The following is a 144,179-nucleotide window of genomic DNA, read 5'->3' on the forward strand; positions in this document are numbered from 1 at the left end:
GTATAAAAAAACTATTTAACACAAGACAGAAAACTAGGGAAACCAGCGCGACGTCAAAGACTTTACATTGCAATAACTAATCAGGACTTTTATTAACTCTTCCTCGTATTTGCACATCCTGCATAAGTCTGCCACTCCCTGCGTTCAGCGCGACGTCACGATCTAACGGTGCAGTGACTAATCGGGATATTTATCAGCTGTCCGAAGTCATGCTTCCTATGTCCCAGTATACGCTACGTCCTATATACTCGTCTACAGGACTTTTGCCAGTGGCTCTTGTGCTAGAGGGGTGGTACAATGATCCAATGCCGTCTCTCTACACACCCGTCCCGGTGCCTTAATCGCTCTGTGAATTAATCACGTCTTCTTAACAGCCACAGTTTGCAGGTGTTCCTTTGACACACGAAACACTGAGTCATTGTTTGCGCTCATTTCCCATTTGTCTACACATCCATCCCGATGTCTTAGTGCCTCAATCACGCCGTGAGTGAATCACGTCTTTATAACCTTACGGTCAGATACAGGAGCCGTACGTTTCATCTGTCCACATATACGTCCCGTTCACACATACGTCCCGTCCACACATACGTCCCGTCCACACATACGTCCCGTCCACACATACGTCCCGTCCACACATACGTCCCATCCACACATACGTCCTGTCCACACATAGTTCCCGTCCATACATACGGCCCGTCCACACATACGTCCCGTCACACACACGTCCCGTCCACACATACGTCCCGTCCACACATACGTCCCGTCCACACATACGTCCCGTCCACGCATACGTCCCGTCCACACATACGTCCCGTCCGCATGTGTGGACCTCAACCTCCTCGTGGATAATTCACATCCCTCAGATCGAGAAAACTTCCCTCGTCCCAGTGTCCTAATGTCTCAATTACGGCGCGAGCGAAAGAGTCCTTGTTACTAAAACAGCTGCCCGGTGTCCAGTGACCTTAAGACACAGAAGATACACCCACTCCTGATGTCCTAATCACGTCGTGATTGAATCACGTCTCTGTGACTATTATAGCCAGCTTAACACCCAGTGTCCCTAAAGCACTGCAACCACTGCCCCATTGATTGCGAGTACTTTTTTCTGAATACACACCCGTTTCGGTGTACTTTTGCCTCAATCATCCCAAGAGTTAATCACGTCGCTTACATAATATTCGAGCTTTATGCCCAGTCTCCTTCATACACAGAGGAGTGTTACAATGATCGCGTGTACTTACCGCCAATCTACATTCACGTCCCAGTCCCTTAACCGTGCCGTGAATTAATTACGTCTCTGTAACAGCCTCAGTTTTGCCAGGTGTTACTCAGACACAGGATCCACTAAGCCATTGTTTGCGCTTATTCCCCATTTGTCTACACATCCGTCCCGGTGTCCTAGTGCCTCAATCACGCCATGAGTGAATCACGTCTTGGTAAACTTATGGACAGAATTTGCCCAAGTGGCCCTCAGACATAGCAGCCGTACTCATACGTCCCGGTGATTTAGTGCCTCAATCTCTTCCTGGGTAATTCACGTTCCTCAAACATACAAAATTTCCCTCTACGCACACGTCCCGGTGTTCTAATGGCTCAATTACGACGTGACCGATTGAGTTGCTGTTACAAAAATAGCTAATGTTCAGTGACCCCCCAGACACAGAAGCCACACCCACTCTTGGTGTTCTAGTCACGCCGTGAGTGTATCACGTCTCTGTGACTATTATAGCCAGCTTAACACTCAGTGTCCCTAAGGCACTGGAGCCACTGCCCCATTGATTGGGAGTATTTTGCGTTTAAAAACACACCCGTTAAGGTGTCCTTTTGCCTCAATCACCCCAAGAGTGAATCAAGTCGCTTTAACCATAATCGAGCTTAACGCCCAGTCTCCCTCATACACAGGAGTAAAAGAGTGCACGTACTCACTTGAGTTGTCGTGTCACGCGTGAGTTACGTGATACGTGAGAAAGATCAAAATCCAAACACGTGATCGTGCGTGACCGTGAGTCGTGATTGTCTCGAGAGGTGAGTGTTTCGTGAGTGCCTCGTGAGTTGTGCGTTAGCGTGCGTGAGCAAAATTGTTGTTTCGTGAGCATGCGCAAACGTGATTCGACATAAAAAAGTTGTGCGTGAGCAACCTTTTTTTCTCGTGAGCGCGAGTGACCGTGAGTGAAAAATCACTTACATGCACATCTCCACATAGGAGCCATTGCTCGTGCCTACTTTCCGCCTGTCTATACAACTGTCTAGGTGTCCTAGTGCCTTATGTCCCTTAGACAAAAAGACCCCTACACATTGTTCACGCGTACGTTTCTTTCGTCCACATGCACACCCCCGGGCCCTTCGTGCTTCAATCAAACCATAAGTGAATCAAATCACTAGAATTATAATAGGGCGCAATTCGTCCTGTGATGCTCAGCCACAGTAGCATTGGAGCCATTGATAAAGAGTACTTTGTGATTGTTTACACACATATCACGGTGATCTGGTGCCTCAATCACGCCGTGAGTGAATCACGAACCATAAGTGAATCAAATCATAGTAGGACGCAATTGGCGCTGTGATGCTCAGCCACAGTAGCATCGGAGCCATTGATAAGGAGTACTTTCCGTTTGTTTACACACATGTCACGGTGTCCTGGCGCCTCAATCACGCCGTGAGTGAATCACGAATCATAAGTTAATCAAATCATAGTAGGACGCAATTCGCGCTGTGATGCTCAGCCACAGTAGCATCGGAGCCATTAATAAAGAGTACTTTCTGTTTGTTTACACACATGTCACGATGTCCTGGGGCCTCAATCACGCTGTGGGTGAATCACGAACCATAAGTGAATCAAATCACTATAATCATAGTAGGCCGCAATACGCCCTGTGATGCTCAGCCACAGTAGCGTTGGAGCCATTGATAAGGAGTACTTTCCGTTTGTTTATACACATGTCACGGTGTCCTGGTGCCTCAATAACGCCGTGAGTGAATCACGAACCATAAGTGAATCAAATCATAGTAGGACGCAATTCGAGCTGTGATGCTCAGCCACAGTGGCATCGGAGCCATTGATAAAGAGTATTTTCTGTTTGTTTACACACATGTCCCAGTGTCCTGGCGCCTCAATCACGCCGTGAGTGAATCACGTACCTTTACCAATAACAGCCGTTGTTTTACCCAGTGTACCGTTGACAAGGAGCCACCATATACGCGTTCTGTTCGTTCGCCTTCCAAAATGACCCGGTCACGTAGATCGGCTGTCACGACGTAAATGAGTCAAGGCACCCGACAGAATTCCAATGTCCCATGGACATGTTATAAAAACCAAATCCTAAGTTCCAATTTTAAATACCTAGTGTCCAGTTTGGTGTGGTGGATGAGAGCCCAGCTACAAAATAGACTTATATGTGCTCATGGTCTCACTAAGGACCCGAAAAAGCAGTCAGAGTTACACAAGCGCTTGGAGAGAGCATCAACATCTTGGCCTTGGCTTTGTTTATCCATTTCTACTTTTTTTTTCTTAGAAAATAAAAAATCCAAAGTTATGTGTATTTTGTTTACGTCTAGTTTTTAAGCTTAATCATCATTTCTTGTTTTGCCAATTTTTTTGCTCATTACATTTTTAAGGATTATTCATGCCGAATATCCTTCCCGGAAGGAGAATCATCTTTTCAAAGCACACGAGCGCGCACACACACCCACACACACATATATTTTTACATATAGCAAAGAAAATAGGAGAAATTCTGGTTAATGATATTGTCGTCTACTTACCGTAAAGAATATTTCGTTGAGATGATAATTGTAGGCATTACGAACATAAGTCCTAATAATTTTATCACGTCTCTCGCCCTCAAAGCCATTCTGTATGTCATGGGCACTGAAACGCCATATCGATTCACCAGTGACCACACCGAACAGGACATCATAATGACCGGCAACCATGCCGCCAAAGCCATTACCGCCGCCAGGACCGCCACCATTGAAATAGCCACCACCGCCGCCATTGCCATAATTTCCGCCACCGCCGCCTGAGGAACCGCCACCGCCATCCGATGAGGAACGTTTGGTACTGCGTGTCATTAAATCATCGATATCGAGATTGGAATGGCCGGGACGTATAACGACGCCATCAACCTAAATTGAAGAAAATGCCAAAGCACCAAAAGAAAACGAGAAGAGACAGACAGATGAAATATAGAATAAATAAATTAAGACCCCAACACAACACAACACAACACTAACCGAAACCGAAACAAAACACAAAAAGGCCCAGCTAATGTTATCAGATTTCAGAAAGGAGCTTAAAAGTAAAACAGCAGTAAATAGCCAACAGTTTTTTAGTGGGGGGGTGCGATACCTAAAGAAAGAAATGGCAGGCTGGGAAAAACGTGAGTCTGCACTTTGCGATTAAGAGATAAGCATAATGGTCTAGTTTTTAGGATATATTTTTATTAAATTTCAAGGACTGGCATTGAGAACGAGTAAAAATGCGTTAAGTTCGGCCGGGGCGAACTTTGGATACCCACCACCCCGGGGAACCACCTTTCATCAAAATTCGGTAAAAATGTCATACCTTACGTCCCATAGCAGTAATATCAAAATATATTCCGATTTGGACCAAATACCTATAAGCACTGTAGATATATCAAACAAGTAAGAGCGTGCTAAGTTCGGCCGGGCCGAATCTTATATACCCTCCACCATGGATCGCATTTTTCGAGTTTTTTTTTTCCCGCTATCTCTGCTTAGGCAAAAAAAGGATAAAAGGACAGATTTGCTCTGTTATTAGAGCGATATCAAGATATGGTCCGGTTCGGACCACAATTAAATTATATGTTGGAGACCTGTGTAAAATGTCGGCCAATTCGAATAAGAATTGCGCCCTTGTGGTGCTCAAGAAGTGAAATAGATAGATCGATTTATATGGGAGCTGTATGAGGCTATAGACCGATTCAGACCATAATAAATACGTACGTTGATGAGAGGATCCGTTGTACAAAATTTCAGGCAAAGCGGATAATAATTGCGACCTCTAGAAGCTCAAGAAGTCAAGATCAGTTTATATGGCAGCTATATCAGGTTATGAACGGATTTAAACCTTATTTGGCACAGTTGTTGAAAGTCATAATAAAATACGTCACGCAAAATTTCAGCCAAATCGAATAGGAATTGGGCCCTCCAAAAGCTCAAGAAGTCAAGTGCCCAGATTGGTTTATATGACAGCTATATCAGCTTATGGACCGATTTGAACCATACCTTGCACAGTTGATATCCAAGATAACAAAAAGCTTCGTGAAAAATTTCATTAAAATCGGATAATAATTGCGCCCTCTAGAGGCACAAGAAGTCAAGACCCAAGATCGGTTTATATGGCACCTATATCAGGTTATGGACCGATTTGAACCATATTTAGCACAGTTGTTGGAAACCATAGCGAAACACGTCGTACAAAATTTCATTCCAATCGGATAAGAATTGCGCCCTCTAGAGGCTCTAGAAGTCAAGACCCAAGATCGGTTTATATGACAGCTATATCAGGTTATGGGCCGATTTGAACCATAGTTAGTACAGTTGTTGGATATCATAATAAAACACGTCGAGCAAAATTTCATTGCAATGGGATAAGAATTGCGCCCTCTAGAGGCTCAAGAAGTCAAGACCCAAGATCGGTTTATATGACAGCTATATCAGGTTATGGGCCGATTTGAACCATAGTTAGTACAGTTGTTGGATATCATAATAAAACACGTCGAGCAAAATTTCATTCCAACCGCATAAAAATTGCGCCCTCTAGAGGCTCAAGAAGTCAAGACCCAAGATAGGTTTATATGGCAGCTATATCAAAACATGAAACGATTTGGCCCATTTACAATCCCAACCGACCTATACTACTAAGAAGTATTTGTGCAAAATTTCAAGTGGTTAGCTTTACTCCTTCGGAAGTTAGCGTGCTTTCGACAGACAGACGGACTGACATGGCTGGATCGACATAAAATATCACGACGATCAGGCGAATATATGGCAGCTATATCCAAATCTGAACCGATCTGAGCCAATTTGGCGAAGAATGTCGAAGGGCCTATCACAACTCACTGTTCCAAATTTCAGCAAAATCGAGTAATAAATGTGGCTTTTATGGGCCTAAGACCCTAAATCGGTGGATCGGTCTAATTGGGTGGCTATTTGAAGATATAGTCCCATATAGCCCATCTTCGAACTTAACCTGATTATGGACAAAAAAAAAAAAGAATCTGTGCAAAGTTTCAGCTCTATATCTCTATTTTTAAAGACTGTAGCGTGATTTCAACAGATAGACGGACATACTGACGGACATGGCTAGATCGTCTTCGATTTTTACGCTGATCAGGAACATGTGTACTTATTGGGGTCGGAAATGGATATTTCGATGTTTTGCAAACGGAATAACAAAATGAATATACCCCCATCCTTCGGTGGTGGGTATAAAAATCACAGTTTGGTGCGGTTTATGGGCTGGTGGCATCATTGGACCGTACTTCTTCAAAGATGATGCGAATTGTAACGTAACTGTGAGGTAACGTCAGTGAGTTGTGTTAGGTCAATCGACATCCTTCATCAATTTAGCCCATATCGGTCCAGATTTGGATATAGCTGCCATATAGACGGATCCACCGATTTAGGGTCTTAGGCTCATAGTTTGCTGATTTTGCTGAAATTAAGGTCAATGAGTTGTGTTAGGCCCTTCGACATTCTTCTTCAGTTTGGCCCAGATCGGTCCAAATTAGGATATAGCTGCCATATTGACGGATCCACCGATTTAGGGTCTTAGGCCCATAAAAGCCACATTTATTATCCGATTTTGCTGAAATTTGGGATAGAGAGTTGTGTTAGGCCCTTCGATATCTCTCTTCAATTTTGCCAAGATCGGTCCAGATTTGGATATAGCTGCCATATAGACCGATCTCTCGATGTAAGGGCGTACGCCCATAAAAGGCGCATTTATTGTCCGATTTTGGCAATTTGGCATTTGAGACAGTTAATTGCGTTAAGCCCTTCGACATTCATCTTCAGCTTGGCCCATATCGGTTCAGATTTGGATATAGCTGCCATATAGACCGATCTCTCGATTTAAGGCATGGACCCATAAAATGCGCATTCGTTGTCCTATGTCGCCGAAATTTGGGACAGTGAATTGTGTTAGGCCCCTCGACATACTTCTGCAATATGGCATAGATGGGTTCAGATTTGGAAATAGCTGCCGTATAGACCGATTTCTCGATTTAAAATTTTGGACCCATAAAAAGCGGATTTATTGTCCGATGTCGCCGAAATTTGGAACAGTGAGTTGTGTTATGCCCTTCGATACTCTTCTTCAATTTAGCTCAGATCGGTCCAGGTTTGAATATAACAGCCGTAAGACCGATCTCTTGATTTAAGGTTTTGGGCCCATAAAAGATGCATTTATTTTCCGATGACGCCGAAATTTGGGACAGTGACTTGTGTTAAGGCCTTCGACGTCCCTCTTTAATTTGGTCTAGATCGGTCCAGATTTGAATGTAGCTACCACGTAGACCGATATCTCATATAAACCGTTCTTCCGATTTGAGTCCTTACAAGCCGCAATTTTTTTCCAATTAGGCTGAAATTGAGCATGAATTGTTCTGTTGCGACTTCGAACAACTGTGCCAAATACGGTCCATATCGGTCTGATATAGCTGATACAGCCGATCTCCCGATTTGACTTCTTGAGTCCTTATAAGTCGCAATTCTGTACGAGTGGCCTTTTTTCTATGCCAAGTTTAGTGCTTCGGTTCGAATTCCATGCGTGACAGCCAATGTAAGATTTCATCGCGTCTACTGACGAAATCATCCTTTCTTGTGTACGTCCTCCCGGAAATACGTCTGCAAGATCGCCCAGATCGGAGAAGAAACACTTTTCCCAGATAGAAGCCATGTACCGCTGTAAACCGGAACATGCACTAAGCAAGTGTTGGATCGTCTCTCATCCTCATTCTCGTCAAGAGAGTTTTAATCATTATGCCGCATGTTTTTTCCTACCCTTCTTTCCAACCTGTGGAATATGACTATTTAATATTCAAAATATTTTCTTATTCTCTTTAAACTTCCTTAAAAATCATTGTCAAATTCTGATTCAGGTATTTCAGTTGTGAACCTTGGGAACAACATAGGGTTTTCTTTGCTGAAAATTCATTCCTTTTTCCAAAGCACACTTCAAGAGCTCTGTTTAGCAGTCTTCTGAAATCTTTTTTTGGTATTTTCTTCCACATCCATTTGTCCATTTGGATTTCTACAGCCAGGCAAAACAAAAAGTCCATTATTTTGATTTTTCTAAGCAAAAAAAAAAAAAAAAAAATACAATCCATTCGAGTTTTTCTCCATTTTCTTCTAGTGCCACTTGATGCCATAAAAACATTTTCTACAGCACCAAGCTAATAGGAGAGAATGAAAGCACGAAAATGACGAAATGTAAACCAAACTCAATTTAAAAAAAATATGCCATCATCAATTGAGGGAAGGAATTTTAAGGTTTTCACAGCATAAACTGCCGCCATTGTCGCCCGCCTTGGAAAAAGTCAAGTGTAATGGACGCAGAGTAATTTCAGCTTGCCTTGATGGAGTGCAGGCAACGACAATGGCATTTCCATTAGGCATACCAATTTGGGGGTGCTATGACAAGTTCTTTGTTCGTTAAGACAGTTCGTTTAGTGTGTTGTCTTGCATGTCAACGTAGCTGTAGCCAACTAAGCTATGCCTTTGTCTTCATTGTTACGTTTTACAGCCTATTATACAGGATTTTACTTTTTTTCCCCTTCATTCATCCCTGTGTGGCATTGTCATCATTTATGTGGTGGTGATGTGTATTTTTGTTTTTTTTTTTTTTTTTGCCTTATGACACTGGAACTTTTGTAATTTTTTGTGCGGTTTTCATTTTGGCTATTTTAGCAGAGTACAGTGCATGTGAGAAAAGTGTATTAATAGTCGATTCATTTTTTAGTCACATGAGAAATTTTAACCGTAATGGTAACTGATCCAAAGAGGTGCGCCAGGTTGTTCAACCATCAATTTATTGTGCATCCCGAGGGAGACAGGGCTAGGAGGAGCCATTCGTCGTATCCGTGGTCTGCGAGCCCAAGAGGAGTCATCACAATTTACCGGGGACCAGTTTACGAATGTCATCCGTGATGCCAAATCACCCAACGCTTTGGGCCCCGACAGAATCTCTACATTGATATTGAAGAATCTGGATTCACCTGGAGTCGAGTACCTTAGAACTGTCCTCAACTTGTGTTTCAACACTCTTATAGTACCCGATGTCCGGAAGATGGGCAGAGTAATCGCGTTTCTGAAGCCAGGAAAGGATCCGAGTAAGGGGAAGTCGTACAGACCGATCTTCCAACTCTCACCAGTAGCCAAGATGCTTGAGGTTCTATTCCTCCCGAGCCTCGTTGGAGAATTTCTATTCGCCGAGCATCAGCATGGATTTCGAAGACTGCACAGCACAACAACTGATCTGCATATCATGACCGCACACATTTGCAGTGGCTTCAATCAGCCCAGGCCATGTGATAGGACGGTCCTCGTGGCACTAGACCTATCGAAGGCATTCGACACCATGCCAAACTTTTTGACAACATCGCCAATGCGCCCCCACCCCCAGTCAGGCTAGGTCGCGAATTATCTGTGTGGACGGTCCTCGTGGCACTCGACCTATCAAAGGCATTCGACACGGTCCGCCATGCCAAACTCTTTAAGGTCATCGCTATTACGTCCCTACAGCCAGGCCTGAAGCGCTGGGTAGCGAATTATTTGTGTTGGGTCAATGTGGAATTTAGGGATAAGAAATCGAAACACCGTAGGGTGAAACAGGGAGTTCTCCAATATCGCCAATGCGCCCCTCCAGCCAGGCTGGGTCGCAAATTATCTGTGTGGACGGTCCTCGTGGCACTCGACCTATCGAAGGCATTCGACACGGTCCGCCATGCCAAACTCTTTAAGGATATCGCCAATACGTCCCTCCAGCCAGACTTGAAGCGCTGGGTAGCGAATTATCTGTGTTGTCGTCATTTGGGGATAAGAAATTGAAACACCGTAGAGTGGGGTAATTCGCTGGGTAGCGAATTATCTGTTTTGGGTCATTGTGGAATTGGGGGATAATAAATCGAAACACCGTAGAGTGAAACAGGGAGTTCCCCAAGGCCATCCGAAACTTTATGAGTACATCGCCAATATGTCCCTCCAGCCAGGCTGGGTCGCGAATTATCTGTGTGGACGGTCCTGGTGGCACTCGACCTATCGAAGGCATTCGTCACGGTCCGCCATGCCAAACTCTTTGAGGACATCGCCAATACGTCCCTCCAGCCAGGCCTGAAACGTTTGGGTCGCGAATTATTCGTGTGGTCACCAGTTATTTGTGGAATTTAGGGATAAAAAATTGAAACACCGAAGAGTGAAACAGGAAGTTCCCCAAGGCAAAGCCGAACTCTATGAGAACATCGCCAATATGTCCCTCCAGCCAGGCTGGGACGCGAATTATCTGTGTGGACGGTCCTGGTGGCACTCGACCTATCGAAGGCATTCGGCACGGTCCGCCATGCCAAACTCTTTGAGGACATCGCCAATACGTCCCTCCAGCCAGGCCTGAAACGTTGGGTCGCGAATTATCTGTGTGGTCGCCAGTCACTTGTGGAATTTAGGGACAAGAAGTCGAAGCATCGTAGTTCCCCAATACAGGGAGTTCCCCAATATATCCCCAATGCGGGGTGATATCTCCGGTACTGTTAAACCTCTACCTATCATCCATTCCACCCCCTCCAGACGACTTAGAAATCGTATCATATGCGGACGATTGTACGAACATGGCATCTGGCCTCCCATCCATTGATGACATCTGCTATAGGTTAAACATCTACCTTAATGAACTTGCCTCTTATTTCGCTGCAAGATATCTGAAGATATCTGCCACCAAATATTCAGCCACATTGTTCACTACATACACGCATGAGCTGCGTAGAGAGCTGACCTAGCTGAGAAAGTACAAAGCAATTGGCCGGTCTGTGGTAAATTATGCAGCGCCAGTATGGTCTTCTCAGCTTTGTGACACGTAGTGGAATAATATTCAGATCTTTTAGAATGGCGCCCATCGAATTGCGACGGGCTGTGTCCCCTCAGTTTTCGCGTGGACCACCTCTATCAGCAGACAAAGATCCTACCAGTGCAAAGACATAACTTCATGCTGTCTAAGCAAATCCTTCTGAGCTGTCATCGCAGAGACTATCGAAATCATCAAATCGTGAAAAGGTATTCACCGCCCACAAACCTAGAAGGTAGATCTACATGATCTAGAGCGTGAGGTTCAGCGCTACAAGAGAGAACCTCTAAATCAAGCTGCATATCAAGCGGGACTAGACAACACTAATGCAGACAAGGTAGCAGATGCGGTGAATAGCTACCTAGTAAATGTGGTTCGTGGAGAACGACCGCGCCGCATTGCACCTGAAGAAATTGACCTTCCCCGGCAAACCAGAGCACTGTTGGCTCAATTACAATGCTGCAGATGCAGCCGCCTCAGAGCAGATCATTTATTTTATATTATCTGTTCCTTTGACTGATTTTAAGTTTCTTTCTATACCCTCCACCATAGGATGGGGGTATACTTATTTCGTCATTCTGTTTGTAACTCCTCGAAATATTCGTCTAAGATCCCATAAAGTATAGTCGTAAAGTAGTCTGTCGAAAGCACGATAACTTCCGAAGGTACAAAGCTAGCCGCTTGAAATTTTGAACCAACATGGTTGGGATTGTAAATGGGCCATTTCGGTCCATGTTTTGATATAGCTGCTAAATAAACCGATCTGGGGTTTTGACTTCTTGAGCCTCTAGAGGGCGCAGTTTTTATCCGATTTGGCTGAAATTTTGTATGACTGGTTCTATTAAAACTTTCAATAAATGTGCTATATATGGTTCAAATCGGTCCGTGACCTGATATAGATTCCATATAAACCGATCTTGGATCTTGACTTCTTGACCCACTAGTCTAGAAGGCGCATTTTCTATCTGTTTTGGCTGAAATTTTGCATGACGTGTTTTGTTATGACTACCAACAATTGTGCTTGAGTATGGTTGAAATCGATTCATGACCGGATATAGCTGCTATATAAACCAATCTGGGTTCTTGACTTTGGAGGCCACCGTAGCGCGGAGGTTAGCATGTCCGCCTATGACGCTGAACGCCTGGGCTCGAATCATGGCGAGACCATCAGAAAAAATTTTCAGCGGTGGCTTTTCCCTCCTAATGCTGGCAACATTTGTGAGGTAATATGCCACGTTAAACTTCTCACCAAAGAGGTGTCGCACTGCGGCACGCCGTTCGGACTCGGTCCCTTATCATTGAGTTTAAAATTGAATAGGACTGCAGTCATTGATATGTGAGAAATTTGCTCCTGTTTCTTAGTGGAATGTTCATGGGCAAAATTTTCTTTTATTTGGGTTCTTGACTTCTTGAGCCTCCAGAGGGCGTAATTATTATCCTATTTGGCTGGTCATGGTATGACCTTCAATGGTGTGAAATATGGTCTGAATCGGTCTATAGCCTCATACAGCTCCCATATAAACCGGTCTCCCTATTTCACTTCTTGAGCCCCTAAAGGGCGCAATTCTTACTCATATTGTTTACAATTTTACGCAATGACTTCTACTATGGTCTCTAACATTCAATTCAGATATGGTCCAAATCGGAGAGAGACATCGGGAAAAGAACTCGACAAATGCGATCTATGGTAGAGAGTATATATGATTCGGCCCGGCCGAACTTTGCACGCTTTTTACTTGTTTACATTACCCGATTTCGCTGAAATTTGAAACAGTGAGTTGTTCAAAGCCTTCCCAACATTAGATGTAAATATGGTTCAGATCGGACTTTATTTGGTTACAGCTGTTATATAGACCGATCTCCCGATAAAGGGTCTGAAGGCCTTAACAAATTTATTTATTAGCCGATTTCGCTGTAACTTGAAACAGTGAGTTGTTCTAAGCCTCCCAATATCGGACATAAATATGGTTCAGATCGGACTATATTTGGATATAGCTGTCATATAGACCGATCTCCCGATAAAAGGGTCTGAAGGCCATAAAAGCTTTATTTTTTACCGATTTCGCTGAAATTTAAAACAGTGAGGAGTTTTAGGCTTCCTACCGTAAGACCCAAATATGGTTCAGATCGGACTATAATTAGATATAGCTGCCATATAGACCGATCTCCCTATAAAGGGTCGGAAGCCCATAAAAGCTTTATTTTTTAACCGATTTTGCTGAAATTTGAAACAGTGAGTATTTTTAGACCTACCAACATCTGAACCAAATATAGTTCAGATCGGCCTATATTTAGATATAGCTGTCATATAGACCGATCTGCCGATAAAGGATCTGAAGCCCATAAAAGCTTTATTTTCTATACGATTTCGCTGAAATTTAAAATAGTGAGCAGTTTTAGGCTTTCGAACGTTGGGCCCAAATATGGTTCAGATCGGATTATAATTACATTTAGCTGCCATATAGACCGATCTGCCGATAAAGAGTCTAAAGCCCATCAAAGCTTTATTTTTTAACCGATTTCGCTGAAATTTGAAACAGTGAGTAGTTTTAGGCCTCCTACTGTTAGACCCAAATATGGTTCAGATCGGACGATATTTAGATATAGCTGCTTTATAGACCGATTTGCCGATAAAGGGTCTGAAGCCCATAAAACATAAAGGTGGGAGGGTTCCTAGATACCAATGAATAAATTTTTATGTCAGATTTCTACTCCACTTTTAAATACCTTTCATTTGATACCCATATTACCCTAAGCGATGAAAGAGTCCTGTTGGGGAGTTTTTTGGGGGTGGGGGACCCCCCAACTTTCTAGGAGAAATTTGTATACCAAGTTCGTACTCTACTCTAAAATACCTTTCATTTGATACCCATATTGTCGCAATCGGTAAACATGTCCGTCCGGGTGGGTTTTGGGATGGGGCGTCCCCCCAGGTTATTTGACCAAAAATTGTATACCAATTTCGTGCTTTTGGGGACCATAAGGTGGCATACAAAATTTCGCTTAAATCGATGCACGCATTTCCGCTATCTTGCGTTTTTGAAAGTTGGTGTATGGGGGAGGGTCCGTCCCCCCTTCGGATAACAAAAAATGTATTGGGTTGCCCAAAAAGTAATTGCGGATTTTTTAAAAGAAAGTAAATGCATTTTTAATAAAACTTAGAATGAACTTTAATCCAATATACTTTTTTACACTTTTTTTCTAAAGCAAGCTAACAGCTGATAACTGACAGAAGAAAGAATGCAATTACAGAGTCACAAACTGTGAAAAAATTTGTCAACGCCGACTTTATGAAAAATCCGCAATTACTTTTTGGGCAACCCAATAGTACTCTATTTTCACTAGTTTCTCAAACTCTACCATCTGTGAAAATTTCATGAAATCGGTTCAGCCGTTTTTGAATCTATACGGAATAGACAAACTAAACAAACAAAGAAGAAGAGGAGAAGAAGATATGTTGATGTTGTCTGAAATTTCCCTAGACGTCTGTCATACAAAACACTTTCGTGAAACACACTATCCGTGATTAGATATTTCATTACTCGTGCATGTCACCACTTACTTGAGCGTGCCTTTCACAGATTGTTAGATCGAAAGAATTTCTCTATTTTTTTTCGTGTCATTGAGGTTCTTTGCAGACATGATAAACCTTTGTGAAATTTTGAATGAAAACACCAGAAAACGCAAAAAAAAAATCACAAATAAAAAATGTCTTTCTTTGAGGGAACTTTGCAAAAGGAAGAAATAGGCCAGGAAAAAATAGTAAAAGATAGAAGACGAAAATAATAACAAATTCCTGGTAACCAAAGAATATCTCATTAAATTTCATTTCTTTGAAAATATTTCCCATAGCAAAGAGGAAATATTCCCGGCTTGCCCAATGACCCTTATGGCAAAGGCATTAACTTGTTGGGTGCTGGCCCCCAAACATGACCCCACATCCTACTGCTGCACCTCCTTAAGGGAGGAGTAGGGGCACATTGCCGCGCCATTGTTCATATTCTTAAATGATTTAAACCAAATGAAATTGATACCAAAGAAGACATGATGACAATGGCAACAGCAACAACAATGATTATAATAAAAACAGACGGACCCGGGCCAGAAACGCAACCTCAGCCGCAGCATGAAAATCATTATTGTCTATTTATTTTATGTTTATTATGGAAATTCGTCCAGACATTTGAAACACACGCTGCCTCTTGGTATAGGGAGCCTCAATGTCTTGTCACTTATTATCTGCCTCTTGGTCTGTCTATTGTAGACAATTGTGGCCAACAATTCAATTGTTTTGGAATTGCACAAAAATTGTGGTATTCCATTTCCCCTGTTCTGTCTCTCTTTCTTTCTTTCACTCTTTGGGTGTTAAGGCCACACATTTGGACCTACAATTTGGATAAAGAAGGCTGGCTGGCTGACAGCAGGTTGTTTGCTGCCCAGCTTGCTTAAGTTTTGGCCAGGTCATTTACATTCATTTAATGCCATAATCAATAAAGTTATGCCAGGCATTACCATTTATTTGTTGTGGCTTCCAAGGAGTTTCAATTTGTGTGTGTGTGGGTGTTTGTGTATTAAGGGGGAGTGAGTTGTGGCGCTATATCCTCCTCTTACCCTCCCCCAGTTTAGATTGTGTCATTATTAATGTCGGAAAATGGTTTCAATTACAGGTCAATCGAATGTTGTTTATTAAAAATGACATGGTCACAGTGTATAATTTCCGACAAGAGGTTAGGCAACATTTATCAAAATTCTGGTGTACATTAATTGTGGGAATTTCAATTTCAAAGACTTGTAGATAACATGAATTATTGTGATACAATGAATAATTTAATGGTTTGGTAATACGAAATATGAGGAATTATCATTGTTTTAGGAAATGCAAGTCAATAATCAGACTGTATTGATAAATACGTGTCGAACCTTAAATAACTGTAAAAATATGGATAGACAAGCACTTTTTTGGGATAATAATAAGCCATGTAAGGCATAAGGATAACGGTTTCAAATATGGTTCGATGAAATTGTTAAATTTGCACTTAAACGAAGCCAATACAATACAAGAATTTTACTCATTGCAAAAAAAAAAAAAAAAAAAACAAGTAAAAACGTATTAAGTTCGGCCGGGCCGAACTTTGGATACCCAACACCTCGGGTATATATGTAAACCCCATTTCATCACAATGCGGTGAAAATTGAATAACTTAAGCAACCAAATTCGGCACGGACATTCAATGGTCTAATATATATGTCACTATTCAATTTTGTATATATACAATTATAAACCGATCTGAACCATAGTAAGGTCGGATATCGGGAGGCTCAGCAAAACACACTGTTTTAAATTTCTGCGAAATCGGGTAATAAGTAAAGTTTTTATGGGCTTAGTCCCCTCATCGGCAGAGCGGTCTATATGGCAGCTATATCTAAATATAGTCCGATCTGAACCATAATTAGGTCAGATATTGGGAGGTCTTAACCTACTCACTGTTTCAAATTTCAGTGAAATCGGATAAAAAAAAAGCTTTTATGGCCTACAGACCCTTTATCGGGAGATCGGTCTATATGACAGCTATATCCAAATATAGTCCGATATGTACCATATTTGGGTAGGATGTTGAAAGGCTTAAAACTGCGCACTATTCCAATTTTCAGCGAAATCGAATAAAAAATAAAGCTTTTATGGGCTCAAGACCCTTTATCGGCAGATCGGTCTATATGACAGCTGTATCTAAATATAGCAAGATCTGTACCATATTTGAATCCGATGTTGGGAGGCTTTAAATCGCGCACAATTCCAAATTTCAGCGAAATCGAATAACAAATGAAGCTTTTATGGCCTTCAGACCCTTTATCGGGAGATCGGTCTATATGGCAGCTACATGTAAATATAGTCCGATCTGAACCATATTTAGGTCAGATGTTGTAAATTTCAGCGAAATCGGGATGTAAATAAAGCTTTTATGGGCTTCCGACCCATTATCGGGAGATCGGTCTATAAGGCAGCTATATCTGAATATGGACCGATCTAATCCATACTTAGTTCAGATGTTTGGAGGCTTAAACCAATCCACTGCTGCAAATTTCAGCGAAATCGGGTAATAAATAAAGTTTTAATAGTCTTCAGACCCTTTATCGGGAGATCGATCTATGTGGCAGCTATAGCGAAATATAGTCTGATCTAAACCATATTTGTGCCCATTATCGGGAGACATTAAACTACTCACTGTTTAAAATTTCAGCAAAGTCGGATGAAAAATAAAGTTTTTATGGGCATTACACCCTTTATCAGAAAATCGGTCTATATGGCAGCTATATCCAAATATGGCTTGATTTGGCCTGTTTAAGAACTAAGCCAGCGTGCATCAAAAAGATGAATCTATGCGAAATTTCAGCTCAATATCTCAATTTTTGTAGGCTCTAGTGTGATTACAACAGACGGACGGACAGACGGACAGACACATGGACATCGTTAAATCGTCTTAGAATTTTACGACGATCCGAAATATATCTCCTTTGTAGGGTCGGAAATTGATATATCGATGTGTTGCAAACGGTGGTGGGTATAAAAATTGTGGATTTCTACAGCCTTAAAAGGCTATCTGTTATAAAAAAATGAAATTGTTCCGCTTGTTAGTTTGTTTATCTATTCCGTATAGACTCAAAAACCGCTGAACCGATTTGGATGAAATTTTCACAGATGGTAGAGTTTTGGCCCCTGGTCAAAATAGGGTACTACTTCTTTTGATATCCGAAGGGGGCGGACCCTCCCCCATGCTCCAACTTTCAAAAACGCCTGATGTCGGAGATGAGTGCACCAAAATTTGGTATGCCACCTTATGGTACCACAAAAAAATGTTGGGTCATATAACCTGGGGGGACGCCCCATCCCAAAACGCACCCGGACGGATGTGTTTATCGATTGGGACAATGGGACAAATGGGTACCAAATGAAAGATCTTTGAGAGGTCTACGAATCTGATATACATATTTGGTAAAGAACCGGGGACCGGCCCAACCCTCTAAATACCCTTCAATAAGACGTGTAGTTAGAGCGGGATAATATGTGTATTTCTAATATTGATAAGAATTCAAGGATCTGGGTCACGTCCAGCCATCCTGCAGTTCATCAGGGCAAGTATATCGCGACAATAAAGTATTCACATAAATTGTCTTATGGGCCTTAGCGTCGGGGGGAGCAACCCTCTCCTCCCAATAAAAACAACACCAAACTGTCATATAGGACCACCGAGAATAAATTGTACTCAAACGAAAGGATGTGTCAGAGGGCAATCCCCCTCCCTCTATCCTACCCAAAAAAAGGAATTAAAAACAAGTAAAAGCGTGCTAAGTTCGGCCGGGCCGAATCTTATATACCCTCCACCATGGATCGCATTTGTCGAGTTCTTTTCCCGGCATCTCTTCTTTGGCAAAAAAGGATATAAGAAAAGATTTGCTCTGCTATTAGAGCGATATCAAGATATGGTCCGGTTCGGACCACAATTAATTTATATGTTGGAGACCTGTGTAAAATGTCAGCCAATTCGAATAAGAATTGAGCCCTTTGGGGGCTCAAGAAGTAAAATAGAGAGAACGATTTATATGGGAACTGTATCGGGCAATAGACCGATTCAGACCATAATAAACACGTTTGTTGATGGTCATGAGAGGATCCGTCGTACAAAATTTCAGGCATATAGGGTAATAATTGCGACCTCTAGGGATCAAGAAGTCAAGATCCCAGATCGGTTTTTATGGCAGCTATATCAGATTATGAACCGATTTGAACGTTATTTGACACAGTTGTTGAAAGTAAGAATAAAATACGTCGTGCAAAATTTCAGCCAAATCGGATAGGAATTGGGCCCTCTAGAAGCTCAAGAAGTCCAATCCCCAGATCTGCTTATATGACAGCTATATCAAGTTATGGACCGATTTGAACCATACTTGGCACAGTTGTTGGATGTCATAACAAAATACTTCGTGCAAAAATTCATTCAAATCAGATAAGAATTGTGCCCTCTAGAGGCTCAAGAAGTCAAGACCCAAGATCGGTTTATATGGCGGCTATATCAGGTTATAAACCGATTTGAACCATACGTGGCACAGTTGTTGGGTATCATAACAAAACACGTCGTGCAAAATTCCATTCCAATCGGATAAGAATTGCGCCCTCTAGAGGCTCAAGAAGTCAAGACCCAAGATCGGTTTATATGGCAGCTATATCAGGTTATGCACCGATTTGAGCCATACTTGGCACAGTTGTTGGATATCATAACAAAACACATCGTGCGAAATTCCATTCCATTCGGATAAGAATTGCGCACTCTAGAGGCTCAAGAAGTCAAGACCCAAGATCGGTTTATATGGCAGCTATATCAGGTTATCGACCGATTTGAACCATACTTGGCACAGTTGTTGGACATCATAACAAAACACGTCGTGCTAAATTCCATTCCAATCGGATAAGAATTGCGCACGCTAGAGGATCAAGAAGTCAAGACCCAAGATCGGTTTATATGGCAGCTATATCAAAACATGGACCGATATGGCCCGTTTGCAATACCAACCGACCTACACTAATAAGAAGTATTTGTGCAAAATCTCAAGCGGCTACCTTTACACCTTCGGAAGTTAGCGTGCTTTCGACAGACGGACGGACGGACGGACGGACAGACGGACGGACGGACAGACGGACGGACATGGCTAGATCGACATAAAATGTCGCGACGATCAAAAATATATATACTTTATGGGGTCTCAGACGAATATTTCGAGTAGTTACAAACAGAATGACGAAATTAGTATACCCCCCATCTTATGGTGGAGGGTATAATAATATGTGAAGGTCGATTAGGATAGAATAGGACAGCAATAAAAGGTCTTTTTACCCTCAAATTTTGATAGACACAGGAGGACCTGCGGATCTTTAGCAATGGTGGTATACCCAGTGGTAGCTTTGAAATATGATTTTGAATGCAGATAACCAAAACTAAAAAAAAATTAATTAGTGTGGATCTGAACGAGACCCGTTATCTTGAATATCTTGATAGCCACCTTAAAAATGTGTGACATTATAGGTCAAATAAAATCGTGCTCTACATGATGCTAATGTTATTTCAGGGTCCGCCCTATAAACTCCCTTCAAACTGGTAATGTGTGACTACTATGGCAATAAGAAGCTCAAATAATAGGTATTTGATAGTAGGAAATTAATTTGATATCCAATTTTGAGGCCAAGTGTTTGGGGGCACTCACACCCCATAAAATCCCCCTAAACCAATGGCAATTGGGGCTCAAATGGAAGAAATTTGAGAGTAGAGCACGATCTGATATTTTTTTCAGGGTGGCCGCCTCACCCTATATACCCCTCAAACTGGAGATATTTGTGGATTATGACAAAAAGGGGTTCAAATCTAGTATCTATTTTGTGGCCAAGTGCTTCAGAGGCGTCTCCTCTGATCCACAACTAAAAACCAAGAGAATGAAGTAGATCTAACATCCAAACACCTGAAGGTAGGCCAATTAAACCCACCACGTTACCTCAATAAGACAATTTCGAAATCTGACAAGGTCAAATACTTAGGTGTGATCTTGGACAGGAAACTGAATTGGAAGTGTCACATTCAGGAGCGTACTGAGAAGGCTCACAGATGTTGGACTCTATGCAGACGGGACGTAGGCTCGAAATGGGGCCTGATTCTGACTGGCTCTACAGGAGCGTGATTAGACCAATACTTACTTATGCCTCAGCAGTTAGGTGGACTGGTATGGAGAAAAAGTACCACATAAGGACTATACAACAGAACATGTTGTCTTGGCAAAGGCGGAGCGATGAGGACCACTCCCACTGGGGCACTGAAGACCATTCTAGATATCCGACCCATTGACATACAGATTAAGTGTGAGGCAGCCATAGCGGCTATGAGGCTTAAGGCGATGGGAGAATGGATTGAAGATGGGAGCAGCTCATTCCATAGCGGTATAATCGAGGCGACGAAAGGAAACCTAGAAGGAAAGGAAGAGGTTTCCAATCGGTTATCCCTGAGATGAACCTTGAAGTCGAGTGCAAGGCACTGCTGCCATCGGCACAGTCTTGGATTGACGGAAGCCTAGTATTGCCATCTGGAAAATCATGTTACACGGATGGATCAAAGCTAGGGGACAAAGTGGGCCTGGGGGTTTATATAGAGAACCCAGGGACTGAGATCTATTTTAGACTGCCAGACCATAATACGATGCTGCAGGCGGAGATCCGTGAAGTGATGTGGTGCTATCGCGAGGGCGTCGAGTGTGAACATCTTTACCGACAGTAAAATTGCCATAAGGACAATAACAACCAGGACGGTAAGGTCATGAACAGTCTAGCAGTGTAAAAAGATTCTCTCGGAGGATGGGAAAATCCGCATTGTTTGGATGCCAGCCCATAACGGAGTAACAGAGAAACGGTCGGTAGGACGGCGAAAATCCTATGGGGGGATCCAGATCGTGAGAAGGCGAGGCTATTACTGAAAGGCAACAAGAAGGAGGTCAGCATAGCTTTTGGTATCATAACGGGACATATAGGACTACGAGCTCACTTATGTAAAATCGGTGCGGCATGTGTAGGGCATGCGGGGAAGATGATGAGACGTTGGAGCATTTCCTTTGTCAGTGCCCGGCTTTCGCGTCACAATATCAGACATGAACCAACTTAGGGCAGTGGTATTGAAAACAATTAAGGATTTTGTAAGTAGCACGGAATTCCTAACTCTTTTTAGAGGTTACTTTATAGTTTTTTAGAGCGCACTAAAAGCCGATTACTGGCTAAAGTGTATGTCCATAGTGGCATGGGGCGGTTTAATTTCGGCACCCTCTTTTCATCCAAACCTAACATTCAAACTGAAATGGGCGGACCCTCCCCTCGCCCTATTTTCAAAAACGCCAGATTTCGGTGGTGGGTTAGGTGAGTGGGTGAAGGTGGGTTACGGGCATAAGGCCCTAAACCGGCATATCGGTCTATATAGTAGCTATATTAAATATGGTCCGGTATGGGCCATTTTCGGTTTGAATACCGGGGCCTTTCGTACATCTTCATGTTTCAAATTTCAGCGAAATCGAGCAAAAACTTTGGCTTTTACGGGCTTAAGTCCCTAAATCGCCAGATTGGTCTATATGGGAGCCATATCCAAATAAAGTCCGATTTGGCCTATTCAAGAACTTAAGCTGCGTATGAAAGAAATACGAGTCTGTGCAAAATTTCAGCTCAATATCTCAATTTTTAAGAAAACTGACGGACAGACGGGCGGATGGACGGACGGATGGACGGACAGACACACAGACATCGTTAAATCGTCTTAGAATTCTACAACGATCCGAAATATGTATATACTTTGCAGGGTCGGAAATGGATATTTCGATGTGTTGCAAACAGAAAGACTAAATGTATATACCCCCAATCCTGTTGTGGTGGTTATAAAAATCAATCTTTTTCGCTTTACCCCACCCTTAAACCAAAATTTATTCTACTTCTACTTACCGAAGGACCAAACGATGTCAAAAACGTAGGCGTTTGTATGTCCGCTGCATATAAATCTTCCAGAGGCACTTCACGCAAACAATCCACTATCTGCTCATGATGTTTATCCAAATCTTCGGGTATCGAACAATTAACCTCCTTGGCCAATTTAACAGCAAACATAACGGGATCTTCCACCAAGGCCCACGATGAATAGGCTGAACCCGACATAAGTATGGCCCGATGAAATAGGCCTCTTACCATAGTGGGTGTGGACATCAAATAATTGATACAAGCAGCTCCAGTGCCATGACCAGCCAATGTTACAGCATTGGGATCACCGCCAAATTTTTGAATATTCTGTTGGATCCAATGCAGGGCGGCAATTTGATCCATGAGCCCATAATTGGCCACACGTGCATGTTGTTGGGGATTGGGGTTGGCATTTAGAAAACCTGTTGAGAATGAGACACGAAAGAAACACAAATGAGATTAACAGCATAAAAACATAAAAATCGCCTAGGAAGTGCTGTTAAAAGATAAAGAAGGCTCTATGCATAACACGCAATAAGGAAGGATAGGAAGGCAGACACCCTCGCTTAGTTGATTTTATTAGGGAAATAAATTGTAGTGAATTGGTGGATGTGGTGATGAAGAAAAAAATGATTCTTGGGTTTTGGAAAAGTGAGATTTAAGGAATTCAAACAGGCATGCCCAAAATGCTTGCATTACAGCACGCACGTTTCATGAGAAACTGTTTTAATTCCTTTTGTTTTGTTTCGTTGCGTTATTTGTGTTTTTGTTTTTCACTTCGTGATGCTGTCACTTAGGATAGAGGGTACTTAAATGTAATAATTTATTACAACCAACTTTGCTTTTGTGATTCTGGGCGCTGTCTGTTGGGAATTATCTTCCTTCCTTATGGACAGCCACTGGTCAATGTATGAAGAAGATGATAATAAGTAAATATGTGCTTAGGTTGGGCGGGCCGAATCTTGGGAACTCTCCACCATGGATTCTGCTAAAAATTTACAAAAATAAGCTGAAGGGCACCTGTGTGCTGTACATACAAATGTTCTGTCAAATCTGTCAAAAATTTAAGCATCTTGAAGAAGCAGAAGATTAATCGGAGATGGGTTTCTATAGGAACTATACCAGGTTATACACCGCTTTAGACCATACTAACAACACATATTGGAAGTTATATCCGAACTCTACGAACAAGATTTCAGCTCATGAAGTCCAATCGGAAGGTCGGTTTATATGGCAGCTATAACAGTTCATTATCCGATATGGCCCGTACTTGGCAGGGTTGTTGGAAGTCGTAACCAAACTCTATGTGCGAAATTTCGGCCAAATTCGATAACAAATCGGAAGATCGGTCGGAGCTATATCAGTTTATAGACTGACTTGGCCCGTTTTTGGCAGGGTTATTGGAATTCGCAAAAGAACATTATTTTCAAAATTCCTTCCAAATCGGATAACAATGGCTGCTTTAAAGGGGTCACGATCTCATAAAGGGAGATCGATTATATGGGAGCTATATCCAAATCTGAACCGATATGACCCATTTGCTATCCTCAACAACCTGCATCCATAGAAAGTGTCAGTGCAAAATTTGAAGCGGATATCTTTATTCGTTCGACCGCTATCGCGATTTCAACAGGCTGATAGGCGGACGGTTGGACATAGGAAGATGAACTCTGAATGTCAAGAGGATCAAGAATATAAGTGCTTTATTGGGTCGCAGATCCAAATTTTGATGTGCTACAAACGAGTTGACTAGATTAATATGCCCCTCATCTTATGGTGCTGATTAGAAAAGGTTTGGTTTATAAACTAATTTCAGTCCAACCGAGTTGTTGCAGAAGTGGGTCGTGTTCTATCTTTCGTCGGCTTAAATTTTGTTGAATATTCAGATCCAGGAACTCTCCAACTAAGGTCTGGTGTACCCAGAGGGATCTGGTTTTGAGTCGAGAGGGTCGTATGGTACCAGCAATGACCGTACAATCATCCGCATATGATAGATCTTTATGCCGTCTGGAGGGGGTGGAATGGAGGATAGGTGGAGGTTAATAAGTAAAAGCGAGCTCAATTCGGCAGGGCCGAAACTTATATACCCTTCACCATCTATCGCATTTGTTTAGTTCTTTGAATGACTTCTTCATTATATATATATGAGCTACATTTATTGATAGATATGGACAGTGCTTGTTATGACTGTTAGAAGTCATAGAAAAATACCACCTCCAAAATTTCAGGCAAACCGAGAAAAATTGCGCGCTCCAAAGGCTCCGAGTGTCAAATTGGGAGATCGGTTTATATGGCAGCCCTATCAAGTTATCTACCGATTTAGACCATATTTGACACAATTGTTGGAAGTCATATCATAACGACATATGAAAAATTTTAACCAAATTGGATAAGAATTGCGCCCTTTAAAAACTTAAGATGTCTAATCGGGAGATTTGTTTATATGGCGGCTATATCAGGTTATGTATTGATTTAGACCATACTTGGCACAGTTGTTGTAAGTTATTCCCTTACGATATGTGCAAAATTTCAGCCAAAACTGTGAGAATTGTGCCTTCTAGAGACTCAAGAAGTCAAGACCCAAGATCGTTTTATATGGCAGCTATATCAAAACATTGATCGATTTGGTCCCTTTACAATCCCAACTAACCTACACCAATGGAAAGTATTTGTGCAAAATTTCAAGCGTCTAGGCTAACTCCTTAATCTACTCATGAGATCAGGGGATGCAATGAAAATGTCTGACGAGCTGCTGCACTTCCTCGTAATCCTTGTGGGATTCACCCTGGAGTACGTGAAGTCTTTATTCTGCTCTGCCAAAGCTATACGCCGTCGTTTGTTACCTGTGGGAAAATCCAATGAAATGAGATGAACCAGAACCAAACGATTATAGCCAGGCAGCAGGCCACTTATTTCGGGCCTGTAAACTTGGCTGCTATCTAAGACTCAACTACCAAACCAAAATTCAATCAAATTTTACCAAAATTGAGGGCTAAAAGAACCAAAACGAGGGTTCGGTATATATGTTATTGATTTGGTCGTTGGGGTTGGAAATTGCTCCCATATACAGTGGAAGCCGCAATTGTATTACGATTGGGCTGATATTTTGCATGTACTTCGAACGATCGTAACAAGTATGACCCAAATAAGTGTAGAACGTCATATAGCTCCCATAAAAAAGCGATCTGCCTATGTGAGCAACGACTTTATGCAATCGTGCCATGTACGGTTCAAACTGGTCTTTAACCTAACATAGCTCTAACCTATCTCCAAATAAGCCCAAGGGACTCCAGAAGCTTCAATTTACCCTGCTTTGGAAGAAATTTGTAACGTAATGCACAACTATCCCCATCAACTAAGTTCGTTTTGTGAACCTTTTTAGCTGAACCCGTATTTTATTTTATTTTATTTTATTATACCCACCCCCATAGGATGGGGGTATACATATGCAGTCATCAGTAACACTTCGAAATATTGTTCTGCGATCCCATAGATATATATATTCCTGATCATCTTGACATTTTAAGTCAATCTAGACTTAAAAGAGATTAATTGAGACCCGGGAAATCTCAGTTGTTGTCCGATTTGGCTGAAATTTTGCCTGTTTCGTTATGACTTTCCAAATCTATGGTAAGAGTTGTCAAATCGGCCTAAAACCACATAAGCTGATCAACAGATTACACTTCTTTGGCCTCTGGAAACATTTTTGCCAGGTTTGGCAGAAATTTTGTATATAAAGTACAATTAAGTTCATACTGCGAAGCTTTAAGCGGTATGGTGGTTAGTTCTTAGGATTCGCCCCGGCCGAATTAAGCACGATTTACGATCGAATCTTGACGAGGCCATTAGAAAATTTTCAGCGGTGGTTATCCCCTCCTTATGCTGGCGACATTTGTGAGGTACTATGCCATGTAATAACTTCTCCTCAAAAGAGGTGTCGCACTGCCGCACGACGTTCGGACTTGGCTATAAAGAGGAGGCCCCCTATTATTGAGCCGAGCCTAGAAAGTATATATTCTTGATCGTCGCAAAAATCTAAGACGATCTAGCTATGTCCTTCCGTCTGTCTGTTGAAATCACGCAACAGTTTTTAAAAATTAGGATATTCAGCTGAAACTTTCCATAGGTTCTTCTTTTGCCCATAAGCAGGTTAAGCTCGAAGATGGGCTATATCGGACTATATCTTGATATATGCCACTTATAGACCGATCTGCCGATTTAGGTTCTTAGGCCCCTAAAAGCCACATATATTATCCAATTATGCTGAAATTTGGGACAGTGAGTTGCGTTAGGCCACTCGACATCTTTCTTTAATTTGGTCTAGATCGGTTCAGATTTGGATATTGGAAAAGGCGCATTTATTACACGATGTCGCCAAAATTTGGGACAGTGAGTTATGTTAGGCCTTTCGACATCCTTCTTGTATTTGGCCCAGATCGGTCCAGATTTCGATATAGCTGCCATATAGACCGATGTCTCGATTTAGGAGTTTGGGCCCATAAAAGTAGTATTTATTGCCCGATTGTGCCGAAATTTGGGACAGTGACTTAAGTTAGGCCCCTCGACATCTTTCTGCTATATGGCACAGATCGGTCCAGATTTGGATATAGCTGCCTTATAGACCGATCTCTCGATACACTGTCCGATTTCGCCGAAATTTGGGACAATGAGTTGTGTTAGGCCACTCGCCATCCTCGTTCAATTTGGCCCAGTTTTGGATATAGCTGCCATATAGACCGACCTCTCGATTTAAGGTCTTGGGCCAATAAAAGGCACATTTATTGGCCGATTTTGCTGAAATTTGGGACAGTGAGCTGTGTTAACGCCTTCGACATTCTTCTTCAATTTGTCTTAGAGCGGTCCAGATTTGGATATAGCTGCCATATAGACCGATCTCTCGATATACGGCTTTGGGCCCATTAAAGGCGCATTTATAAGCCGATTTTGCGTAAATTTAGGACACTGAGTTGTGTTAGACCATTCGACATCCCTCTTCAATTTGGCCCATATAGAGCGATCTCTCGTTTTAAAGTCTTGGCCTCATAAAAGGCGCATTTATAATCCGATTTCGGCGAATATTGACACAGTGAGTTATGTTAGGCTTTCCGACATCCATGTCGTATATGGTTCAGATTGGTCTATAATTGGATATAGCTAGAAAAAAGACCAATATTTTGCTCTACAAAAAAATTGAACAATGTCTTGCACTTTTTATACCTCTCAATATCCGTGCCCAATTTGGTCCAAATCAAACCATATTTCGATATAGCTGCTTTGGGTGCATAAACAATGCATTTTTCAACGGATTATGACGAAAGATGGGTTATATATATACCTGAGGTGATGGGTAATCAAAGTTCGGCCAGGTCGAACTTAAATACATTCTTACTTGTATTATTTTATTTTTTTTTTATTTTATTTTAATTTATTTTATTTTATTTTATTTTATTTTATTTTATTTTATTTTATTTTATTTTATTTTATTTTATTTTATTTTATTTTATTTTATTTTATTTTATTTTATTTTATTTTATTTTATTTTATTTTATTTTATTTTATTTTATTTTATTTTATTTTATTTTATTTTATTTTATTTTATTTTATTTTATTTTATTTTATTTTATTTTATTTTATTTTATTTTATTTTATTTTATTTTATTTTATTTTTATTTTATTTTATTTTATTTTATTTTATTTTATTTTTATTTTTATTTTATTTTTTTTTTATTTTATTCTATTTTATTTTGCTTTATTTTATTTTATTTTTTTTTATTTTATTTTATTTTATTTTATTTTATTTTTTTATTTTAATTTTTTTAATTTTTTTTATTTTATTTTTTTATTTTGTTTTATTTAATTTAATTTTATTTTATTTTATTTTATTTTATTTTATTTTATTTTATTTTATTTTATTTTATTTTATTTTATTTTATTTTATTTTATTTTATTTTATTTTATTTTATTTTATTTTATTTTATTTTATTTTATTTTATTTTATTTTTATTTATTCTATTTTTTTTTACATTATTTTTTATTTTGTTTTATTTTTTTTTTATTTTGTTATTTTATTTTATTTTATTTTTTTTTTATTTTTTTTTATTTTAATTTTTTTAATTTTTTTTTTATTTTTTTATTTTTGTTTTATTTAATTTTATTTTATTTATTTTTTTTTATTTTATTTTATTTTATTACTATATCTGAATAAATGCTAACAACTTCTCCAGTTTTTTTATCCTTCCCAATTCCCCCAACCAGTGACTGTTTTTGCATAGTTCACATAGAGATGTTTTGTTATATATTTCACATAGTTTTTTGTTGTTTTTGTTGTCTTCAGCACTTACCTAGAATTCCTAAACGGTAATTAAGCGTTACAACAACAACTTCTCCATAGCTGGCTAATACACTGCCATCGTAGGGATTACCGCTGCTCCATTCGAACGATTCGCCATGTATGAACACAATAACAGGCAATTTCTTCTCACTCGCTCCTGCTGAAATGCGTATAAAAATAGAATAAAAAAAATAAATGAAAGAAAGAAGTAGCAAAAAGAGGACATACATATATAGTAGCAATTACAAATACACTGACTCTTAGATTGTATATGGTGTATTGGTTAAACAATAGTATAGCCAGTCCCCAAGGAAGAAAAAACAAGCACCACGCTATGAAATAGGAGTGCAGATAGAGCAGCAAAAAAAATTGGAAAATAAAAATTCATGACTGGATGTCAGTAAACGCGCTTTTAAGCGCCATTAAATGTTTCCTTTTCCTGTGCATATATTTTCACTCCCATATACTTCAGCTCCCACCACCCATTGTGGTCATTTGCAGTGGTGAGGATGGGTGGACATGTGCATGTTTGTGTACGACTATGATTAAAAAGGGAGTGTGTTAGTGGGAAATTGGAGAAAGACCATTTATTTGAGTGTAAGGTAAGGCAACTTTGGGTCATACTAGTTAGGGTTATAACACTTAATGGTTAAATTTGATTTGCTCTATAAATGTCTTCGATTCCTCAAAATAGTCTGAGTGACCTACAGACCATGGTGAATAATTCACAATCCCAGAAGGTGGCCGAAGTAAAAAAATTGTATGAAAATTAATATTAAAATATTTGTAGAGTTGCAACTTTTTAATGGAAAGAAACATTTCACTGCCATGAGTTTTTTTTTTGTTTTCGACATAAATCAAATTTTTATTAAAACTTTCACGCTATAAGCCATTTGGACAGATTCGCCATGAAAATCTCATTTAGTTGGAAACAAGATAATTTCATTTTGGTTTGGCCAAAATATACAAAACAATCTATTTTAAATTACTTTTAAATGTAGGCCATTAAATCTTTCTTTATTTCTTCCTCTATCTCTTAATGGCACCTTAAATCATCAACTTGATGGGAATTTTCCATAGGAGCATCTGTGAGCATCACATTAAGTGACCATCATAAATTCAACAAAACAATAGCATAGCCATTATTGAGTATCCACTGTAATTGATTTCATAGCCAGCAAAACAATTCAACAAAAACTTGACTTGACTTCATGTTTTATTAATTTAAAGTGCCTCACTGAGTGGCCGCCAACTCATCTTAAATTGCCAATTGAAGTAGAAAGGCAAATGAAAACAGGACCAGAATAAAAATAACAAAAGAAAAAAAAAAAAAAAATAAAATAACCATCCAGACTGACTACAAAAACTTGAAAAATCTTCTGAATCATTTATTTCAATAACACTTGCTCGCACCCAATCATCGGACAAGTGCTAACGTTCAACGCATTCGATCCAAGGAAGAAAAGTTGTCCCAGCCAAAGGCAGGCTGTGCCAGCAACAAGAACAACAACAACTATTAACAAAAACATGACAAAATAAAGAAAGTCATAAGGAAGAAGTGTTGCCGCTTGCAGAAAATAAGGCCCAGTAAAAATTAATAGCCTATATCATACTAATATCCCAAGGGTCGGGTTCGCTGGCACCGTTTTTGATACCCCTTTTCAGTGTAGGAGTTTCAAAAACCTTGGCAATCATTCGATCAATAAAATTATGAAATTTTGTAATAATTGCGTATAAAATTTCAGAAATCTTTCCCCTTCTGTACAGAAAGTACCAAGAATAACAATACATCATTATTTCACCCAAAATAAATTGTCAAGGTATAAATGAATCCCAATTTTTAGCGCTTTTGCTCAATTCGTAAAGAAAGTACCATTTTGTATGTTTTAGTACCTAAATGTACGATTTTAGTCAAAGTGTAGTTGTATCCCAATTTTGAGAGCTCATGATCACCCTGAAAAGAAAGTACCATTTTGTATGTTTGAGTACCTAAAAGCTCGAATTAAAAAAAAATCTTAAAAAAAATTTTTACTGCCAAAGTGTAACCGCATTTTAATTTTAAGCGCTTTAGCTCAGTTCGTAAAGAATGTACCAGTTTGTACTTTTTGGTACCTAAATGTGCATGCAAATTTGCCCATGAACATTCCAATAGGGAACTGGTGCAAACTTCTCACATATCACTGAGTGCTGGCCGATTCAAATTTTAAGCTCAATGATAAGGGGCCTCCTTTTTATAGCCCAGTCCGTACGGCGTGCCGTAGAAGGAGAACTTTTAATATGGCATAGTACCTCACAAATGTCGTCAGCTTTTGGAGGGGATAACCACCGCTGAAATTTTTTTTCTGATGGTTTCGCCAAGATTTGAACCCCGGCTTTCAGCGTCATAGGCAGACATGTTAACCTCTGCGCTACGGAGGCCTCCTAAATGTGTAATTTTGAATAATCTTCTCATCACCTGCACTGCACTACACTGCAATTAGTACGTTTTCTTCCACATGTCGCATTTTTGTCAAGACTGGGGAAATATTTGTCAAATTGCTTAATTTTAGCAGTCCCAGTTCGCTGTAGGCGAAGATAAGCTATCTCATACTATTTTGCACTTTTTGGTACCAAAATGTACAAATTTTGAATGGATCAATTAGTTGTAGCCACATGTGAAATTTCACACCTCTAGCTCCATCTGTAAAGAAAGTACCAAATGGTACCAATTTTAGTACCAAACTATATAAACATTTAATAGATTATTTAGGCACCTATCATACATTTCTTAGTTGTATCTACATGTCAAATTTCAGACCTCAAACTCCCTCTGAACAGAAAGTACCAAATGGTACCAATTTTAGTACCAAAATATATGAGTTTTTAATAGATCATTTAGTCGTCCATCACTTATTTCTTAGTTGTATCTACATGCCAAATTTCTGACTTTTAAATCCATCTGTAAAGAAAGTACCAATTTTGGTACCAACATGTGCGAATGGGGAATAGATCATTTAGTCATTCATCGTTTATTTCTTAGTTGTACCTACATGCCAAATTTCGGACTTTTGAGTCCATCTATAAAGAAAGTACCAATTAGTACCAATTTTGGTACCAAAATGTGCGACCAGGGAATAGATCATTTGGTCATCCATCATATAATTTTTAGTTGTATCTACATGTCAAATTTCAGACTGAACAGAAAGTACGAAATTGTACCAGTTTTGGTATCAAAATGTACGAATTTTGCATAGATCATTAAGTCATCCATCATTTATTTCTTAGTTGCACCTACATGCCCAATTTCGGACCTTTAGCTCCATCTATAAAGAAAGTACCAAATAGTACCAATTTTGGTACCAACATGTTCTAATTGTGAAAAAATAATTCAGTCGCCCATTATATATTTATTAGTTGTACCTACATGTCAAATTTCAGATCTCAAACTCCATCTGAATAGAAAGTACAAAATGGTACCAATTATGGTACCAAAATTTACGAATTTTGAATAGAGCATTAAGTCATCCTTCATTTATTTCTAAGTTGCACCTACATGCCCAATTTCAGACCTTTAGCTCCATCTATAAAGGAAGTACCAAAATAGTACCAATTTTGGTACTAACTTGTTCTAATTGTAAAAAATTCATTAAGTCACCCATCATATATTTCTTAGTTGTACCTACATGCCAAAATTCAGAACTCCAATTCCATCTCAACGGAAAGTACGAAATGGTACCAATTTTGGTACCAAAATTTACGAATTTTGAATAGATCACTTAGTCATCCATCATTTATGTCTTAGTCGCATCTACATGCCCAATTTCGGACCTCAAACTCCATCTGGACAGAAAGTACAAAATCGTACGAATTTTGGTACCAAATTATATGAATTTTTTATGAATCATTTAGTCATCCACCATTTATTTCTTAGATGTCTCTACAAGCCAAATTTTGGACCTCTAGTTCCAAAAAAGTACCAAAAAGTATCAATTTTGGTACCAAAATGTACGAATTGTAAAAAGCTCATGGTCACCCATCATATTCATCCTAGTTGTACATGCTTATCAAATTTCGGACCTTCGGAATAATACCACTTTTGGTACCAAAATTTACGAATTTTGAATAGATAATATAGTCACCCATTATATTTTTCCTAGTTGTACCTGCTTGCCAAATTTCAGATCTCTAGCTCCATCTATAAAGAAAGTACTAAGTTGTACCAATTGCGGTACTAAACGTACGGTTTCTACCGGTACCAGTACTATATTGTCATTTTTTCTTTTAACATCATCCTTTTGCACTAGATTTCTTTTAAGTCAAATTCAAAAATTCTACTTCTATTCACCCGCCCTGCACAAAGTTTACCGATTTCGTACCTTTTGGAACTTTTTTTAGTACCTAAATGTATAAATTTCCAAAAACTCATTTAGTCACCCAACTAAGGTTGCCATAGTGTACCTAAATTCCAAAATTCAGAGCTCTAGTTCAATTTACAAAGAAAGTACCAAATAGTACCAATTGCGGTACTAAATGGTACCACTTTTGATACCAAAATTTACGAAATTTGAATAGATCATTTAGTCATCCATCATATATTTCTTGGTTGTACCTACATGCCAGATTTGAGACCCCTAAGTCCATTCGTAGATTAAGCACCAAATGGTGTCAATTGTGACACTAAACGTACGTTTTTTCCCGGTGGCAGTACTAGTTTCTAATTTTTTCTTTTCACTCTCATCCTTTTGCACCAGATGTATTTTAAGGCAAATTTTAAAATTCGTCCTCTTCATCCGCCCTGTACAAAGTTCACCCATTTCGTACCTTTTTAGTACTTTTTTTGGTACCCAAATGTAAAAATTTCCAAAAACTCATTTAGTCACCCAACTATGGTTGCCATAGTGTACCTAAGTACCAAAATTCAGAGCTCTAGTTCAATTTACCAAGAAAGTACCAAATAGTCCCGATTGCGGTACTAAACGTAATTTTTCTCCCACTTGCGGTACGATTTTCGAAATTTTTTTGCCAAACCTTATTTATCGAGACGCTCTTTAATTTGAGTTCAAGAACATAATTCTAGCATTTTCCGTTCGCGCTGGACAAATATGTACCATTTCGTACTTTTTAGTACCTAAACGTACGAATATCACCAAATTCAGCCTTATCCGGTGCCCAAGATCCAAGACCAACATTCCTACTATATTTCATGATTCTAGCTTTAGCCGTTTGGGCTGTGACGATCAGTCAGTCATATATTTCTTAGTTTCAGCCAAGTTTTCCAAGGCTTAAATGCTTATACTGCAGAATGTAGAAGGTCATCAGTGACGGAAAGGGGTTCGGCATCATGGCTCCCAGCAATTAGCAGCTGCTGTCTTATAATTAGACTAATTACTGTTATATTCGGGGCCAAAGTGGCGCAGAGGTTGAAACATCCGCCTATGACGCCGTACACTTGGGTTTGAATCTTGGCAAGAACATCTATCTCCTCATAATGCTGGCAACATTTGAGAGGGATTGTGCCATCTGAAAATATGTTAAAACAGCCACGTAAAAATGCCACCCCCAAAGAGATGTCGCACAGCGGCGCTTCATTTGGACTCTGCTATAAAAAGTAGGTCCCTTATCATAGAGATCAAGACTTGAATAGGACAGCACTCATTGATAAGTGCGAAGTTTGCCCTCTGTTCCTTAATAGAATGCTTGTGGGCAACTTTCCATTGGCGTTTTTACTGTTATTTTGAACGTTTTCTGCCCGGGCGGATAATTGCTTATAACAGAAACACGGCAACCCTTATTCCAACCATACATATATAAAGACACAGGCAGCATGAATAAGGAAGTGAGCATCAGGCGATGTAGTATGAGAAGCATTTGATAAAACATTTGAATGTAATTAATTAAAATTAATCATACGTCACGTAGCAGCAATAATGAATCCATGAACCCAGGATACAGGATTCAGGCAATTTAATCCAAAGGAATTTGGCGTAAAAAAAGCAAACACAAAAAAAAAAACACCAACTGAGAGGCTTAAGCATAGCAAAAACAAAAGGAAAATAGAAAAGGAAAATAGAAAAGGAAATAAAGATAAACATTATCGTTATTGGCCGGACACGCAATCTAAAGCTCAGATGAGGTAAAAATAGTAAAAAGGCATTAATTTCGGCCGTGCCGAACTTCGGACACCTAACACCTCGGTTATATATTTTAACCACCTTTCGTCATAATCTGGTGAAAAATGCATAATTTATGAACCCATATGAGCTATATCTATGGGGCCACTTGGACCAAACTCGGAACGGACCTCGAGGAGTCTCAAAAAAATTTCAGCGAAATCGATTAATAAATGCACCTTTTATGGGCCTAGGAACATAAAACGGGAGCGGCCTGGGTGTCAATGCGGCAAAGACAGAATTGGCCCTGTTTACGCGTAGGGGCAAGATACCGGTCTTTAAGCTACCCCCACTGCAGGGGATGACTTTACAGTTATCGCAGTCGACAACATTTTTGCGGGTGTTTTTAGACAGCAAATTGGGTTGGAGATGGAACATGGGGTCGAGGATTGGAAAGGTCTTTGCGTCATTGTATTCGTGTCAAAAGCTAGCAGGGAGCAAGTGGGGTTTGAGGCCCAGGCTTATTCACTGGTTGTTCTCGTCGGTGGTATGGCCACTCCTGACATATGACTGCCACGTCTGGTAGCCGGTGATGGATTTTATGTCACATGTCCGTAACCTTAACAGGGTGAATAGGGTCGCACTAAGATTTGTGTCTGGGGCTATGGGAACCACTGCGACTGGGTCATTAGAGGCTATATTGGGAATTCGGTTTTTGGACTTTTTTATAGAGGAAACAGTGGAGAGAACTCTTTTCAGATTGTTACAGCTTCACTTGATTTGCGGGTCACCAGCGAGCCATATGGTGCCATGGAGTTTTATAGAGGAAACAGTGGAGAGAACTTTTTTCAGATTGTCACAGCTTCACTTGATTCGTGGTTCCCCAGCGAGGCATATGCTGCCATGAAGTTCTCTCAGACGGACTTCGAGATTGGAACGGATGTGGTGGATGGACTGAGGATAAAGTTATCTACCCTGGCAGAGTGACAGAAAGGGCGGGTTAGATTTTCAGGCAGATTTTCTGGAGAATGGAAGAGGGTGTGGTATCTATTGCAGCGAATTCGTATGGTGCCATGGAGTTCTCTCAGACGGACCTCCAGATTGGAACGGACTTGGTGGATGGACTGCGGATAAAGTTATCTACTCTGGCAGAGTGGCAGAAAGGGCGGTTTAGGTTTTCAGGCATTAACGTTTTTACAGATGGATCAAAGATGAAGAATGGAACAGGGTGTGGTATCTATTGCAGCGAACACGATATCTGATGACTCCTTACGGATGAGAGATGAATGCAGCAACTTTCGAGCAGAGTTGCATGTGTTTGCTGTTGGAGCGGAGCTTGTGTTGCCTATGAATATCGGCCGATTAGGAAATCATATTTAAGCGACAGTAAAGCAACGTTGAAGGCAGTAAACTGAAAGTGTGTGAGATTCATGGGCCTGGGCGGCTGTTTGGAGTTAACAGGGTGAATAGGGTCGCTTTAATATTTGTGTCTGCGGCTATGGGAACCACTGCGACTTGGTCATTAGAGGCTGTTTTGGGAATTCAATCTATGGACTTTTTTTATAAGGGACACAGCGGAGAGGAGTCTTCTCAGATTGAGAGCCATATGGTGCCATGGAGTTCTCTCAGACGGATTTTCAGATTGTAACGGACGTGGTAGAAGGACTGCGGATAAAGTTATCTACCCTGGCAGAGTGGCAGAAAGGGCGGTTTAGGTTTTCAGGCATTAACGTTTTTACAGATGGATCGAAGATGGAGAATGGCACAGGGTAGGGTATCTATTGCAATGAATTCAAATATAAATGTCTCCTTACGGAAGTGTATGCCATGGCTGCAGAAGTGTATGCCATGGCTGCTATAGCAATGCTTGTGTTATCTATGAATATCGGCCGATCAGAAATTCATATTTTTGCGACAGTCAAGCTACATTTAAGGAGGCCACCGTAGCGCAGAGGTTACCATGTCCGCCTATGACGCTGAATGCCTGGGTTCGAATCCTGGCGAGACCAATAGAAAAACAATTTTCAGCGGTGGTTTTCCCCTCCTAATGCTGGCAACATTTGTGAGGTACTATGCCATGTAAAACTTTAGTCCAAAGAGGTGTCGCACTGTGGCACGCCGATCGGACTCGGCTGTAAAAATGAGGCCCCCTGTCAATGAGCTTAAACTTGAATCGGACTGCACTCATTGATATGTGAGAAGTTTTCCCCTGTTCCTTAGTGGAATGGCTATGGGCAAAATTTGCATTTGCAAGCAACGTTGAAAGCGTTAAACGGTACGTGTGTGAGATCCAAGAGATTGGGCCGCTGTCGCGAGTTACTGTTGCGTCTACAGGTATACCATACATTGACCCTAGGCTGGGTGTCGGGGCACAAGGATATAAAGGGAAATGAAAAAGCCGATGTACTTGCTAAGTCCGAAGTTATTCTTCCCCTTGTGTCGGTTATGTATGTGTATCCTCCCCTCTCACAAATTTTTTATAGCCTCAGAGAGCGCTGCAAAGAAACATGGTCAAATTAAACATTTTGGAATAGGGAAGAAAGGCAACTCTTGTCCTATACACTTGCAAGAGAGCCATTGGCAAAAGTTGGGGGGCTTAAATCGCTTATTATGCAGTGGGTATATATATGGTGTTGTGGCCTGGTGGACGGCGCTTCAAAAGTCCACCTACCGTTCAACACCCAGAGGGATCCAAAGGATGGCGGGTTTGTGCATTACAGCCGCACTGAGGACGACACCATCTAATTTAAAGATAATGTGGTCTAACCTAGACTTGAAGAGGTCTATCGCTTTACTTATGCTGGCTAGAACAGACGTCTCAACCATTGTGTCCTTCCTGATAGGTTACTGTCTGATCGGAAAATATACTGATAGACTGAAGGTTACCAGTAATGACATTTGCCGAAGCTGTGAGTACTTTGTTGGACTTTTTATAGCAACAATAGGTTAACACATGCCAACATCCGACCTAAACGGTCCAAAAATCATGCCCTTCAACTAAATTTATTTTATATAATTTTTTTTCAGAATCCATGGTGGTGGTTTCCCAAGATTCGGCCCGGCCGAACTCACCACCCTTTCAGACTTAGCCATAAAAAGAAGATAGCTTATCATCGAGTTAAGACTTTAATCGGGTAGCACTCATCAATATGCGAGAAGTTCCGTCGCTATTCCTCTATCCACAGTTTGTTGGAAAACATACATCAAAGATGGTTATTTTTCTCCACTTTCTTTACATTGCAAACAAATGAAAAAATCTATAATGCTCATTATTGTCATAGTTCTACAAAGTATAAAAATACATACACACTCCTCCTCTCTTAGTGGTAGTAATATGAATGTGGTGTGCTTTAGTAAAGCAGCTTATCTCGGAAACATTCTTAAGATTACAGTAGCTGCATTAGTATCCTGTTCACGAATGACCATGACTACATGGCTGCTTTGAGCATTTTTACTTGCTCTCCTTCAATATTGGATTAAGCATTTCCAGGCATGAGGATATTTAACATTCCTTAGCTTAAATATGTGTAATTTCGTAGTATAATACATTGGAAATGATTACACAACTCCATATACAGCTTAAAACGACATTATTCATATATATTTTAAAGAAGAAGAGCTTTTAGTGAAGTACCATGCTAGGAAAATAGTATATCGCTTGACTAACAGTTTAACAATATAAGTGCCTTTACCTGAATCCCATACGATCTTTATTGGTCTATGAATTTAAATTTTGATATAAGGTGTACTCCATTCTTAAAATACTTTATTTCAGCCCGCTATTCTCATCATGTCTGATTAAGGGGTGTTTTCGGGGGTGAGGTGGTCCCCAAGACACAAATACAATATACAAATTTTGCCCTGAAAATTCCACTAAGGAACAGGGGTAAACTTTTCACATATCAATGAGTGCAGTCCGATTCATGTTTAGGCTCAATGAGAAGGGGCCTCCTCCGAGGACGAACGGCGTGCCGCAGAGCGACACCTCTTTGGAGAGAAGTTTTACATGGCATAGTACCCCGCAAATGTTGCCAGCATTACGAGAGGAAAACAACCGCTGAAAATTTTTTTCTGATGGTCTCGCCAGGATTCGAACGCAGGCGTTCAGCGTCATAGGCAGACATGCTAACCTCTGCACTACGGTGGCCCCCCCAAGACACTTGACCCTGAAAAAATATCAGCATCGTGCTCTTCTCTCAAATACCATTTATTTAAACCCCATATTTCCATTGATGCGTCCCCCACACACATGAGCCCCAAAATTGGTTATCGAATTCGTTTTCTAATCTCAAATACCTTTCATTTGAGCCACATATTGGCATGGTCGAAAAATTTCTACCCTTTGTGGGGTGTTTTGGGGAAGGGATGATGTCCTAAATACATGGTGCTACATTTGGATATCAAATTCGTATTCCACTTCCAAATTCCTTTGAGCCCCATATTGCGATGGTCAGTAAAAAATTGCTGTTTGTGGGTTATTTTGGCAAAGGGGTAGGCCTCCAGAAAATTGGTCCCGAAAGTGGGTATCAATTCTTGCTCTACCCCAAATGACCTTTCATTTAAGCCCCACATTGATATGGTCGGTAAATATGCCCGGGGGGATGTGTTTTGGGGGATGGGGCGGCCATTCAGTGACTTTACCTTGAAAATATATATCAGATTCGTGTTTCATCTAAAATATCTCTTATTTGAGCCCTATATTACAATGGTCAGCAAATACTTCCTATTTGGGTGGTATAATGGGGGGGTGGCCCCATAGACACTTTTCCGATTATTGATATCAAATTCGTGCTTAAGTTCCAAAGACCTTTCATTTGAGCTCCATATTGCTATGGTCACAAATTTGTCTTCTTTGGGGGATGTTTTTGGGGAGGGGCGGGCCCTCAAGCATTTGGTCCCACATATGGATATCATATTCGTATTCAACACAAAAATAACTTCTACTTAAGCCCCATATTGCCATTATCAGTAAATAAGTCCTGTTTGGGGGTGTTTCGGGGAAGGAGTGGACCCCCAGAAACTTGGTCCCACATTTGGATACCAGATTTGTATTTTACTTGCAAATACCTTTCATTTGAGTCCCATATTGCCATGGTCGGTAAATATGTCCCATTTAGGGGTGTTCTGGGGGTTGGGGTGGTTTCCTAAACACTTGGTCCGACAATTGGATATCAGATACGTTTTCTAATCTTGAACACCTTTCATTTGAGTCCCATATTGTCGTGATTGGAGAACATATATATTTGGTAGGTTTTGGGGAGGGGCACCCCCCACCTCCTAGGTACCCCATCCAAAATTTGGATACCAAATTTTTGTTTGTAGGTTACTATAAGAGGGCGCAAGGAAGGCCATGGAGAAGAGTACATGAACCAGGAAATGGTACGGAGACTGGCTTGCGTCGCTATCCCAGAGGCGTTTAGATTAGATTGCGTATTGACATATGCATTATACGATATTTTCGATTTTTTATACCCACCACCGAAGGTGCAACACATCGAAGTATCCATTTTCGACCCTATAGAGTATATATATTCTTGACGATCTAGCCATGCCCGTCCATCCGTCTGTCTGTTGAAATTACACTACAGTCTTTAAAAAGAGAGATATAGAGCTGAAACTTTGCACAGGTTTTTTTTCCCCCATAAGCAGGTTAAGTTCGAAGATTTGTTAAATCGGACTATATCTTAATATAGCCCACATATAGACCGATCTGCCGATTTAAGGTTTTATGCCCATAAAAGACACAATCGTTATACGATTTTGCTGAAATTTGGCAAAGTGAGTTGTGTTAGGCCATTCGACATCATTCGTCAATTTGGCTCAGATCGGTCCAGATTTGGATATAGCTGGCATATAGACCGATCCACCGATTTAGGGTATTAGGCCCATAAAAGCCACATTTATTATTCGATTTTGCTGAAATTTGGGACAGTGAGTTGTCTTAGGCCCTTCGACATCCTTCTTTAATTTGGCCCTGATCGGTCCACATTTGGATATAGCTGCCATATAGACCGAACTGTAGATTTAAGGTTTTGGGCCCATAAAATGCCCATTTATTGTCCGATTTTGCCGAAATTTAGAACAGTGGGTTGTGTTAAGCCCTTCGCCATCGTTTTTATACCCATCACCATAGGATGGGGGTATACTAACCTTGAAATATTGGTCTAGAACCCTATGTAAAATATATATACTGTAGATCGTATCGACACTCTGAGTCGATCTATTGCCCAAAAAGTAATTGCGGATTTTTTAAAAGAAAGTAAATGCATTTTTAATAAAACTTAGAATGAACTTTAATCAAATATACTTTTTTTACACTTTTTTTCTAAAGCAAGCTAAAAGTAACAGCTGATAACTGAAAGAATGCAATTACAGAGTCACAAGCTGTGAAAAAATTTGTCAACCCCGGCCATATGAAAAATCCGCAATTATTTTTTGGGCAACCTAATAGCTATGTCCGTCTGTCGAAATCACAAAGGCGGTCGAACGCGTAAAGCTGGCCGCTTGAAATTTTTGCACAGGTACTAAGTATTGATGTAGATCGTTGTTGGGGATTGCAAATGGGCCATATCGGTCGGACCGGTCTTCCGATTTTATTTTTTGAGCCCCTGGAAGCTGCAATTTTTGTCCGATTTGACTAAAATTGTGCAGGGAGTGTTCTGTTATAACTTTTAACATTTGTGCCATGCACGATCCAAATCGGTCTATAACCTGATATAGCTCCCATATAAACCGATCTCCCGATTTGACTTCTTGAGCCCCTGGAAGCCTCAATTCTCAACCGATTTGGCTGAAATTTGGCATGCGGTAATCTGTTATAACTTCCAATAACTGTGTTTAGTACGGTCCAAATCGGTTTATTACCTGTCATAGCTCCCATTAAAACCGATCTCCCGATTTAACTTCCTAAGCCCCTGGAAGCCGCAATTTTGCTCCGGTTTGATTAAAATTGGAAGACGCAAGTTTTTCCTACTGGTCTAAAATTTTGCAAGTAGTGTTCTGTTACGATTCCAACAACTGCGCCAAGTACGGTCAAAATAGATCTTAAACCTGATATAACTCACATATCTACCCGTTCTCTCGATTATCTTTGTTCGGTTTCTGGTAGCTTTAATTTTTGCCGATTTGACAGAAGTTTGGTATGTTAGATAAAATTATGTGTCAACAACATTTTGTTTGTATAAATTTTTAGCAGAATCCATAGTGGTGGGTTCCCAACATTCAACCCGGCCGAACTTAGCACGCTTTTACTTGTTTATAAAAAAAAGGCCATCCTTTACTTAGTATTAGATGGCCCTTATACGTCCCCTAGTCATTAACGTCCCTAGATGGTCAAGATAGGCCTCACTACATGGAAAAATTGTTAAGGCTTTTGAAGAGTAGCTCAAAAAAAGTGTTGCAACTACTAAAGGTCCCGCATATATAATTTTGAAAAGTCTGCAAATAAAGCATGTTATCATATTCAAGCCATTGACAATCATTGGGAACGGGTTTCGTGCAGCTAAATGACATTTTAAGTCCCTGTATTAAAGTCTCCATTAGCAAAACAAATAAAACGCTTTTATTTAAAATCCAGGCATGAGATCTAAAATGTGTTGTGGTGCTTTAAACTGATCCTCAAATAATGACTTTCAATAATTGACATTCTTAAGCTATCTCAAATCTGCTATTTTCCAATTCAAATACATATACAATCTCTTCGACGTGCATAAAATCTTAAAAAATTCTCTCCAAACCATGGACACCAACATACACACACACACGCACACCATCGCTCTCATGCAAGAAGTTTATCTTCTTACGCCCAGCTTACACCAGAACCCTATGCGGATTTTTTTGTCTTCTCGTCACCATCAGCTTTAGCGTCAGCTATGTGACATAGAAAACAATTTGCAAAATTAGTTACAAAGCACGTTTTTTGTGAACCTTAAGTAAATGTCACACATGCCACCGAAAGAGAAGGAACCCCATACAGCAGACATGCTTTGTTGTATGTGAATCCTTTCTTTGAATTGTGATTTTGGTGGTTTTGACAAAATAATTTTGTTTGATAAACGAGCTAGCATGCATACATATGTACGTCAGTTTAAATATTGGTAGACACTCATATAAAGCTACACACCGCAGACATAGAGTCACTTTGCTCGAGGCAGGGGAGGGTGGAGGAGATGCCAAACAGACACAGATGCTTACACACAAATAGAAAAGAGGACAAAGAAAATACCATTGACATTACCACCTTTTGTTTTTAAAGCATATGGTAAGGCGCATATTATGAGATTTGATGAGAGTATATGTACATGTGTGAGTGGGGCATGGACGTGGGCATTAGGTGGGGTGTGTGTGTATGGAGGGTGTCAAGGTTAAAGGTTTAGATAATAGAATAAACATTTACTTATGTCTGTTTAATAATTCTAAGACTATACAGTACGATATCAAATGAGGCATTAAGTTCGGCCGCGCCGTTTTTTGAATGCCCACCGCCACGGATTTATACATCAATAACATTTCTACAAAATCCGAAAAAAATGCACCATTTAAGAACCAGTAGCAGCAATAAAGAAATATGTTCCGATATTGACCAAACTCTACAGCGACTTCGAGTAGTCTAGGACAATTCACAGTTCAATCCCGCTAAAGTTGATATTGGACTATATGCCAGCTATATCCAAATACTGTTCGTCCTCCACCATATTCGGTAAGGATGTAAAAGCGTCTAATACAACCAAATTGTACCAAATTTCAGTAAAATGAGGTCCTTTTATGATCCAAAGAATATAAAAACGGAAGATCGGTATACTTGACAGCTATCTCCAAATATGGATCGATCAGTAATATATAGGCCGATCAAAACTATATAAGGTACGCATACCGAAAACTCTATCATTGGTCACTCTGAAAATTTCTGTGAAATCCGATACCCAACGGGCCTTTTATGGACCCAAGACATTAAATTTGTAGATCAGTACATATAAGAGCTATATGCAAATACAATAGCGTCTGTTCCTAGGTAAGGGGCGGCTGGAGACGAGTGTCGGATATTAAAGCAAGCAGCTCGCTACATCGAGAGATACATATGCGATTTCACTTAACCCATGCTGTTTGGGAGCTGGGCCAGTAAACCACACCTGGAAAACTATAAGGATTACTCTGAGAAACAAAGGAATTGTAACAAGCAAAACATGTTAAGCTCGGCTGTATCGAACTTTGGTTATCCCCCACCATGAATAAATTAACCATCATTTGTTATAAAAACTCTACTACCATATCCATTGTGATATGCAAATCAAGGTTGGTCTGGAACATATTTGATTGAGGTCCCGAGAACTTTTATACAAGTCACAGTTTCAGCGAAATCGGGCAACAATTCCACTTTTTTATGGGACTAGGACCCTAAATTAGAAGATCGGTCTATATGGCAGTCATATGTAAATACAAATCACTTTGTCAAATCCCAGCGAAATTGGGTAATAAATGCGGCTTTTATGGGCTTAAGGCCCTTTATCGGGTGATCGGCCTATAAGGCAGCTATATCCAAAAATATAGTCCGATCTGAACCATATTTGAGTGGGTTGTCGGGAAGCTTTGAACAACTCACCGTTTCAAATGTCAACTAAATCAGGTAATAATTGCGCCTTTTTTGGGTTTAAAACCTTAAGTCGGCAGATGAGTCTTGTATGGGAGCTTTATCTGGTTATAGACCGATTCGGACCGTACTTAGCACAGCTGTTGAGAGTCATAACAGAACAATATGTGCATATTTCAACCAAATCGGACAAAAATGGCGGCTTGCAGGGGCTCAAGAAGTCAAATCGGGAGATCGGTTTATATGGAAGCTATATCATGTTAAAGACAGATATGGACCGCACTTACAGTTATTGGAAGTTGGAAGTACCTGCATTGGAAGTACCTGCAAAATTTCAGCGAAATCGGCCAACTTTCTGCCAAATTGCAGCTTCTATGGGCTCAAGAAGTCAATTCGGGCGATCGGTTTATATGGGAGCTATATCCGGTTATAGACCGATTTGAACCGTGCATGGCTCAAAGTTTGAAAGTTATAACACAACACTATGTGCAAAATGTCAGCCAAATCGGACAAAAATTGCGGTTTCCAGGGGCTCAGGAATTCAAATCGGGAAATCGATTTATATGGGAGCTATATCCAAATCTAAACCGACATGCCCCTTTTGCAATCTCCAACGACCTACAGGGTGGCTGATGAAAGCCGCTACCAAAAAAAAATGTAATAACTTTTTTTCTATTTAATAATAATAATTTAATAATTAATTTAATTAATTAATTAATTAATTTAATTAATAATAATTTAATAATTAATTTAATAATTTAATTTAACATGAATAAAAGAAAAATGTATTCCATACACCGAAAAAAAAATGTAGCAATATTCATCATTGTAGCAATATTCATCAGCCACCCTGTACATCAATATTTATTATCTGTGCATAATTTCAATCGGTTAGCTATACGGATTCGACCTCTATCGTGATTGCGACAGACAGACGGATGGACATAGCTAGATCGGTAGATCCTTGACCAATATTTCGAGGTGTTGCAAACGGAATGACTAGATTAGTATAATCCCATCCCATGGTGGTGGGTGTAAAAAGGACCATGATCTACGGATCTGCAATTGGAATGTACGAACTCTTGATAGAATAGAACTCTTGATAGAACATGAACATTCCATTAAAGAACAGGGGTAAACTTCTCACTTATCAATGAGTGCTGTCCGATTCAAGTTTCAGCTCAATGATAAGGGGCCTCCTTCTTATAGCCGAGTCCGAATGGCGTGCCGCAGTGCGACACCTCTTTGGAGAGAAATTTTACGTGACATAGTACCTCTCAAATGTTCCCAGCATTTGGAGGGAAAAACCACCGCCGAAATTTTTTTCTAATGGTCTCGCCAGGATTATGTAAATGCAAATTGTGCCCATGAACATTCCACTAAGGATTAAGGGCAAACTTCTCACATATCAATGAGTGCAGTCCGATTCAAGTTTAAGCTCAATGATAAGGGGCCTCCTTGTTATAGCCGAGTCCGAACGGCGTGCCGCAGTGCGACACCTCTTTGGAGAGAAATTTTACATGGCATAGTACCTCACAAATGTCGCCAACGTTTGGAAGGGATAGCCTCCGCAGAATTTTTTTATTTTGTGATGTTCTTGCCAGGATTCGAACCCAGACGTACAGCGTCATAGGCGGATATGATATCCTCTGCGCTACAGTGGCCTCCTCTGGGAGTTTTAATGCGAAGATAGGGAAGGAAAATATTTTTGGTCCAACAGTTGAAAATTTAGCCCCCTCGAGATAACAACTGATAATGGGTTGAGGCTAATAGACTTCGCCGCTGCAAGAACATGGTAGCAACATGATAGCAGCACCAGATATCATTATAAACTAATTTAAATTTTTGTTTGTTTCTCTTTCGAGACGAGCTCAATGATCGAAGAAACTTGAAAAATGAAAAATTTGGCAGAGCCCGGCCAGGATTTGAACCTGGGAACACGGAGCAACAGCGAGAGCCATTGCCGTTGTCTTAGCGTTCGAAGCCATCAGTACAACTTCCAACAGATGAACAAATTCATGTGTAGTACGGAAGAAGTGTAATTTGCCACAGACAGGATGTCTGTCATTACACAAAAATACATGCATTGGGAAAAGTACAGCTAATAAACAGGGTTGTCGAGCTTGGCTAATTTGGTAGTTGTATCATAGAAGCGTTTTCTCTATTAATACGATTCAAATACAATATACCAACGCACGGCCCTTGAAGCCATCACACCTAATATGGTTGGAAAGTCTTCTAACAAAAGACGAAACGCGTCCCATAGTGGTTGGTGTGTGTCGGTATCTTTGGCTTTCCTTTTCCATTTGCATCTCCGATCATTGAACTCGTCTCGAAAGAGAAACAAACAAAAATTGTAAAATTTAATGATCTCGACCTAACAGGCAAAAAACTTGAAAAATGATAAACTAATTTCAACATAAATGTTCCCACCCGAGAAACGTAGGATCTGACATTGCACGGAAGCTGCATATTGGGATGCCGTTGCCATCTGTCAATGGTTCGAACTAGAAGGTATCTTCCTTCTCCTGTTCCACTTTAACCAAACCAAGCCTATGCTAATAAAGCTTTACACGAACCATACTGGTCATTGTACAAAACTTCAGCCAAATCGAATGTGAATTGCGCCATCTAGAGGTTAAAAAAGTAAAAGTGAGAGCTATAGGAATGTTTTTCAAAAAAAAAAAAGTAAAATCATTGATATGTGAGAAGTTTGCCCTTTATCCTTAACGGAATGTACATGGGCAAACTTGAATTTGCACCATAGGATGGAGCATATACTAGTCTAGTCTTTCCGTTTGTAACACCTCGAAATTGTGGTCTAAGACCCCATAAAGTACATATATATTCCTGATCGTTTTGACATTCTGAGTCTATCTAGCCATGTCCGTCCGTCCGTCTGTCGAAATTATGGTAGCGGTCGAACGCGTAAAACTAGCCGCAAATTTTACATAGACACTTCTTATGGATGTAGGTTATTGGGGATTGTAAATGGGCGATAGCTGTTCAGATTTCGACATAGCTCCCATATACAACAATTTCCTGATTTGGTTTCTTAACTCTCTAGAAGCCGCCATTTTTGCCGTATTAGGCTAAAATTTTGCACGTAGTGTTTTTTTATGTCTTTTAATAATGGTGCCAAGTATAGTCCGAATCTGGTTATAACCTGATATAGCACCCATATAAACCAATCTCCCGATTTGACTCCTCGAGCCCCTACCAATAGCAATTAATGTCCGATTGAGCTGCACGTTTGCACGTGGTGTTCTGTTGCGACTCCTAACAATTGTGCTGAGTTTGGTTCGAATCGGTCCATGTTGTTGTTGTTGTAGCAGCTTATTGTGTTCTATCTTTCGTCTGCTTGATTCTGTTGAGTGTCACGACCCAGGAACTCTGCGACTAAGATGGGGTGTGTCCACATGGATCTGGGTCTGAGTCGAGTGGATCTGGTCGGGCAGTTAAATAGGTGGCGTGCATCGTGCGGCGCTGCATTACTTACCACAGACCAGCCAATTGCTTTGTACGTAGTCAACAAGGTTTCTTTGTCTGCACCCCAAGTGCTGGCAGCAAGTGACTTGAGGACCTTATTTCTACTTTTGACTTTATCGCAGATTGCTGTGGCATGTGGGGAGAATGTGTAAGAGCTGGCAAATATGACGCCAAGTATTTTGGGACACTTGATGTTTGGAATCATTTCTCCATCGATCATCACCGTCGGCTCAGTATTCACCTCACGCATATATGTAGTGAACAATGTGGCTGAAGATTTGGTGGCGAATATATTCAGATTTTTTGCAGCGAAATATGAGGCAAGTTCATTGAGGTAGACGTTCAACCTATCGCAAATGTCAACATTGGGTGGGGGCCTGATGCCATGATCGTACAATCGTCCGCATATAATACGATCTCTATGCCGTCTGGAGGGGGTGGAATGGAGGATAGGTAGAGGTTAAATAAAGCCGGAGATATCACACCACCTTGGGGAAATCCCTGTTTCACCCTACGGTGCTTCGACTTCTTATCCCTAAATTCCACGACTGGCGACTACACAGATAATTCGCGAACCAGCGTTTCTAGCCTGGCGGGAGGGACATGTTGGCGATGTCCACGAATAATTTGGCATGCCTGATCGTGTCGAATGCCTTCGATGGGTCCCGTGTCACGAGGACCGTCCTATCACATGGCCTGGGCCACGGCAAATGTGTGCGGTGATGGCATGCAAAGCTGTTGTTGTGCTGTGCAGTCTTCGAAATCCATGTTGTTGTTGTCGGGGCCCAATGCCTTAGATGATTTGGCGCCACGGATGATATTCGTAACTTCGCCCACGGTAAATTGTGATGGCTGTTCATCTGCTCGAAGACCACGAATACGGCTAATGGCTCTCCTCCTTGCCCTGTCTCTCTCGGGATGCACAATAAATTGGGCCGACCGACTGGTATAAAGCGAGCGGCTGCTGCGTTAATGATGTCTCGGAATTTCCTCTCGTCCACTAGTACATCAGAGGGGGGTGGCAGTTCACTGAAGCGACGATTGGTATACTCTCTGAAGCCAGCCCAATCGGCCTTCTTATGATTGATAAACGTCCGGCGCTCAGAGGTTATGAAGTCGGGTGGTCGGTCGATGGTGAGGGTTATGGAGAGGTGATATGACCCCAAAGAGATGACGGCTTGCAAGGATACGTCACTCAGGAGATCAGGGGATGCAATGGAGATGTCTGGCGAGCTGCTGCATTTCCTCGTACTCCTAGTGGGGGCATCCTCATTCACCGGGCAAAACGTGGAGCTTTCAATCTGCTCTGCCAAAGCTATGCCACGCTGGTCGTTACATAGGGGAAAATGACATGAAGTGTGATGCTAATTAAAGTCCCCTAGAACCAGACGATTATGGCTTATGGATATGGGGTTGTAAGCCTGGCCATTAATCGGGACACAGCGTTGTATAGCTCTATCTCGGCAGTACTGGACCTGACTGCTATCCCCATGCACTCCATGTAGGGGTTACTAGCGCCAGCCGCAGACGAGATAGGTCTATATTGCACTGAATGGTGTATCACGAAGGCCTATCCCCCCCCTCCATTCCTTGAGTGATCCTTATGTAGCTCATTATAACCGTGACAACTGTGCAAGCTGCAGGTGTTGGTCAGCTTTGTCTCCTGGATCGCTGCGACCAATATGCTCTTCCGACTCATGAAGTTCACAATCTCATCGATCTTGCCACGGAGTCCGTTGCAGTTTAACTGCAAAAACGGCACTGGTCCCGGCACTGGCCTGGCAATATTGGGGCTGGGATGCTGCTGTTGCGTATATTGCCGCCCTGGAGAGGTCGGGGGGTCACATAGTCCGACGACCAAGATGCAGAAAGAGACTCGTCTTCGTCTCCTTGTGACCCACTGCTGGCTATGTTCGCACAGCACCTTGCGACATAACCAGTATGACTATACTCCCTTAGTGAGGCCAGAGCAAGATCGGAAATGTACCCACTTCATGCACCGGTTACACCTCACCGACACCGACCGATGATGGAGGAGGTTCTGGCAAACCGAAAAAACCAGGGTCCGGGGTACTTTTCAATCCCGGCACGGACCAGAAGCGTGCGGAGAAGGCACTCCGGGATGTGCCTCTCCCATGACGAAAAAAAGACGAACACGTACACTAAGGCGGCAGGCCTTGCCGATGAGGATTCCATCGGGTCAATCCGGTGCGTAGAACTGGCTGTCATGGAATTGAATCGGTCCATAATCTGCTATAGCTCCCGTATAAACCGATTCCACGATTTGACATCTTGCCCCCTAGAAGATGCAGTTGTTATCCAACTGGGCTGAAGTTTTGAAGTAGTGTTTCGTTGAGACTTCCCAAAATCAAGCTAAGTACCGAAATTGAAATGGGTTTATGATTACAATTTGTGCCTGACTTGGTAGACATTTGGTTAATGGAAATTTTAGCAAGATCTATGGTGGTTAGTTCCCATGATTCAGCCCGGCCGAACTTAGCACGTTTTTACTAGATTTACTAAAATTAAGATAAAGCTCGCCTTGAGGCTCTAGTTAGGATAATTTTTTAGAACAAACGACACATAGATCGATCTCTGGATAAAATTTTATAATGCTTACTTATGGTACAGAAAAAACTTTTCCTAATTTCTACGTCCTTGTTTTGCTGCTCCCTAAAACAATGACAAAATGTTAGCATGTCTGTGTGTCCTTAGACAATGTGAATGTAAGGAGGAGGAACAAGGGAGTATGCAAGTTTGAGAATAAAGAAACATGAAGTTTAAGAATGAGAAAGAAAGAGATAGAGACAGAGAGCGAGAGCAGTATTTATCCAACAACCGCTTCAAGGATGCGGTACACATAATTCCGGTATGATGTTTGGCTATATTTTGCATATCTGTTTGCTTAAGTCGTTATGATGAACAGTAAACATCTGTGACATTCTAGCAAGGACACACGTTGTTTTATACCCAAGTCACACACACACACACGCACATGTGGGCCACCGACACCCACATACAGCCGCTTGCCCAAATACCAAGTTCTATATCTATATGTATTATGTGTAAATGTAGATGTTGATGTTGCTGTAGTGTGGTGGCACGCATAGTAAATATTAATTTTGGCGAGAGAGAGAGAGAGAGAGAATATGACAATTCCAACACAGGCCTGTATTGATGGCATCGGTGTTGGTGGTGTACAACCAACAGTACATGCATGAATTTAAATCCATAGTGGGCCTGAGCAGATTATTGAAATGCTTGAGTTTTCATTAGAAATGAAGATGGAAAAGTGAGGGGAGTAAAGCTGACAATACCTGTCGTTTGAGTCGCATATGAATTGTCGGAATTGCTATTGATATGCAAAAACAAATACCCCCCCTATATACATGCAAACATAAGAGCATATGTGCACGCCTGCCTATATGTGCCCATGTGTGGGTACTTGGGTGTGTGTGTGTAAATCCCTTTGCACTCTCATATTCAATGGCATAATTTATCATCGTCATCAACGTTGATGTCTGTCTGTCCGTCCATTGGTATATGCTTACAAAAGCCACTGAAGCAGTTAATCAATTTTAGCCCAGAAATATTTCCAATTGAAATTCACTCAAAAATATTTCGAGCATTTCGTTAATAAATTTATGCATTCCCTAATCCTGGTTACAAAAATATGCTTCGAGGAGAAATAAATAATATTCAAAAAAATAAAATATAGCATTTTTTCAACTCAAATGCGCTTAAATGATATTTGATTTAGTTGGAAATAAATTAAAAGCGTTTTAGCTTTTTCAGTTGTGCATGGAGCGATTCAATTAAATAGAAAATATTAAACAATTAAATTTGTTATAGCTCATGGGAAACGAATTCTATTTACCCACATGAATGGTTTAGTATTTACATATGAAGATTTTGTGATAATTAATCCCATTCTGAGAAATGGAAAGTTACAACCATGGAATGTTGGAATTGCTTTGTGGATTCACAAGTACTGGAGAAAATTTTTACTCAAATCCGCCATTTGAAAACGTATAGAAATAACTCTTAGAATGGTTTGAGCTGAGGTTTCGTCGAGATCGATAGTAAAATGTCAAGCCCTAAGATGGCCCAGACGCCCCCTGGCAGGCCCTTAAATTTGTCGGCATTTCGAAAATATGTTTGGGTTGCCAAATCTTCATTAGTGCTTTGATTTCCTAAATTCTTTTTACTGGACAGTGTTCTACAATCTCTACAAAAAAGTCCGCCTGAGTTCTGTTCATGCGGCAGTTTGATTAACATAAAAATTTCCATATCAGGTCGAAAACTAAGGGGTGACTTCGAACTAGACACTTAGCAAGAGTATACTGAGTAGGCTCACAAATGTTTGGCACTTTGTAGACGGGCGTTAGATTCGGAATTGGGTCATAATCCAGAGAGATCCCACTGCTCACAAATGTTTGGCATTTTGTAGACGGGCGTTAGATTCGAAATTGAGTCATAATCCAGAGAGATCCCACTGGCTATACAGGAGTGTTTTAGATCAAAATTTACTAACTTTCGCCTTAGTAATTTGGTGGACTACAATGGAGAAAAGTACAGCACAGAGACATTACAACAGGCCTTGACATAGGCCAGCGATGTGGACCACGCCCACGAGGGCAATGAAGACTATTCTAGATATCCCGACTCATACACATTCAGTGGGAGGCAGCTACTACGGAGGCCACCGGAGCGCAGAGGTTAGCATGTCCGCCTATGACGCTGAACGTCTGCGTTCGAATCCTGGCGAGACCATTAGAAAAACAAGTAAAAAGGCGTTAAGTTCGGCCGGGCCGAACTTTAGAAACCCACCACCTCGGGTATATATGTAAACCACCTTTCATCACAATTCGGTGAAAATTTCACAACTTATGTCCCCTTTCAGTTTTATGAAAATATGTTCCGATTTGGACTAAATACTATTGGGTTGCCCAAAAAGTAATTGCGGATATTTTAAAAGAAAGTAAATGCATTTTTAATAAAACTTAGAATGAACTTTAATCAAATATACTTTTTTTACACTTTTTTTCTAAAGCAAGCTAAAAGTAACAGCCGATAACCGACAGAAGAAAGAATGCAATTACAGAGTCACAAGCTGTAAAAAAATTTTTCAACGCCGACTATATGAAAAATCCGCAATTACTTTTTGGGCAACCCAATAATAAGTACAGTAGCTATATCTAAAAACAAACCGATCTGAACCATACACGACACGGATGTCAAAAAGCCTAACATAAGACTGTGTCAAAATTTCAGTGAAATCGGATTATAAATGGGGCCCAGACTTTAAATCGAAATATCGGTCCACATGGCAACTATATCCAAATCTAGACAGAGTTGCATAAAAATTTCGAGAGCCTAACACAAAGCACTGTCCCAAATTTCGGCGAAATCGGGCCATAAATGCCTCTTTAATGGGCCCAAAATCTTAAATCGAGAGATCGGTCTATATGGCAGCTATATTCAAATCTGGACCGATCTGGGCAAAATTGAAGAAGGACGTCGAAGAGCCTTACTAAACTCACTGTCTCAAATTTCAGCGACATCGGACAAAAAATGTGTCTTTTATGGCCCCAAAACCTAAAACCTAGATATCGGTCTATATGGCAGCTGTGTCCAAATCTGGACCGATCTGTGCGATATTGCAAAAGTATGTCTAGGGGCTTAACGTAACTCACTGTCCCGAATTTCGGCGACATCGGACAATAAATTAGCATTTTATGGGTCCAAAACTTTAAATCAAGAAATCGGTCTATATGGCAGCTATATCCAAATCTGAACCGATCTGGCCCAAATTGACGAAGTATGTCGATGGGCCTAACACAATTGACTGTCCCGAATTTCATCAAAATTTGGATAATAAATATGGCTTTTGTGGGCCTAAGACCCTAAATCGGAGGATCGGTCTATATGGCAGCTATATCCAAATCTGAACCGATCTGGTCCAAATTAACGAAGGAAGTCGAAGGGCCTAACACAACTCCCTGTCCCAAATTTCATCAAAATCGGATAATAAATATGGCTTTTATGGGCCTAAGAACCTAAATCGGAGGATCGGTCTATATGGCAGCTATATCCAAATCTGAACCCATCTAAGCCAATTTGAAGAATTAATTCAAAATTTAAATAGGTTCATTCGTTCTAAATCTTCCATGATTTCAGTAGAAGGATGGACGGACGTAGATAATTGTATCATCTATGAAAATCTTGACCTTAAAACTTTATATAGTCATTCGAAGTTTTTCAAACGACATCTTTTGGTTTTGAGTATAACTCAATGGGTATCATTTTCCCATTTGTATGACTTTTATGCAATTTTTTCAATACCCCATTGAGTGACATACACTGTGTATGAAGAGAACAACTTGACTTTCTATATTTTCCCAGCCACAATTAATTTGTTTTCATTTGAAAAGCCCCAACAAAATTTTATTTGCCATTTTACCCGCATTTAAAATAACAATTTGTCCATTTTGATCCTTGAAAAAGCCCCATGCAAATTTTTGGCAATCTATTAGAATTCATTTAATACGATTCGGTGTAGGCCAAGCGCTTGACTTGTGTGCAAAAATAAAAATAAATATTATTTTTGAAACTTATTTCAGCTTTATTGTCCAGATTTAACAACGTTTTCGCATTTTACGAATATTTAAATTATGCATTTTGTTATGCAAATTGCAATTTTATTTTGCGAAATTACATGTTTGTTCATATACAATAACAACAACAACAACAACAATAACAACAACAATAACAACATCAGATCTGTTTCCCAACGCTCATTGTGGTTTTCATTCATATGCAAATAGGGTAGGTGACGATAATAACGATGTGTGATTGGTTTAAAGGCAAAACGAGCAAAATAGTCACAGTGTTACGGTGCTATTCTATTTCAGGGCAGACCAGGGTGCGTATGGTGAATTTTGTACGGAAGGAGGATAATACGTATACGGCCCATAGTCCCTGAAATTGTAAGTAACAATGAAACTCAAGTGAAGAACATCATTTAAAGACGTCTTTAGTGGACCCAAGACCGAAAATCGGCAAATCGTTCTATATGTCAACTATGGTCCTATACTTAAAGTGAAACATGAATTGGGCAGTGGATTTATGGTAAGTAGGAGACTCAAACTTATGGCTTTAAGATTTGCCCCGCTGGATGAGAGACTGGCGGCAATCCTCATTAAGGTCAAACAGTATTACATTAACCTTATCTGCGCCCGTGACTCTGCAGAAGAGGTAGATGAACAAACCTAATGTATATTTTACAAGCTCCAAGATAGAACAAATGAACACTGGCAACCAAATGACATTGAAATCGTGCTGGAAGATTTTAGTGCCATAATAAGAATGGAGAATATCTTTTGACCAACGCACGGAAAGGAAATACACGAGGAAACGATCGATGAGGCTAAAGGCTTATAAACTTTGCAGTGTTAAAAACATGGCAAGAAGCAGTACCAGATTTCAACATACAAAGATGGTGATATTCACTTTGCCACATGGCTAGCGCGATTAAAAGATGAAACACCATACTGATCATGTTGTTATATATCTGCCAAGAAAGTGACATTGAAATTGTGCTGGAAGATTTTGGTGCCAAGATAAGAAGGGAGAATGAACGTGGGAACGTCCGGTAAGGATTAAGTCTAATAAACTTTGCAGCGTTAAAAACATGACAAGAAGCAGCACTAGATTTTAACATCTATACAAGGAGAAATTCATAAAGTCACATAGCTGGGGTGATTAAAAGATGAAACATCATAATAATCGTGTTGTCATATATTGGTTGCCCAAAAAGTAATTGCGGATTTTTCATATAGTCGGCGTTGACAAATTTTTTCACAGCTTGTGACTCTGTAATTGCATTCTTTCTTCTGTCAGTTATCAGCTGTAACTTTTAGCTTGCTTTAGAAAAAAAGTGTAAAAAAGTATATTTGATTAAAGTTCATTCTAAGTTTTATTAAAAATGCATTTACTTTCTTTTAAAAAATCCGCAATTACTTTTTGGGCAACCCAATACCTGCCAAGCAAGTGACATTGATATAGTGCTGAAAGATTTTAGTGTCATGATAAGAAAGAAGACTAACTTTTGCCCAACGTACTGAAAGGGAATATACGAGTGAACGTTCGATAAGGCTTAAGCCTAATAAACTTTGCAGCGTCAAAAACATGGCAAGAAGCTGCACAAGATTTTAACTTCGATACATGGAGAAATTCTCAAAGCCACATGGCTGGCATGATTAAACGATGAAACACCATACTGATCTTGTTACCAACGATATTCTTAGAAAAATAATACCCACAAAATACCATATGGTATGCATTATGTAAATCATTATAAATACCATAAGGTATTATTTTGGTACTAGTGAGTCTTTACTAACAATATCTTTGATAACATACATATCAACTTTTCTTTCGGTGTAGATAAAAAGACAATCATCAGTGTGTTGATTCGATGATCGATCCTGCTACAAAGGTTCGCACCGGCCTAGGGATAGGTTAGGTTATGTTATGTTAGGTTAGGTTAGTTTAGGTTTAGGTGCCAGACTGCCATCAGACTCACTAAGACGTTTTCGCCTACTGTGATACCACAGGAATAGAAGAAGGAAGATGTCTTCTAGTTCCTTGCGTTGAACCATCCAGATCGCTTTAAAAATCCCAACAACTTGCGAATGTTCACATCCGCTAAATCAGACAGGTTCTCAAATAAATGAGAACCTAAAGTGGAACGTCTTCGGACTGCTAGAGCGAGACACACACATAGAGAGTTTCTATAGACTCTTCTCTTCGATGTCCTCACGGCGTCTGCAAAAGTCGGTAGTGGTAACCTTCAGTCTGTCAGCATTTTTTCGGATTAGACAGTGACCTGCCATGACGGACGCAATGATTGAGGCGTCTGTTCTAGCCTGTGACAGCAAAGCGGTAAACTTCTTCAAGTCTAGATGAGGCCTGATAGTTTTGGAATGCTCGCACCTGACTAATCATAGCGACAAAAGTTCGATCTTACACAGCATGGAAGCTGAGCGTCAGCATCATCAGACACATCGAATTAGCCCTCTTAAGATACTCAATGGGTTGTAGAAAGCATTCTTTGTTCTTGTTCCTGTGACTTAGTGGCACAGTAACAAACCATAGTCGATTTTATAGAAAATGACACAAAATCTGTGTTTGGAACCAAGAGCCATACCGGGATGATGAGAAAACATGGGGGAGGAGAAACGTCTATTCTACATGCAACAGAGTAAAATAAAAATACATGAGCTAAACCGAATCGTCATATTCAAGAGTCAGAAGGAAGTCGGGAACATTTACAACGAATTAAACATTAAACGTATGGTTTTGGTAAAGGCACATTCTACTAAAAATGGGAACTCTGGTGACAGATTATGATAGTGTGTCAGCTCATACCATTGCGATATGATCGAGGCTATGATAGGAAACCTGAAAGGAATGAAGAGGTTTCCGATTGAATATCTGAGACGACACTTGAGGTCGAGTGTAAGGCACTGCTGCCAGCGGTACAGTCTTCCATTGACGGACTTTTGATATTGCCATCTGGAAGATCATGCTACACATACGGATCAAAGCTAAATGACAGAGTGGGCCTGAGAGTCCACATTGAGAACCCAGGGGCTGACATATATTTTCAACTGTCGACCATAATATTGTCTTGCAGGAGGAGATCTGAGTGATCATAGAATGAGTGCATGGTTCTGTGGTTTTATAGCGAGGATTTCGAGTTAGAACATCTTTACGGACAGTAAACTAGCCATGGGCAATAACAACCACGTCGGTAAGGTCATGAGTAGTCTTGGAGTGTAAGAAGGAGATTAACGTCTTCTTTGTGGATGGCACGATCCGCATTGTTTTCGTGTCGAGCCATAGCGTAGGAAGAGGAATGAAAGATTTTACGATTTATAGAATGGCGTCAATAAATTTGGTTAATCCGAAGTATAGCTTTCAGGATAATATCTGGACACATAAAACTACGAGCTCACTTATGCAAAATCGATGTGGTAAGGTATAGCATGTGTAGTGCATGCGGGGAAGGTGATGAGACGTTTGAGCATTTCCTTTGTTATTGTCCGGCTTTCGTGGCTAAGCAAATGGATCGACTTAAAACCTCTTTCTGATTCGTTTTAGCTACGTTAGTCAGTCTGGCTGTTCGTGCGGCCGTCTGTCTGTGCTTCCATCTTTTTATACCCTCCACCATAAGATGGGGGGTATACTAATTTCGTCATTCTGATTGTAACTACTCGAAATATTCGTCTTAGACCCCATAAAGTATATATATTCTTGATCGTCGTGAAATTTTATGTCGATCTAGCCATGTCCGTCCGTCCGTCCGTCCGTCTGTCTGTCGAAAGCACGCTAACTTCCGAAGGAGTAAAGCTAGCCGCTTGAAATTTTGCACAAATACTTCTTATTAGTGTAGGTCGGTTGGTATTGTAAATGGGCCATATCGGTTCATGTTTTGATATAGCTGCCATATAAACCGATCTTGGGTCCTGACTTCTTGAGCCTCTAGAGTGCGCCATTCTTATCCGATTGGGATGAAATTTTGCACGACGTGTTTTGTTATGACATCCAACAATTGTGCTAAGTATGGTTTAAATCGGTTCATAACCTGATATAGCTGCCATATAAAACGATCTTGGGTCTTGACTTCTTGAGCCTCTAGAGTGCGCAATTCTGTTATGATACGAAGTGTTTTGTTATGATATTGTACAACTGTGTCAAGTATGGTTCCAATCGGTCCATAAACTGATATAGCTGCCATATAAACCGATCTTGAGTCTTGACTTCTTGAGCCTCTAGAGGGCGCCATTCTTATCCGATTTGAATAAAATTGTGCACAACGTGTTTTGTTATGATATCCAACAATTGTGCTAAGTATGGTTCAAATCGGTCCATAACCTGATATAGCTGTCATATAAACCGATCTCGGATCTTGACTTCTGGAGCCGTTAGAAGGAGCAATTATTATCCGATTTGGCTGAAATTTTGCACGACGTGTTTTGTTATGACTGCCAATAACTGTGCTAATTACGGTCCGAATCGGTCTATAACCTGATATAGCTGCCATATAAACCGATCTTGGGTCTTGACTTTTTGAGCCTCTAGAGGGCGCCATTCTTATCCGATTTGGCTGATATTTTGCACCAAGTATTTTGCTATGACTTCCAACAACTGTGCTAATTACAGCCTGAATCGGTCTATAACCTGCTATAGCTCCCATATAAACCGATCTAGGATATGACTTCTAACAACTGTGTCAAATAAGTTTCAAATCGGTTCATAACCTGATATAGCTGCCATATAAACCTATCTGGGATCTTGACTTCTTGAGCCTCTAGAGGTCACAATTATTATCCGATTAGCCTGAAATTTTCTACGATGGATCCTCTCATGACCATCAGCATACGTGTTTATTATGGTTTGAATCGGTCTATAGCCCGATACAGCTCCCATATAAATCGATCTCTCTATTTTACTTGTTGAGCTCCCAAAGGGCGCAATTCTTATTCGAAATGGGTGACATATTACACAGGTCTACAACATATAATTTAATTGTGGTCCAAACCGGGCCATATCTTGATATCGCTCTAATAGCAGAGCAAATCTTTTCTTATTTCCTGTTTTGCCTAAGAAGAGATGGCGGGACAAGAACTCGACAAATGCGATCCATGGTGGAGGGTATATAAGATTCGGCCTGGCCGAACTTAGCACGCTTTTACTTGTTACTATTCTTTTGTTTTTTAGAGTGATTCTAATAGGTTTTGGGTGGGGGGGGGGGGGGGTGGGTTACTGGCCCAGCACTCAAACCACATGGGTTTTGTGGGATCACACATGTATTCCTCGTTGTTGCGAGCCGCTTTCTCCAAGATCCGACGTTCGCTTCCAGCCGCCCCTAAACTGGGATTTGACGCTGATATTGGCCATTGGTTATTAGAGGGCGCCAATAACTAGCCTTGTCATCTCGAGTATCACTGGCACTCAGTATTTAAATAAGAGCCAGTGTCACCTGACCCCTAACTGAGACTCTTCAATTGACCGCATTTGCAGCTACTCTGCATAAAAAATTAGCTTTCCACAATCCGCATGCGAATATCACTGGCACTCAGTATTTAATTAAGAGCCAGTGCCACCTGACCTCTAACTGAGACTATTCCCTTGACAGCATTTGCAGTTACTCCGCACAAAAACGAAGCTATCCACTATCCGCAACCTATCCACAGGTCGGTAGCTTTCAGCTAAGCTTCTCGTCATAACGATGAACACAACAAAAGTCGGTGCTCAAAGTTATCCCATATCGACCTTATAAAGCTTTCACATAAACCGATTTCCCGATTTCACTCCTTGAGTAAAATTTTTATTCTTTTTTCTCCCATCGATATACTGTGCTTGTTGGTTTTAAATTTTCAATTTGTTTGGCATAATTGCTTTAGGAGTTGGGTTTTGTATCATAACTATTTATTTATCGATTTCAATTTTATTTTTCACTTTCAGTTTGCCTTGGTTCGAGTGCCTCTAGAAGGAGGGATGGATACATTCGAACGTCCAACACAAATGCATGGAGGCCATTGTGGTTATAATGGCGAGTATTATAATTCGTTCGATCAAAAGCGGCATAAATGTTATTATGGTGTATTTATTTAATATTGAACGAGCATTGGATAAGGAAATCACTTTCGTTTGTACAAGCAGGCGAAGCAGCAAAACAGGCACAATCTGCATAGCCTATATATCCAGATGGATAGGATAAGTGGGTGGCGAGAGAGAGAGAGAGAGGGGGGTGGGAACTGATGTTGGATTTCTTCAATGCGAAAAACATGAATGGACTCATAAATGAATGCATGAGTACCAAAGCACTCCAGCTGACCCCATTTGTGTTTTAACTATGCTTAATTGATAATTTGCTATGCTGGCCTAAGTATGTATGTGTATGTGTATGGGTTGATATCAAACATGGGTGTAAATGGGTCATGCAGCCTTTCAAGCATACCATCTTACTTTTCAATTGAATTCAATTCATTTGTGTTTTTATGTGTAAGCCTGTGTGTGTGTGTGTGTTGGTATTTGTTCCCTGACTTGGTTTATTTAACTTTGTGCTTTGTCCGCCTAGCATTGGAATTATGTTATCGGGAATTATGTTATGCTCCCACAATGAAAGAAAACCCAGGGAAATAAGGAAGTAGGATAACCATAGAGAAAGATGAAGTGATTGTGGCTTACCCTCATAACTTCAATTAAAGGTAAGACATTAATCCAGACAAATGGTTTTTAAGCACACATTATGGGTCAGGCCGAAAACAGGAATTGTATTACGCTTTGAATTATGGATGTTATTCATTTTTTGTGGAGGCTTCCTTCCGCATCCTCTTTTGTTATGTTGCTGTTGGGTTTTTGTTTGTTGTTTATTTGGCTGGGTGTTTTTTTGTTGTTGTATTTCATTTTCTTACGATTGAGTTGGCAGTAAGGCAGTTCGCTTTTAATCCATCATACCGGAAACTTATGACAAGTGCTAAATTATTTTTATTTTGACAAACGGGACTTATTAAGTTCAGGAAAAACTTTTGTTTTACGCTGAGTATAATGACTTTGGGCATGTGTTTGTGTTAAGGAAGGAGGTGAAGTTTTGTCATACAGATAAATTATGTATAGAGAGAGGGAGAAACTTTAAGAAAAAGAAAAACAAGTGAGGGGAGGCAAAACAAGGAAAGGCAATTCGGCTACTCTATAAATGGAAGTTTGGCAAAACCAATATATGGATGTTATATCAAATTCTAATTCGATTCTTAAAAATTTCAGCAAGGGTTTTCGGCAGATAAAAGCACAATCCGTACCAAATTTCGAGTAAATCTGTTTATAGTTGTAATAATAACCAATGCTCTATAAGCGATGTTTATACGTATATCAGCTGACCCGGGCCCGTTTCGCTGCGCCTTCTTTTACTTTATATGGAACAAAAGTTTTCATGGAATATTTATTTTCGGCAATTAAAGATCTTTTAGTGAAATATTGGGTTGCCCAAAAAGTAATTGCGGATTTTTTAAAAGAAAGTAAATGCATTTTTCATAAAACTTAGAATGAACTTTAATCAAACATACTTTTTTTACACTTTGTTTTCTAAAGCAAGCTAAAAGTAACAGCTGATAACTGACAGAAGAAAGAATGCAATTACAGAGTCACAAGCTGTGAACAAATTTGTCTACGCCGACTATATGGAAAATCCGCAATTACTTTTTGGGCAACCCAATACCATGCAAACTTGACCAAGAATTTAACAAAATAAGTTCCTTTATCTGAATCCCATATGATCTTTATTGGTCTAAGAATTTAAGTTTAGATGTAAGATGTACTTTATTCTTAAAATACTCCATTTCATTTCGATATTCTCATGATGTCTGATTTAGTGGTGTTTTCGGGGGAGAAGTGGTCCCTCAGACACTTGGCCCTGAAAAAATATCAACATTGTGCTCTTCTCTAAAATACCATTTATTTAAGAGGAGTTTACTCGATGAGGCGTCCCCCAAACACATGGCCCCAAAATATTACGTTGCCCAAAAAGTAATTGCGGATTTTTCATATAATCGGCGTTGAGAAATTTTTTCAACACTTGTGACTCTGTAATTGCACTCTTTCTTTTGTCAGTTATCAGCTTTATTTTTAGCTTGCTTTAGAAAAAAAGTGTAAAAAAAGTATATTTGATTAAAGTTCATTCTAAGTTTTATTAGAAATGCATTTACTTTCTTTTAAAAAATCCGCAATTACTTTTTGGGCAACCCAATAGGATATCAAATTGGTTTTCTAATCTCAAATACCTTTCATTTGAGCCACATATTGGCATGGTCGAAAAATTTTTTCCCTTTGGGGGTGTTTTGGGAAAGGGATGATGCCCTAAATACATGGTCCTACATTTGGATATAAAATTCGTATTCTACTCCCAAATACCTTTATTTGAGCCCCATATTGCGGTAGTCACAAAAAACTGCTGTTTGTGGGATATTTTGGGAAAGGGGTAGACACCCTGAAAATTGGTCCCGAAAATAGGTATCAATTCTTGCTCTACCCTCCAATACCTTTCATTTAAGCTTCACATTGACATGGTCGGTAAATATGCCCGATTTAGGAGTGTTTTGGGGATTGGGGTGGTCCCCCAAACACTAAGCCCGGAAAATATATCAGCAAGATCCTCTATTCTCATATATCTATATATAATTTATTTGAACCCCATATTGAAACCCCATTGCCCTCAAAATATGATATCAAATTCGTTTTCTAATCTCATTTGAACTCCTTATTGCAAAAGTCAGCAAATATGTCCAGTTTGGGGTGTTGGCCCTAAAAACTATGAATATTAAGTTCCTTTAAGACCCAAATTGTCTTGGTGAGTAAATACGTCCTATTTGGGATTGTTATGGTGGTGGGACGTCCACTAGACAGTTGGCCCCTAATGTTGTCATCAGATACGTGGTCAACTCCCACATAAATTTAATATGAGCCCCACATTTCCATAGTTGGTAAACATGACCGGCTTGGGGGGTGTTTTGGGGAATGGGCGGCCACTCAGTGAGTTGGCCTTGAAAATATATATCGTATTCCACTTGAAAAGCCCTCTTATTTGAGCCTCATATTGCAATAGTCAGAAAGTACTTACTATTTGGGTGGTGTTGTGGCCCCAATAGACACTTTTCTCGAATATTGATATCAAATTCGTGCTTTACTCCCAAAGACCTTTCATTTGAGCCCCATATGGCTATGGTCGTAAATTTGTCACCTTTGGGGGGATGTTTTTGGTGAGAGGCGGCTGCCCAAACACTTGATCCCATATTTGGTTATCAGATTCTAATTCTGCACTCAAATAACTTTTATTTAAGCCCCATATTCCCATAGTCAGTAAATAAGTCCAGTTAAGGGGATGTTTTTGGAAAAGGGTGGACCCCCAGAAACTTGGTCCCACATTTGGATATCAGATTAGCATTCTACTCGCACATACCTTTCATTTGAGCCCCATATTGCTATGGTCGTATATTTGTCCCCTTTGGGGGATGTTTTTGGTGAGGGGCGGCCCCCAATCACTTGATCGCATATTTGGATATCATATTCGCATTCCACACTAATATACCTTCTATTTAAGCCCCATTTTCCCATGGTCAGTAAATAAGTCCTGTTTGGGGGCTGTTTTGGGGAAGGGGTGGACCCCCAGAAACTTGGCCCCACGTGTGGATATCAGATTAGTATTCTACTCGCAAATACCTTTCATTTGAGTCCCATATTGCCATGGTCGGTAATTATGTCCGAATTAGGGGTGTTTTGGGGCTTGGGTGGTCCCCTAGCACTTGGTCCGACAATTGGATATTAGATACGTTTTCTTATCCTAAATACCCGTCATTTGAGTCCCATATTGTCGTGATTGGTCTAAATATATGTTTGGTAGATTTAAGAGTGGGGCAGCCCCCTAGGTACCCCATCCAAAATTTGGATACCAAATTTTTATTTTTAGGGGTCTATATGAGAGCACACAAAATTTCGCTTAAATCGCACCACCCATCTCCGAGATGTGCCGTTTTTGAAAATTTGGGTAAGGGGGAGGGTCCGCCCCCCCTTCAGATATCAAAAAATGTAGTACCTTATTTTCACCACGGGGTCATTATGTACTATCTGTGGATGTGTCAAGAAAATCGGTTCAGCCTTTTCTGAGCCTATAAGGAACACACAAACAAACAAACCTACAAACAAACACAAATTTATTTTTATATTGGGTTGCCCAAAAAGTAATTGCGGATTTTTCATATAGTCGGCGTTGACAAATTTTTTCACAGCTTGTGACTCTGTAATTGCATTCTTTCTTCTGTCAGTTATCATCTGTTACTTTTAGCTTGCTTTAGAAAAAAAAGTGTAAAAAAAGTATATTTGATTAAAGTTCATTCTAAGTTTTATTAAAAATGCATTTACTTTCTTTTAAAAAATCCGCAATTACTTTTTGGGCAACCAATATATAAGAAGAAAACAAGCAAAAGCGTGCTAAGTTCGGCCGGGCCGAATCTTATATACCCTCCACCATGGATCGCATTTGTCGAGTTCTTTTCCCGGCATCTCTTCTTGGGCAAAAAAAAGGATATAAGAAAAGATTTGCTCTTCTATTAGAGCGATATCAAGATATGGTCCAGTTTGGACCACAATTAAATTATATGTTGCAGACCTGTGTAAAATGTCAGCCAATTCGAATAAGAATTGCGCCCTTTGGGGGCTCATGAAGTAAAATAGAGAGATAGATTTATATGGGAGCTGTATCGGGCTATAGACCATTTCAGACCATAAAAACACGTATGTTGATGGTCATGAGAGAATCCGTCGTACAAAATTTCATTCCAATCGGATAAGTATTGCGCACTCTAGAGGCTTAAGAAGTCCAGACCCAAGATCGGTTTATATGGCAGCTATATCAGGTTATGAACCGATTTCAACCATACTTGGCACAGTTGTTGGATATCATAACAAAACACGTTGTGCAAAATTTCATTCCAATCGGATAAGAATTGCGTACTCTAGAGGCTCAAGAAGTCAAGACCCAAGATCGGTTTATATGGCAGCTATATCAGGTTATGAACCGATTTGAACCACACTTGGCACAGTTGTTGGATATCATAACAAACCACGTCGTGCAAAATTTCATTCCAATCGGATAAGAATTGCGCACTCTAGAGGCTCAAGAAGTCAAGACCCCAGATCGGTTTATATGGCAGCTATATCAGGTTATGCACCGATTTGAACCATATTTGGCACAGTTGTTGGATATCATAACAAAACACGTCGTGCAAAATTTCATTTCAATCGGATAAGAATTACGCACTCTAGAGGCTCAAGAAGTCAAGACCCAAGATCGGTTTATATGGCAGCTATATCAGGTTATAAACCGATTTGAACCATACTCGGCACAGTTGTTGGATATCATAAGAAAACACGTTGTGCAAAATTTCATTCCAATCGGTTAAGAATTGCGCACTCTAGAGGCTCAAGAAGTCAAGACCCAAGATCAGTTTATATGGCAGCTATATCAAAACATGGACCGATATGGCCCATTTACAATACCAACCGACCTACACTAATAAGAAGTATTTGTGCAAAATTTCAAGCGGCTAGCTTTACTCCTTCGGAAGTTAGCGTGCTTTCGACAGACAGACGGACGGACGGACGGACGGACGGACGGACGGACGGACGGACGGACGGACGGACGGACGGACGGACAGACGGACGGACATGGCTAGATCGACATAAAATTTCACGACGATCAAGAATATATATACTTTATGGGGTCTAAGACGAATATTTCGAATAGTTACAATCAGAATGACGAAATTAGTATACCCCCCATCTTATGGTGGAGGGTATAAAAAGATAGGTTAGGTTTAAGTGGCAGTCTCACTTAGAGGTTTTCTTCCATTGTGATACCACAGGAACAGAAGAAGGAAGATGCCTTCTAGTTCCCACCGTTGAACCATCCAAGTCGCTTTAAAAAGCCCATTAACTTGCGAATGTTCACATCTGCTAAATCAGAGAGATTCTCAAAGAAATGAGAACCTGAAGTGCAACTCCTTCTGACTGCTAATGCGGGACCCACACACAGAAGCTATTCTATAGTCTCTTCTTCTTCGATGTCCTAACAGCTTCTGCAAAAGTGCTTGTTGGCAACCTTTAGTCTGTCAGCATGTTTACCGACTAGACAAAGACCAGTTATGACGTTCACAATGACTGAGACGTCTGTTCTAGCCAATGACAGCAACACGGCAGATCTCTTCAAGTCTAGACTAGGCCACACAGTTTTGGAATTCTCACAAGCCCCTCCTAGTGAGCATCTATCACTTGTTGTCCTTTGGTCTTGGTCCTGAAAACTTAGCTTACATGTTGCTAGAGGCTTACCCACATATTCCAGTATTCCTGGAATGTGTAGGGGTGTTCCAAGTCTCGCAAGTTCGTACACTTTACAATTCCCTGGGATATCTCTGTGGCCCGACACCCAGAACAGGTGAATTTTGGACTGTTCAGGCATCTTATTGAAAGATCTGCGACAGTCGAGGGCGGTTTTTGTGTTTTGAAATACGTTATCCAGGAATTTAATGGCTGCCTAACTAACTTCTCAGACGGCCTGAGAAGTTATTCATGCCAATCGTAATAATGGCATTACATTTTAGCCATTCCACCACTTCCTTAATTGTAATGATCTCCGATTGATACACACTGCAGTGGTAGGGTAACCGATTCGACATGACCATTTCTAGTCCTTTAGAATACACCCCAAAGCCCACCTGGTCGTTTAGTTTGGAACCATCCGAATAGAAGTCTATGTAACTTCTGTTACCAGGGATATCGTAGTTCCACTCAGTTCTATCAGGAATAGTGGTACAGTAATTTTTATCAAAAAGCGGCTCAGTTAGGGTGTAATCCACACTGCCTGGAACATCGGATATTGTATCAAGGATGACACAGTGTCCGTAGCCACCACATGACCAATGAGAAAGCTCACTTAACCTTACGGCAGTGGCCGCTACAATTTGTCTAGCCCAAATGTCCAGAGGCATAAGATGTAGCATTAAGTTCAGTGCATCAGATGGTGTCATCCTCAATGCGGCTGTGATGCACAAACAAGCCATCGTTTGGATCCGTTTAAGTATTGAGCTGTAGGGGGACTTTTGAAGCACCGTCCATCAGACCGCAACACCATATAGCATTATGTCTGACAGCTGCAGTATATACCTAATGCATGACACGCGGTCTAAACCCCCAACTTTTGCCAATGGCTCTCTTGCAGGTGTATAGGGCAAGAGTTGCCTTTCTTGCCCTTTCCAAAATGTTGGACTTAATGTTAAGTTACCTGCCCAGCATAACACCCAGGTATTTTGCGCTTTCTTTAAATGGAACATTCTCTCCTCCCAAGGAGTACCACTCCAACTAATTTGTATCTTCTGTTGAAAAGAATAACTTCTGATTTATAACTAGACCACCTTCGGTAGCCCACTTCGCTATTATGAAGAACTGAAAACACCCTCAGTTTCAAGAAATGCTACAATTGTATGTTTTTTGACAGCAAGAAAACCCTCTATGGAGCCGACTAGGTCGTGAAGGGCTGTTTCAGTGGATTTGCCTTAACTATATGCATGCTGCTGCCGCGACAGGCGATCTCCAGGAATCTTTACCTTAAGATATGTTTCTACCAACCTCTCACGAGTCTTCGGCATAAAGAATGACAGGAATAGGAAGAAAATCCTTCGACTTCGTGTGGTAGGGTTTTGATGCTTCCGGAATGAAACTGACCTTCTTGTCTCTCCATCTCACAGGTATATATGACATACTGATACAAGCAGAGTAAGTCTCCATTTGCCAAGGAACCAGTCTTAAAGACACAGCTTGTAATTCAAACGGTGATACATCATCAGGATCTGGCGCCTTAAAGGATTCGAAACTTCTTATCGTCCAAATGGTTTTCGGCTCAGACACAATTTCCCTAATAACCTTCTTCGAATGCATACCTGTGACAACCTCTTCTGGCGCCATGTTTTTCGTTGGAGAATGTATACCAATGAGTAGTCCTAGTGTTTCCTCACTAGAGATTGTCCAAACATTCTCTGACTTCTGAATATACCCCACCGTAATAGGTCTCGTGGAGAGAATCTTACTTAGTCTAGAGGCCTCAGATGTATCGACCACGGAGATGCACAATTTTACCCAGGATTTTTTCTGAGCCTTTCTCAGTCCGCCCTTGTATTTTCTTAGCTCAGCCTTATAGATGTATAGTGCCCTCATGGCTCGCCCCCAGTTGAAAAGATTTCGTAGTCCTTCCTTAGACCAATCAGCTCTGGGGTCCACCATGGCGGCCTCTGTTTCCTCTTTGGCTTGGCACTAGGCCATGCTGACAGAAGCGAGTCATTCAGCGCCTTCGTGAACCGCTTGACCACTATGTCTATATCCTCCGCAGTTTCCACTTCCTTTTGTGGTCTTGAAGGGAGAGATGTGCCGAAATTTATGCTAATCCGCCTTTCTTCTGTTAAGCCAAAGGACTACTTCCGCAGTATTTTCTACGTTTAAAAGAGCTTTGTATATATTTTGATAATAATCACTTAGGTTACGTTAGGATTAAAAAAGAGGGTGCGCATATTGATCCGCCCCATGCCACTATGGACATACACCTAAGCCAGTAATCGCGAAAGACAGGCAATGGCAAAGGAAATGGTCCTACGTCTCATCATCTTCCCCACACGCCCTACACATGCTATCTCTTGCCGCACCCATTTTACATAAGTGAGCTTGTAGTCCTAAGTGTCCCGTTATGATACCAATAACTATACTGACCTCCTTTTTACTTCCTTTCACTAAAAGCCTCGTCCACTTACGATCCGTATCACCCCATAAAATTTTCGCCGTCCTACCGACCGTCTCGCTGTTCCACAGGGTTGCATGCTCATTCGTCGCCCACGCTCTAACTCGGACTGCGTCGACCCGAAAGGCTTCGGGTTAACCAAGTTTATTGACGGCAGTCCTCGGGCCTTCACCGCCAAATCGTCTGCCCTTTCATTTCCCCTTACTCCGTTAAGGCCCGGCACCCAAACGATGCCGATTTTGCTATCCTCAGAAAAGGCATTAATATCCCTTTTACACTGCAAGTCTTTTCGTGACCTTTCCTTCCAGGTTGTTGTTGCCCTTATGGGCATTTTACTGGCCGTAAAGATGTCCAAACCGTGTCCGTCCGTCTGTCCATCCGTCTGTTGTAATCGCTCTAGAGCCTTCAAAAATCGAGATATTAAGCTGAAATTGGGCACAGATACGTCTTTTTGATGCACGCTGTTTAAGTTCTTGAACGGGCCAAATCGGACCATATTTTGATATAGCTGCTATATAGACCGATTTTCCGAAAAAAGATCTAATGCCCATAAAAACTTTATTTTTGATCCGATTTCGCTGAAATTTGAAACAGTGAGTAGTTTAAGGCTTAAGGCCGACAACTGACTCAAATATAGTTCAGATCGGCCTATTTAGATATAGCTACCATATAAACCAATCTCCCGATAAAAGGTCTGAAGACCATAAAAGCTGTATTTATTTCTCGATTTCGCTGAAATTTGCAACAGTTAGATATTTTAAGCCTACCGACATCTGACCTAAATATGGATTAGATCGGTCCATATTTAGATATAGCTGCTATATAGCCCGATCTCCCGATTAGGGGTCTGAAGGCCATAAAAGCTTTATTTTTTATCCGATTTCGCTAAAATTTGGAATGGCGTGCAGTTCTAAGCCTCTTAACATCCGACCGAAATATGGTACAGATCGGACTATATTTAGATATAGCTGCCATATTGACCGATCTCCATATAAAGGGTCTGAAACCCATAAAAGCTTTATTTTTTAACCAATTTGGCTGAAATTTGAAACAGTGAGTAGTTTTCGGCTTCCCGACAACTGACTTAAATATAGTTCAGAGCGGACTATATAAAGATATAGCTGCCATATTGACCGATCTCCCGAGAAAGGGTCTGAAACCCATAAAAGCTTTATTTATCACCTGATTTCGCTGAAATCTGCAACAGTGGGTTATTTTAAGCCTCTCGATATCTGACTTAAATATGGTATAGATCGGGCTATATTTAGATATAGCTGCGTATGGACCGATCTCCAGATAGGGGGTCTGAAGGCCATAAAAGCTTTTTTTTTAACCGATTTCGCTGAAATTTTAAACAATGAGTTATTTTACGCCTCCCAACATAAGACCCAAATATGATTTAGATCGGACTATATTTAGATATAGCTGCCATATTGACCGATCTCCCAATAAAGGGTCTGAAGCCTATAAAAGCTTTATTTATTACCCGATTTCGCTGAAATTGTAAACAATAGGTTATTTTAAGCCTATCGACATCTTAGATATAGCTGCGTATGGACCGATCTCCAGATAGGGGGTCTGAAGGCCATAAAAGCTTTTTTTTTAACCGATTTCGCTGAAATTTTAAACAATGAGTTATTTTACGCCTCCCAACATAAGACCCAAATATGGTTCAGATCGGACTATATTTAGATATAGCTGCCATATAGACCGATCTCCCGATAAGGGGTCTGAAGCCCATAAAAGCTTTTTTTATCCGATTTCGCTAAAATTTGGAATAGTGCGCAGTTTTAAACTTCTTAACATCCGAACGTTTTACGCCTCCCAACATAGGACCCAAACATGGTTCAGATCGGACTATATTTAGATATAGCTGCCACATTGACCGATCTGCCGATAAAGGACTTGCAGCCCATAAAAGTTATATTTTGTACCCGATTTCGTTGAAATTTGAAACGGTGGGTAGTTTTAGGTCTCCCGACGTCCGTCCCAAATATGGTTTATATCGGACAATATTTAGATACAGCTTCCATACAGAGCGATCTGCCAATAAAGGGTCTAAAGCCCATAGAAGCTTTATTTTTTATCCGATTTCGCTGAAATTTGACCGGTGACCACTCAACATCCGTGCCGCATTTGGGTGCATAAGTTATCCAATTTTCACCAGATTGTGGCGAAAGGGGGTTTACATGTACACCCGAGGTGGTGGGTATCTAAAGTTCGGCCCGGCCGAACTTAATGCCTTTTTACTTGTTCCAGTTTCTACCACTGTGCACGTTTCCGCCTGTAGTTCTTTTACATACAGCACTGAAATTCGTTGCAATTTTAAATAAAGTATCCTTTACTGAATATTTATCAAGTGAAAGATGTATGAAATGTATTTTTTTTTTTGGAATTAATGTTTGGCCTCCTGGGAAGGTTTTCATCAAAACCGCTTGGCACTCAATGTGCTATGCCATCGAAAGATATTTCCTGTAAATGAATAAAAGCAATAAGTAAAAACGCATTGTGTTCGGCCGGTCTGAACTTTTTTTGCCGACAACCTCGAATATTTATTGCATTACTTCAAATCCGATGAAATATACACCAGGAATGGATATCTCAAAGTGTGCCATACGGAATGACAAAGTGAATAAACCCCAACCCTTCGTGGGTGGGTATGAAATCGATTGTCTTTGATTTCCCTCTACAGTGCACTGGGTCGTATAAGTGATGTGAATAGCTTGCATTGCAAATGACATGAATCATACGCTCCCATGTAACAGCTGACACAAATACTAATTGCTGTGTATGTTTTCATAGTTTTTTTTCCATTCTTGTTATTTTAATGCTTTCATTTTTTTTTCTCCAAATAAATCACTTGATTACAATGAAAAAGTGAACTATAACAACAACAACAACAAGAAGAAGAAACATTATAATTTTATTTTGTGATATTAAATGCTTGTTAAATGCCAATGAAAACAAATGCAAACATACAAAACAAACAAATGTTCTGGCATTGCCACAGCCTACAAACACCAGCAGCACCACAAGCACCGCATTAACCAAACATATAACGAAGATAAAATTGATATTATATCCAATATCGTTAGAGACCTTCTGCAGCCTAGCATAGCATTTGCACAAGAATTTAATTAAATATTTACCACAAAAAAAAAGTATCAAAATCTCATTAATATATCAAATTTAAAGCAAACAATATACACAAATATTTATACCAGTACAGCATAGTAGGCTGAATTTATTTGTTTTTGTTTTCCTTTTTTTGTTTTGGTTTTTACAAAACTTCAACAAAATAGGCGTTCAATTTATTTCGAAAATAAAGGGAAACCAAACAATTGAATATGTATAAAATGCAATTAAATGTGGGACCATAATTAAAAACTCAATTCAATTACACATAAAAAAACTTGTAAAAGAAGGGCAATTAAGGCCTTGGAAAAGAAGGAAATACATTTAACTATAGAGCATGTGAAACAAATATTTTAATTTGTCATGAATGCAAAAAATTACTATCGCTGATATTGTATCAAAGTATTAAGAATTTGTAATGAAAAACTGAAAGGATTCCAGGAATTTAATTCAATCACTACAATAATATTATTAAAACATGCCAACGAAATGTTGATTGGGTAGAGAAAACAAAAAAAAAAAAAACATTGTATTTGAGTTGTGAGTGAGTTGTGTTAGGACCTTCGACATCCTTCGTCAATTTGTCCCAGATCGGTCAAGATTTGGATATAGCTGCCATATGGATCGATCCTCCGATTTAGAGTCTTAGGCCCATTAAAGCCACATTTATTATCCGATTTAGCTGAAATTTGGGACAGTAAGTTATGTTAAGCTCCTCGATGTCCTTCGTCAATTTGGCCAAATTTGGTCCTGATTTGGATATAGCTGCCATATAGACCGATCTCTCGATTTAAGATTTTTTGCCCATAAAAGGCGCATTTATTATCCGATGTCGCCGAAATTTGAGACAGTGAGTTGTGTTAGGCCCTTCGATATTCTTCGTCAATTTGGCTCAGATCGGTCCAGATTTGGATATAGCTGTCATATAGACCTATCCTCCGATTTAGGGTCTTAGGCCCATAAAAGGCGCATTTATTTTCCGATGTCGCCGAAATTTGGGACATCGAGTTAGGTTAAATCCCTTGACATAGTTCTGCATTATGGCACAGATCGGTCTAGAATTGGATATAGCTGCCATATAGACCGATCTCTCGGTTTTAGGTTTTGGGGCCAAAAAAAAAGGCGCATTTATTGTCCGATGTCGGCGCAATTCGGGACAGTGAGTTGTGTTGGGCCCTTCGACATCGCTCTTCAATTTTACCCAGATCGATCAAGATTTGGATATAGCTGCAATATAGACCTATATCGCGATTTAAAGTCTTGGCCCAAAAAAGACGCATTTATAATCCGATTTAACTGAAATTTGACACATTGACTTATATTAGGCTTTTCGACATCCATATTGTATATGGTTCAGATCGGTTTATTTTTAGATATAGCTACTACTACATAATCGAACAATGGCTAGTACTTATTAGTATTTGGTTCAAATCAGATCATATTTCGTTATAACTGCTATGGGACGTAAGGTATGCAATTGTCACTTGCTTTTGATGAAAGGTGGTTTACATATATACCCGAGGTGGTGGGTATCCAAAGTTCGGCCCGGCCGAACTTAACGCCTTTTTACTTGTTTTCTCCATAGCCAGTTTAAATTTGAAAATATGATATTTCGGACTATATCTATATAACCTTTATATAGAGCGATCTTTTGATTTGAGGCTTTTGTCTATAAAAGATGCATTGGAGGTACTAGACATTACCTTTGTATCGGAAAATATAAGCGCAAAAATATACGACTTGGAAGTGTTGGATGACCACAGCTTCTCTGATCATCGTTAGATTAGTTTCAGCCTTGGAGAAAATACTGCAGAAGTGGTCCCTTGGCTTAAGAGAAGAAAGACTGATTGGTATAAATTTTGGCACAAATTCTGTACGTCTATCCCTTCTAGGCCATTAATGGAAGTGGAAACTGCAGAGGATACAGACATAATGGTCAAGCGGATCACGAAGACACTAAATGACACACTTGTGTCATAATGTCTTAATGCCAAGCCAAGGAACAAACAGCGACCGCCGTGGTGGATCCCAGAGCTGGTTAGTCGGAAGAAAGACTGCAGACAACTCCTCAACAGAGTGAAAGCCATAAGAGCGCCACACGATTGGGACATCTATAAGGCTGAGCTAAGAAAATATAAAGGCGAGCTAAGAAAGGCTCAGTAAAAAATCCTTGGTAGAATGTTGCAGCTCCGTGGAGGATACATCTGAGGCCTCTAGGAAGACTCTGTCCTCAAGACCTACTATGGTGGGGTATATTCAGAAGTCAGAGATTGTATGGACAATGTCGAGTGAAAAAATGCTAGAACTACTTGTTGATACACATTTTCCGGGAAATTCTCCAATGTACAAAGTGGCGCCAAAACGAGGTTGTCACTAGTATGCATTTGTCGGAGGTTATTGGGGAAATTGTATCTGAGCCGAAAATCCTTTGGGCGATAAGAAGTTTCGACTCCTTTAAGTCGTCAGATCCTGATGATGTATCACTGGTTGAATTACAAGCTGTGTCTGATAGACTGGTTCCCAGACTTAGGGAGATTTACACAGCCTGTATCAGTTTGTCATTAAACCTGTGTAATGGAGGGACACGAAGGTCATTTTCGTTCCGAAAGCAGGAAAACCCTACCACACGAAGGCGAAATATTTTCGACTTATAAGTCTGTCATACTTTATGCTGAAGACTACAGAAAGATTGATAGAAACACATCTTTGGGCAAAGATCAATGGAGATCGCCTGCCTCGGCACCAGCAAGCATATAGTAAAGACAAGTCCACCGAAACAGCCCTTCACGACCTAGTCGGCTACAAGGAGGGTTCTCCCGCTGTCAAGGAATATACAATGGTAGCATTTCTTGACATTGAAGGTGCATTCATAATGCATAATGTAAAATCGACGTCAATTATGAAGGAATTGGAGTTTCTAGGCATCAATGCCCCTGGATATTGTGGCTAGACAAACTGCTGCGACCACAGCCTTGAGCCTAAGGGAGCTTTATCTTTGGTCATGTGGCAGCTACGGACACTGTGTTATCTTTGATACAATGTCCGATGTTCCAGACAGTTTGAATTACACCCTGTGCCATTTTTTCTAATAAAACCGATTGGAACTACGATATTCCTCGTAAAAGAAGTTTCATTGACTCCAAACTAGACGACTTGGTGGGCTTTGAAGTGTACTCCAAAATTCTAAAACTGGACATATCGAAGTGGTTACCCGGCCTCTGTAGCGTGTATGTAGCTAAGAAAACCGACAGGCGGCCATAAAAAACCTGGAGAACGTATTTCTGAACACAAAGCCGCCCTCTACTAACGCAAGTCTCTCAACGAGATGGCTGAACAGTGCAAAATTCAACTGTTCTGGGTGGCGAGCCACAGAGATATCCCAGAGAATTGTAAAGCGGACGAGCTTGCGAGACTAGGAACTACCCTACACATTCCAGGGATACTGGAATCTGTGAGTATGCCTCCAGCGACATGTAAGCAAAGTTTTCAGGATCTGGCCCGAAAGACAACGAATGATAGATGGCACCTGAAGTTGAGAGTAATGCTTCTAGCGCACAATCAGTCATCAGACTAAAGAATGAGGAAGAGACGGATAAACCAGAGCTCGGCATCTCGTTCACAGCCTTTGTGTGAAGTTTGTGTTATCGATTCAGATTCTGACAGCGAAAGTGTCAATGAGAAGGTCATAGCAGCCAAATCGTGAGACGAGGACAGGGGGATGGCGGCAGTAGTTAGCGAGGACTTTGCTCTCGCAAGAGAACCGAGAAATCGATCCGGGGCATGACGAAGGAGACACAGGAATATGCACCGGCAGAACCGGTATATCTGGCATACCAATCACTTCTATGGTAGCTGGAAAGGCAATCAAATCTTCCGAAGAGCCTAACACTGCTAAAACGCTGAAGAAGAAAAAGAGCTCCCCGCTTTCAAGTACTCTGGGAAGACCAAGTCAGCCCTCCCGCTATGGAAACTCAAGACAGTGCCTGCGAATGGAGACAAAGTCGGAACAGTAACGAAGGATGCGCGCACGGCTTCTGAGTCTTCATGGACGACTGCGATTTCCAAAAGGACGCAAGAGCCATCACGGAAGAGGAAGATGGTCGCTGAGAATGATAAGGAGCCGCGCTCTTACGCCATAGTGGCAAGGAAGCCCAACAGAACATCCCGTAGTATTCCATAAGATCATAGGTCCCATGTGAAGGATCTGGTAAACGAATGGATTTTCGATCATGTGTTGAACTCTGAAGGGGGTGCACCGATACTGATTATGAGCTGCGAGCTGCTTACACATTCTACCAACATGCCACAGCAATTTGCGATGAAGTCAAAAGTAGAAATAAGGTCCTCAAGAAACCTTGTTGACCACATACAAATCAATTGGTCAGTCTGTGGTAAGTTATTCAGCGCTAATGTGGTCTTGTGGATTAATATTCAGTTCTGTCAAAATGCCGCTCTTCGAACTGCGACGGGCTGTCTCCTCAGTTCTCATGTGGAGCACCTTCATCAGGAGACAAAGATCCTACCAGTGCGAAGACATAACTACATGCTGTCTAAGCAATACCATTTGGGATGTTATCGCAGAGATAGGTGGATAGGTATCTACCGCCCAGAAGCCTCAAAGTAGATCAACATGATCTATGGCATGAGGTTCACTGCTACAAGAGAGAACCTCTAGTTCAAGCGGCATATCATGCAGGTCTAGACAACATTCATGCAGACACGGTAGCAGATGCGGTAAATAGCTACCGGGTGAATGTCGTCCTTGGAGAACGACCGTTTTTAGTTGCATCTAAAGAAACTGACCTCCTCCCGCAAACCAGAGTAGTTCTGGTTCGATTACGTTCCGGCAGATGCAGCCGCCTCAATTCCTACAGAGCAAGGATTGATGCAGATATATGTCCCGATTGTGACCAGGGACACACGACACACGTCACCTGTTTAACTGCCATGCCAGACCTACTCGACTCCGACCGAGATCCGTCTGGACGCATCCCATATTAGTCCCAGAATTCCTGGATCTAGACATTTAACAGAATCAAGCAGACGAAGGATAGAACATAAAAAACTGCTAAAACAACAAAAACAACCAGCTGCGAGTATAGATGGCCTATCTTAACGCTGCACTTTGCGTCAGCGGAATGTATTGACAAATGGGGCGCAAAGCTCGACCTTGTAAGAAAGATCGACATCCCCTAGCTCCCCGGCGACGTTTCATCAAGGATGAGATGATGGAAGTCTTAAACAAGCAAAACCAAGAATTGACGGTGGAGAAATGGGAGGTCTTCAACAGCGGGATGAGAAAAAGGGAAGGAACTCTCCTTGTGGTGGTTACTGATCAAGTCTCCGTAGCAAGTTTGGCTAAGACTAAAGGCTACGGGCCCAAGGACGTCTTTTTCAAGATTGGGAAGCCATGTGGAAGATGATGTTACACGGATGGATCAAAGCTAGAGGAGAGTGTGGGCCTAGGGGTCTACATTGAGTACCCAAGGACTGAGATCTGTTTTAGACTGCTTGACCATTATACGGTCCTGCAGGTGAAGATCCGGGCGATCACGGAATGCGTGAGGTGGTGTGGTGCTAACGCGTGGACGTCGAGTGCGAACATCTTTACAGACAGTAAAATGGCCATAAGGACAATAATAGGGCGGTAAGATCATGAACAATCTTGGCATGTAAGAAGGAAATTAATGCCATTCCTGAGAATATCACTATCCGCATCGTTTTTTGTGCCGGGCCATAACGGAGTAAGGGGGAATGAAAGGGCAAACGATTTGTCATTGAAGGGCAGAGGACTGCCATAATTAAACTTGGTTAACTCAAAGCCTTTCGGATCGACGCTGAAACGGCAAAACGATCGGTTGGACGACGAAAATTTTAAATGGACAACTGGATTGTGAGAAGACGAGGCTATTACTGAGAGGAATTACGAAGGATTTTAGTATAGTTTTCGGTATAACAACGGGACACAAAGGACTTCGAGCTCCTTTATGCAAAATATTTCTGAAAGGAATTAAGAAGGATTTAAGAATAGTTTTCGGTACAACAACGGGACACAAAGGACTACGAGCTCACTTTATGCAGAGTATGTGGAGAAGATAATGAGACGTCGGAGCATTATCTATATCATTGCCGGGCTTTCGAAGCTAACAGACACCAGCACCTAGGTAGGGACACAATACCAGACATGAACCAATTTAGGTGCGTTGTATGGAGAACAATTGGGGATTTTGAAAGTATAACGGTATTCCTGACTTGGATTTTCTACTTCAGGGTTACTTTTTTTGGTATTGAGAGCGAACAACAAGCCGATTATAGGCTTAGGTGTAAGTCCATAGTGGCATGGGGCGGGTTAACCCCCACACATTTTTTTCAACGTAACTTAACCTAACCTTGTAATTACTTCTCAAAATCCACTTTTAATAAAAATGCGATGAAAAGTAATTTTTATGTCCACCAGCATAAGACGGGGTATACTACCTCAGCTACTCCGTTTGCAATAACTCGAAATATTGATCTGCGACCACATAAAGTGTATATATTCCGGATCGTCTAGACATTTGAAGTCAATATAGCCATGTCCGTCTGTCGAGTTCACGATAGCGGTCGAACAAATAAATATATCCGCTTAAAATTTAGCACAGAAGCTTTTTATTGATGCAGGTCGTTGGGTTCAGGTTGATATATAGCTGCTATTAAATCTGATCTACTGATTTGATTTCTTGAGCTCCTGGCAGCCGCAATATTTGTCCGACTCGGCTGAAATTTTCCACTTAATGCTTTGGTTTTGCAAAACTGTGCCAGGTACAGTCCAAATCGGTCAATTACCTAATATAGTTCTCATATAAACCGATCTCCCGATATGACTTCTTGAGGAAACGGCAATTGTTATCTAATTTGGCTGAAATTTGCACGAAGTGCAATATTGTTGTTTTCTTTTTTGAAGGCATTCTTTTTTTAAGCCATATGATGACAACAAAATTCTATTTTTTCCATGTGTCATGTGCTTTTTCTATGTGCCATGTGCTTAATTTTTTTCTCCCTTTGTCACTTAGCATATAAATCATGTAAAGAGTGATTTGTTAAGAGCTTGATAACTTTTTTTTAAAAAAAAAACGCATAAAATTTGCAAAATCTCATCGGTTCTTTATTTGAAACGTTAGATTGGTCCATGACATTTACTTTTTGAAGATAATTTCATTTAAATGTTGACCGCGGCTGCGTCTTAGGTGGTCCATTCGGAAAGTCCAATTTTGGGCAACTTTTTCGAGCATTTCGGCCGGAATAGCCCGAATTTCTTCGGAAATGTTGTCTTCCAAAGCTGGAATAGTTGCTGGCTTATTTCTGTAGACTTTAGACTTGACGTAGCCCCACAAAAAATAGTCTAAAGGCGTCAAATCGCATGATCTTGGTGGCCAACTTACCGGTCCATTTCTTGAGATGAATTGTTCTCCGAAGTTTTCCCTCAAAATGGCCATAGAATCGCGAGCTGTGTGGCATGTAGCGCCATCTTGTTGAAACCACATGTCAACCAAGTTCAGTTCTTCCATTTTTGGCAACAAAAAGTTTGTTAGCATCGAACGATAGCGATCGCCATTCACCGTAACGTTGCGTCCAACAGCATCTTTGAAAAAATACGGTCCAATGATTCCACCAGCGTACAAACCACACCAAACAGTGCATTTTTCGGGATGCATGGGCAGTTCTTGAACGGCTTTTGGTTGCTCTTCACTCCAAATGCGGCAATTTTGCTTATTTACGTAGCCATTCAACCAGAAATGAGCCTCATCGCTGAACAAAATTTGTCGATAAAAAAGCGGATTTTCTGCCAACTTTTCTAGGGCCCATTCACTGAAAATTCGACGTTGTGGCAGATCGTTCGGCTTCAGTTCTTGCACGAGCTGTATTTTATACGGTTTTACACCAAGATCTTTGCGTAAAATCTTCCATGTGGTCGAATAACACAAACCCAATTGCTGCGACGGCAACGAATCGACATTTCACGGTCTTCAGCAACACTCTCAGAAACAGACGCAATATTCTCTTCTGTACGCACTGTACGCATTCGTGTGGTTGGTTTAATGTCCAATAAAGTAAATTGAGTGCGAAACTTGGTCACAATCGCATTAATTGTTTGCTCACTTGGTCGATTATGTAGACCATAAATCGGACGTAAAGCGCGAAACACATTTCGAACCGAACACTGATTTTGGTAATAAAATTCAATGATTTGCAAGCGTTGCTCGTTAGTAAGTCTATTCATGATGAAATGTCAAAGCATACTGAGCATCTTTCTCTTTGACACCATGTCTGAAATCCCACGTGATCTGTCAAATACTAATGCATGAAAATCCTAACCTCAAAAAAATCACCCTTTATTTAATGTAATTTGGCCTTACTTGTATGAGAAGCTTTTGTTAATTTGATCTACTTACCATTTATTGGTGAAAATATATTTAAATATAGGCAGTCTTCTGATTGATTTTCCAGAAATGGCAATAGTCTTTTCAAATACTCTAAGCGTCCCTTGGGCATTTTTTCCAAGGCGGCTGTCTCATTTTGTATATTTGGCAAACGTTGCGGGCACACAGGACTGTATTTATCCGATATACGAATGCCATCCCATGGCGCTGGGGCACGTGTGGGACTAAATCTGTTGGAAAAAATTAAGGGAAAAACGAAAATGAAACACCACATCAAATGTCGATGAAAGATTAGATCGTAATGCATGATTGATAGTAAATAAACACATAAACACACCCACACTCATAAATACATAAAAGTTGACATATTATTATAATTTTTGCAAGGATATGAATGAGAGAGAGAGAGAGATTATATCAACAGAAAATGGAAATACCCCCTGGTTCACAGTGATGATGAAAGGTATAAATACTTCACATCCTATGCTGAAAACAGGGAAACAAATTATGTAGGCTTGTCCCAAGGCCGGGTTTTCTCTGGTTATGCTACCCGATCACCATAAGGTAGAGCATCTGACTTATGTGAGGGTCATATATTCGATTACTACTATGATATCACAATGCATCAAATACTGTCTTGGAGAGCATTTAACGGTCTGTTAGTTAGGTTAGGTTAACCCACTCATGACTGAAACTCCATTCCCCTGTTCGATTGTGGTGAAATTTCGTATTTTCATTATTTAGAGCATTAATATCGATGTAATAATTTTTAAACATTTTTATACCCTCCACCATAGGATGAGGGTTTACTAATGTCATCATTCTGTTTGTAACTACTCGAAATATTCAACTGAGACCCCATAAAGTATATATATTCTTGATCGGCGTGACATTTTGCCGATCTAGCCATGTCCGCCCGTCCGTCTGTCTGTCGAAAACACGCTAACTTACGATGGAGTAAAGCTAGCCTCTTAAAATTTTGCACAAATACTTTTTATTAGTGTAGATCGGTTGGGATTGTAAATGGGCCATATCGGTCCATAACCTGATATAGCTGCCATATAAACCGATCTTGGGTCTTGACGTCTGGAGCCTCTAGAGGGCGCAATTCTTATCCGATTGGAATGAAATTTTGCACGACGTGTTTTCTTAAGATATCCATCAACTGTGCCAAGTATGGTTTAAATCGGTTCATAATCTGATATAGCTGCCATATAAACCGATCTTGGGTTTTGACTTCTTGAGTCTCTAGAGGGCGCAATTCCCATCCGATTGAAATGAAATTTGGCACGACGTGTTTTATTATGATAGCCAACAACTGTGACAAGTTTGATTCAAATCGGTCCATAACCTGATATAGCTGCCATATAAACTGATCTTGGGTTTTGACTTATTGAGCCTCTAAAGGGCGCAACTCTTTTTCGATTGGAATGAAATTTTGCACAACGTATTTTATTGTGATAGCTAACAACTGTACGAAATATGGTTCAAATCGGTTCATAACCTGATATAGCTGCCATTTAAACCGATCTTGGGTCTTGACTTCTTGAGCCTCTAGAGGGCGCAATTCTTATCCGATTGGAATGAAATTTTGCACGACGTGTTTTCTTATGATATCCAACAACTGTTCCAAGTATGGTTTAAATCGGTTCATAATCTGATATAGCTGCCATATAAACCGACCTTGGGTCTTGACTTCTTGAGCGCAATTCTTATCCGATTTGGCTGAAATTTTGCATGACGTATTTTATTCTTACTTTCAAAAACTGTGTCAAAGAAGGTTCAAATCGGTTCATAACCTGATATAGCTGCCATATAAACCGATCTGGGATCTTGACTTCTTGAGCCTCTGGAGGTCGCAATTATTATCCTATTTGCCTAAAATTTTGTACTACGGATCCTCTCATGACCATCAACATACAGGGTGGCTGATGAATATTGCTACAATGATGAATATTGCTACATTTTTTTTTCGGTGTATGGAATACATTTTTCTTTTATTCATGTTAAATTAAATTATTAAATTAATTATTAAATTATTATTAATTAAATTAATTAATTAATTAATTAAATTAATTATTAAATTATTATTATTAAATAGAAAAAAAGTTATTACATTTTTTTTTGGTAGCGGCTTTCATCAGCCACCCTGTAGGTGTTTATTATGATCTGAATCGGTCTATAGCCCGATACAGCTCCCATATAAATCGATCTCTCTATTTTACTTTTTGAGCCCCCAAAGGACGCAATTCTTATTCGAATTGGCTGACATTTTACACAGGTCTCCAACATATAATTTAATTGTGGTGCTAACCGCACCATATCTTGTTTTTGCCTAAGAAGAGATGCCGGGAAAAGAACTCGACAAATGCGATCCATGTAAAAGGGAATATAAGATTCGGCCCGGCCGAACTTAGCATGCTTTTACTTGTTAACCTTACAGAATATAACCAATTTGTTTATTCGTCCACTTAAAGCCTATCCCAATATCTTTACGATACCTTTTTCCTAATTTGAGCTTAAATTTTTCCAAGGTAGCTCTTTTCTTGAGCATTTTTCTACGCATTCGGCGTTTAAGGCTTAAGTAAGAGTGGTAGTCCTTCACAGATTCATTTGGACCATTTTATGCCCATTGTGCTACTACAGTAGTGTAAGTCCAAGAATTCTGATGGGAATCGAACCCATGACCCCGCACTGGAAATTCAAGCAAGCTACTTATTCGGCAACCGGGTTGCCTGTAACTGCCTTTTACTACTCCTACCTAATCTCACCTTACCTGTGCTCTCCTAACATTCCATCCTATTGCAGTGATGAACAAATTACCTCTCATCCAGGCCATAAAACAATTCGTCATAAATTTATTCCAGAAAATTGAACAAAACGAGGCGTATAAATCCTCTTAACACCTTTTAAGCCCCCTCCAATTAAAAATACCCCAAAAAAAAAAACCTCCACGACTGACTTCGATACAATCAAAATACATACCCATCGCCAAGAGCAACTTCCAAGCCAAAGATACTGCCGATAAAGACACGCTATCACCACACGAATGGCATTGGGGACAACAAATGTGATGGCATTACCACAATCAAACAACATTGTAAACAAATTGTGGCACATTCGCTTGCTCTGGCCTGGATGGACTAACATTTTCATTTTCCCCTTCCACATTGGTTGCGAAGCGTTGCAAATGTCTGATGCCTGGACGGACAAAAAACAAAACCAAATTCGACAAACAAACCGACAGACAGACAGACGGATGAACGGATGGACACGGAAAGGACCCCTTACAATCAATTTGCCTAAGGGCCAAGAAGGGGCGAAGGTGTCATTCATACTTCCTTTCGCCGGGTCTATAGACCAGGGAAAAAGTTTTTGTGTTTTTTTTTTGGGCTCTTCCCTTCATCCCCCAATTTGAAAGGCTGGCTGTCGAATACATCATTATTGTTATTTGCAGTTATTTTTTATTTCATTTAGAGAAAAAACCTTGATGCAAATATCATATCTGCCACTCAACAAGCCAGGCTCTCTAAAATTTCTGTTGTCTATGTTGTTACAGGGTTGGCATAAAGTGGGAGGTGTTCTGTACTTTCAGATGTAGGGAAATGCCAACAGCTGTTGCCATTACTAATTTCTTGTGTTTGTTAGCTTGCCCATTGGGGGGGGAGGGGGAGATTTTTTTCGAATGTCATTATTATTAAGGTCGCTGGTCGCTACATTGCCCCTTCCCCCCCTCCCCCATAGCCAGTTCAGGGTCCATGTTATGGCATGGACATAAAAAAATATTTTCTATAGGCAGATTTGGTGTTCAGTGTGTCGCACGCAATTACAGGAATTTGTTAACAAATAATAATAAATTTTCTACCTTTTTACCGAATAACCAAAGAAAGAGAAACAAAAAAAAAAGCAAAAACAAAAACAAAAACAAAATACTTAAAAAAAAAGCAGACTGTGTAAACGCATAAAACCATCTTACATTGCACGACATCATCGTCATTGGCAGCAACAGCAACAGGAACAGGAAACAAACAAAAAATTCGTTAAGCGGATCGTGTTACGCAAAAAATGCCCATACTTTTTCCTCCCCTCAAAACAAGTGCTGAAAAGAAGGCACAACTCAAAGTAGGTAACAGACAATAATGCCAAAACGCCAACCCCCAAAAAATGTATCCAAATGAACCCATCCAAACCAAACAATTTGGCCAAGTTGTTATTGAAGTAAACATAATTTGGGCAAATATTCAAAAAGGTGTTGTTTTTGTCTCCCCTCCCCCACCTATTGGCGTTTTATAGCAAAATTTAAAAGCACAGATGTTAATGATATGCAGAGTGCGGTGGTTTTTTTCCAACGTTTTTTTTTGGGGAGAAGGCTAATGAAGGGGTTGAAACAACAATGAAACATCATTTCAACCGTATCCCTGGTGGAACTTTAAGCAAAGAGTTTTTAATTATGAAAGGACAAACAATTTTATAAAAAAAAATCGAATGGATTTTCAGGGCAAGCCAGGCATTGTTCTACAAAGCGATCGCCTGAATTGGGGTCTGGGTGGTATTTGTCCCAAGGCGGAAAAAATAATCCACAGTACTGCGAAGGATTATAGGATAATCTGTCTGTCATCGTTTTTACTTAAAACACTGGAAAGGCTGGTTGAACTGAAGGTGGGGACGAACTGACACCGTAGAGTATCAGTGGGACACAAAATGCATACCTCAAGGGCTGGTCCGGGGGAGTCGGTCCTATATGAAGTGGTACGAGGGATCGAGATTACTATCCTCGATATGGAAAGAGCATTTTATGAGATCTGGATCGTATTTATCCTCAAGGCGGGAAAAATAAACCACAGTACTGCGAAGGATTATAGGTCAATCATTTTGTCATCGTTTTTACTTAAAAACACTCGAAAGACTGGTTGAACTGAAGGTGGGGACGGACTGACACCGGAGAATATCAGTGGGACATAAAATGTATACCTCAACGGCAGGTAAGGGGAGTAGGTCCTACAAGAAGTGATACGAGGAACTCAATACTCACTCACTCACTCAATATCCTCGATATTGAGAGGTCATTTAATGAGATCTGGTTGGTATTTATCCCCCATAACGGGAAAAATAAACCAAAGTACTGCTAAGGATTAAAGGCTAATCAGTTTGTCATCGTTTTTACTTAAAAACACTGGAAATATTGGTTGAATCGAAGGTGGGTTCGAACTGACACCGGAGAATTTCAGTGGGATACAAAATTCATACCTCAAGGACAGGTTAGGGGGAGTAGGTCCTACATGAAGTGGTACGAGGAATCGAGATGTCTCTTCACTCAATATCCTCGATATTGAGATGCCATTTAATGAGGTCTGGTTGGTATTTATCTCCCAAAACGGGAAAAATAAACCACAGAACTGCTAAGGATTAAAGGCCAATCAGTTTGTCAACGTTTTAACTTAAAACACTGGATAGAGTGGTTGACCTGATGGTGGGGAGGCACTAACTCAATGGAGAAAATCAGTGGGGCACAAAGAGCATACCTTAAGGGCACGTCAGGTTCATGGTCATGATTTCTCAAGAAGTGCGCCATCTAGTGGCTGAAGAACTCAAGATCCATGATCGGCTTATATGGCAACTATATCCAAACATGGACCCATTCAAACTATACTTAGTCAATATTCTCGATATTGGAGGGACATTTAATATCGTGGAAATAGGGTCGATAATCTCCGACCTGGACTACATGGAAATCAACCGGGGTGTCTCCCGTTGGACAGAGAATAAACTTCGCGACAGGATTCTTAGTGCGAACTTGGTAAAAAAAGTGTGGTCAGAAAGCGGATGACAAGGGGACCGCCTTAAGTAGGGATGTTCTTGGCGATTCCCTGGAACCTGGGGCATAAATCTTGCATTCGTTATAGTGCGAGTTTTTGTTCGAAGATTAATTCCGTTCCAAAAATACGAAGTGACCCATGGTTTACGAACGTTGGATCGTAATAAATCGACTGCGGATGCGGAAGTGCTATGTGCTCTCAACGGAGATGGCGTAAGACTGGTCTCATATGCGGACGTTGGACTGGTCTCATATGCATAGTGGGATAAATCCAAAAAAAAAAACAGATAAAAACCAGTAAGGAAAGGCAAAAGTCGGGCAGAGCCGATTATATAATACACTACACCTTCCTTACAATTATAATTTCGGGTAATAGATATATCCATATGAGAGCTGTATCTAAATCTGAACCGACTTCTTTTGACAGATCGTTTGAAAAATGTTACTACGGCTACATACAAATGGGACCTATATCCAAATCTGAACCGATTTTGATGAAATTTTGATAAAACAATCTATGCCAAATTTTGTACAGAGTGCCAATCGGGCGATACATATATATGGGAGATGTATCTAAATCTGAACCGATTTTGATGAAATCTTGCAGATATGTTTATATCAATAACAAAACAATCCATGCGAAATTTTGTTCAGATCGGTTGAAAATTTTAGTTGCTACACCCATTTAGGTGAATATTGAGCGATATATATATATAGGAGCCACATATATAAATCTGAACCGATTGATACCAAAATCAACAAAATCCTCGAACCAAAACAGTGACATGTGTAAAATTTCGTGACGATTGGACAAAAAATACGACCTATACCTTGATTACAAGAATACATGGACTCACCGACGGACAGACAGATGGATATGACTAAACCGAATCAGAAAGTGATTCTGAGTCGATCGGTATACTTATCAATGGGCCTAGCTCTTCTCCTTCTTAGCGATGCAAACAAATGCATAAATTTATAATACCCTACACCATAGTGGTACGAGTATGCCGTGTGCGACGTAAAGAGATATCACATTGAAATTTGGAATGTTGGTCGCGAACCACCATTTCCGGCCTGGATGGAGAGACGTGTTGGCGATGTCCTCAAACAGTTTGGTCTGGCTGACCATATTGAACGTTTCGATAGGTCCAATGCCACGATTGAAACTGCGACAAATGTGTGCGGTGATATCATGCAAAGCAGTTCTTGTGCTATGCAGTCTTCGAAATTCCTGCCGATGCAGAGCGAATAGAAATTCTCCAACGAGTCTAGCGAGGAGTATTCCCTCAAGCGTTTTGGCAACTGGTGAGAGAGGGAAAATCGGTCTGTGCGTCTCCCCCTTACTCGGGTTCCTCCCAGCTTTCAGTAGCGGGATCACTCTGCCCATCTCTTAGACATCGGGTACTACAAGAGTGTTCGAAGACAGGTTAGGGATAGTGGTAAGGTACTCGACTCCACGTAGAGCACAATTCTTCAGCATCGGTGTAGAGATTCAGTCGTGGCTAAACGTCTTTGATGACTTGTCGCTACGGATGTCATTCGTAACTTCGTTCACTGTAAATTGTGATGGTTGTCCATCGAATCGGAGACCATAAATAAGACAAGCTATTGGGTTGCCCAAAAAGTAATTGCGGATTTTTTAAAAGAAAGTAAATGCATTTTTAATAAAACTTGGAATGAACTTTAATCAAATATACTTTTTTAAACACTTTTTTCTAAAGCAAGCTAAAAGTAACAGCTGATAACTGACAGAAGAAAGAATGCAATTACAGAGTCACAAGGTGTGAATAAATTTGTCAACGCCGACTATATGAAAAATCCGCAATTACTTCTTGGGCAACTCAATATATCACTCTCAGGGTGCTCACTAAATTGACCGTTGTACAACCTGGCGCATCTCTTCGAGTCAGTCACATAGGGTCATCAAAGGTATACTGTGGCATAATACAATAGTTCGTTTAGTTCCTTCTCTCTAGAGTGCTTAATCATGCAAATCGCTTCAGTAGATCAAAAGTTATGGTCCCCAGAAAGTTGAAGAAGCCAATTGTGGTCAACTTTGACACCCTGTATCACACCCTAGAATAAAGATATGGACCCACTTTCACTTTCCTGAAAGTCCATCTCCTCCTCTACAAAAGACTAGAACATTTTGTGCCGCTAAGATCAACAGATAAAGATTTTTGACTTATATCCAATTTTTTTGCCCTTTGGCCCACTGTGCGACGTCGCATAGTGAAATAGAACCGAAAAAAAATGGTAAAACATGTGCTGTGAGAGAACGGATAGAGATATCTCATTGAAATTTCGAATGGTTAGAGCTGAGTTGTAAACGAGATAGCGTGCAAAACTTAAAGACACTGGGTTGTCCGGTCGACTTTTGGCAGGCCCCTAAATCGAAACACAAACGAAGATATGGCAGCCCCAACAAATTTTCGAAATACGATGGTGACCAACTTAAGGGGCCTGCAAAAAGGTGCCCGGACAACATGGACCTTGAAATTTTGCACACAATCGCACTAGACAACATTCGTGCAGACATGTAAGCAGATGCGGTGAATAGCTACCGGGTGAATGTGGTCCTTGGAGAACAACTCCCACCCCATGCACCGGAAGAAATTAACCTCCCTCGGCAAATTAACCTCCCTCGGCAAACTAAGTAGTTCTGACTCAATTACTATCCGGCAGATCGCAATTGACCGCTTCAACTCCTACAGAACAAGTATTGATGACAACGTGCTGGATGTGTGTCCCGATTGTGACTTGGGATCACACGTCAAGTAGGCGAAATATAGAACACAACAACAGCATCGTTCTATTGATTCGAGACACATTTTTGCCGGCGATCAACGAGATTATGGAAAGGTCACTGTCTATAAGGATGAGCTACGCGAAATGGTTTGAGGACTAACCCAAGGAAGACGGAGCTGGTGCTCTTTACTCGCAGTTATAAGATACCGGATTTAAGACTAACGTCTTTAGACGGGTCCACTTTGCAGTTGTCAAGGGAGCCGAAATACCTAGGCTTAGTTCTCGATTTGAAACTGTCCTGGAAAAGGAGTTCACAGGAACTCCTTTTTCACTACTGCCTTTCACTACTGCATAGCAATAATCGGTAGGTAGTGGGGTGTTAGGCCGGATTTATATACTGGCCGGGCTGACCAGCCACCGGTCTTGCCTAAGTGCCATTTGTAGAGCTACTGAACATAGTAGAGGAGATGGCCAAGGCGTCGTCGGTGGCAAGATGGAATGGATGATTCCGACGGGGGTGCCATAAGCTCCGGCGTAGATACATCCATGTTTGGGTGGGAATGAGCGTTTTCTTCACCCCCTCTCGGGTTCTCTATTCCTCCTGTTTTTTTTTATTCGTGTAAAACCTTTAGTCCAAGGTCTAACATCTTCTTTCTCTTCCCTTTCTTTCTAGGGTACCACAATGGGCCAAAATGGCCTCCGAGTGAACTCTCATTTGGTGAGCAACCCACTCAACCTAACCTAACCTTTTATATTGAATATTCACAGCCATAGCCTGTGGAGAAGAGTATACGGACCAAGTAACTTCAAAAGGTACAGAGACTAGCCTGCATCGGGATTACGGGTGCGCTAAGGTCTGAATTAACAAACTGTTGATGTATATATTCGGGACTGTACCGCTTAAATAGCGCTTAAGCTGGGGGAACTTGGCATGCTGGAGAAGGCGGATATGACAACTGTTCCTTCTTGGAGCCCATGGATGCAGGAGGTAGGCTAAGAAGGGTCATAGACTACCTGTCGCCGAGAGCGATTCGGGAGAGGTCGTTCCGGATTCATTTTCCCGGAAGGGAGGAGTGGAAGGCGGATGTCTTGTTTTAGTTGGATGAGACTTCGGTCTTCACCGACTGTTGCAGAATGGCGCCAGGAACGGTACTGGGGGTATATTCGGAGACACTCGACGTTGGTATGTCAGTTTGACTGCCGTACGAGGGCAAGGTCTTTCAGGCAGAGATATGTGCCATTACATTGGCCGGAAATGAGAACCACAGGATGGAGCTGCCACCTTCGACACTCAGGATATATGTGGACATCATGACGGCCCCCAAAGCCTTGAATTGATGGACGATTATGTCCAAGCTCGTGGCGTATTGTTTGGGGTTCGTTCAGTGCTCTGGCTCACGACGTTGTGTTGACTTAAGTTCCCGGACACATTGGTGTTCTGGGAAATGCGAAGAGGGATAAATATGACAGGAGGGGATTCTTTACGTCAGGCAGACCTGTAGCCGGTCTTGCACACGCGCCTTTTGTCAAAATACTGAACATAGTCGGAGGTCACCGTTGCGCAGAGGTTAGCATCCGCCTATGACGCTGAACGCCTGGATTCGAATGCTGGCAGGAATATCAGGAAAAATTTTCAGCGGCGGTTATCCCCTCCTAATGCTGGCGACATTTGTGAGGTACATTGCCATATAAAAACCTCTCCGCAAAGAGGTGTCGCTCTGCGGCACGCCGTTCGGACTCGGCTATAAAAAGCAGGTCCCTAATGATTGAGCTTAAAATTGAATCGGACAGCACTCATTGATTTGTGAGAAGTTTGCCACAGTTCCTTAATGGAATGTTCATGAGCAATTTTGCATTTTTGCAGTAGAAGACATGGTCAGTGCGGAGGCATGGGAGTCAGTGAATTGTTGTCGCATTGCTGGGATACTCCGGCCAACTGTTGACCGGAAAATGACAAGGGAGTTGCCAGTCCTTGATAAGGGGTCACACAGTACGATTACAGCAGCCATAAACGGCGACTGTGCGATAAGTCATATGACCGCGTGCATGGGAGTCACGCAAAACGACTACTGTGGATGATGGCTTGATGGGGATGAGGAGAAAACGATCAAAAGTTTGCTCTGCTCACTCCTGGGTCTGCAGGGGCATAAACCTTCCATCCTAGGGTGTGATTCTTCTCCGATCTAGGCGAACTTGCAAAACGACTACTGTAGACGATGTTTTGATGAGGATGAGGAGGAGACGATCGAACACCTGCTTCGCTCACTTCTGGGTCTACAGGACCAAAGACAGCAGTCATAAACGGCCATATGTCCGCGCTCATGGGAGTCACGCAAAACGACTACTGTAGACGATGTCTTGATGAGGAAACGATCGAACATTTGCTCTGCTCACTCGTGGGTCTACAGGGCCATAGACCTTCTATCCTAGGGAGGTGGTTCTTTTCCGATATCGGCGGACTTGCAGATTTATTGCCGGCCCTTGATAAGGGTATACACTGTACGATTACAGCAATCATAAACGGCCACTGTGTGATAAGCCATATGTCCGCGCTCATGGGAGTCACGCAAAACGACTACTGTAGACGATGTCTTGATGAGGATGATGAGGAAACGATCGAACATTTGCTCTGCTCACTCGTGGCTCTACAGGGCCATAGACCTTCTATCCTAGGGAGGTGGTTCTTTTCCGATATCGGCGAACTTGCAGGTGTTGCCGGTCCTTGATAAGGGTATACACTGTACGACTACAGCAGTCATAAACGGCCACTGTGCGATAAGCCATATGGGCGACCGCATAGGAGTCACGCAAAACGACTGATGTGGATAATGTCTTGATGAGGATGAGGAGGAAACGATCGAACATCTGCTTCGCTCACTTCTGGGTCTACAGGGCCATAGACCTTCTATCCCAGGGAGGTGGTTCTTTTCCGATATCGCCGGACTTGCAAATGTATTGCCGGCCCCTGATAAGAGGTCACACAGTACGATTACAGCAGCCATATGGGCGACCGCATAGGAGTCATGCAAAACGACTACTGTATACGATGTCTTGATAAGGATGAGAAGGGTCTACAGGGAGAAAGACCCTCCATTCTAAAGAGGCGGTTCTTCTCCCGTATATGTGGATAACATGGGTTTTGATTCGGCGAAAGACGAGATAATATAAAACCCACAGAGCTCTATGCTCCACTATATCTACCAAATCAAGCGACTTGATTTCCGTAGTTCATATTTTTATGCAAGGGCAAGCTTTTGACATATTTTACACCCTTAGTAACATTTAATCAGCCCCTTAATACTCTTTAAAACTCACATAAAATGCAATCATATCCATTATACCAACTACTGCCAACTTTACATAAACGATAATCTTACATATGGGCAAATACATAACCGGCTGTATAAAATTTCCCCTCTCAGAATCTACATCCCTTATAATATGCAGCCCTCGTTTTAAGGAAATTCAAAATGTTTCTTTTCAAAACAAGCGTTAATTAAGAAAATATTTTTAAATTATTAAACAAAAACTTCAAACAGACATGCTGTCGTCCACGTTCTGAACACCCATAACCGCCTCTCTCCCTGAACTAGGAGTTGTGGGGGCCAAACTTTGGCAAGTAATAAAAATCCCGTCCATTGTTTGTTTGAGCTCAAAATCAAAGGCAACATCGAAAAAGTATCATAAAGTACAGAAACGAGCTAGAAAACTTCAACATTGCCTGCCCCAGCCCCAACTACGAAAACCAGGACACAGTGTGCTCGTGTCTAAACATCATACCCCCATAAAATGACTTTCAAACAAGGCCTCCAACATCCCGTGGCCATATAGCCACATATAAAATTAAAAGCTATAAAAACAAGCAACGAAAACTCATAAAAACAAACAAACTCAATAATTTTTTATGACTTATGACCAATATTTGTAAACGTAACCAAACTAAATTCAAAGCCAACACTTGAATGAAATTAAAGTCCAACTGGACTGGACTGGGTCCCAAAACTTGTGTAAATACTACCTACCAAAAAAAAAAAAAAAATCAAGGGACACAAAACTAAAACCTAAACAAATGTCTGGCATTCATTAGCACGTTAATCTCGAGGTATGGGGTTAAGGACTTTTATGAATTTGCCTGATTTTTATTAGCTTTTGGATTCTTTTTTTTTTAACTTTTTGGCTAAAACGAAAGCCAAAGAAGTTTGGGGCCATAACAACATAAAACAATAAAATAAGTTTTTACATGCAAATAATCATGTTTAGTATGTGGACAATTTAATGGGGTTTTCAAATCGCGCTACATATATGGGATGTTACAAGAAAATTTATAAATCAAGGAACATTGGTGGAAAATAGAAATGAAATATTGACAAAATTTTATAAGGTATTAAAAATTTTTTACAAAGATGTAAGGGGGAAATTTGGATACCAACCACCTCGGGTATATATGTAAACCACCTTTCGTCCTAATACGGTGAAAAATGCATAATTGTTGCTCCCACAGCAGCCATATCGAAATATGGTCCGATTTGGACCAAATACGACACGGATATAGAGTGTAGAACCAAATATTGGTCTTGTTGGTAGCTATATCTAAAAAAAAGAACCATATACGACACGGATGTCGAAAAGCCTAACGTAAGTCACTGTGTCAAAATTCAGCAAAATCGGATTAAAAATGCGCCTTTTATGGACCCAAGACTTTAAATCGAGAGATCGGTCTATATGGCAGCTATATTCAAATCCGGACCGATCTCGGACAAATTGCAGAAGGATATCGAAGAGCCCTACACAACTCACTGTCCCAAATTGCAGCGAAATCCAACAATAAATACGTCTTTTATGGGCCCAAGACCTTAAATCGAGAGATCGGTCTATATGGCAGCTAAATCCAAATCTTAACCGATCTCGAACAAATTGCAGAAGGATATCGAAGAGCCTAACACAACTCACTGTCCCAAATTGCAGCGAAATCGTACAATAAATGCGTCTTTTATGGACCCAAGACTTTAAATCGAGAGATCGGTCTATATGGCAGCTATATTCAAATCTGAACCGATCTCGGAAAAATTGCAGAAGGATATCGAAGACCCTTACACAACTCACTGTCCCAAATTTCAGCGAAATCGAACAATAAATACGTCTTTTATGGGCCCAAGACCTCAAATCTAGAGATCGGTGTATATGGCAGCTATATCCGAATCTGGACCGATCTAGGCCATATTGAAGAAAGATGTCGATGGGCCTAACACAACTCACTTTCCCAAATTTCGGCGAAAGCGGACAATAAATGCGACTTTTATGGGCCCAAGACCTCAAATCTAGAGATCGGTGTATATGGCGGAATGTGGACCGATCTAGGCCATATTGAAGAAAGATGTCGAAGGGCCTAACACTATTCACAGACCCAAATTTCGGCAACATCGGACAATAAATGCTCCCTTAATGGGCCCAAAACCTTAAATCGAGAGATCGGTCTATATGGCAGCTATATTCAAATCTGGACCGATCTCGAACAAATTGCAGAAGGATATCGAAGAGCCTTACACAACTCACTGACCCAAATTTTTGCAACATCGGACAATAAATGCTTCCTTAATGGGCCCAAAACCTGAAATCTAGAGATCGGCCTATATGGCAGCTGTATCCGAATCTGGAACAATCTAGGCCATATTGAAGAAATAAGTCGAAGGGCCTAACATAACTCAGCCTCCCAAATTTCGGCGAAAGCGGACAATAAATGCTCCCTTAATGAGCCCAAAACCTCAAATCTAGAGATCGGTGTATATGGCAGCTATATCCGAATCTGGACCGATCTAGGCCATATTAAAGAAAGATGTCGAAGGGCCTAACACAACTCACTTTCCCAAATTTCGGACAATAAATGCTCCCTTAATGGGCCCAAAACCTTTCATCGAAAGATCGGTCTATATGGCAGCTATATCCAAATCTGAACCGATCGGGGCCAAACTACTTCATCTTGTCATCATGAGTTTCCTTACACTCCCCTAAGCGACTCGTTCGCTCCATAACGCGACACGTTCGCTTCGTAACGCAACTCGTTCGCTACACAACGCGACGCGTTCGCTTCCTAACGCGACTCAGGCGCTTGCTAACTCGACTCGGGCGCTTCCTAACGCGCCTCTTTCGCTTCCAAACGCGACGCGTTCGCTTCCTAACGCGATCAGTTCGCATGCCATCCCGACTTGTTCACTTCTTCGCCTCCCAAAGCGACGCGTTCGCTCCGTAACGCCATCCGTTCGCTTACCTACGCGACTCGTTCGCTTCCCAACGTGACGCGTTCGCTTCCCAACGTGACGCGTTCGCTTCCTAACGCGACTCGTTCCCTTCCCAACGCGACGCATTCGCTACCTAACGCGCCTCATTCGCTTCTGAACACGACTCGTTCGCTTCCTAACGCGACTCGGGCTCTTCCTAACGCGACTCGGGCGCTTCCTAACGCGCCTCATTCGCTCCGTTAGGCTCCCTACGCGACTCGGGCGCTTCCTTATGCGATCCTTTCGCTTCCCTACGCGACTCGTTCGCTTCCTAACGCGATCCGTTCGCACCCTACGCGACTTTTTCGCTTCCTTGCGCGATCCTTTCGCTTCCCTACATGATTCGTTCGCTTTCTTACGCGATCCTTTCGCTTCCACCGTCATAGATTTTCTTACGCATCCAGGGGCAGTTTGGAAGCCACCGTAGCGCAGAGGTTAGCATGTCCGCCTATGACGCTGAACGCCTGGGTTCGAATCCTGGCGAGACCATCAGAAAAAAAAATTGTCAGCAATGGTTTTCCCCTCCTAATGCTGGCAACATTTGTGAGGTACTATGCCATGTAAAACTTCTCTCCAAAGAGGTGTCGCACTGCGGCACGCCGTTCGCACTCGGCTATAAAATGGAGGCCCCTTATTATTGAGCTTAAACTTGAATCGGACTACAATCATTGATATGTGAGAAGTTTGCCCCTGTTCCTTAATGGAATGTTCATGGGCAAAATTTGCATTTGCATCCAGGGGCAGTTTAGAAAGCAGTGGAGCCTTTCATTTCACCGGACACTTGCGGTGTGGACGATTCCTCCTTAGATGCTTCACTAGCTGCTACTGTCGAAGTGCCGTTTGAATTCTGTCCTTTCCTACACCTTGAGCCCAGTCCAACTGGATGACCCACCCACACAGGGCTTGTCGGGTCCCGTTTCGATGCATTCCTCTATTGTTCCGATCGTGGCAGCGGGACTTCAAGTCTCCTACAATCCACCAGACCTTAAAGATGTGGTCAATAGTTCCTCAGGCAAGAGTTCAGCAACAACTGCTGAGTAATCTCCTGATTCCCCAACCCAACAGCTTGTATAGAGTTTCAACTTCAACTTGTTGAATCCGTAGGACACAACTCCATCAGAGTTGTTGACAGCCAGAGTACGGAGTACGAATATTGCATGCCTCCAGTCGCCATCAGCCTCATCCGATCTACCAATCTTCTAGTCGGGGGTTGAAAGATTGGTATTACAGTCCCTTAGTCTCCCAAGTATGGATTCAGGATCTGAGGGAATCCTTGGTGTCCAAGTGTGTGCCATTGACCGAGAAGGTCAATTTCTTTCATCTTGAGTAAACCCAGAATGAAAATCACACCTTTGAAATTTTGCTTCGATTTAATTTTTATTTTGCTACATTGAAGGTTACATGAACCCACTGCAAAGAGTTGGTTCACCACATAGTTTAAATTCATTTTAGAGTGTGTTCTTGATAAAAACACTCTGCTGTGCCACCATAACACTCTAGCATTGTAATCAATTCCCCAAAAATTGAGTTGGTGTTGTAACTCGGTGCTGTTCTATATTCCACCTCTTGTGAGCCATTTGTTTTGATTACATTAAAGTGTTGGCTTTGGCCATTGATGTTATGATTGCTGTCCGCGATATTGATTGCTTGTTTTCTTTATATGGATATATACAGATATGTGAAATACATGTGTGTATGTGTGTGTGTGTGTGTTTGTTGTAGTTGCTGCGCATCCATAAATATTTGACTTACCTATTTTGTTTGGTGGGTGGCGTGGCATACGGTACCCCCAGGAATACCTCAACCGAGCGTAGGTACCGATAACTATCCAATGGCAATATTAAGCCATGTAAACGTCCATAACGGGTCTGTACGATGCGATGACCAAGTCGAGCGTTTTTATAAATATCCAATGTGGAGGCTGCCACAAACGTTGCTGGCGGTGGTGAGACGAGGGCACACACCAAGACAAGAAGAACAGTGGTCAGGGAATGCCAACGCCAGTGATGTGGGTATTTGGATGGATGCAGCCGATGCTGCAGCAGCCTTCGATGCTGCCACCAATGCCACAGGCAAGTGGGCCGCCACCATGAAGATGAGGGGCAGTTGACAATGCTCGTGGATTGGCATGTAGCAGCATCAGCTTCCCTGCAGTCTGAGCTAGGACAACTCGTTGCCAGTGTCCTGTTTGTTGTCGCGGTGGTGGTGGTGGTGGTGGTGGTAGTGCTGGCTGCTGATGTGGCCGTCATTGATGGCATTCTAGTTGAGCAGCATAAGGATGCTGGCGCAATTGTCGTTGCTGATGTGGTGTATGTGCATATCGAGGTGGGCGTGAGAATGCCTGATGATGTTAGGTTTGGTGCTGTTAGTGATTCGTCGCTAGTTGTTGGTGGCTTTGGCGACGCCATGGAAGCTGATTTTCTGCATATTGACAATGTTTTTCGCTTTGTTACATTTGTCGGCTGAGCGTATTTTTTATGGTCTTTGATAGTTGTTGTTGTTGCGGTTGCCTTTTGTATTATTGATGGCTGTAAGGCCGCCAACGGCTCTGTCCCTTTGCTTATCAATATTGATGGGGACGACAATGACGTGGCTGGTGTTGTTCCTGGTGCTGCTGCTGTGCCTGTTGCCAGGCAACTGCATTTATTCAGCCGCATAATGTTGGTTGTTGTTGATGACGCTCTTCCGGTTTCGGGGTAGGGATTTTCCGTTCACTCCTTCAGCCCTTTGGCTGTGTTTGTGGTTCTCCACCTACAAGGCTTCGTCAAACAAAAACTATGACCAATTCTATTCATTTGTTGTTACAATTTATTCCCATATCTTGGTTCGGGGTATAGTTGCTGTTCATTTGTTTTTTTTTTCATGCATCTGAGGCAGCATTACAACGGATGCTGTCGGCTTCCATGCTACAGAATGCCAATGAGGAATTTTCCTGCCAACCTGTGGTTGCTGTGCTACAAGAACGAAGTATTGTTAAGCAAAGACTTCTATGGCATTAAAAGTTAAGTTCTTGTTGGCGTGGCCACTGGGAGTGATTGTTGAATAACAATTTGTTAAATTTTAACGTTTAAATGTTGTGTTCCTTGGCCATCCGTGGCAGGAATGTGATGTATTTAAATTTTTGACAAATTTACTGAATTTTCCTTTTGTTAACCTGATGCAGCTGTAAATAAAGGGGAAAAAGATTTTAATATTAATTTTTAAGATGAAAATTTTAAAAGTTTAACAAAATTTTAAATATTATTTCTTTATTGGACAGATATGGAAAAAAGTTCTTTAACATATGAAAATGGCGTAAAAAGTTGTCTCAAACAGCTTTCTCGACAATAAGAGGTCCATTAATCTAGCATAGTCCCTATGACAGCGCAATGGAAAACCATTGCCAACAGCATGGAAAATGCCCTGACCAATGTACTTGGCTATCAAAAATCTCCGGAGTGCCAAAAAACAAAGAATTTGGCGCACAGAGCACATACAAATTCGGAAAACTACTCAGAAGACGGACGAACATGGCTTGATCGACTTAAAATGTCATGACGATCAAGAATATTCATACTTGATGGGGTCTTAGACGAGTATTTCGAGGAGTTACAAAAAGAATGACGAAATTAGTATACCCCCATTTTATGGTGGAGGGTATTAAAATAAATTTGTGTTTGTTTGTTTGTAGGTATGTTCCATATAGACTCAAAAACGACTAAACTGATGATCTTGAAGTTTTCACAGATGATGCATAATGATCCCGTGGTGAAAATAGGGTACTACATTTTTTGATATATGAAGGGGGGCGCACCCTCCCCCTTACCCTAATTTGTAGAAACGCCAGATCTCGAAGATGGACGGATTGCGTGTTCTCTTATAGTAACCTAAAACCAAAAATTTGGTATCCAAATTTCTGAAGGGGTACCTAGGGTGCCGCCCCACCCCAAAACCCACCAAAAAATATATATAAAATAATAACGAAAATATGGGACTCAAATGAAAGGTATTTAAAATCAGAAAACGTATCTGATATCCAATTGTCTGACCAAGTGCTAGGGGGACCACCCCAAGCCCCAAAACACCCCTAAATCGGACATATTTACCGACCATGGCAAATGAAAGGTATTTGCAATCAGAATACGAATATGATAAACAACTGAGGGACCAAGATTTTGGAGGTAAACACACCCCCCCATTACACCCCCAAACAGGTGTTATTTACTGATCATGGCAAGATGGGGCTGAAATAAATGGTATGTAAGTGTAGAACACGAACCTGATATCCATATGTGGGAACAATTGTTTGTGGCCTGGGGGCCCCCCCTTCCTAAAAACACCCCCAACAAGAACACATTTACAACCATAGCAATATGGGACTCAAATGAAAAGACTTTGGAGGTAAAGCACGAACCTAATATCAATATTTGGGAAAAAGTGGTTATGGGGCAACCCCACTCCCACAACAACACCCAAATAGTAAGTATTTGCTGACTTTTCCAATATGAGGCTCAAATAAGAGAGTTTTTAGAGTGGAACACGAATCCAATATATATTTTCAAGGGCAACTCACTGAGTGGCCGCCCATCCCCCAAAACACCCCCCAAGCCAGTCATGTTTGCCGACTATGGAAATATGGGGCTCAAATTAAAGTTATGTGGGAGTAGACCACGTATCTGATATCAACATTAGGGACCAATTGTCTTGAGGACGTCCCACCACCATAACAACCCCCAAATAGGACTATTTGCTCACCAAAACAATTTGGGTCTTAAAGAGAGTGGAACTAAATATTCATAGTTTTTAGGGCCAATACCCCAAACCGCACATATTTGCTGACTTTTGCAAGAAGGAATTTAAATGAGATTAGAAAACGAATTTGATACTCAATTTTGAGGCCAATAGCAATATGGGGTTCAAATAAATGATATATAGATATATGAGCATAGAGCACGTTGTTGATATATTTTCCGGGCTTAGTGTTTGGGCGACCACCCCAATCGCCAAAACACCCCTAAATCGGGTATATTTTCCGACCATGTCAATGTGGAGCTTAAATGAGAGGTATTGGGGGGTAGAGCAAGAATTAATACCCATTTTCGGGACCAATTTTCTGGGGGTCTACCCCTTTCCCAAAATACCCCACAAACAGCAATTTTTTACTGACCATCGCAATATGGGGCTCAAGTAAAGGTATTTGGGAGTAGAATACGAATTTGATATTCATATGTAGGACAATGTATTTAGGGCATCACCCCTTTCCCAAAACACCCACAAAGGGAAAAAAATTTTCGACCATGCCAATATGTGGCTCAAATGAAAGGTATTTGAGATTAGAAAACGAATTTGATAACCTATTTTGGGGTCATGTGTTTGGGGGACGCCTCATCGTGTAAACTCTCCTAAACCAATGGCAATATGGGGTTTAAATAAATGGTATTTGAGAGAAGAGCACGATGCTGATATATATTCAGGGCCAGGTGACTGGGGGACCGCTTCACCCCCGAAAAAACCCCTAAATCAGATATTATGAGAGTAGCGGACTGAAATAAAGAATTTTAAGAATGGAGTACACCTTACATCCAAACTTAAATTCGTAGTCCAATAAAGATCATATGGGATTCGGACAAAGGCACTTATATTGTTAAACAATTAGTCAAGCGATATACTATTTTCGTAGCATGGTATTTCTTTAAAAGGTCTTTAATTGTCGAAAATAAACATTCCAAGGAAAATTGTGTTCCATATAAAGTAAAAGAAGGCGCAGCGGAGCGGGCCCGGGACAACTAGTGCCTTGTAATGGTCCACAATGGTTTATAACCCTATAAAGCTACCGATCTTTATATTTGACTTTTTTAATCTTTGACAGAAATTTTCCACATAAAGTCTTGATATGACTTTCGACCGCCTTACCAAGTATAGTCTAAATCGATACATAACCTGATATAGCTCCCCTATAAACCGCTCGCCCGAGTAGCCTCTGGAGGTTGAGTTTATTTTTCGACTTGGCTCAAATTTTAAGCGTGGTATTTTTACACCCACCACCATTGGATAGGGGGTATACTCATTTGGTCATTCCGTTGGCAATATATCGACTAAAAAGTACATATATTTCGCATCATCTTAAAATGCTAAGGCGATAAAACGATGTTCGTGTGTCTGCCGTCTGTTGTATTCAATCTACCGCCTCCAAAAATTGAGAAATTGAGCTGAAATTTGGCACAAATACGTGTTTTAGCTGCACGCAGGTTAAGTTCTTGAATAGGTAAAATCGGAACACATTTGGATATAGCTGCCATATAGACCGACCTGCCGATTTAGGGTCTTAAGCCCCTAAAAGATTTATTTACTACCCGATTTCGCTGAAATTTGGAATAGTGAGTTGAGTAAAGACTCCCGACATCCGACTCAAATATGGTTCAGATCGAACTATATTATGGCTGCCATATAGACCGATCTGCCGATAAAGGGTCTGAAGCCTATAAAAGCTGCACTTATTATCCGATTTGTCTGAAATTTTTAAACAGTTGTAGCCTCCTAACATTCGACTTACTTATGACATCTATATTTCGATATAGCGTCTGAAACCCATAAAAACTGCATTTATGGGATTAAGAAATCGGTCTATATGGCAGCTATATCGAAATATGTTGCGATCTGTACCAATTTTGGTTCGAAAATCAACGGGGCTAATAAAACTCACTGTTCTGAGTTTTAGCAAAACCGGGTAATAAATGCACCTGTTATCGGCTTAAGACCCTAAATAGGCATATCGGTCTATATGGCAGCTATATCTATATGTCAATGTATGCCGAACCTAATGCCGTCCTGTTCCATTTAAGCCTTTTGTGTGACATGACATTTCGTTAAGACACTATGGAGTTTTCTTAAGTGTAAACTAGACAAGCTATTAGCTAACGCCATCAAGACATATTTTTCTGTCTTGATGGCGTCCCTTTATTTTTAAACTATTGGGTTGCCCAAAAGTAATTGCGGATTTTTTAAAAGAAAGTAAATGCATTTTTAATAAAACTTAGAATGAACTTTAATCAAATATCCTTTTTTTCTAAAGCAAGCTAAAAGTAACAGCTGATAACTGACAGAAGAAAGAATGCATTTACAGAGTCACAAGCTGTGAAAAAATTTGTCAACTCCGACTATATGAAAAATCCGCAATTACTTTTTGGGCAACCCAATAAATTAAAAAAAGTTCAAAATACATGAATATTTCCATTCATAATTTTTAATAAAAAAAAATTTTTAATAATTACTGTTAAATATTACTCTAGTTAAACTGCATCAAACTAGTGAAGCGTCATTGTGTCTCTCTGATGATGCAAAAAAGTCTGTCTTTTGTTTCACTGCAATCCTCTTGGTATGCAAAAGAGATTCGTTTGCAGGCAAATAAGCATTACTCGTATTAAAATGCTTCATTTTTTTTTTTTTGATTTGTTTTACTTTTATTGCCTGTGCTCTGTTCCATTTCGAGTCTTTTGTTTTAAGAGTAAATATGAGAATGCATTTTCTTGTGACACATTCGCCGTAAGTGTGTCACATACAAAACAGTTCGCCGCTTCAGAGGAATATGTTTCCAAGTAAATAGCAACAAAGGCAACGATGATGTTGATAAAAGCATTTGCTTTTAATATGAAAGTGCGTGCTTGGCGGAAAATCTCTCAGCTCAAGTGAGAAGAAGCTTAAGAAGGCTACGATTTTTCGTGAATATTTTATTGCCTATAAGAGAAGGCAAAGGATTTTTGGCAATAATTTGTATTTGCCCATGGGGACAAAAAGTTTTGTTCAAATATTTGGGCATATTTTTTGTAAAAGACCTCTGAAAATAATAAATAAGCTTTGCTTAGGGTCCAAGAAACCAAAACGCCATATCGCCAGTCCAGTGATTGCGCAATTTTCTATTACTTTTGTAGCACCTTAAACTACTTTTCAGTTCATATTGCTCATATTACTTGAATAAAATTTATTAATTTTGTGATTTAACCTATTTTGCCTTTTAGGTAGGCTTACCGATGCATTTCTCCACTACTTCTCAGAAGTGTGGCGCAAAACGTACAGGTATTTGCATTTAACATGTGCAAGCGCTGTATGCCATTTATTTTCTGGAACATTTACATGCATGCATTTTTCATCGACATCCTCAACCTTATTTCCCTATATATCGTGCAGGAGATTCTTGGCTGGCAAATGTAACAAAACAATGGGTGCTAAATATTTGCTTTTATATGAGACGGAAAACATTTACTATTCATACTTTTTGTATTCAAAGGTTGTGTTCTTTCTCTCTCACTCCATTTTCTACTTTTAAGGAGATTATTTTTTGTAAAAGCAAAAGAGCTTTAAGAAAAAAAAACGGACTGAAAAAATATGTTTAAGTTTGAGAGCTTTGAGTTCAAAACGCTAACATCTTCTGTTTTGTTGGCGATTCTTTCATTTGTTCTTTGGTGAAATTTATATGACGCCATCAAACATCAAACTGAATGCTTTGGTACAAGCACATGCTCCCACATAAAGAAGGAAATCTGATAAGAGATGCAGATCGTGTGCAAAGAACATTTTTGCTGCTGGCTCCGATAGTGGAACCAGCTGGTCATACCGAAGAACTAATCCCTGATGATGGTATCGAATGTATAGCGCATATCCAGAATGAGATCCAAGTAGCAGTGACTTGACTAAAAACAACAAGGCAGCAGGTGCTGATGGGTTGACAGTTGAACCGTTTGAGACCGAAAGCGACACTTCGATAAGACATCAGCTTGGGATATGGCTAGACAAACGGATACCTAATGATTGAAATCTCAGCATACAATTCCCTTTGTGTAATAAAGGAGAAAATACTAAACAACAAGGCAGTAGGTGCTGATGGGTTGCCAGCTGAATTATTTGAGACCGAAAGCGACAAGCCGATAAGACATGAGCTTCGAAGATGGCTAGACGAACGGATACCCGATGATTGAAACCTCAGCATACAATTCCCTTTGTGTAAGAAAGGGGAAAATACTAAACAACAAGGCAGCAGGTGCCGATGGGATGCCAGCTGAACCATTTGAGAGCGAAAGCGACACTTCAATAAGTCATCAGCTTGGGATATGGCTAGACGAACTGGTTCCCAATGATTGAAACCTCTGCATACAATTCCCTTTGTGTAAGAAAGGAGAAAATACTCAACAACAAGGTAGCAGGTGCTGATGGGTTGCCAACTGAATTATTTGAGACCGAAAGCGACACGCCGATAAGACATCAGCTCGGGATATGGCTAGACGAACGGATACCCGATGATTGAAACCTCAGCATACTACGCCTTTTATGCAAGAAATGAGAAAATACAAAACAACAAGGCAGCAGGAACAGATGGATTGCCAGCTTACCCATTTGAGAACGAAAGCGACAAGCCGATAAGAGATGAGCTTCGGAGATGGCTAGACGAACGGATACCCAATGATTGCAACCTCAGCATACAATGCCCTTTATACAAGAAAGGAGAAAATACAAAACAACAAGGCAGCAGGAGCCGATGGGTTGCCAGCTGAATTATTTGAGACCGAAAGCGACACGCCGATAAGACATCAGCTTGGGATATAGCTAGACTAACGGATACCCAATGAATGAAACCTCAGCATACAATTCCCTTTGTGTAAGAAAGGGGAAAATACTAAACAACAAGGCAGCAGGTGCCGATGGGTTGCCAGCTGAACCATTTGAGAGCGAAAGCGACAATTCAATAAGTCATCAGCTTGGGATATGGCTAGACGAACTGGTTCCCAATGATTGAAACCTCTGCACACAATTCCCTTTGTGTAAGAAAGGAGAAAATAATAAACAAAAAGGCAGCAGGTACTGATGGGTTGCCAGCTGAACCATTTGAGACGGAAAGCGACAAGCCGATAAGACATTAGCTTGAGATATGGCTAGACTAATGGATACCCAATGAATGAAACCTCAGCATACTACGCCTTTTATACAAGAAATGAGAAAACAAAGTATGTGGCAAATTCAGAGGAATAAGTCTCCATCGCCTATAAATATTCCCTGGCGTACTGTACAAAATTTTAAAAATTCATATCAATGCGGCTTCAGACCTGATAAATCCTCCATATACCAGATATTCACACTGCGCCATATGCAGTTAAAGACCCTTCGTCACTACAATGCTGCTTTAGACAACCTCCTTATAGGTCCAAAGCTATTTTAAGCCGCGTCTTAATTCGGAATCCTTGCAAACTTACACAGCTCTGCGGCATTACGGACAATTGCTGTGGGATAGTGAATGGACTAACATCTTTATACTCTGACGTCCTTGCAGAATTGCCTGAGCCTCCTCCAGTTTGTGATGATGGTATCGGGGCTGATACAAACTAATTGCGTTTGAACATCAACGTTCAATTGACATGTATCGTTAGGCCCTAAAAAAGATTGTTAAGATTTGTCCAAGCCCAGCACTGGATTACGTCAAGAAGTATGATATTCTTTCTCGACCAATGGCACTCGCTTGAATACCAAAGAGTACTTCAGATCCTGAGTTTATACAACCACCGACTGGAAGTATGATAGATTAGTTGAGTCTGATGGCAATTGGACTGCGCCAAGTATGGTCGAAATCGATTTACAACCTGTTATAGCTGCCATATAAGCCGATCTTGGATCTTGAATTCTTGAGCCTCTAGAGGGCGCAATTCTCATCCGATTTGGCTAAAATTTTGTGCGAGGTGTTTTGTTATGACAACTATGCAGAGTATGGTTGAAATCGGTTTACAACCTGTTATAGCTGCCATATGAGCCGATCTTGGATCTTGACTTCTTGAGCCTCTAGAGGGCGCAATTCTCATCCGATTTGGCTAAAATTTTGCGCGAGGTGTTTTGTTATGACATCCAACAACTGTGCTGAGTATGCTGAAAATCGGTTTCTAACCTGATGTAGTTGTTTTTGAGCCTCTAGAGGGCGCCATTCTCATCCTACTTGGCAGAAATTTTTTGTACCACGGCTTCTCCCACGAGCTTTAATATACGTGTCCAGTATGGTCTGAATCGATCTATAGCTTAATGCTGCTCCCATGGAAACCGGTTTCCCGATTTTACTTATTGAGCCCCTACATGGCGCAATTCTTATCCGAAAGAACTAAAATATTACACAATGAAGTCATTGTGTAATATTTCAGTACAATGTTCAGCATTCAATTCATTTATGGTCCGAATCGGACTGGAACTAGATATAGCTCCAATAGCATAAAACTTCTACCGCGCAAAGAACTGGACAAATGTGATCAATGGTGGTGGAGGGTATGTAAGATTCGGCCCGGCCGAACATAGCAAGCTCTTACTTGAATGATATCGAAAGGCGACGGACCCTCCTCCTAACCCAACAACACCACCCAGTATGGACATCCAATGAAAGGTATTGAAGAATAGAATACGAATATGGTATTAAAAATTGGGTCCAAGTACGCAGGAAGTCATCCTAACCCAAAAAACTTCTCCAAACAGATAATTTAATCTTACATATCAAAATTGAAATGATAGCTATTCGGGAGTAGATTACGAATATGGCATAGAAAATCAGATCAAAGTATAGGGGGACACCCTCGCACCCAAATACCCCCAAATGGGCATGTTAACCAATCGTGACTATATAGGACTCGGTTTGTTTGTTTGTTCTGTAGACTTAAAAACGGTTGAACCGATTTCTTAAAATGTTCACATATTCTGTAGCTTGGTCTGGAAGACAACAAAGGCTACATAACTTTTTGATATCGGATGGGGTGAATCCTCCCCCTTACCACAAAAATACCACCCAAAATCAAAAATGGACCGATAGGCACAATAAAGGTATCGAATGAGAAATATAGGAGACCAGAAAACGAATATCGTATTAGAACTTAAGTCCAAATACCCAGCGGGCCTCCCCAACTCCAAAACTCTCCTAAACTGATATATTCGACATTTGTGTCAATATGGGACTCAACTAACAAGTATTCTGCGGTAGCTCACGAATATGGCATACAAAATTAGGTCCAAGTAATGGGAGGTTGCCCCGACCTAATATGCTTATTGGGAGATATACCCCCAAATGGCCATATTAGCCGATTATGGCTTTATGGGACTAAAATGAAAGGCAGTCGCGGACAATCTGCGCTATCAAGCTGAGAGGCTCAGAGGCTGGCCGGCTCTTGTATAAATACTGAGTGACTATTATGCTTGATACGGCAAGGTCAGTTATGGGCGCTTTTAAATAACCAATGGTCACCTTATTCCTGCGGCGGTAGGTCCTTTGGACCGGTGGGTGCTTGCTCACCTACAGGAGATTGACGAGGATCGCCATCTCCACATGAAATTGTGGCTACAACAACAACAACAATATTGATGGTAATAGAAGCCGTATAGACTCCTATATGGATGGTTTCAAACTAGACGACTAGGTGGATATTAGGGTGTATTGCGATCTATTACGACTGGTCATATCGAGAAGTTGACCCGACCCCTGCAGTGTGTGTCAAGCGCAGATCCCTGCAATTTAAATAAAAAATTATGGAATGGCTAAGATGAAATATCATAACGACGTTTGCCATTAATATCTTCTCAGATAGCCAAGCATCCTTTAAATCATTGGGGAACATATTTATAAATTCGAAAACTGCCCTCGACTGTTTCAGATGCCGATCCACAGATATATCGCAGGGTATTGTAGATCAAAGGAGCTTGCGAGACTAGGAACTACTTTAGACATTCCAGGAGAACTAGAATCTGTGGGTATGCTTCTAGCGACATGTAAACTAAGTCTTCACTATCAGGCCCGAAGGGCAACGAATGGGAGATCGTCACAAAGTGGGGTTTGTGAACACTCCAAACTTATTTAACATAATTTAGACTTGGATAGGACTAACGCTTTGCTGTCGCTAGCCAGAACATACGTCTCAGTCATTGTGTCCGCCATGACTGGCCAGTGTCTGATCGGTAAACACACTGACAGAATGAATGTTGCAAGTAACGAGTTCTTCAGAAGCTGGGGGGACATCGAGTTAGAGGAGACTATTGAACATCCACTGTGTGTGTGTTCCTGATTTAGCTGGTGCGAACATTCGCAAGTTTTTGGGCTTTTTAAAGCAATCTGGATGATTCAGTGGTAGAAACTAGAAGGCATTTTCCTTCTCCTATTGCTGTGGTATCACAATGGGCAAAAACGTCTAAGTGAGTCTAATGGAAGATTGCCACTTATACCTAACCAAATGTATTTTATTGTCCTTTCCCATTTGTTAACTGTTCTCAGTTTACATTTAGTCGATCTGTTCGCAACACATCGAAATATCATTTTCCGACCCTACAAGGTATATATATTCTTGATCAGCGTAAAATTCTAGATGATTTAACGATGTCCGTGTGTCTGTCCGTCTATCTGTCCGTCTGTCCGACGTTCGTACGAGACCGCCCGGACTTTGGCTTCGGCCTAAGTCTGGGCTTCATACTGACGGGACATGGCTCCTTTAATGCATCTTTGCATCAGAGGAACCTGTCCGCGACTGATTTGTGCGACTGTGGGAGACCTGAGGACTGGAGGCATGTACTGACAGAATGTCCGTACTATGCAGACATTAGAGATTTAGGTGCGATGGAGATTAGCGAGGCGGTGTGGAATTTCAGTAGGGCCCTTGAGGACGAGACGACTGTTGCAAGACTGGCCACCTTTTCCCGGGAAGTATTTCTTAGGAGGCGGACTAGACTTAGCACGAGGTGTTGCTGTGCTGGCGCGACTGTGTGATTTGGTGCTGCGTATGGCATGGCCTGGCACCTGTCTTGCCACATGTTGATGCAGTGGTGTTTGCCCATTGTTGATTCCTTTAGTTGTTGTGGTTGTGATCGGTCACCCGTGAGGGTGGCCGCGTTGATTGTAAAGTCCCATGTTGTTGCTGATTTATGTGGTTTAGCCCGTGAGGGCTGCTGTATCCTGTTTGTGTTTTGTGTATATCGTCTGGTTGTATGTTTGATGCATACTTTTGTATGCTGGCTGAGGTCGGCGTAGGGTGATTTTTTCCCATTCAGGTGACCAGTCCGGAACTGTTTGGGGTTCAACTGGTAGTAGTCTTTTAAGGCTACGAAGTCTGACCGGAGACTTTAATCCGGTACCACGGGTGTCAGGAGCCCCTGAGGCCCCAGTGGGGAGCAACGTGGTGGCTGTGGTTTGTATCCAAATCGCGGGTAGAGCATAAGCTCGGCGTGGAGTTGCGTTTTCAACCGGGTGCCGTGACCCATAGATCGGAAGGAGTTTTAGGTAGTGCTCCGCTCCTAACCAAGGAGGTGAACACGTCCAAATACGTGGGATCAAATTGGTACTCATGTGTGGGTTACCACATGTGGGGGCGTTGGTAGACGCATTGTATTCACCCTTGGGCCTTGGGCCTCGCAGGTTTGGGCCGTGATGGCAGGTATCTGCGTAAAACTCGACATTCGTGTTCGTCCATCTGTCCGTCCGTCTGTTGTCATCACTCTGGAGCCTTCAAAAGATATTGAGCTGAAATTTGGCACAGATACGTCTTTTTGATGCACGCTGGTTAAGTTCTTGAACGGGCCAAATTAGACCATGTTTGGATATAGCTGCTATATAGACAGTTTGGTCGAATGCCCATAAATGCTTTATTTTTCATTCGATTTCACTGAAATTTTAAAAATTCAGTAGTTTTGGGCCTCCCAACATCTGACCCAAATATGGTCCATATCGGACTATATTTATATATATCTGCCATATATACCGAACTACCGATAAAGGGTCGGAAGCCCATAAAAGCTTTATTTTTTAACCGATTTCGCTGAAATTTGAAACAGAGAGTTATCTTAAGCTTCCTGATATCTGACCTTAACATGGAACAAATCGGACTATATTTAGCTATAGCTGCCATATAGACCGATCTCCAGATAAAGGGTCTAAAGCTCATAAAAGCTTTAGGTTTTAACCGATTTCACCAAAATTTTAAACTTTGAGTAGTTTTATGCCTCCTAACATAGGACCCAAATATAGTTCAGATCGGACTATATTTAGATATAGCTGCCATATAGACCGATCTGCCGATTAAGGGTCTGAAGCCCATAAAAGCTTTATTTTGTAACCGATTTCGCTGAAATTTGAAACAGTGGGTAGTCTTAGTTCTCCTGATATCCCACCCAAATATGGTTCGGATCGGACTATATTTAGATATAACTGCCATACAGACCGATATCCCGATTAAGGGTCTAAAGCTCATAAAAGCTTTATTTATTACCCGATTTTGTTGAAATTTGAAATACAAAATTCAACAGAGACTTATATTTATTAGCCCACTCAATATCCGTGTCGAATTTGGGTGCAAAAGTTATCCATTTTTCACCGTATTGTGAGGAAAAGGGGTTTTCATATATACCCGAAGTGGTGGGTATCCAAAATTCGGCCCGGCAGAACTTAATGCCTTTTTGCTTGTTTTTTTGTTTTTTTTTTTTTTGTTCGACTTTCAGCTTAAAGGTCCTATGTTGATAAACGACAGATTCTTAGTTACTTGTTTAACCTTAAAACGATGACAGAAAACCTATTTGCAGCAAAACCCCAAGTGATGCCATAAACAATCTAAGTTGCCTGCAGAACAAAAACAAAAAGAAATTCACAATAAAAGCCAAGCAAATGCAATGCATTTCGTTGAGGGGAAATTGTGTGCAACAACGCCAACACATTGTTGTTGATAGTTTAATGGGCAAAAAGAAGAGAAAACCAACTAAAAATAAGGAAACAAAAACAACAAAAATAGCACAAACAGTGACATAAACGGCTATTGAAACTAAGACTGCAGTAGCAACACCCGCGCCACGCTGTCAGCAATGCAACAATTGCTGTGGCATTAGTTGCCAACAACATAACATGGCTTATACAATCGTACAACCATAGAAATCTCTAAACAACACAAGTTGTACCAGTAGACAGAGGGAGAGAAAGAGAAAGAGGGAGAGAGAGAGAGGAAAGCACGGCAACAAAACACAAAAACTTGTACAAATATTAGCCCTGAACAAAAGGTGGGAAAATGGAAAAGCTATACACCAGAGTAACAACGATTATGATCCATGAAAGAAATCTTTAGCACTAAACCAAAATTTCTCCAAGCGTGAAGTTCTTAGTGTTTAAAACAACCTTTGTAACCCCCCTAACCTTTGGCCATTAAAAATGTGCATGAAAATGTTTTGCAGATTACCAAAGGCTTTTGTTTTTGTTTTTTTCTTTTCACTTGCTGTTCTTCCTCTTCTTCTTCTTGTTTTTCACTGAAGCATCGTTTTAGGTTAATGTGCGATTATCTTGCAGCTTAACGTTTTTATAGCTCTCAACTCTCTTCCATGTCACTTTACTTTTTTTTTGGCAGTTTTGACCCTTTCTGCTCTTAGTATCGTCATGGCAACCAACTACAACTACTACCACTAGAATTGCATATAAAGCCCTCTTCAGCCTTTTAGTATACTCCAAAGTCCAAAAAAGAAAGTTCACAACTCGCATAAAAATTTAACTGATTTTGAGTGTCATTTTGAGCTAAGGGGGGATAGAGGCAAATGGACATGCAATGTGGCATCATAGTCAAGGTTGTAGAAAAAACAAAAAAAAAAAAAAAATAAAGACGAAACTTTAGATAGCTGAAGTATTTGGTTGACACTATGACACTGCGGATTATTTGGAAAGACTTAAGGTTCATAAAGTGATTCAGTTAAAAAGTCATAAATATTAAAACTCCTAAAAGTATGCAGTAGTAAACATACTATAAATTAAACCACGAAAATATGCTGTAAGATTTTGCAGCAAATTTTGTTGGTATTGCAGAGATGGGTCAGGACAGAATCAAGTAAAAAGGCGTAAAGTTCGGAACTTTGTATACCCACCACCTCGGGTGGTGGTTTAAATCGAGAGATCGGTCTATATGGCAGCTACATTCAAATCTGAAACGATCTAGACCATATTAAAGAGGGCTGTCGAAGGTCCTTACACAACCCACTGTCCCAAATTTTGGCGAAATCGGATAATAAATGCGCATTTTATGGGCCCAAAACCTCAAATCGAAAGACCGGTCTATACAGCAGTTATATACAAATCTGAAACGATCTGGGCCAATTTGAAGAAGTATCTCGAAGGGCCTAAAACAATTCACTGTTCCAAATTTCAGCAAAATCGGATATTAAGTGTGGCTTTTATGGGCCTAAGACCCTAAATCGGCGGATCGGTCTATATGGGGGCTATATCAAGATATAGTCCGATATAGCCCATCTTGGAACTTAACCTGCTTATGGTTAAATAAAAGAATCTGTGCAAAGTTTCAGCTCAATATCCCTATGTTTAAAGACTGTAGCGTGATTTCAACAGACAGACGGGCGGACGGACAGACGGACAGCCAGGAGGAGGAAAACGATAAGGGCATCGTTATTCTCACAAGGGTACGGATAGGTTAGGTTCAAGTGGAAGTCTGCCATCAGACTCACTTAGTCCTTTTCGTCCATTGTGATACCACAAGAAGGAAGATGGCTTCTAGTTCCTACCGTTGAACCATCCAGATCGCTTTAAAAAGCCCTACAACTTTCGAATGTCCACATCCGCTAAAACAGACAGGCTCTCAAAGAAATGAGAACCTTAAGTGGAACTACTTTTGGCTGTCAGTGCAGGACATACACATAGGTGTTCTATAGTCTCTTCTTCTTCGATATCCTCACAGTTTCCGCAAAAGTCGCTACTGGCATCAGCATGACATGACATAATGAATGAGACGTCTGTTCTTGCCGTGCCAGCAAAGCGGTATACCTCTTCAAGTCTAGATTAGGCCACATAGTTTTGGAATGCTCACAGCCTGCTCTTTGTGACCATCTATCATTCGTTGTTCTTCGGGCATGGACCTGAAAACTTAGCTTGCTTATCGCTAGAGGCATACCCACCAGTTCTAGGTTCCAGTTTCCCTGGAATGTGTAAGGTAGTTCCTAGTCTCGCAAGCTCGGCCGCTATACAATTCCCTGGAATAACCCTACAAGGGTTAAATACATGGAAAATTTTAACGGTGACATCGTTGACGAAGAGAAGATAGTGTGGGCGATTCGCACCTTTCAGCCGTTTAAATCGGCTGAACGGACCGGATCATCCCGGCGCTACTGCAAAAGTCTCTAAGGGTCACTCTGCCATGGCTGGAACAGACTTTAAGGGCTAGCCTGGCGTTGGTCAAGGAGTGAGGTCAGGGTGGTATTTATCCCCAAGGCGGGTAAAATAAACCAAAGTACATCGAAGGCTAATCAGTGTATCATCGTTTTTACTGAAAACACTGGAAAGAATGGTTGATCTGAAGGTGAGGGAGTTCTGGACACCGGAGAATTTCAGTGCGGCACAACATACATACTGCAATGGGAGGTCAGCGGGCGATTCACATATTACAGGCTTTTAAATCAACTGGAGCTTACATCCCTATAAAAGTTTCTTAGTGTCACTCTGCCATGACTGGAACTGATTTTCAGGGCGAGTCTGGCATTGGAAAGGAAGTGAGGTCAGAGTGGTAGTTATCCCTCAGGCGGGAAAAATAAGCCACGGTTCTGTGAAGCATTATAGGCCAATCAGTCTGTCATTGTTTTTACTTAAAACACTGAAAAGACAGATTGACCTGAGGGTGAGTGAGGGACTGACACCGGAGAATTTCAGTGGACATGCATACCTCAAGGGGAGGTCGGTGGAGATGGCGCTACATGAAGTGGTACGAGAGGTCAAGAAGTCTGTCCAACAGAGGGAGTACACGATGTCGGCCTTCCTCGATAGTGAGGGAACATTTAATACTCTGGAGATGGGGTCGATAGTCTCCGCACCGGACCGCAAGGGTATAGACCCGAATCGCCGATTCTCAAGAACCTGGTGATAAATCGCATTGGATCTCAATGGAGATGGCGTAAAACTGATTGGACAGCTTCGTCTAATTATTTCGAATCAGATTTCTGTCAACCATCAGCAAGATTATGAATAGACCACTGAGGAAGCTGGCGACAAGGGCTACTAGAAATCGGTTGAGTACCAAAGAAGAAGGATCTACTGCTCTTCCCTCGGAGATACAAGGTACCAGAATTCAGAATCCCGTCTAGGGACCAAACCCATCTGCAATTGTCAAAGGAGGCGACATACTTAGGCCTAGTCCTCGATTTGCAAATGTTCTAGAAAAAGAATGCGGAGGATAGGTGCCGAAAGGTAATGTTAGCCCTCTACAAGTACAGCAGGATGTTCGATAGGAAGTGGGGTGTTAGTCCGAAGATATTATTTTGATATACATGGCCATTATCGGACCATTGCTGACATATGGAGCTTTGGTATGTTGGAAGGCTGTGGAGCAAAGTAGACGAACCAAGGAACTTCGGAAGGTACGGGGACTGGACCTCGTCGGGATCACGGGGTGTTTAAATCCACACCGCAGGCTGTTCTGTGGAAGATGCTGATTTTACAACCCGTTGACGTATATATTCGGGGCTGTGCCGCTAAGGCGACATTTTATAAAATGAATATAGGGTCGATAGGGCGGCTACCCTAAATGTTCGATAGCAAGTGGGATTATTATGAGACCAGTGCTCACATATGGAGCACTGGTATGTTAGAAGGTTGTGAGAGAAGTTGAGAAGAAGGCATGGACCAAGAAACTTCCAAAGGTTCAGAGACTGATCGCGTCGGGATCACGGGGGGGTGAAGATCTACACCGCTGGCGGGTCTGGAGGAGATGGTGATTTATATATAAAGGAATATATTCGGGAATGTACCGCTTAGGTAGCGCTCAGGCTGAGGGATTTCGGCATGCTGAGAAAAGGCGAGCATGGCCACTATTTCATTCTGGAGGTCATGATTGCAGAATGTAGGCTGAGGAGGACTACCTGTTGCCGAGACTGATTCGGGAGATATTGTACCGGATTCGAAAATCGTTTCAGATTGGATAGGGGTTTACTAGAAGACACTCGACATTGGTATATCAGTTAGACTACCGAACGAGTGCACGGTCTTTCAGGCAAGAGGTCTGTGCAATTACTTTCGCCTAAAAGGAGAACCGGGTGGGCAGTAGGGCGGTCCTCAAGGCCTTACGTTCAAGGACGATGAGGTTGAAGTGTGTCGCAGAGTATTTTGTGCACTGAACGGACTTCTGGCTTATGACGCTGTATTGTCCTGGATTCCCTGTTATATCGGTGTCCTAGGAAATGAGAAAGTGGATAAGAATGCCGTAGGGGATTCTCCACGGCAGTCAGACCAGTGGCCAGTCTTGAATACGTGCCTTTTGTTGAAAAACTGGACATAGTAGAGGAGATGGCCAGTGCAGAGGATTGTTGGATTGCCGGATCACTTTGGCCTGCTGTTGGCTGGAAGAGGACAAGGGAGTTGCTGGCGCTTGATAAAGGGTCACTGCACATGATTACAGGAGTCGTGAACCTTTTGTGCGATAGTTTTTATCGCATGGATTCCCGCACAACGACTGCTGTAAAGGATGTCTTGATAAGGATGAGACGATCGAGCACCTGATCTGCTCATGCCCAGGTATACAGGGGCAATAACCTTCCATCCTATGGAAGCGGGCCCTTATGAAGCGCTATTCTTTCCCGATTTGGCTGAAATTTTGCACAATGACTTCTACTATGGTCACCAACAACTAAACCAAGTTTTTGTTGGTGACCATAGTCCAAATAGGTCCATAACCTTATGTAGTTCCAATAGCAAAGCAGTTCTTATCAATTATCCTTTGTTTGTCTATAAAGAGATATCGAGTAAAGAACCTGAACCCAAAGGGTCAAAGGGAACTGAATACGCTCTACTCTTGTCACAACAGTATACCGTCTTTGAGGACTTTGGCCAGGGATGGTATACTGGATATCTAGGGGGGTTGTTGGGCAAATCTGCACCTGAATGTCTATTGCTGCATCGGGCTCTGGATAACTATGCAGGATGATAGAGAAGGTTAGAATACCTCGGCGGTGCTGATCTCTTGAGCAAGGAGGAGTGCCCCAGAGAGGCTCTGAACAAAATGCTGGATCTGTGGCCTTGGCACTTGTATGTTGGATGTGTGGCAACGAAGATTCCCCTAGGACTGAGGGAGTCAGGTACCTGACGCTCTTCAAGCTTAGGGCATACTTGTCTTCTGCTGGGGTATGAATATGCGGAGTGTTTGATTACCTAGCAAAAGAGTCATTTCTTGTTGGATGTGGTTTTCCCGAAAAGGGATCTCTGGGCTAGTGATATCCTCCCCTTTCTGGGACATTCTAATTATACGGAAGGGTCTTAATTGAATGGGGATACCGAGGCAGCATTCTGGATTGAATTCCTTGATATCAGGGAATAACATGTATAGACTTTCAGAGGGCTTACGTCGGAGGTCTTATTGGTCTTGAAGATACTGCAGACAATATTGAGATGGTAGCGGCGGCCCGATCAGCCTGTCACGATATACGTGGACAGTGAGGCAGCTCGGCGTCTACCCTTAGGAGTTCAAGAACTCTTAAAAGATGCAAAGGGCCTTTTCAAACAATGGGAAATGTTATCTGTGGCTTTGTAGCTGCCTAGCTGGAAAGTAAAAAGGATCTCTAGGCGGGGGATACACCTCCCTTGCCGGGTGTCTTCATTAAGTTCCAATTCCTTGATTTTAAGAAAAATCAGGAAAATCATACAAAAAAATAAATGGCGACCCACGTTGGGCGTCATTTAATTTAAAAAAGAATCTCTCGGCGGGGGGTACAACTCCTTTTCCGGGAGACTTCATTAAGTTTCAATTCATTGATTTCAAGAAAAATCAGGAAAATCAGACCAAAAATGGATGGCGACCCACGTTGGGCGCCATTTAATTTCTGTAACGTCCGGGCATAATTCGGATTACTCCAGATCCCTTTAGATGTTCAATGTTAGCGGGCCAGTTCTTCTTTATGTCCAAAAGTTAATTTAATTTTTACGACTCACGGAATCATGGCACCAATTAAGTGTCCTGTCGTTTATATCTTTCGGTGTTAATACCCACCACCATTGGATGGGCGAGCCATCTTAAGCCATTATTACCCTCAATTTTCATATAATTTGGCTGAAATTTGGAACTAAGACTTGAGTTATGACTTCCAACATCCACCTCAAGTATGACCAGAATCGGTCTATAAACGGATATAGCCCCCATAATAACCGGTCCCCGGATTTAACTTCTTGAGCCCTTAGAAGCCTACATTTCACCCGATTTGATCAAAATTTGAAACAAAGACTTGGGTTATGACTTTCAACATTCGTGCCAAGTTTGAGCCGAATGGGTCTACAAACAGATATAGACAACATATAAACCGATCCCCGGATTTGACTTCTTGATCCATTATAAGCCTCAATATTCATCCGATTTGGCTGAAATTTGAAACAAAGACTTGAGTTATGACTTCTAACATCCACGGCAAGCATGATCTGAATCGGTCTATAAACAGGTATAGCCCCCATAATAACCGGTCCCCGGATTTGACTTCTTGAGCCCTTAGAAGCCTACATTTCATGCGATTTGATTAAAATTTGAAACAAAAACTTGGGTTATGACTTTCAACATTCGTGCCAACAAGAGCCCTTAGAAGCCTATATTTCACCCGAATTGTCTGAAATTTGGCCAAAAACACTATCTTGTGATTTTTAACTTCAGTGTCAAGTTTTAGACGAATCGGTCAATTTGGTGATATTAAGTACCGGTATGACTTCTTGAGACCAAAATGGTGCAGATTGTGCTACGGAATCAGTGAGCCCTCGACTGTTCGAGCTTTTTGTTAGGGTGCCACTTACCCACTGTGAAGACCCCGCGAATGGGGCGTAGGCTGCTGTTGGGGACTGCAGGCTTGCAAAGGCCCTGTTGGCGAGTATTTCGAAGAACAGGATGCAGTTTTAACTGGGTCTGAGGAATTATGACTTAAGAGTGCCCATAAGAGCTCTCACTGTTCATTGCGACGTCAGGACCTTGATGTTGGGATCGACTTCTGCATTGCGTGAGTTAACGAGAAGAAGTTGCAAACGGCTGAGTATTCATGGTTTCACTGTCAAGAAATTGGTAGGAGAAGACGTAGGATTTTGGATGAACACCACTTTTTTAGCCTGTATTCCCTTCATTCGCTGAGTTCTCTGGTCATTCTGGAGTTCTGTAGAGGCCTAAATTGGCACTCATCGTCATTGGGGGAAATGCTAACCTTTGCACATTTCTAGAGAGATATATAATAGCCTGAGTTCTAACCTCTGCTTTCGATGTCATCAGCCGACATGCTAACCTATGCGCCACTGTGTCGTAGTGAAGAACATAAAAATTTTAGTCAAAAATGTCGTAGTGGAGAACATAAAAATGAAACAAAATTGTCGGAGTTATGCAATTTTAGCGTGACAATTCCCCCCGGCCAAACTTAATTCAAAAGTCCACAAAATGCTTTTGCTGGCAACATTTAATCTAAGTATGGTAACTAGTTTGATTGTAGCACTCACCCCTTTCGCCGTTTAACTCGGTACAAATCGTCTTCACCTGTGTGCGAATGATTAACAGAAACGGCAAACATTCGTTTTCGCCACAAAACGTTTTGCATTAGTCACAACGCTTTTTTCAGGCCATCTCGATTCGTCTCGCCTCCTCTCCTACTCAGCCATTACAATTTATAATCATTTTTTTCTTTCTTTCCCCAAAGGGATATACATTTGCAACATATGCCACATTACTGGCAAACTCACTACGGTGATTATGGTAGTTTTCGAGGTTTCATCTTAAGTTGGTCTTCGCTCCTTATGGCCAACTTTTTTTTTTTTTTTTTTTTTTTGCTAAAATTGACAATAGTTTGGCGGGGCTGCGTATGCATTAACTCGTTTTCTCTCTTGGGCAAACATTTTTGTTATAATCGTAAAAATTAAGTGAATGGGTTATAAAAAACAAAATTAATGCCAGCTACTTAATGAAAGAAAGTTTGGGAACAACTGTCGTACAATTAATGAAATGTTTCCTTTTTAATGTTGGAAATATAAAGGAAAGTATGGCATGGAATACTTTGCATTTTTATATACCGAATTTGAGGTATCATTAAAAATTTTCAAACTTGGAAATCATTGCAATCATTGTAAGTGGAAAGTTTGTAATGGGAAATGGCTAGAGCGAGGTGGGCTCGGACAGTGATGTTGAATAATCAGGCAAAGGGTAAGTAAAATGGATCATAAGTTCGTCCTAAAGTTGAGACTTTTGGGGAAAATGCATTTTCCAAAAGGATACGACGAAACACTCGGCTCGACATTATAGACACAATGGCAAGAGGAGCTTTCAGCCGTTTAAGTCACTTGGACCTTATAGAATATTTCCGGCAGTACAGCAGAAAGCGTCGAACTACCTGGCGCCCCATTTGGCAACTATACTCACAGCGTGCTTAGGTCTCCAAAGGCCTGAAAATAGGCAATGGTTTTAAACAGAACCTGCAAAGAAAGATATGCGAAAAAAAACATGTAGACCTCTAAGACTTATATCCTTCCTACTTAAACCATGGAGCTTAAAGTGGATAACTAGCAAGAGAATAGGGCACCCTATGAATTGCTAAGATGGAAGCAGCATGCCTACACCACATGGAGTTAAGTGGCGCCTGCCCTGCAAGAGGTTGGCTAAAAGATGAAAGAATCCCTTGATGTCATTATGAACACACTGGCGGTGTACATAATGACATCAGACAGACCAGTACCGTGTGAACATCGTCCTTAGAGACTAGTTCCTATAACATAAGTATAGGGGAAAGAGTGGCACGGGGAGTACTTTATCGCCATTCCGAAGGGTGACCACTATGATTGCCAGCCATACAGATGGAATTATAATAGTTCTAAGTACCAGGAATCCGAATTAGCTATGAACAAGTAAAAAGGCGTTAAGTTCGGCCAGGCCGAACTTTGAATACCCACCACCTCGGATATATATGTGAATCAGCTTTCGTCAAAATCCGTCAAAAAATGCATACCTTATGTCCCATAGCAAAAATGCAAATTTTGCCCATGACCTTTCCACTAAGGAACAGGAGCAAACTTCTCACATATCAATGAGTGCAGTCCGATTCAAGCTTAAGCTCAATGATAGGGGGCCTCCTTTTTATAGCCGAGTCCGAACGGCGAGCCGCAGTGCGACACCTCTTTGGAGAGAAGTTTTACATGGCATAGTACCTCACAAATGTTGCCAGCATTAGGAGGGGAAAACCACCGGTGAAAATTTTTTCTGATGCTCTCGCCAGGATTCGAACCCAGGCGTTCAGCGTCATAGGCGGACATGCTAATCTCTGCGCTACGGTGGCCTCCCGGATGTCCCATAGCAGCTATATCGAAATATGTTTCGATTTGGACCAAATAAGTACAAGTCATTGTTCAATTGTGTTTAACAAAATATTGATTTTTTCAGTAGCAAAGACTTACGAAAAGTCTAACATAAACTGTGTCAAATTTCAATGAAATCGGACAATAAATGCGCCTTTTATGGGGCCAAGACTTTAAATCGAGATATCGGTCTATATGGCAGCTATATCCAAATCTGTCCCGATTTGGGCCAAGTTGAAGAAGGACTTCGAAAAGCCTTACACAGCGCACTGTCCCAAATTTAGGCTAAATCGGATAATAAATGCGCCTTTTATGGGTCCATAAACTTAAATCGAGAGATCGGTCTATATGGCAAGTATATTCAAATCTAAAGCGATCTGGGCCAAAGTGAAGAAGGACTTCGAAAAGCCTTACATAGCGCACTGTCCCAAATTTAGGCGAAATCGGACAATAAATGAGCCTTTTATGGCCTTAAAACCTAAAACCAAGAAATCGGTCTATATGGCAGCTATATCCAAATCTAAACCGATCTGTGACATATTGCAGAAGTATGTGAAGGGGCTTAATATAACTCACTATCCCAAATTTCGGCGACATTGGACAATAAATGCGCCTTTTATGGGCCCAAAACCTTAAATAAAGAGATCGGTCTATATGGCAGCTATATCCAAATTTCAACCGATCAGGGCCAAATTGAAGAAATATACCGAAGGGTCTAAGACAATTCACTGTCATAAATTTCAGCAAAATCGGATAATAAATGTGGCTTTTATAGGCCTAAGACCCTAAATCGGCGGATCGGTCTATATAGCAGCTATATCGAAATCTGGACCGATCTGGCCCAAATTGAAAAAGGATGTCGACTGTCCGAACGCAACTCACTGCCCCAAATTTCAGCAAAATCGTAAAATAAATGTGGCTTTTATGGGCCTAAGACCCTAAATCGGCGGATCGGTCCATATAGCAGCTATATCCGAATCTGGACCGATCTAGGCCAAATTAACAAAGGATGTCGACGGGCCTAACACAACTTACTGTCCCAAAATTCAGCAAAATCGGATAATAAATGTGACTTTTATGGGCCTAAGACCCTAAATCGGAGGATCGGTCTATATGGCAGCTATATCCAAATCTGGACCGATCTAGGCCAAATTAACGAAGCATGTCGACTGGCCTAACGCAATTCACTGTCCCAAATTTCGGCAAAATCGGATGATAAATGTAGCTTTTATGGGCCTAAGACCCTAAATCGGCGGATCGGTCCATATAGCAGCTATATACGAATCTGGATCGATCTAGGCCAAATTAACAAAGGATGTCGACGGGCCTAAAACAACTCACTGTCCCGAATTTCAGCAAAATCGGATAATAAATGTAGCTTTTTAGGGCCTAAGACCCTAAATCGGAGCATCGGTCTATATGGCAGCTATGTCGAAATCTGAACCGATCTGAGCCAAATTGACGAGGGATGTCCAAGGGCCTAACCTAACACTATGTCTTAAATTTCAGCAAAATCGGATAATAAATGTGGCTTTTATTGGCCTAAGACCCTAAATCGGAGGATCGGTCTATATGAGGGCTATATCAAGATATAGTCCGATATAGCCCATCTTCGAACTTAAACTGCTTATGGACAAAAAAAAGAATTTGTGCAAAGTTTCAGCTCAATATCTCTATTTTTAAAGACTGTAGTGTGATTTCAACAGACAGACGGATAGACGGACGGACATGGCTAGTATGTCTTAGATTTTTACGCTGATCAGGAATATATTGGGTTGCCCAAAAAGTAATTGCGGATTTTTCATATAGTCGGCGTTGACAAATTTTTTCACAGCTTGTGACTCTGTAATTGCATTCTCTCTTCTGTCAGTTATCAGCTGTTACTTTTAGCTTGCTTTAGAAAAAAAGTGTAAAAAAAGTATATTTGATTAAAGTTCATTCTAAGTTTTATTAAAAATTTATTTACTTTCTTTTAAAAAATCCGCAATTACTTTTTGGGCAACCCAATATATAGGGTGATTTTTTTGAGGTTAGGATTTTCATGCATTAGTATTTGACAGATCACGTGGGATTTCAGACATGGTGTCAAAGAGAAAGATGCTCAGTATGCTTTGACATTTCATCATGAATAGACTTACTAACGAGCAACGCTTGCAAATCATTGAATTTTATTACCAAAATCAGTGTTCGGTTCGAAATGTGTTCATTCATGTGTTCAGCGATGAGGCTCATTTCTGGTTGAATGGCTACGTAAATAAGCAAAATTGCCGCATTTGGAGTGAAGAGCAACCAGAAGCCGTTCAAGAACTGCCCATGCATCCCGAAAAATGCACTGTTTGGTGTGGTTTGTACGCTGGTGGAATCATTGGACCGTATTTTTTCAAAGATGCTGTTGGACGCAACGTTACGGTGAATGAACACATTTCGAACCGAACACTGATTTTGGTAATAAAATTCAATGATTTGCAAGCGTTGCTCGTTAGTAAGTCTATTCATGATGAAATGTCAAAGCATACTGAGCATCTTTCTCTTTGACACCATGTCTGAAATCCCACGTGATCTGTCAAATACTAATGCATGAAAATCCTAACCTCAAAAAAATCACCCTTTATACTTTATAGGGTCGAAAATGGATATTTCGATGTGTTGCAAATGGAATGACCATCATTCGGTGTTGGCTATAGTAGGATAATAAATATATCTATGACCGAACTTAATGCCTTTTTACCTTTTTTGTGTTTCAGTTCGTTTTTATACCCTTCGCCATAGGATGGGGGTATACTAATTTCGTCATTCTTTTTGTAACACCTCTATATATGCGTCTAAGACCCCATAAGGTGTGTATTCTTGATCGTCATGTCATTTTAAGTCGATCTAGCCATGTCCGTCCGTCTGTCCGTCCGTGTGTCAATCCGTCTGTCCGTCCGTCCATCTGTCCGTCTGTCCGTCCGTCCAGCCGTCCGTCCGTCCGTCCATCCGTCCGTCCGTCCATCCGTCCGTCCATCCGTCCGTCCATCCGTCCGTCCATCCGTCCGTCCATCCGTCCGTCCGTCCGTCTGTCTGTCGAAAGCACTCTAACTTTCGAAGGAGTAAAGCTAGCCGCTTGAAATTTTGCACAAATACTTTTTATAAGGTCGGTTGGTATTGTAAATGGGCCAAATCGGTTCATGTTTTGATATAGTTGCCATATAAACCGATCTTGGGTCTTGACTTCTTGAGCCTGTAGAGGGCGCAATTATCGTCCGATTTAACTAACACGAGGTGTTTTGTTATCACCAACAACTGTGTTAAGTATGATTCAAATCGATTCATAATCTGGTATAGCTGTCATATAAACGGATCTGGGGTCTTGACTTCTTGAGCTTCTAGAGGGCGCAATTATTATCCGATTTGGCTGAAATATTGCATGAGGTGTTTTGTTTTGACTTCCAATAACTTAATATGGCGCAAATCGGTACATAACCTGATATAGCTGCCATATAAACCGATCTGGGGTCTTGACTTCTTGAGCCTCTAGAGGGCGCAATTCTCATCCGATTGGGAAGAAATTTTGTACAACGGCTTTTCTCATGACCTTTAATATACGTGTCTAATATGGTCTGAATCGATCAATAGCTTGATACAGCTCCCATATAAACTTATCTCCCGATTTTGTTTCTTGAGCCCCTACAAGGCGCAATTTTTATCCGAATGAACTGAAATGTTACACAATGACTTATACAATGTTCAGCATTTATTTATGGTCCGAATCAGACTACAACTTGATATAGCTCCAATAGCATAACAGTTCTTATTTAATATTCTCTGTTTGTCTAAAAAGAGATACAGCGCATAGTACTCGACAAATGCGATCAATGGTGGAGGGTATATAAGATTCGGCCCGGCCGAACTTAGCACGCTTTTACGTGTTTTTTTTTAATGCTCCATTATGGGCTTATCAATGAATCATTAAACAATAAATAACAGAAACAAAAAAACTAAGATTATTGCCGGATTACGGTTAAATGCATAGATTATAATGTTAATATATTTTCATATAGTGGTCCCTCTTGGTTACTCTTTCCTCGTATAAACTAATCCCTTTGTACAAAAGTTTATACCGGCCGAATTTAATGCATTTTTTTTAAATTTTTTTTTATTAAAGCTCAATAATTTCTGCTCTTTAAACAACATCCTATATAAAAATGTTTAAATGTTTAAATTTTTTTTCAAATACATTGCATTTTTTATACATATATATATATAAAACTCCTTTACAAAGCATGAAGCGAAACCACAACATACATTCGAGTAATCCTTTAGAAAACTATGCCAATTGTGAAAAAATGTGGTATTCTTGCAATTTCTATGGAATTTTATTGATACTCCAAAATGTTTTTTTTTTTTGCTACTATTCCTGTTTATAGATGATGTTAGAGGGAAAATTGTTGGCGGCTTTATGCATTTACAAAAGCACATTTAAGCGTTTATATTTAGATTATGGTTCGTGTTAAGGTTTATTGCCCCCTTACCATTATATATGGTTGACTTGCATGCAGTTTTTCCAGAATGATTACAAATATAGGTGACATTAAGGGTATTCGTAAAATTGCATGTTAATCGGAAATGAGATAAAAGGCATAATCTTTGAAAAAGCCAGTTTCTTTGTTCCTTTGGTTTTGGCAGTAGCGCAAAAAGTTGTAGCGGTACAAATAAATTGAGATATTTTTGAGAATATGGCTTCTCAGTGAATACCCCTATTGTTTCAATATGCAGCAGTTCACACGCTATTTTGTGGATAGTTATACGAGAATAGGGCATAATTTTTGACACACACGAATACAAAGTGGTTTTAAATGGAATGGTTGGTTTTTTCAAACACGATATCCATTAAATATTTAAATAATGACAATAATTTAAGATATGTTAAAATCTAAGGAATTTAAGAGCGTGCTAAGTTCGGCCGGAACGGACAGACGGACGGACATGGCTAGATCGACTTAAAATGACATGACGATCAAGAATATATATATACTTCATGGGGTCTCAGACGCATATTTCGAGGTGTTACAAACAGAATGACGAAATTAGTATACCCCCATCCTATGGTGGATGGTGTAAAAACTAATCTAAATATGTTCACAGAAGCTGTGGTCATGCAATACATCCCAGTCGCATATTCTTCCACTTATATCTTACGGTACAAAGTTAATATCTTAACTAGAGGCTCAAGAAGTCAAGACCCAAGATCGGTTTATATGGCAGCTATATCAAAACATGGACCGATATGGCCCATTTACAATACCAACCGACCTACACTAATAAGAAGTTTTTGTGTAAAATTTCAAGCGGCTAGCTCCTTCGGAAGTTAGCGTGCTTTCGAAAGACAGACGGACGGACGGACGGACGGACGGACGGACAGACGGACGGATATGCTTAGATCGACATAAAATTTCACGACGATCAAGAATATATATACTTTATGGGGTCTCAGACGAATATTTCGAGTAGTTACAAATAGAATGGCGAAATTAGTATACCCACCATCTTATGGTGGAGGATATAAAAATTGGTATATTTTTTGTACCCTCCAACATAGGAAGGGGATGTACAAATATCACAGTTCCTCGAAATATTGGTCTAAGATCCCATAAAGACATTATGATTCATCGTCTTGATATTCTATGTCGATATAGCCATGTCTCTATACTTCACCATAAAGTACGAATATGATTGTTATGGGACCGAATGTGGTTCAGATGGGACAGCAGGTTTTGGGCCATTTAAAAATTGTCGCATTTTTATACGCTCCACCAAAGGATGCAGGTATATTAAATTTGTCACTCCTTTTGTAATACCTCGAAATATTGTTCCAAATGGCAACAAATACAGGAAACCTATAGAATACAAATTAATTGCGTTATGGCGTTGTAAATGGATCTCGCCATGTCTGTCTGTCTTTCTGTGCGTCTGTCGAACGAGTAGAGCAAAAAATTTTTATTGATTTAGATCTGAAGGATAAATCGGTCCATATTTAGTTACAGCTCTTATATCAATCGATTATCCTATTGAACTTCTTGATCCTCTTGAGGGGACAATTCTTATAGTTGGCTACAATTTTGCACGACAACTATGATTTCGAACTTCAGTATGCGTGATAAGTATGTTCCGAATCTTGTCTTCCTTGAACTCTTGAAGGACGCAAAACTTATCCAAAAATCGTATATATAAAAATTAATTTGTGTTTGTTTGTGTGTTCCTTATGGACTCAGAAACGGCTGAACTGATTTCTTGAAACTTTCACAGATGGTGCCTAATGATCCCGTGGTGAAAGTAGGGTACTACATTTTTTGATATCTGAAGGGGGCACGGATCCTCCCCCTTACCCTTATTTTCAGAAACGTCAGATCTCGGAGATAAGTGGTGCGATCTAAGCGAAATTTTGTGTACTCTCATATAGTAACCTAAAAATAAAAATTTGGTATCCAGATTTCGGATAGGGTACCTAGGGGGCCGCCTCACCCTAAAACCTACCAAACATATATTTAGATAAATCATGACAATATGGGACCCAAATTAAAAGTATTTAGGAGAAGAAAATGTATCTGATATCCAAATGTTAGACCAAGTGTTAGGGGGACCACCCCAACCCCTAAAACGGACATATTTACCGACCATGGCAATATGGGACCCAAATGAAAGGTATTTGCGAGTAGAATACAAATCTAATATCCAAATGTGGGACCACGTTTCTGGGGGTCCACCCCTTCCCCAAAACACCCCCCAAACAGGACTTATTTACTGACCATAGGAATATGGGGCTTAAATAAAAGGTATTTAAGTATAGAATTCGAATCTGATATCCAAATATGGGTCCAAGTGTTTGGGGGGCCGCCTCTTCCCAAAAACATCCCCCAAAGGGGACAAATTTACGACCATAGCAATATGGGGCTCAAATGAAAGGTCTTTGGGAGTAAAGCACGAATATGATATTCGGAAAAAGTGTCTATGGGGCCACCCCACACCCACAACACCACCCAAATAGGAAGTATTTGCTGACTTTTGCAGTATGAGGCTCAAAACAGAGGAATTTTAGAGTAGAACACAAATCCGATATATATTTTCAAGGTCAACTCACTGAGTGGCCGCCCATCCCCCAAAAACACCGCCCATGCCGGTCAAGTTAGCCGGCTATGCAAATATGGGGCTCAAATTAAAGGTGTTTGGGAGTAGACCACGTATCTGATATCAACATTAGGGACCAATTGTCTAGGGGACGTCCCACCATCAAAACAACCCCCAATAGGACGTATTTGCTCACTAAGACAATTTGGGTCTTAAAGAGAGTGGACCTAAATATTTATAGTTTTTAGGGCCAATACCACAAACCGAACATATTTGCCGACTTTGGTAATGAGGAGTTTAAATGAGATTAGAAAACGAATTTGATGTCCAATTTTGAGGCCAATGGGATTCAAATAAATGATATATGGATATATGAGAATAGAGCACGTTGCTGATATATTTTCCGGGCTTAGTGTTTGGGGGACCAACCCAATCCCCAAAACACACCTAAATCGACCATATTTACCAACCATGTCAATGTGGAGCTTAACTGAAAGGTATGGGGGGTAGAACAAAAATTGATACCCACTTTCGGGACCAATTTTCTCGGGGTCTACCCCTTTCCCAAAATACCCCACAAACTGCAATTTTTGAGTGACCATCGAGCACGATGTTGATATTTTTTCAGGATCGAGTATCTGGGGGACCACCTCACCCCCGAAAACACACATGAGAATATCGGGCTGAAATGAAGTATTTTAAGAATGGAGTACACCTTACATCCAAACTAAAATTCGTAGAACAATAAAGATCATATGGGATTCAGATAAAGGTACTTATATCGTTAAACTGTTATTCAAGCAATATACTATTTTCGTAGCATGGTATTTCACTAAAAGATCTTTAATTGTCGAAAATAAATATTCCAAGGATAATTTGGTTACATATAAAGTAAAAGAAGGCGCAGCGGAGCGGGCCCGGGTCAACTAGTACAAAAAAAAACTCCATGGGATTTCTAATTTTTACCACCCATTTTTCTTTGGTAAAGCGAAACCATGTAAAAAACACAACAAATACGATCCATGGAGAAGGGTTTATGAGATTAACACGCTTTTACTTGCTCCCATTTCCCATTCCACCAGGTGAAGATGGCGTGATTTAGAGGCAGACATTCGAAAATCAATATTTGGTTATGCCTCAAATGGCATTAGAAAATTAGTATGCCACCATGCAATGGCGGTTATTATGAAAACCCTATAAACGAAAGAAAGAAAAACTTATTACAGATTTTTATCCATATAAATTTGTACAAAAATTCCCTGGCATGCTAATCAATTAATTAAATTTTTTCCCCTTCACATACTCACAACAGAGGCTAATTACTATTGTTTCAACTTTTGTGCAGACGCATTTAACCTCGCAAACAAATCAGTAAGCTAAAATTTCGTAAAAGCATAACTTATGGGTTGTTAAATTTTTTGTAGTATACTTTTAGGGGGCCTATGAAAACAACACTGCGGTGTATGATTTTAGCCGATTAGAAATTAATAATTTCTAAGATATTTTATGGTTGCTACTGTTGTTTTCCATGCCTACAATATGCTTTCTGCTGCTTCTGGCTTACTCTAGACAGCCTTGTAATTAATTAATTAGGCTGGTTTTGATTGATTTTTCTTTTGCCTACATTTAGGGGCGAGGAAAAAAAGTGTGAGAGAGAGAGTGGGAGAGCGAGGGGTTGCACGAAATCCCATCAGCCATATGAAGTGTACGATTCAATAAGATGGGCCGGATACGTGATTGAATGATTGCCCTTATTAAAAACTCCATTCCAGTTATACCTAGATTTTTTTGCAATTAAGATAGAATTTGGTCTGCATAAGTGTGTGAGGATTTGTTTCCCTTACACCTCCTCACTATCCCAGGTGTCTGACAAAGGTGCGAGTTAGAAGGCTCTTAATGAATTTTATCTAATACGGCTTCCCTAGAATCTTCCCCCACCAATGATATTTACAGTCTATGAATGTTTTTTGTTCTCCATATGATTGTTTGTATGTTAACATTTCTAGGCTATCACTCAATTAATTAATTGGAAATACGAAAGCCACCTTGATTACATGTCTGGAATGTGAGAGATTTGAAATATGGCAGCTGTAAGAAACAAAAACAAAAGGAACACACAAATAAGGTTTCAAATGTTGCCAATGTTAATCATGTAGGGTTTTACCATGTTTTTCACAATACCCTCCAAACGTAAGGCTTACATTGACTAACTTTATTGTTTTACAAAAACAAATAGGCTTAGTTAATAAATTTTTGTAAGAATCCTTTTTTGAGAAAAGTTTCATGATCTTCTTCATGAATGATCGATGGTCTGTTTCTTGAAAAAATGTCTAAAACTTTTTTTCTTTGGAAGAAATACAAGAGTGCAATTGATATATCCCTCATCCTATATATATATATCACTTCTAATATTGAGGGTCAAGAGAAAATCCCTCCTGCCGAATTTCGGGAACATCATTTTACAAAAGACCATTTTATTGCAATATTACTGCAAATCGGACGAACATGTATATGGGTGCAATATCAAAATCTGAACCGATTTTGACTAAACTCTATGTATATTGTGATAGTCATCGACGAAAGCGTTGTGAAGTATTTGGCCAAGATTTGTCAATAAATGTGCTTGCAGTGGCTCTAGGAGTGAAAATCGGGCGATATATATGTGTATATATGAGAGCTATATCTAAATCTGAACCGATTTCCAAGAAATTCGCCGAGAGACGTAGAAAAATCCTTCTTGCCAAATTTCGAGAGATTCGGTTAACAAATGACCATTTTATTGCATTATTACTGAAAACAAGACGAACATATATATGGGAGCTATATCCAGATCTGAACCGATTTTTTCCAATTTCAATAGGCTTCGTCTCTAGGCCGAAAAAACATGACTGAACCAAATTTGAAGACGATCGTATGAAAACTGTACTTTGTACACAAATTAAAATGGACAGACGGACAGACAGACAGACGGACGGACAGACAAACGGGCAGACGGACATAGCTAAATCTAATCAGAAAGTGATTCTCAGTCGATTGTTATACTTATAAATGGGTTTATCTCTCTTCACTAAGTTATAATACCCTGTACCACAGTAGTGGTGTAGGGTATAACAAGTAAAGCGTGGTAAGTTCGGCCGGGCCGAATTTTGGGAATCCACCATTATGGATTCTGCAAAAAATTTATAGACCGCTTTATATGGGAGCTATATCGGGTTAAAGACTGATTTGGACCGTATTTGGCACAATTGGTAAAAGCCGTACCAGAATACTATATGCAAAATTAGAGCCAAATCGGACGAAAATTGCGGCTTGTAAGGACTCAAGAAGTCAAATCGGGAGATCGTTTCAAATGAGAGGTTAGGTTAAATACCGATTTGGACCGTACTTGGCAGAGATGTTGGAAATCATAACAAAATTGAGGCTTGTAAGAGCTCAAGAAGTAAAATCGGCAGATCGGTTTATATGATTTAACCGATTTGGACCGTACTAGTCACAATTATTGGAAGTCATAACAAAATTTCAAAATTTCAGCCATATCGTCGGACACTAGCAGTTGGCAATATCCTCAGCATGTTATCTGTGTCAGTTACCAGATTTCCTTCTTTGTCCCTGCAGGAGGATGTGCCTGCACCAAAGCCATCGTTTTGATGTTAATTCGTTGATAGAATTTCTTCTTCATTTTGACTCCTGTACCTCTCAATTCGCTCACACTCACGTCTTTCCATTTCCCTTTTCTTTCTGCGAAATAGACGTTTCTCCTCTCACCCGATACCTCTGCTTCATCTGGCACATTGCTACTGATTGCAGGGTTGCTGTATATGCCGCTTTCTTGGCTTCAGTAGCATCTCGACACTCTTGGTCGTACCATGGGTTTCTTGAAGGAGGCTTCCGGTACCCAAGTACGGATTTAACAGCATTTTCCATGGAGTGGGCAATAATTTGCCACTACGTCATTATATCATCGGAACAAGGAGTGGTTTCATCAAGCAGTTGGCTCGGTCGAGTTGAGTATGCCGCTGTCATTTGTTGTGTTTGCAGCTTTTCAAAGTCCAGCTTCCGTGCTGTATCAGATCGTACTTTCCTCGCCATGTTCAAACGGGTGCGAACTTTTGCTGCAACAAGGTTATGATCCGTATCTATATTCGCTCCACGGATAGATCGTACATCTAACAAGCTGAATGAATGCCTTCCAGCTATCACAACGTGATCAATTTGGCTCCTCGTGTTTTGATTGAATGACAGCCATGTGGCTTTGTGAATATTTTTTTATGTTGAAATCTCGTGCTATTAACTATCATGTTTTATGCCGCGGCGAAATCAATCAGCCTCAACCCATTTACTAGACGTTATCTCGTGGAAGCTAAACTCTCCGATTGTTGGACCAAAAATGTCTTCCTTCCCTATCTTCGCATTAAAAACTCTCAGAACGATTTTTATATCATGGTCATATTCTCTCTCTAGGCGCTCGTAGAAAATATCCTTGGTCTGCTCGTCTTTGTCTTCCATCGAGGCATGGGCACAAATAAGGCTGATATTGAAGAATTTGGCTTTTATGCGGATTATGGCTATCCTCTCATCCACTGGAGTAAAGCTGGAGACAAGGTGTTTCAGTTTCCGACTAACCACAAATCCACAGTCAAATTCATGCCTCGTGTTATGGCAGCTATGGAATAGTTCCTCACCGTGTGGTTTAGTAGTGACGTCATTACCCGTCCATCGCACTTCCTGTAAGGCTGTAATATCTGCCTTGTCTGTAATATCTCTAATACATCCGCCAGCGCATATACCGCACCTTCTCTATAAAGAGTGCGGACATTTCAGGTTTTTACTATTACTAGCGGGTTTCTGGCCCAGCGCCCCAACCGCATGGGTTTTGTGGGATTGCACATGTATCCCTCGTTTAGGTGAGCTGCTTGTTCCACGATCCGATGCTCGCCTCCAGCCGCCCCTAACCTGGGAACAGACGCTGATGTTGGCCATTGGTTATTTGAAGGCGCCAATAACTCGCCTTGTCATCTCGAGTAAAATTGGCACCCAGTATTTAATAAAGAGAGGGAGATATCTCTTTGTCTATATGAAAGTATGGTGTGTGTGTGTATTTGCTTCAGCAGCTCAATGAGTCAGTTGAGTATGCTGTTATTGTGTGAGTTTGTATTTACTCTTGCTTTGACATTGAATGCCTGAAATGAGTTTAAAAGTGTTAAATGAATGAAATTCATTTCATTATTCAAATTTGCACACAGATTCATTACTCATTTTCATTCACTTGCACGAGTACGAGTGCTTATTTTAGTAGTGTTCCATTTAAACTTGATTTTCTCCGTTTTCGTTTTGTTTTGTTTCTGGGATAAAAAAAAACCCTCATATGAGGGGACAAAATTCACATGAGCTCACACACATATATATATGCATACATATATAGGTATGGGCATACAATATATAGTCCTTGGATGATGCAAAAATTTAATACAATTAAATTATATGAGAAACATAATTTAAAGCAATAATGAACAAGTAAAAGCGTGCCAAGTTCGGCCGGGCCGAATCTTATATACCCTCCACCATGGATCGCATTTGTCGAGTTCTTTTCCCGGCATCTCTTCTTAGGCAAAAAAGGATATAAGAAAAGATTTGCTCTGCTATTAGAGCGATATCAAGATATGGTCCGGTTTGGACCACAATTAAATTATATGTTGGAGACCTGTGTAAAATGTCTGCCAATTCGAATAAGAATTGCGCCCTTTGGGGGCTCAAGAAGTAAAATAGAGAGAACGATTTATATGGGAGCTGTATCAGGCTATAGACCGATTCAGACCATAATAAACAAGTATATTGATGGTCATGAGAGGATAGGTCGTACAAAATTTCAGGCAAATCTGATAATAATTGCGACCACTGGGGGCTCAAGAAGTCAAGACCCAAGATCGGTTTATATGCCAGCTATATCAGGGTTATGGACCGCTTTGAACCATACTTGTCACAGTTATTGGATATCATAACAAAACACGTCGTGCAAAATTTCACTCCAATCGGATAAGAATTGCGCCCTCTAGAGGCTCAAGAAGTCAAGATCCAAGATCGGTTTATATGGCAGCTATATCAGGTTATAAACCGATTTGAATCATACTTTTCATAGTTGTTGGAAGTGATACCAAAACACCAAGTGCAAAATTTCAGTCAAATCGGATCACAATTGCGCCCTCTAGAGGCTCAAGAAGTCAAGACCCAAGATCGGTTTATATGGTAGCTATATCAGGTTATTGACCGATTTGAACCATACTTGGCACAGTTACTGGATATCATAACAAAACACGTCGTGCAAAATTTCATTCCAATTGGATAAGAATTGCGCACTCTAGAGGCTCAAGAAGTCAAGACCCAAGATCTGTTTATATGACCGCTATATCAAAACATAGACCGATTTAAGCCACACTTATCGCAGTTATTGGAAGTAATACCAAAACACCACGTGCAAAATTTTATTCAAATCGGATCAGAATTGCACCCTCTAGAAGCTCAAGAAGTCAAGACCCAGGATCGGTTTATATGGCAGCTATAGCAAAACATGAACCGATTTGAACCATACTTTGCACAGTTGTTGGATATCATAACAAAACACGTCGTGCAAAATTTCATTCAAATCGGATAAGAATTGCGACCTCTAGAGGATCAAGAAGTCAAGACCCAAGATCGGTTTATATGGCAGCTATATCAGGTTATGAACCGATTTAAACCATACTTGGCACAGTTTTTGGATATCATAACAAAACACCACGTGCAAAATTTCATTCGAATCGGATAAGAATTGCTCACTCTAGAGGCTCAAGAAGTCAAGACCCAAGATCGGTATATATGACCGCTATATCAAAACATAGACCGATTTAAGCCATACTTAGTTGTTGGAATTGATACCAAAACAACACGTGCAAAATTTCATTCCAATCGGATAAGTATTGCGCACTCTAGAGGCTCAAGAAGTCAAGACCCAAGATCGGTGTATATGGCAGCTATATCAAACCATGAACCGATATGGCCCGTTTATATTACCAACTGACCTACACTTATAAGATGTAGTTGTGCAAAATTTCAAGAGGCTGGTTTTACACCTTCGAAAGTTAGCGTGCTTTCGACAGACGGACGGATGGACAGTTCCATAAAATGTACTCGAAAGACCAAATCGTAATAAATCATGCCTGTGTCAAGTGAAGGTCGGTGGAGACTGCCCTGCACGAGGTTGCGCATAAAATAGAAGAATCCCTCGATGCCAACATGTACATATTGGCGGTATGCATTGACATCGAGGGGGCTTTTAGCAATGTGCGGACCGACACACTGATCCAAACCTTAGACCGGTACCGGGTGGACCCAGTCCTTAGAGACTGGATAAACCATATGCTAAGGAACAGGTGGATAAATTATGTGTCCCATGACATAAATATAAAAGACAAAGTGGCACAAGACACGCCACAGGGGGCATTATATCCCCACTCCTATGGTTGACCACCATAAATGACCTATTACGGATGCTGACTGAGGAGGGATTTGAACCCGTCTGCTATGCAGACGATGTTATAATACTTCTAAGGCGTAAGGATCCGAACAAGTTATGCAGAAGGGCCGAAAGTGTCTTGCATATGGCATATGACTGGGCTAGACCCAGAGGTCTCAATGTTAACCCAGAGAACACTGAAATATGCCTGTTCACGAGGAAGACGAAGGTGGGCCCATTTATCGTACCACGTTTGCTCAATAAGACGATTTCGATATCTGACAAGGTCAAATACTTAGGTGTGATCTTGGACAGGAAACTGAATTGGAAGTGTCACATTCAGGAGCGTACTGAGAAGGCCCACGAATGTTGGACACTATGTAGACGGGCCTTAGGTTCGAAATGGGGCCTGAATCCTAGGATAGTCCACGGGCTCTACAGGAGCGTGATTAGACCAATACTTACATACGCCTTAGTAGTTTGGTGGAGTGCTATGTAGAGAAAAAGTGCAACATAAGGACCATACAACAGGTTCAGGGAACATGTTGTCCTGGCACAGGCGGAGCGACGAGGATCACGCCCACTAGGGCACCGGAGACTATTCTAGATATCCGACCCATTGACATACAGATTAAGTGTGTGGCAGCCACTGCTATGAGACTTAAGGCGATGGGAGAATGGATTGAGGATGGAAGCAGCTCATATCATCGCGGTATAATCGAGCCGACGATTAGGAAACCTGGAAGGAAGTGGAGAGGTTTCCGTTCGGATTCCTGAGATGAACTTTCGAGTGAGAGGCACTGCTGCCATCGGCACAGTCTTCGATTGACGGTAGCCTAGTGTTGCCATCTGGAAGATCATGTTACACGCATGCATCAACGCTAGAGGACAGAGTGGGCCTGGGGTTTACATTGAAAACCCAGGGACTGACATCTGTTTTAGACTGCCTGACCATATTAGGGTCCTGCAGACGGAGATCCGGGCGATCACCGAATGCGTGAAGTGGTGTGGTGCTAACGCGAGGACATCGAGTTTGAACATCTTTACCTTTAATCTTAACATCTTTATCTTTAAGGTCACGAACAGTCTTGCAGTATAAGAAGGAGATTAACGCCTTCTCTTTGGTAGGACGGCGAAAATCCTATGAGGGGATCCAGATCGTGAGAAGACGAGGCTATTACTAAAAGGAAGGACAAAAGAGGCCAGTATAGCTATTGGCATAATAACGGGACACATAGGACTACGAGCTCACTTATGTAAGATCGGTGCGGCAAGTGATAGCATGTGTAGAGCATGCGGGGTAGATGATGAGACGTTGTAGCATTTCGTTTGTCATTGATCGGCTTTCGTGTCTAACAGATACCGGCACTTAGGTGGAGACACCATATTAGACATGAACCAACTTAGGGGAGTGGCATTGAAAACAATTAAGGATTTTGTAAGTATCACGGAATTCCTAACTTAAAATTTTCTTTTTAGAGATTACATTAAAGTTTTTAGAGCCCACAACAAGCCGATTTGGAGGTCACCGTAGCGCAGAGGTTAGCATGTCTGCCTATGACGTTGAACGCCTGGGTTCGAATCCTGGCGAGACCATCAGAAAAAATTTTCAGTGATGGTTTTCCTCTCCTAATGCTGGCAACATTTGTGAGGTACTATGCCATGTAAAACTTCTCTCCAAAAAGGTGTCGCACTGCGGCACGCCGTTCAGTCTAAAAAAGGAGGCCCCTTATCATTGAGCTTAAACTTGAATAGGACTGCACTCATTGATATGTGAGAAGTTTGCCCCTGTTCCTTAATGGAGTGTTAATCGGCAAAATTTTCCACTTACAACAAGCCGATTACTGGCTGAGGTGTATGTCCATAGTGTCATGGGACGGATTAATATCTGCACCCTCTTTTCAACCTAACCTAACCTAATATATTTGCAAGATTTCATAAAAATCGGTTCAGATTTAGATATAGCTCCCTTATATATTTATCGCCCGATTTGCACTTAAATGGCCGTAGTAACTACAATTTTCAACCGATCTCTACAAAATTTTGCGTGGATAGTTTTGTTATTGATCTTAATATATCTGCAAGATTTCATAAAAATCGGTTCAGATTTCGACATAGCTTCCATATATATGTATCGCCCGATTTGCACTTTAATGGTCGTAGTAGCTACAAATTTCCACCGATCTGCACAAAATTTGGCACGGATTGTCTTATTACTAATCTTAACATATCTGCAAGATGTCATAAAAATCGGTTCAGATTTGGATATAGCTCCCATATATGTGTATCGCCCGATTTGCACTTTAATGGCCGTAGTAACTACAATTTTTAACGGATCTGCACAACATTTGGCATGGATTGTTTTGTAACTGACCTTGATATATTTGCAATGTTTCATACAAATCGGTTCAGATTTAGATATAGCTCCCATATATATGTATCGCCCGATTTGCACTTAAATAGCCGTAGTAACTACAATTTTCAACCGATCTGCACAAAATTTGAGACATAAAGTTTTGTTACCAAGCTTAATCTATCTTCAAGTTTTTATTTAAATCGATTCAGATTTGGATATAGCTACCATATAGTTTAATCGCCCGATTTCCACTTTAATGGCCGTAGTGACTACATTTATCAAACAATCTGTTTGAAAGAAGTCTGTTCAGATTAAGGTATAGCCCTCATATAAATAATTGCCCGAATTTGTAAATGTGTGGTAGGTGTAGGGTATAATATAGTCTACTCCGCCCGCCTTTTTCCTTTCCTTACTTGATATACCCTCCACCATAGGATGGGGGGCATACTAATTTCGTCATTCTGCTTGTAACTACTCGAAATATTCGTCTCAGACCCCATAAAGTATATATATTCTTGATCGTCGCGACATTTTATGTCGATCTAGCCATGTCCGTCCGTCTGTCCGTCCGTCCGTCTGTCTGTTGAAAGCACGCTAACTTTCGAAGGAGTAAAGCTAGCCGCTTGAAATGTTGCACAAATACTTCTTATTAGTGTAGGTCGGTTGGCATTGTAAACGGGCCATATCGGTCCATGTTTTGATATAGCTGCCATATAAACCGATCTTGGGTCTTGACTTCTTGAGCCTCTAGAGCGCACAATTCTTATCCGATTGGAATGAAATTTTGCACGACATGTTTTGTTATGATATCCAACAACTGTGCCAAGTTTGGTTCAAATTTGTCCTTAACCTGATATAGCTGTCATATAAACCAAACTTGGGTCTTGACTTCTTGAACATCTACAGGCCGCAATTCTTACCCGATTGGAATGAATTTGTGCACGGCATGTTTTGTTATGATATCAAACAACTGAGCCAAGTATGGTTCAAATCGGTTCATAACCTGATATAGCTGTCATATAAACCGATCTTGGGTCTTGACTTCTTGAGTCTCTAGAGGGCGCAATTTCTATCCGCTTTGAATGAAATTTTGCACAATATGTTTTGTTATGATATCCAACAACAGTGCCAGGTATCGTTCAAATCGGTCCATAACCTGACATAGCTGTCATATAAACCGATATTGGGTCTTGACTTCTTATCCGATATGAATGAATTTTTGCACGAAGTATTTTGTTATGATATCCAACAGCTGCGCCAAGTATGGTTCAAATTGGTTCATAACCTGATATAGCTGTCATATAAACAGATCTGGGATTTTGACTTATTGAGCCTTTAGAGGTCGCAATTATTATCCGATTTGAATGAATTTTTGCATTTTGTTATAAACCGATCTGGGATCTTGACTTCTTGAGCCTCTAGAGGTCGCAATTATTATCCGATTTGTACGACGGATCCTCTCTTGACCATCAACATACGTGTTTATTATGGTCTGAATCGGTCTATAGCCCGATACAGCTCCCATATAAATCGATCTCTCTATTTTACTTCTTGTTTTTCTTTCTTTCCCACGAGCTTAAACCCTATTTTCGAGATAAGCGTCATAGGTCAATGGATTGGACATAAATTGCTAGGCCACAAAAGCTTATGTGGCCCATTCAAAGTTTGAGGAGGTATATTGCTATGTTATCGTTGGATGGAACAAAAGTCTCACTAATTATGGTTTCCATCATAGGTATACTGGCTGATTGGAAAACATGCTGATAGACCTAAGGTTGCAAGTACAAGCTATTGAAGAAATTTTCTGAAGACTTATCTCAATTAGTGGACCTGACCATACAAACAAGTAACCAAACCTATATAAAGTTATGGTTCGCCGGATTCATACCGTTTATGGCCTGTTGTTGGAAGTCAGAAAAACATCAGACTGGTTTTTAGCTCAATTTTGGCTGGGGCGTCTTAAAAAGTTCTTATATATAACCACATTAACCAGTCGTTGAAAACAGCCCTCTATGAAAATATTTTTCCCCTTAGTCCTTGCCTTAGCAAATGCATAATTATTAGCAAAATATTTTTTTTGAGGCTCCTTCGCAAATTTTCGGTGTGGAATATGGCTTATAATTTCCCATTATTAACATCTTATGGAAGTCATTGTGACACATTATGAGTCATACGAATGTACTTCACATTCAAATTATGTACATACAAACATACATACGTATATACACAAATGGATGCTGGCATGCATGGACACATATCCGTATGCAAGTGGATATGCTTTTAAAAGAAATTTTCCCATTTATATCATTACCACCACTAGGGGACGACGGTAAGCCTCTATGTTTGTCTATTCCCCCAGCGTTTGACAATAGGCGACAAAACGCTGGCTGCACATAAAACGAATGAGGACTATAATATGGCAAACATCCTTTAATTTGTACTTGCATACATATTTACTTACATACATTTACATTTATACATAGTGATGTATGTGCATAAGTTAAAACATACGAACTACTTTGCTGGTTATGTGAATAACCTTAGTCGAATGTATAGACTTTTCTTTCAACATTCGTTTATGCATTCACTGGTATAGTGTGTGTAGTGAAATATGCTCTCTTAGATATCTACGCATGCATGTGTTAGTATGTGTGTATGTAAATAATGGTTATATGTGTAATATATAATGCAAAACATAACAAGGACAAATCTTATTTTATTGCATTGCCATTTATTTCAATTTTCATCTTTCATTGCTGTTGCTGCAGCAGCGGTGGCGGCAGCACTCTTATTGTTGTTGCTGCCTTTGTATTTTGCTGCTATTGTCTGTGCTTGTGTTTCTCCCCTGTACCCATAGCACAGCACACCACACACCTCCAGCGAACCATTTTTGTAAAGCTCGGCAACACATATTCGTATGCTTTGTTTTTTTTTTTCATAAAGAGAGTGGTAGTGAGTGTGGGTGAGTGATATAGGGAGAGAGAGAACACCTCACTTCGTTTTATCTCCGTAGTTTCTTTTTGTGTGAGAGTGTTTTATGCTGTTTGTCTTTGGTATGAGTCGCCTTGAATAGCTTTCATCATCATTATCATCATCATCCCATTGTCATTGTGTTTGTTGTTTTTGTTGTCGTTTGGCTTTCCTCTCATGTTTTGTTTTTAAATATTTCACATAATCAATCCTTGCTATTCACAAAATCCATTTATTCAATGGCAGCGCGTTGAAAGTGTTGCTCTTTTTGCCTTTGTAGGGACGACTACTGCAAATGGAATCATAAGAACTCCTATCAAACCAGCAAAAATTAAAGCTTCAGGGAATCGAATAAGGATGATCGAGAGACCGGTTAACATGGGAGCTATATAAGGTTATAGACCGATTTGGTCTTTATTTAGCGCTGTTGTTGATAGTCTTAACAGAGCACCACATGCAAAATTTCAGACAAATCGGACAAAAATTGCGGCTTGTAAGGGCTCAAGAAGTCAAATCGGGAGATTGGTTTATATGGGAGCTATATCAGGTTATAGAATGATTTGGACCGTACTAGGCACAGTTGTTGGAAGTCATAACGGAACACCATGTGGAAAATTTCAGCCAAGTCGAACAAAAATTGCGGCTTATAAGGGCTCAAGAAGTCAGATCGGAAGATCGGTTTATATGAGAGCTATATCAGGTTATAGAATGAATTGGACCGTACTAGGCACAGTTGCTGGAAGTCATAACAGAACACCACAGGCAAAATTTCAGCCAAGTCGGACAAAAATTGTGGCTTATAAGGGCTCAAGAAGTCAGATCGGTTTGTATGAGAGCTATATCAGGTTATAGAATGAATTGGACCGTATTAGGCACAGTTGCTGGAAGTCATAACAGAACACCACAGGCAAAATTTCAGCCAAGTCGGACAAAAATTGTGGCTTATAAGGGCTAAAGAAGTCAAATCGGAAGATCGGTTTATATGGGAGCTACATCAGGCTATAGACCGATTCAATCCGTACTAGGCACAGTTGTTGGAAGCCAAAACAGAACATTACATGCAAAATTTCAGCCAAATCAGACAAAAATTGCGGCTCGTGAGGGCTCAAGAAGTCAAATCGGGAGATCGGTTTATAAGGGAGCTATATCAGGTTATAGACCGATTGGGACTGTACTTGGCACAGTTGTTGGAAGTTTTAATAGAAAATTACATCCAACATTTCAGCCAAATCGGACAAAAAATGCGGCTTGAAAGGGCTCAAGAAGTCAAATCGGGAGATCGGTTTATATGAGAGATATATCAGATTATAGACCTATTCGGATTGTACTTCATACAGTTGTTGAAAGTCATAACGGAACACCATATGCAAAATTTCAGCCAAGATGGACAAAAATTGCGGTTTGTAAGGGCTCAAGAAGTCAAATCGGAAGATCGGTTTATATGGGAGCTACATCAGGTTATAGACCTATTCGATCCGTACTAGGTACAGTGGTTAGAGGTCATAATGGAACACCACATGCAAATTTTCAGTCAAATCGGACAAAAATTACGGCTTGTAAGGGCTCAAGAAGTCAAATCTGGATATCGGTTTATAAGGGAGCTATATCAGGTTATAGACCGATTCGGACTGTACTTAACACAGTTGTTGGAAGTTCTAATACATTATTACATACAACATTTCATTCAAATCGGACAAAAATTGGGGCTTGAAAGGGCTCAAGAAGTCAAATCGGGAGTTTGGTTTATATGGGAGCTTAACTAGGTTATAGACCTATTCGGACCGTACTTGGACATTTTTTACCCTAAATAATAATAAACAGTGTGATGAAAGTTCAAAGACTAACCAGTGACGAAAAAAAAAACTACGGACAACTGACATGGTTCTAAAACTTAAAGTTTTGTTTGTGGCTTTTATTTGTTACAAAAATTTTTATTTTTTTTTTCCAAAATTTTTCAATTTGAGCCACTGTGCTTTGCAGGACTTTGTTTTTCTCTTCTCAATCCAAGGTTGAATCGTATGTGTAAACATAACAAGCACAGCAGGAAATGAAAAAATATACATTATAAAACCTTTGGTGGTGGCATTGAATTTGTATATCCACTAACATAGCAAAGGGGGCATATTCGTTTAGTCATTCCGTTTGCGACACATTGAAATATCCATTTCCGATTCTAGAGCGATCTGCCGATATATGACCTTCAGCCAAATATGACCGAGATCGGTCATATTGGGATATGGCTGCCACAAAGACAGATCTGCCGATTTAGGGTCATCAACTTTTGAGGCTGCGTTTGATGGAAACGCATTTTCCACAGGACACGACGGGACTCATGGACGCACCGGATTCTTGCAAAAATGAGATTGATCGAAGGCTTATCATTACAGAATTGATGATAAAGGAAGCCTGTAGGAGTTTCAAACAGTGTGAGTCACCCGGTCTTAATGGAATATTTCCGTCGTTACTACAGAAGGAGGCCGACTATAGTGAGCTCCATTTGGCAACTTTTCTCACAGCGTCCCTAGGACATGCATATACTCCGAAAACCGGGCAGTAGGCAAGGGTGATTTTTATAACCAAGTCCGTCTAGGGAAATTATGCGACTCCAAAAGCCTATACAGATTTTTAAGCCTCATAGCACGTTTACATTGAAAATTTTATGATCTAGGTTTAACTAAATCCAAAAACAAATCCTGTCTATATTTTGTTACTTTTATCGATTATTCAGAAATGAAATCGAGTTTATTTGGGATTTAAAAATAAATCCTGCAAAAATGGGAATTATTTTTTTGTATGGCCAAATCTGCAGAAAAAAAACTAGACATAGCATTTAGATGTCGAAAAGGTCATAAATCCGGATTTAGTGGCCAATGTAAACGTACTATTACGTGGTTTCTACTCAAAACCATATAAAGTTTTGTGGATCCCATGATAACGAGTAGAACATCCATCGAAATGCCCAAATACAAACAGCATGCCTGTGTCAAGGGATGGTCGGTGGAGACTTTCCTGCACCAGTTTGTGCATAAAATAGTAGAATCCCTTGATGGCGGTATGCATTGACATCG

At 40.8% G+C, this 144,179-nt stretch overlaps 1 protein-coding gene across 1 annotated transcript; it reads right to left on the reverse strand.

Moving 5' to 3' along the window:
• Positions 1–3,399: 3,399 nt before the first annotated feature.
• On the reverse strand, positions 3,400–98,558 carry LOC106092938 (neuroligin 4-like). The gene is made up of 6 exons (XM_059361722.1): positions 97,654–98,558; positions 81,073–81,290; positions 28,949–29,098; positions 22,596–23,029; positions 3,763–4,125; positions 3,400–3,507 (listed from the first exon to the last, which is right to left on the reverse strand). The coding sequence occupies exons 1-6, from the start codon at positions 98,556–98,558 to the stop codon at positions 3,400–3,402; spliced, it is 2,178 nt and encodes a 725-aa protein (XP_059217705.1).
• Positions 98,559–144,179: the final 45,621 nt, after the last annotated feature.

Source organism: Stomoxys calcitrans, chromosome 2, assembly GCF_963082655.1.
Source record: "Stomoxys calcitrans chromosome 2, idStoCalc2.1, whole genome shotgun sequence".
Classification (NCBI taxonomy): domain Eukaryota; kingdom Metazoa; phylum Arthropoda; class Insecta; order Diptera; family Muscidae; genus Stomoxys; species Stomoxys calcitrans.

Excerpts from the sequence above, each read along its gene's own strand:
- LOC106092938 (XM_059361722.1), bottom strand. The coding sequence starts at position 98,558 with ATGCGGCTGAATAAATGCAGTTGCCTGGCAACAGGCACAGCAGCAGCA. Across the intron at positions 81,291-97,653 it reads CCACCCACCAAACAAAATAG|ATTTAGTCCCACACGTGCCC; the intron begins GTAAGTCAAATA and ends TTTTTCCAACAG. Across the intron at positions 23,030-28,948 it reads TTACCGTTTAGGAATTCTAG|GTTTTCTAAATGCCAACCCC; the intron begins GTAAGTGCTGAA and ends CATTCTCAACAG.